This window comes from Taurulus bubalis, assembly GCF_910589615.1.
Source record: "Taurulus bubalis genome assembly, chromosome: 3".
Taxonomy (NCBI): domain Eukaryota; kingdom Metazoa; phylum Chordata; class Actinopteri; order Perciformes; family Cottidae; genus Taurulus; species Taurulus bubalis.
Window position 1 is genome coordinate 659,521 of NC_136591.1, and position 144,179 is coordinate 803,699.

The 144,179-nt window shown below is 44.3% G+C and overlaps 1 protein-coding gene across 1 annotated transcript; it reads right to left on the bottom strand.

The window, feature by feature from the left end:
• Positions 1–34,356: 34,356 nt before the first annotated feature.
• Positions 34,357–108,166, bottom strand: cnih3 (cornichon family AMPA receptor auxiliary protein 3; the record flags this gene model as incomplete). Its single annotated transcript, XM_079215585.1, has 6 exons — positions 34,357–34,384; positions 43,115–43,258; positions 49,044–49,156; positions 82,469–82,516; positions 93,436–93,504; positions 108,089–108,166. The coding sequence occupies 6 exons, from the start codon at positions 108,164–108,166 to the stop codon at positions 34,357–34,359; spliced, it is 480 nt and encodes a 159-aa protein (XP_079071711.1).
• Positions 108,167–144,179: the final 36,013 nt, after the last annotated feature.

The following is a 144,179-nucleotide window of genomic DNA, read 5'->3' on the forward strand; positions in this document are numbered from 1 at the left end:
TAGTTAAACATGCAAATAGTTAAACATGCAAATAGTTAAACATACAAATAGTTAAACACGCAAATAGTTAAACATGCAAATAGTTAAACATGCAAATAGTTAAACATACAAATAGTTAAACATACAAATAGTTAAAGAAGCAAATAGTTAAAGATACAAATAGTTAAACATACAAATAGTTAGAGAAGCAGCAAACAACTAATTGCTATAATGTATAGATTTAGAGGAGTAATGTCTCCTTGAGCAGACAATGGGACAGAGGAGCCACCGATACACACACACACACACACACACACACACACACACACACACACACACACACACACACACAGGCCCAAAGGGTACCAAGCCTCAGAGAGAGTCTGTAACGAGGGGACCGTTTTGCATTATAAAGTTTCATTTTATCCCTTTATAAGTGCAGAGCAGAAGTTATCCCACCGTCTGCACCAGAATTGGACTTAACTCAACCGAGGCCGTGAGACATTCAAAACGTTGCATAATGCTTATTTTCAGAATATTCTAAATATCCATGAAAGGAAAATAAATGAGTAAGGTTATGTTTCTGTCTTTATTCATCTGTCCCACCTATCCACTGTCTCGCCCCCTCAATCTCTCCATGTGTTCCAGTCGTCTCTGGAATGAGGACAGAGACTGTGGAGTGGGGTGTGTGTGTGTGTGTGTGTGTGTGTGTGTGTGTGTGTGTGTGTGTGTGTGTGTGGGCGCGGCAGTGAGCTCCATAGAAAATGTATCAGCAGCTCTGATGCCGGCCAGCCAAACACTGTGATTGCTTAAGCACTTTTTTCATGGTGAGATGTCAAATGGATGTGTCACGCTTGATGAAAATAATTTGCACTCAGTTTCCTGTCCCTCTGTGTTCCTGTTATCAGCTGTGTGTGTGTGTGTGTGTGTGTGTGTGTGTGTGTGTGTGTGTGTGTGTGTGTGTGTGTGTGTGTGTGTGTGTGTGTTGAGTTCACAAGCCATCTGCATCAGTATTATTATGCATTGAAGCAAAAACATTCTCATATATTCATTCACATCTGTGCATGTGTGTTAGTGTGTGGACGTGGCTGTGTGCCTTTACATTAATGCAAATGCACACATACATATGTGTGTCACTGTGTGTGTGTGTGTGTGTGTGTGTGTGTGTATTCAGCATCACTTTCATGGTTGAAATGTCAACCAATTTGTCAGAACCCATTTCCAATTCTGCAAAGGACAACTCTCTCCACAACAACTCTTTTTCTCTCTCTTGACCAGTGAACACTCAACAAATCATTATATGATCGCTAACACACACACACACACACACACACACACACACACACACACACACACACACACACACACACACACACACACACACACACACACACACACACATGCAAATAGCTGTAAAAAGAGGCAGACCAGTGCAGTATAGCCAGTACAAGAGTTCCATGAACTCTCATCAGCTCCTGCAGAGTCTGACTTAAGTGGCATTACTATGGATTGCCTCCTATATTTGAGGTGTTTTTAAGAAGTGTTTACATTAAAACTAGGGTTGGTAATCCTACATTGTTATATAGAGGCTGGCTTTGGGTTTGCGGTTGCTAATTTGTCGGAGAAAGAAATGTTCTAATTTGCTTAAAGCTGCTGTTGAAGCATCTCAGAGCATCAAGTAGCTCCTCTCCTGCACTTCAACGCTCTGAATCGACCCCGGTCTCCTTTTCCACCCTAAGCGGTCTACGCCAGTTGGGCTTTAGTTCTTCTTAGTTTATGCTGTAAAGTGGTCAAGGGAAGTGAAAGTCCAGAATGCAATGAGTTGTAATTAAAAATGATTTAATAAAAAGTTGATCCCTCTCATTCCCCACAGATTCCCAGACTGTCCCCCAGTTACCTGCTGCCTCCGTGCTCCAAGAGAAGCCCCTTCCAGCCTCGCCCGTGTTACTTCATACCGGACGTTCACGGAGCTTAAGGCCCTTCCATTGGTTCAGTTCTACCTGCCCCTAAACACCTCTCCGTAGTTCCTCTGTGTCCATTGGCTAAACTGTTTTCAGGAGCGCGCTATTCTTGTTCTTCTCCTCAGAAAAAGGTTGATTCCGCGCAACTTCCGGTGTGTCAATGTCCAGCTGCCTCGCCGAATAGGGGAACTACACTTCCTTCTAATCAAACAGTCCACTGGCTCCACATGCATTATGCAAACGTTGTTTTAAAATACATTCTCATGTTAATCATTATACAGTACTAAAAACAGTGACCTTCATATGCATACAATTACATGTCCTTTATAATAATATCCCTGATTAATTATCATATCTCTTGCACATTGTAATGTACACATTAACAATTTCTTTCTTACATGTGCAAGTTTAAATTTGACCAACTACATGACAACATGGCAGATGTCTATCTGGGGTTTGAATTGAACAAAGTAATATAAATGTAATGGAAATAAGTACAAGTTATTTGTGAATGTGGCTCTACATTTCTGCTGCTTCATTGCCTCAGCAGTCAGCTATCAGAGCAATGAGTCACCGGCTGAAGACACACACACACAAACACACACACACACACACACACACACACACACACACACACACACACACACACACACACACACACACACACTACAATCATTTTTGATAATACGAGAAAATAGCATCTTTTGTCATTTTTTGCTATGCCACCTTATGCTTTCTTTGACAGATGAGTGCAGAGAAGCAAAAGCAACGCGGACAGACAGGAGACAGAAGATGGATCTTGGGACAGATGGCAGGATGGCGTCTTAGACAACATGCTAGCTTCCCCATCGCGATGACCCCGTTCCCTGAATGAATGAGGTTGCAGTCTATGAAATGCTGAGGTTTTTACCCTTTACTGGAATGATATGCTGAGCGTTATCAAACATTTTAATTATTGTAGTTCTTTTTTGTCTACTTTGAAACACTTGGCCTAACCTCATGTAAAATACTGTTTCAGTATTATGTTGTGCACGTAATGGTTAGCTTTACAGAACTGAAACAAACTGCATATGAAGTCTTGTGACTTGACTTGTCCTCTAGAACTCGAGACTGCGATGACCTGTACCTGCATATCACTTGACTTGGGACTTGATCATTCCTGGAGAGCTTGTGACTAGATATGACTTGTTTTTAGGGGCTTCAGATTTTCTGCAAGGACATGTGACAAGACTTGATTTGTCCTCAAGGACTTGTTGTTAAGGAATAGGAAACACAGACAAAAACTACACAAAAGGTCTGCACGTTACTTCTGACTTGTCTTGTACTCAAGGAAAGGTGACTGGACTTTTCTTCATCTCAATGTCTTGTAACATGGCTCAATTTATCTCTCAGGACTCGTGACGTAACTGAGCCTCAACACATGTGACTTAACTAAGCCTCAACACATGTGACTTAACTAAGCCTCAACACATGTGACTTAACTAAGCCTCAACACATGTGACTTAACTAAGCCTCAAGCACATGACTTAACTAAGCCTCAACACATGTGACTTAACTAAGCCTCAACACATGTGACTTAACTAAGCCTCAACACATGTGACTTAACTAAGCCTCAACACATGTGACTTAACTAAGCCTCAACACATGTGACTTAACTAAGCCTCAACACATGTGACTTAACTAAGCCTCAACACATGTGACTTAACTAAGCCTCAACACATGTGACTTAACTAAGCCTCAACACATGTGACTTAACTAAGCCTCAACACATGTGACTTAACTAAGCCTCAACACATGTGACTTAACTAAGCCTCAACACATGTGACTTAACTAAACCTCAACACATGTGACTTAACTAAGCCTCAACACATGTGACTTAACTAAGCCTCAACACATGTGACTTAACTAAGCCTCAAGCACATGACTTAACTAAGCCTCAACACATGTGACTTAACTAAACCTCAACACATGTGACTTAACTAAACCTCAACACATGTGACTTAACTAAGCCTCAACACATGTGACTTAACTAAGCCTCAACACATGTGACTTAACTAAGCCTCAACACATGTGACTTAACTAAGCCTCAACACATGTGACTTAACTAAGCCTCAACACATGTGACTTAACTAAACCTCAACACATGTGACTTAACTAAGCCTCAACACATGTGACTTAACTAAGCCTCAACACATGTGACTTAACTAAGCCTCTAGCACAGGGGTCTCAAACTCGCGGCCCGCGGGCCAATTGCGGCCCGCTAGCCGATATTTTGTGGCCCCCTACTTGACATCAAAGTTTAGTGTTAGTGCGGCCGACGCGTTTTTCTGAGGTCCGCGCGCGCGGCCCGTAAGATAACGTTTACTGGACGTTTCTATTAATAGCTCCGTGAAAAAACGGAGTAGAAAAAAGATTCAGATGCTGCTAGATGCGCCAAAGTCCGGAGGTTCCGCCCAACTTCTCTGTGTGATCATACGTGTCTCTCATAGGAGCTCACAGCCTGAGGCGTCTGTGTCGAGCTCCACCTTTCACCTGATTTGTTGATTCAGGTGTCAGTCGACATTTTGTGTGAAACTACCCAATGAACACTCAGGAAATCCCTAAGGACCCACCCACATAAGCTGCAAAGATACACTGTTTTTTATTCAGACAGACAACACACTACCACCTGAGAAAAAAAGACCTTTTGGTGTTCTAAAAAATCAACACTGTCCAGAGAGAGACGGCAGCTCTGCTCCGCTCAGCTGTTCAGTTTTACTCTGCGCTAGACACACGACCATGCGCTGGTTAAGAGTACACAGTACACACATACACACACATACATAGTACATATGTTGTTCTGAAAACTGTTCTTGAAAAAACGAAACTGAAACATGCACATTGTGTAAACATTGTAAATAGTTTGTTTTTTTATAGAACATATTTTGACTCAAATATATAGTAAATATTTTTGTTTGAAAACAAAAACTGTTGTAATATTAATGTTTCATGTGCACACACCCCATGAAGCTTGATCTGTAGTATGAAGTCATTTCTCAGTCCCGAGTCTGTTGCAAATGGATCTTATTGACTTGCAGTGCAACAGAGATCTAAAAGCTAAATTCACAGGCACAAGGAAAACCAGACATGACTGGACCATTTCTGAGAGAATTGCCTCCATCCTTCCCTGAGCTGACAAAAGTGATCAGTCGGGTCATGTACCTTTTTGGAAGCACACATCTGTGAGAAACCTTTCTTGACTATGAACTTTAATAAATGCAAGTACAGGTCCAGGCTTAGTGATGCCCATCGTGAAGCTGTACTCAGGGTTTCACTGTGACCTGGATCAGGGTTTCTACTGTGACCTGGATTAGGGTCAATGTGGCTCAGCTGTGTGAGCAGAAGCGCTGCCAGGTGTCTGGCAAGAAATAGAATAAAGTACAAATGTATTCAGGTTTTGCATTTGTTGGTTCGATGCAGTTTCAATAAGTTATTTTAAAAAATAAAATATATTTGCACTGTTAAATATTATTATAAAAATGTATAGAAACTGCTGGACGAAAATATGTTATGAATGTAAAAAAAAATGTTGCGCTTTCTGTGTGGCCCTCCGGTGAGATCACAATACCAGTGGTGGCCCCAAGACAAATTGAGTTTGAGACCCCTGCTCTAGCACATGACTTAACTAAGCCTCAACACATGTGACTTAACTAAGCCTCTAGCACATGACTTAACTAAGCCTCTAGCACATGTGACTTAACTAAGCCTCAACACATGTGACTTAACTAAGCCTCAACACATGTGACTTAACTAAACCTCAACACATGTGACTTAACTAAGCCTCAACACATGTGACTTAACTAAGCCTCAACACATGTGACTTAACTAAGCCTCAACACATGTGACTTAACTAAACCTCAACACATGTGACTTAACTAAGCCTCAACACATGTGACTTAACTAAACCTCAACACATGTGACTTAACTAAGCCTCAACACATGCGACTTAACTAAGCCTCAACACATGTGACTTAACTAAGCCTCAACACATGTGACTTTACTAAGCCTCAACACATGTGACTTAACTAAGCCTCAACACATGTGACTTAACTAAGCCTCAACACATGTGACTTAACTAAACCTCAACACATGTGACTTAACTAAGCCTCAACACATGTGACTTAACTAAGCCTCAACACATGTGACTTAACTAAGCCTCAAGCACATGACTTAACTAAGCCTCAACACATGTGACTTAACTAAACCTCAACACATGTGACTTAACTAAACCTCAACACATGTGACTTAACTAAGCCTCAACACATGTGACTTAACTAAGCCTCAACACATGTGACTTAACTAAGCCTCAACACATGTGACTTAACTAAGCCTCAACACATGTGACTTAACTAAGCCTCAACACATGTGACTTAACTAAGCCTCAACACATGTGACTTAACTAAGCCTCAACACATGTGACTTAACTAAGCCTCAACACATGTGACTTAACTAAGCCTCAACACATGTGACTTAACTAAGCCTCAACACATGTGACTTAACTAAACCTCAACACATGTGACTTAACTAAGCCTCAACACATGTGACTTAACTAAGCCTCAACACATGTGACTTAACTAAGCCTCAAGCACATGACTTAACTAAGCCTCAACACATGTGACTTAACTAAACCTCAACACATGTGACTTAACTAAACCTCAACACATGTGACTTAACTAAGCCTCAACACATGTGACTTAACTAAGCCTCAACACATGTGACTTAACTAAGCCTCAACACATGTGACTTAACTAAGCCTCAACACATGTGACTTAACTAAACCTCAACACATGTGACTTAACTAAGCCTCAACACATGTGACTTAACTAAGCCTCAACACATGTGACTTAACTAAGCCTCAACACATGTGACTTAACTAAGCCTCTAGCACAGGGGTCTCAAACTCGCGGCCCGCGGGCCAATTGCGGCCCGCTAGCCGATATTTTGTGGCCCCCTACTTGACATCAAAGTTTAGTGTTAGTGCGGCCGACGCGTTTTTCTGAGGTCCGCGCGCGCGGCCCGTAAGATAACGTTTACTGGACGTTTCTATTAATAGCTCCGTGAAAAAACGGAGTAGAAAAAAGATTCAGATGCTGCTAGATGCGCCAAAGTCCGGAGGTTCCGCCCAACTTCTCTGTGTGATCATACGTGTCTCTCATAGGAGCTCACAGCCTGAGGCGTCTGTGTCGAGCTCCACCTTTCACCTGATTTGTTGATTCAGGTGTCAGTCGACATTTTGTGTGAAACTACCCAATGAACACTCAGGAAATCCCTAAGGACCCACCCACATAAGCTGCAAAGATACACTGTTTTTTATTCAGACAGACAACACACTACCACCTGAGAAAAAAAGACCTTTTGGTGTTCTAAAAAATCAACACTGTCCAGAGAGAGACGGCAGCTCTGCTCCGCTCAGCTGTTCAGTTTTACTCTGCGCTAGACACACGACCATGCGCTGGTTAAGAGTACACAGTACACACATACACACACATACATAGTACATATGTTGTTCTGAAAACTGTTCTTGAAAAAACGAAACTGAAACATGCACATTGTGTAAACATTGTAAATAGTTTGTTTTTTTATAGAACATATTTTGACTCAAATATATAGTAAATATTTTTGTTTGAAAACAAAAACTGTTGTAATATTAATGTTTCATGTGCACACACCCCATGAAGCTTGATCTGTAGTATGAAGTCATTTCTCAGTCCCGAGTCTGTTGCAAATGGATCTTATTGACTTGCAGTGCAACAGAGATCTAAAAGCTAAATTCACAGGCACAAGGAAAACCAGACATGACTGGACCATTTCTGAGAGAATTGCCTCCATCCTTCCCTGAGCTGACAAAAGTGATCAGTCGGGTCATGTACCTTTTTGGAAGCACACATCTGTGAGAAACCTTTCTTGACTATGAACTTTAATAAATGCAAGTACAGGTCCAGGCTTAGTGATGCCCATCGTGAAGCTGTACTCAGGGTTTCACTGTGACCTGGATCAGGGTTTCTACTGTGACCTGGATTAGGGTCAATGTGGCTCAGCTGTGTGAGCAGAAGCGCTGCCAGGTGTCTGGCAAGAAATAGAATAAAGTACAAATGTATTCAGGTTTTGCATTTGTTGGTTCGATGCAGTTTCAATAAGTTATTTTAAAAAATAAAATATATTTGCACTGTTAAATATTATTATAAAAATGTATAGAAACTGCTGGACGAAAATATGTTATGAATGTAAAAAAAAATGTTGCGCTTTCTGTGTGGCCCTCCGGTGAGATCACAATACCAGTGGTGGCCCCAAGCCAAATTGAGTTTGAGACCCCTGCTCTAGCACATGACTTAACTAAGCCTCAACACATGTGACTTAACTAAGCCTCTAGCACATGACTTAACTAAGCCTCTAGCACATGTGACTTAACTAAGCCTCAACACATGTGACTTAACTAAGCCTCAACACATGTGACTTAACTAAACCTCAACACATGTGACTTAACTAAGCCTCAACACATGTGACTTAACTAAGCCTCAACACATGTGACTTAACTAAGCCTCAACACATGTGACTTAACTAAACCTCAACACATGTGACTTAACTAAGCCTCAACACATGTGACTTAACTAAACCTCAACACATGTGACTTAACTAAGCCTCAACACATGTGACTTAACTAAGCCTCAACACATGTGACTTAACTAAGCCTCAACACATGTGACTTAACTAAGCCTCAACACATGTGACTTAACTAAGCCTCAACACATGTGACTTAACTAAGCCTCAACACATGTGACTTAACTAAGCCTCAACACATGTGACTTAACTAAACCTCAACACATGTGACTTAACTAAGCCTCAACACATGTGACTTAACTAAGCCTCAACACATGTGACTTAACTAAGCCTCAACACATGTGACTTTACTAAGCCTCAACACATGTGACTTAACTAAGCCTCAACACATGTGACTTAACTAAGCCTCAACACATGTGACTTAACTAAGCCTCAACACATGTGACTTAACTAAACCTCAAGCACATGACTTAACTAAGCCTCAACACATGTGACTTAACTAAACCTCAAGCACATGACTTAACTAAGCCTCAACACATGTGACTTAACTAAACCTCAAGCACATGACTTAACTAAGCCTCAACACATGTGACTTAACTAAACCTCAAGCACATGACTTAACTAAGCCTCAACACATGTGACTTAACTAAACCTCAAGCACATGACTTAACTAAGCCTCAACACATGTGACTTAACTAAGCCTCAACACATGACTTAACTAAACCTCAACACATGTGACTTAACTAAGCCTCAACACATGTGACTTAACTAAACCTCAACACATGTGACTTAACTAAGCCTCAAGCACATGACTTAACTAAGCCTCAACACATGTGACTTAACTAAGCCTCAACACATGTGACTTAACTAAGCCTCAAGCACATGACTTAACTAAACCTCAACACATGACTTAACTAAGCCTCAACACATGTGACTTAACTAAGGCTCAACCACATGACTTAACTAAACCTCAACACATGTGACTTAACTAAGCCTCAAGGACATGACTTAACTAAGCCTCAACACATGTGACTTAACTAAACCTCAACACATGTGACTTAACTAAGCCTCAAGCACATGACTTAACTAAGCCTCAACACATGTGACTTAACTAAGCCTCAACACATGTGACTTAACTAAACCTCAAGCACATGACTTAACTGAGCCTCAACACATGTGACTTAACTAAACCTCAAGCACATGACTTAACTAAACCTCAACACATGTGACTTAACTAAGCCTCAAGCACATGACTTAACTAAGCCTCAACACATGTGACTTAACTAAGCCTCAACACATGTGACTTAACTAAGCCTCAACACATGTGACTTAACTAAACCTCAAGCACATGACTTAACTAAGCCTCAACACATGTGACTTAACTAAACCTCAAGCACATGACTTAACTAAGCCTCAACACATGTGACTTAACTAAACCTCAAGCACATGACTTAACTAAGCCTCAACACATGTGACTTAACTAAACCTCAAGCACATGACTTAACTAAGCCTCAACACATGTGACTTAACTAAACCTCAAGCACATGTGACTTAACTAAGCCTCAACACATGTGACTTAACTAAGCCTCAACACATGACTTAACTAAACCTCAACACATGTGACTTAACTAAGCCTCAACACATGTGACTTAACTAAACCTCAACACATGTGACTTAACTAAGCCTCAAGCACATGACTTAACTAAGCCTCAACACATGTGACTTAACTAAGCCTCAACACATGTGACTTAACTAAGCCTCAAGGACATGACTTAACTAAGCCTCAACACATGTGACTTAACTAAACCTCAACACATGTGACTTAACTAAGCCTCAAGCACATGACTTAACTAAGCCTCAACACATGTGACTTAACTAAGCCTCAACACATGACTTAACTAAACCTCAACACATGACTTAACTAAGCCTCAACACATGTGACTTAACTAAGCCTCAACCACATGACTTAACTAAACCTCAACACATGTGACTTAACTAAGCCTCAAGGACATGACTTAACTAAGCCTCAACACATGTGACTTAACTAAACCTCAACACATGTGACTTAACTAAGCCTCAAGCACATGACTTAACTAAGCCTCAACACATGTGACTTAACTAAGCCTCAACACATGTGACTTAACTAAACCTCAAGCACATGACTTAACTGAGCCTCAACACATGTGACTTAACTAAACCTCAAGCACATGACTTAACTAAACCTCAACACATGTGACTTAACTAAGCCTCAAGCACATGACTTAACTAAGCCTCTAGCACATGTGACTTAACTAAGCCTCAACACATGTGACTTAACTAAGCCTCAACACATGTGACTTAACTAAGCCTCAAGCACATGACTTAACTAAGCCTCAACACATGTGACTTAACTAAGCCTCAACACATGTGACTTAACTAAGCCTCAACACATGTGACTTAACTAAGCCTCAACACATGTGACTTAACTAAACCTCAAGCACATGACTTAACTAAGCCTCAACACATGTGACTTAACTAAACCTCAAGCACATGACTTAACTAAGCCTCAACACATGTGACTTAACTAAACCTCAAGCACATGACTTAACTAAGCCTCAACACATGTGACTTAACTAAACCTCAAGCACATGACTTAACTAAGCCTCAACACATGTGACTTAACTAAGCCTCAACACATGACTTAACTAAACCTCAACACATGTGACTTAACTAAGCCTCAACACATGTGACTTAACTAAACCTCAACACATGTGACTTAACTAAGCCTCAAGCACATGACTTAACTAAGCCTCAACACATGTGACTTAACTAAGCCTCAACACATGTGACTTAACTAAGCCTCAAGCACATGACTTAACTAAACCTCAACACATGACTTAACTAAGCCTCAACACATGTGACTTAACTAAGCCTCAACACATGTGACTTAACTAAACCTCAACACATGTGACTTAACTAAGCCTCAACACATGTGACTTAACTAAACCTCAAGCACATGACTTAACTAAACCTCAACACATGTGACTTAACTAAGCCTCAAGCACATGACTTAACTAAGCCTCAACACATGTGACTTAACTAAGCCTCAACACATGTGACTTAACTAAACCTCAACACATGTGACTTAACTAAGCCTCAAGCACATGACTTAACTAAGCCTCAACACATGTGACTTAACTAAACCTCAACACATGTGACTTAACTAAGCCTCAACACATGTGACTTAACTAAGCCTCAACACATGACGTGACTTGAGAGGTTCCTTGATCTGACCTCAAGGATGTAAGACTTTATGATGCTCAAACACTTAGTTTTGACTTAACGGCCTTGTCCTCAATTAAAACAGCTCTTGGAAAAAGTACAAAGTCATTATTAATTCTAGTTATGGTCTCCATAGTTCATTGTCCTGTAATGCCTTCTAGTTTTAACATTATAATTGATGGTTTACTTGACAGGTGTTTTAGTTGTTTCACATTAATCTATCGCGGTTTCAGTTTTCATATTTTCCAAATGAAGGCTTAGAGCAGTGAGTCATCGGTTGAAGACAATAATAATAATCCTTATTTTAATAATAATGTCTGGTCCTTATCTTACCCAACCCTCATCAGAAAAGTGAGACTGTTACCATGAGTCTCAGAGACGTTGAACATTGTGCTGATCAGACGAGCAGCTCCTGCTACCAGAGATCATGACATCAATGCACGGCGTGATCAACATTAATGTCTCTGCAGGCTGTGCAGGATAAAGAGGTGAAATGAATGTAAGACGTAGAATACAGAGTGGGCTCAAAGCAAGGCGCCAAATCCTTGAACAGAGGAAGACGAGAGAGGAGGAAGAAATGCTTTGATGTCCGTAAACGCATTAACGTTCTCCCATTTCTACCAGGAGCTAATTGCAGTGTTGGTTTGCTGAGGTTTAACTTTCAGCTGAGGGTTTTATGGTAATTGATTTTTTTTGTATTAGTAAAATGGGTTAGTGCCTCCCACCGATAAAAAGGCTTATTCCCTAATCCCAATGTCAACAAAACACATTTATCTTCAAAATGTGCGTAAATAAAGGAGGGAAATGTATTTTAAGAAACGTTGGTTTGAAGAAGATATTTCAGTGTCTGAAGAGATGAGAGGGAGGGGGTGCTCTCCAAAAGAAGTTTAATTACATTTTGTGGGATTGACTAATCTTCTTTCCATATTTCTCTCTCTGAAGCAGAATCTCTCATGCAGTGGTTGTCCTGGTTACCGTAAACTCTTTGCTCCTTTCCAACTCCTTCCCAGCGGTCAAAGGAATACTTTCATTAATTGCGCTATAAAAGACTAAGTTGAACCAAATATTTCCATCCAGCAAAAAACATGAAGTGCGCCCAGAGCCATCAGTTTATTTAAACGTTTTACACATCTGGCCTGAATCAAATTGTAGTGTATTGTAGATTTTGTACTGTTTTCTACCGTTTATTATTTATATTACTTGTTTAGATGTTTCACTATGTCTCTTGTGTTTACTGAACATATCCTCACTGTTGGACAAATAAAGGAATATCTAATCTAAATTGAACCTCTTTTCATAAAGTGTGTTTTGTTTATTTTGAATTGAACCCCATGTGATAAGGGTATATTGAGCATGAAGGGAACGTGGAGCTCCATAGTTTGAACGGTGCAGCCACTGACCAATCATTGCCAGTATTTGATGCATTGGGTGAGAATGTTCTTTAAGGCAAACAAACCCTCAGCAGACTTTTTCTCATAACATACGTTTATGTTTCATACGGAGGACCCTGTGTGTGTGTTTGACCCACCCGACCTTAGTAGAGGGCATGACCTTTATCATAGCATTATATTGTGATAGCATTATTATACCGTGTAACTGTCAACAACAGCTGCTCATTCTACTACGCCTTCTATGAATGTTCTACGTCAACATTCATATCCATGGTTTGCAGAAACTCACCATGACAATTATTATAATTACTTTAATTTCATTTTTTTACTTGGAGGTATAATAACTTTTTAAGCGGACAAATATCTCCTCAATCAATACTTTTGATCCTGGAATAGTAATTTACAGCATCACTCAAAGAAAATTCAACACTCATTACTCCATTTAGGGACAGAAGCATATTTGCTTATTTTGAGCTTTTGATTTCCTCTGAAAGACAGAAGCAGAAGCAGGAAGAAGTGAACAGCTCATCACAACACACACACACACACACACACACACACACACACACACACACACACACACACACACACACACACACACACATTGAAATATATAACCTGGTGCTCATCTTGCTCACGAGCAGCTCTGATTAGATTCACAGCCTTCTCTCTGCTTGGCCTTATCTTATTTAGCTCAAGGCCATGTGACACACACACACACACACACACACACACACACACACACACACACACACACACACACACACACACACACACAGCAGATGGTGCATAGCGATGAGCAGCTGACTGAAGGTGTGAGGCGGTTCAGCTCAGACGGGAAGTTTCTTCCTCTGTGCTCTGAAGAGTGCAGCGCTGCTTTCTTTCTTTTCACTCTTTACTGAACTTATTTTGATCCTCCTTTTCTGTTGTGAAGAGGCTCACTCTCACTTCCCATAATCACCTGCAACTTCTGCTCATCTCTTTATTTCCAGTGCAAAACTATTCAATACAGAATGTAACTGGTGGAGGAGTCAACGTCTCTTCAAAGTCCAGATGCTTATGGTAATACGGGGTTTCTGGGCTAAAACCACCAGTCTGCCCTTTAGTGAAATGCCTTTGCAAAGCATGATTTTATACGACCCAAAAAAGAATCCCCCTTTTTATTTATTACAAAATATTAATTGGACTTTTATTTGGAACCTTCTGAATAAAGGAACATGTCTTCCGCCTTACATTAGTTTTGCAGGTTACACTGATGACTACAGTTCTTAGCTCTTAGTTGTTGTCTTGCTTATTTCTGCCACATTGACTCAGCAGGGCAAACATAAACCACCGTATCACAGGTCTGAGGTTACACTGTGTGGTTACTAAAAGTGAATCCACAGCTACAAGACAATCAGATCCTGAAATATATAAACGTAATAATACAAAATAAAACAATCCAGTTACCAACTTTAATATGCTGTTTGTAATGATGATTTTATCCACAATCATAAAAGCTATGATGAAGGTGTGTGTGTGTGTGTGTGTGTGTGTGTGTGTGTGTGTGTGTGTGTGTGTGTGTGTGTGTGTGTGTGTGTGTGTGTGTGTGCGCCGTACTGAGGCTGCACCACGCAGAGCGGGTTTAAAGCTAATCTAAAAGGTCTTCCTCCAACAGCGGAGATAGGCACTGTGAGCCAAATGGAGATCCAGCTGAGACGCACACACACAAACACACACACAGGTACACACACAAACACACACACAGGTACACACACAGGTACACACACAGGTACACACACAGGTACACACACTCACACGTCCTGATCCCGGTGGAAGTGAGAGCAGTTAAATGGGTGTCATGTGGAGTTATTGGAGCGGTGACCTTTCCTTCAGTTATTTATCCAGCTCAGAAGCTTTAGCATTATAGACTGTTTTTAAAAGTGAATTCCTTCCATTGAGTTAAGCAGACGGGTCTTTAAGAAGATGCTTTTATTCCTTCTGTCTGCTGTTTTGTTGATGTTTCCCCTAATAAGGAATATGCTGCTGTTTTTTAAATACCATGTAAAGAAAAACTAAGACTTTAGAATAGTAAGTCTCAGTCAGCAGAGCGAGATGTCAGAACTCAAACCTCAAGCAATTTATGTTCTGGTACTGTAATGTGCTGCCGGCCTTTAGCGCCTTAAGCGCCTTAAGCTTAGCACTGGGATGGCTAATGGCTTCTATGGTTTGATTCCATTTTTTGCATATCTTACCTCTTCTTTGTGTCTCAACATTGTCTGTCTCTTTATTCTGAGACCTAGCTATAAACGTGACAACATGGGTAAAACATGATGAAAAGTAAACCTGACATATTCTGTCATTGATTTTACATTCTTAGCAACTTTCCCGGGCCACCATGTCTGATCTGCTCCCACATGGGGTCCCGACCCCAAGGTCAGGAACTCATTCCCATGACGTGACGGTCAAAAGCAAAAAGGCAAACAGTGTGTAATGTTTGTGTTTGGGTCCTGGGGTGCATTCAGTCCTTTTGGCTCTCGTCTCTGTTGTCTCCCATTACTTGCCTTCCGGATTAAATGGCATGAACTTTGAATATGTAATCAGATATTAGGTGCGTGGACACAAACACACAGTCCCAGATCCCAGAGGGAAGGTCGAGAATATAACAGAGAACCCAGGGCCTGAAACAAGATGCGGTATTTTAATCTCTCTCTCTGGGTCGAGGCAGAACTGATTCCACAGATTGGTTCCTGATTGGATAGAAGCCTGTGACCCAGTTGATTCAACAAATCCCAGAGAAGGATTTTGTGTGACGAGTACTTTTTTGGCAAAGCGTCATGTGACACGCCGATGGCCCTAACTCTTGTCTGACGGTGTAAACAAATTGCAAAAAAGTCTCCTCTTTCTGCCAGATGTAAAATTATGTTTCTGCAATGCATTATCGCGACGCTAAGAATATTTTAGAAAGGTGGAGAAACGTAAAGAGTGTGCCACCGCGAAACCGAGGTCCCCGAGGGCATAGGTTTCAAAACCTACCACACTCCCTTGAACTAATAAAGTAGTCCTATGTTTTAATGAATTAAACGATATTGAATCATGTACAAGCTAGCTAAACAACGTTGTCCATCTGCTGCATTATCTCTATTGGCCATGAGGGGGCGACTCCTCCGCTTCCAAAAGGTTTTCTTGTATAAAGGTCTTTGAGCAAATGTTGTTTTCACTTTAAAAGGAGCTAATGTAGCCGTCTGTGCTAAGCTAGGCTCCTCTGTGCTGGAGGAGACGGGGAGTTGTTGCAGCTCTTCTCATCTGACTGTGAGAATATAAACAGTATACACACTTCCCCAAGTGTCAGCCTGATCCTCTCACAGCCTGAGCTTTTAGTACATTGCACTCATCAGATACAGCTGCACCACTGCTCCACAACACTGTGATGCATGTCACGCCCAACAGGGAGCGGACATCAGCCTCAGCCTCACGCTACCGGCTCCCCAGCAGCTCATTACTCATTCCTGCCCAGGTTATCAATAGGGCTCTCGAGATATCTCTCCATCCTTAGAGCTCGGGGAACTATCTCATTATTAAAAAGTAATTCCTCCAAAGCAACAATGCCTCGTTTAAGTGAAGGTGTCAGCGCGGTCGGAGGCTGCAGGAAGAAGTGAGGACGGGTCGGGCAGAGAGGAGCGGTCGCTGACTGCGATGCAATTCCCCAACACAAAGAACACGCTCAATACCAGGGGGCTGGGGAATTGATCGGCGGCGCTCTCCGAGGAGCCATTGCTACTGGCTTCCTTGTTTAAATGATGGAGGAAATAAGAGTTGGTGAGAGGAGGAGAGAGGTTGAGAGGAGGGTGTCTGGGTTATATGGGAGGGGGAGGAGGAACTGAAAGGAGAGGAGAAAAGAGGGCCAACCATCTTTGAGGATGGGGAAAGTCAAGACACTGAGAAGTGAGCAATGCGGTTTCAGAAGATTCCTTGAGCTGTTATTTCCAAGTAGGTAGATAACAAAAACATCTTTGAAATCAAACTGAAATTACAAGGCATTTCTTTGTGACTATTATTGGACAAGGCCAGCTGGCTTCCACCACATGAAGGGATCCAGAACCTGAGGAATGTAGAATGTGATGGAGAGACAGACGAGTCGAACAACGAGACAAACAGAAGAGCTGCTTCTGGTCCACGGAGGAACCCGTGTGACGTCCGGGTTAGGGGTAGGGGTAGGGGTTAGGGTTAGGGGTAGGGGTAGGGGTAGGGGTAGGGTTAGGGGTAGGGGTTAGGGGTAGGGGTAGGGGTAGGAGTAGGGTTAGGGGTAGGGGTAGGGGTAGGAGTAGGGTTAGGGGTAGGGGTTAGGGGTAGGGGTAGGGGTAGGGGTAGGGGTAGGGGTAGGAGTAGGGTTAGGGGTAGGAGTAGGGTTAGGGGTAGGGGTTAGGGGTAGGGGTAGGGTTAGGGGTTAGGGGTAGGGGTAGGGGTAGGGGTAGGGGTAGGGTTAGGGGTAGGGGTAGGGGTTAGGGTTAGGGGTAGGGGTAGGGGTAGGGGTAGGGATAGGGGTTAGGGGTAGGGGTAGGGGTAGGGGTAGGGGTAGGGTTAGGGGTAGGGGTAGGGGTTAGGGTTAGGGGTTAGGGGTAGGGGTAGGGATAGGGGTTAGGGGTAGGGGTAGGGGTAGGGGTAGGGTTAGGGGTAGGGGTAGGGGTTAGGGTTAGGGGTAGGGGTAGGGGTTAGGGCTAGGGGTAGGGTTAGGGGTAGGGGTAGGGGTTAGGGTTAGGGGTAGGGGTAGGGGTAGGGGTAGGAGTAGGGCTAGGGGTAGGGGTAGGAGTAGGGTTAGGGGTAGGGGTAGGGGTTAGGGTTTGGGGTAGGGGTAGGGGTTAGGGTTAGGGGTAGGGGTAGGGGTAGGGGTAGGAGTAGGGTTAGGGGTAGGGGTTAGGGGTAGGGTTAGGGGTAGGGGTCGGAGTAGGGTTCGGGGTAGGGGTAGGGGTTGGGGTAGGGGTAGGGGTAGGGATAGGGGTTAGGGGTAGGGGTAGGGGTAGGGGTAGGGGTAGGGTTAGGGGTAGGGGTAGGGGTTAGGGTTAGGGGTAGGGGTAGGGGTAGGGGTTAGGGTTAGGGGTAGGGGTTAGGGGTAGGGGTTAGGGTTAGGGGTAGGGGTTAGGGGTAGGGGTAGGGATAGGGGTTAGGGGTAGGGGTAGGGGTAGGGGTAGGGTTAGGGGTAGGGGTAGGGGTTAGGGTTAGGGGTAGGGGTAGGGGTTAGGGCTAGGGGTAGGGTTAGGGGTAGGGGTAGGGGTTAGGGTTAGGGGTAGGGGTAGGGGTAGGGGTAGGAGTAGGGCTAGGGGTAGGGGTAGGAGTAGGGTTAGGGGTAGGGGTAGGGGTTAGGGTTTGGGGTAGGGGTAGGGGTTAGGGTTAGGGGTAGGGGTAGGGGTAGGGGTAGGAGTAGGGTTAGGGGTAGGGGTTAGGGGTAGGGTTAGGGGTAGGGGTCGGAGTAGGGTTCGGGGTAGGGGTAGGGGTTGGGGTAGGGGTAGGGGTAGGGGTAGGGTTAGGGGTAGGGGTAGGGGTTAGGGTTAGGGGTAGGGGTAGGGGTAGGGGTAGGGGTAGGAGTAGGGTTAGGGGTAGGGGCTAGGGGTAGGGTTAGGGGTAGGGGTAGGAGTAGGGTTAGGGGTAGGGGTAGGGGTTAGGGTTTGGGGTAGGGGTAGGGGTTAGGGTTAGGGGTAGGGGTAGGGGTAGGGGTAGGAGTAGGGTTAGGGGTAGGGGTTAGGGGTAGGGTTAGGGGTAGGGGTCGGAGTAGGGTTAGGGGTAGGGGTAGGGGTTGGGGTAGGGGTAGGGGTAGGGGTAGGGGTAGGGTTAGGGTTAGGGGTAGGGGTGTGTGTCTGTGTGTTTGTGTCTGTGTGTCTGTGTGTGTGTGTGTGTGTGTGTGTGTGTCTGTGTGTGTGTGTGTGTCTGTGTGTGTGTGTGTGTGTGTGTGTGTGTGTGTATGTGTGTGTGTGTGTGTGTGTGTCAGGTCATAGGACCGTCTGGAGCATCTTGTAGATCTTCATGAGATTAGACACCAATACCCAGAAGACGTATCTCGGTATCGGCCCAGTGGCGACGCTATGGGATGTACTGGTGAGCGAGCATCTGCACCTCTGTGCTGTTGTTGTTGTTGTTGTTGTTGTGGTTGTTGTTGTTGTGGCTGTTGTTGTGGTTGTTGTTGTTGTTGTGGCTGTTGTTGTGGTTTTTGTTGTTGTTGTTGTGGTTGTTGTTGTTGTGGCTGTTGTTGTGGTTGTTGTTGTTGTTGTGGTTGTTGTTGTTACCCGTCTGTAGCATCAGGTCTGCTCTCCTTGGCCCAGGATGCCACAACGCCATCCTGAAGTGAGCCGAGGTTGAGAACTGAAGCTCATCTCCTGTGTCCAGTGTGTGCACCCTGCCGTCAGCATCAGGGCGGCCCGTGTCAGCTGCCACCATCATTCTGCGCTCCTGGGCTCCATGCGTCTCTCGGCGCATTGCCACCTTGTTATAGGGCATTGACTCCTGTCAACTTATATATATATATATATATATATATATATATATATATATATATATATATATACACTTGCCTGCTATGTTAGTGTATCCCTGATGGTACCATTCTCGATGGAAGATGCTGTCTTGGTGTCTCCGGTAAAGGTGGTGTAACGGTGCTGGATTGTAATTGACATTAATCATAAAATATATATATAAAAAATTATTAAAAAATGTCTTCAATTTTCCTGCTTTGGACAATATTAGACGTATGTATCGTGCTCTGAAAGAGACCTTGTTTCCCAGCCTCACCCCCTGTGCTCTGCCTGCAAGGAAGTCCATGCATTAAGTTAACTTAAGAAGACACTGAAAACTTGACTGGGTGACCCCAACCTTTTGAACAGTAGTGTAAAACATCAAGAATATTCATTTAAAGCGTTTCCACCTCTTGACTGTAGCTTTATAAGTAAATATACTGTAGGTATAGTGTGTGTGTGTGTGTGTGTGTGTGTGTGTGTGTGTGTGTGTGTGTGTGTGTGTGAGCATTCACAGCTACTAAACTGAGGTAAACACAATTTGTATACAGACACTTTCTTCTCATTCTCAGCCCTATATCTGTAACACACACATTGGGTGAATGACTATATGGTGTAAGCAGTTTCTTCTCTAACAGTTGTCCAGGCTTTGATTTCACGCAGCTATTTTTGTATGCGTGTGTGTGTGTGTGTGTGTGTGTGTGTGTGTTCAGACAGTGCACGTCTGAATGCTCTTGTTATTTTGGTCTTCCCAGAGGCGGTGCTTCACTTCACACTGACACTGCAGCATGTACACCAGCACGCCTAGAGATGTACACACGTTTTGTGCTGTACATACGAGTCCCGGGATGCACACACACACACACACACACACACACACACACACACACACGCACACGCACACGCACACGCACACACACACACACACACACACACACACGCACACGCACACGCTCGGTGAACGGTGAGTGTCCTTGCCTTCGTTGTAGCCGAAGCCAAGCAGTGGCTCAATCAACACACTCAGTGGATGATAGATGAAGTAATGTTGCAGCTGGCTGGTGAAAACAAACCAAAGAGGAACACACAAAACAAAGCTCATACATACAGAATGTAGCTGCAGAAACCTTGCAACAAACACACAGACAAACACACTGCTAATAATAAATCCACTCATGGTAATTCATAATGGCAGAGAGTGTGTGTGTGGGATGGCGAATGTTTGTATATGTTTGTTTTAGAATGTGTAATTAATGAAATTGTTCTAATTGACAAATTTGATTTAAATAATAGGAAAAGCACAATTTGATTAACTAGATTCAGTATCAACCTTTATTTAATGATTTGTTAATTTACAGTGTACTTATCGGTTATACTAATTACCTTGTAATGATATAATAGAGGAGGAACCTGTTAGTTCAACTTCATGCTGCTGTCCCGTTGACTGGCTTATTTCCTGTAACCATGATAGTATGGCGGAATTAGCAAGCAAGCTAGCAAGCTAACCAGCCCATTAAGAAGTCAAAATAACAACGTACTGCTTCGTCAACCAGCTCGCCACAGCAAAGGAAAGCACATTGCTATCGCCAGATGAGTGGCAACTTTCTTTCAGCCCATTTTCTGCGTGTTAACTAATGTAGCATGAAAACATGCTAGGATTAATAAACTAGCTAGCTAACTAGCCAGCCGCTAAATGAGAGTAACAGGTTTGCTTGATCTACACACTCTTGTCACAGCATAGTAAAGCACATTGGTATCGCCAAGCGTAGCATGAACATATGGTGGAATTCAGCAAGCTAGCTAGCTAGCTCCTTCAATTAATATATCCCTGTAATTCCCAGCGTCAGAGCGCAGTGCCATGACGGCCGGCCGTTCACTGTGTTTGCATCATTTAATGATGTGCAAACGACTAACAGCTACATGATGGCAGTGATGAAGAGTTCAATGAATTCAGAACATTACAATATATGGCACATATTGAGAGAATTTTGTGATTTGTGATATTGGGCTGTATAAATACAAATCTGTGTTTAGCTAACACATTTGGTATTGTGGGGTGTAATGATCATTGCTATGAGCTGCAAACTGATCTTTATATTTTTAGTTTTGCTGAGATCAGATTACTGTTATCCCACATCACACTACATGGAACCCACTGCTTCTCAACCTGCTGCTTCAGTCTGGCTCACACTGTAAGCATTCAATGTAAGACAGTCATTGAGTCATGACACACACACACACACACACACACACACACACACACACACACACACACACACACACACACACACACATCCAAATCCCCATAAAAAATAGGTTACCTAAGAACAGATGCAAAGCTCAAAGGAAATACAATTCTGCCACTGAAGATTTCCGACAGTGTTTGAATGTGACTCTGTATGTACCATGTGCTTTTTTTACTACACATGTATGTGTGTGTGTGTGTGTGTGTGTGTGTGTGTGTGTGTGTGTGTGTGTGTGTGTGTGTGTGTGTGTATTACCGATTTAAATTATTAGTTTCGGTGTACTTATCCTGCATAAACAGATGAAAGGTTGGCATGCTAGACATAAAGCAAGTGGGGGATATGGGTGGCATGTGTTTGTGTGTGTGTAGAGAGAGAGAGAGAGAGAGAGAGAGAGAGAGAGAGACAGAGAGAGAGAGAGAGAGAGAGTAGTAGTGAAATAGACAAAAATAGACAGGAATAATGGCCAAAAAATGGGAGTGCCCCATCTGGTTGTACATTTTGTGTGTGTATGTGTGTGTGTGTGTGTGTGTGTGTGTGTGTGTGTGTGTGTGTGTGTGTGTGTGTGTGTTCATCCTAATGAACTGATTTGAACTTTGCTTAAACACATTCACTGTGATGGTTTTCATGGGGTTGTAAGTGGAATCCAGACTTTCCCCCAGTGTTTGAGTTCAAAAACTCTTTTACTAAAAATTGCAACATTTTAGAAAGACAACTCTATTGTAGTCTTAGATTACACTGTGCAGTGAACCCTTACACCCTATATAATAAAGCGGTTGGTTATCTTCCAGAACATTTGGTTTTATTTGTTGAAATTATCTTTCCAGAAATCAATAACTGCTGAATATCGGAGTCTTCAAGAAGGTGCGAGCTCGACAGCTGTGAGCCGAACGCCAGGTCTGTTGTTTAGTTCATTGTGTCTTCGAAGGCCAGAGAAGTGACTTTCTTACTTGATTTAGCAACTTCTGGAGCCAGTGCAGCGAGCTAAATCCATTGGAGAAGAGTAGGCATTACTGGGCGTGGCTAGTGTACTTTTGCACGTTTTTTTTCCTCAGGATTACAAACCTTACAGCTTTAAAACTGCCTTCTGTTCTTTGGTTGCTTGTTGGGTTTCTGATCTCCTGTACTGGAGGAACCTAATCCCTCCACCAGCTTTGGACCGAGCAGCTCGAACACAAACCAACAATGTTTTTGAATCACATTTTGGACCCCTTGATGAGTAGGACTCTTGGGTACAAACATCATACAGTGGTCTCTGTAGATGTTTATCTTTTCATGAATTAAAATAGTTGCCTCTTGATGGACAATAAAGATCAGCATCGGGTTGCAGCAGATCTGACCTGAAGCGACCTGCACTCTGGGAGGTCCAAGGCCTCCTCAAATTACTGATGGAAACATATGCATTATTGCTTTGCCTCCTATTCAATGGGATGAGGAGGCACTCTGCTGAGGGATCATAAATGTTTGTTTATTATAATTATTAAAATACATGAATCAATGCGACACATTCACAACAACATACTTATGAAACCGTCATATAAATGGACAGAAACATTATACAAATACCATAATATACAGACAATAAATGACGAATAATTCCAGCGGGTTTGTGCGTGAAGAGGGGAGGGCGCTGATTGTAAAGAATGGATTGCACTCGCTGATTGCTCTATGAATTGCGCATCGCTGGCAATCACATATCTGCTCCAGCTGTGTATCATAAAACATCACATTACAGCCAGACGCACCCAGGGAGTTAGAGAGTTAGACAGCCGTTCCCTTCTTGTGTCTGATTGCAATTATCCATTAGGCAAAGTATTAATGCAATCCAGGAACTTGCGTGAGTCGTAGGGGGCGGAGTCAGCCTGAGCCAGGAGTCATTCAGATCGGGCTTGAGTTGGATTTGGGTTTACTGTATGTATGACTTCATAATATTACAGAATATTCATGTTTTTTTCTTGCAAATTATCACTTTAATCTTGGAATTTCAGGGGTTTTTCTCAGAATATTATTCCTTCCTTCACAGGCTCCATATTCAAGATTCAAGATATTTGTATTGTCATATGCACAGATAACAGACAGTTATTCTGTACAGTGAAAAGCTTATTTATCTGGGTCCTCCTAACACAGAATTACAATGAACCTAAGGCAAAGAAATAAATACAATAAGGCACAAAATATAGTGACAGTATTTCACAAAAACATGTATGAAGTGTATAAAGTGCACTATGCATTGCTACGACACACACACACACACACACACACACACACACACACACACACACACACACACACACACCATCAGAAACCCAGTGTTCAATCTATCATGTATTTTATAATGTTATGCATACAAATAAGCGATATCTGATGGTAACCTTGATGCGCCTTTCTGTTTGGAACCAGAGTTACTGACTGAGAGCCCAAAGTGGATTTTCAAAGTCCAAGCCCACCTCTCAGCGATGAATGACTTCATGAACATAATGCTTCATATTATAATGCTTCATATTATTTCCAATGACCCATTTCAGTATTCCATGTAAAGTTTAGCTCCCTTGTGGATAATGGAATGATTGGTTGGTTTTCAACCCCTCAGCTGGAGCTCTATTCGTGCCACCTTTGGAATGTTTGCCATGATCAGCTGAACATGGGCCGACTAACTTTGAAGAAGACAGAGCTTTGTGTTTTCTTTCCATTGTTTGTTAATCTCATATGAAGAGCAAACGGATACGTCTCCCAACCGTCTGCTTTAGCGAACATTCTGAATATTTTTGGCAAAAGCATGACCTGTCCTACCCGGCCTCTGATTGGCTTACTCTAAACCAAACAGATCTCACTCATCATGCCTAAACCGAACCAACCCAACCACCCCGCTCTGAATATAGACATAAACTCATGTTTACTATGTTTACTGAGGGAATACATCAAGAGAAGTAGAGTCATTTATATAGACTTCTATACAACCAGAGGAATTGCCCCCTGGTGGTCAGGAGAGAGGATACAGCTTTAACACATGAAGCTTCTATACAACCAGAGGAGTCACCCCCTGGTGGTCAGGAGAGAGAATGCAGCTTTAACACATGAAGCATAGACTTCTATACAACCAGAGGAGTCGCCCCCTGGTGGTCAGGAGAGAGAATGCAGCTTTAACACATGAAGCATAGACTTCTATACAACCAGAGGAGTCGCCCCCTGGTGGACATTAGAGAGAATGCAAGTTTAAGGTACCTCCGCATTGACTTCACTTTTCAGATTTAGAGGTTGCAGTCTGCTGACTGCTGCATGTTGAAATGAGCTTGATGAAAGTGCAGAGAAAGTACAATAAAACCCAAAACAATGACCTCATTGAGGCCAACAACCCTCCACAGAACCGAAGGGAACAGCAGGGTCGGGTGATCACTCTGTTTGGGTTCCTCACTACTAGTTAACTACACTACTAAGCCTTTTAACATTTTAATTTGGATATATAACATGTTTATTAGTGCACAGCACTAACTGACAGAGTTATTGCTATTCTGAGTGTAGCCTTCACCCACTTTCTTCTCTCCAGCACACCTTCAGAGCTCAGCCTTGATGAGCGAGCAGATGGAGAGGAAGGACTTTTTCTCAATAGCTGTTTCTGAGTTTCAGGCCATGGCCAAACAGCTCCTCCAACAGAACAGGGAAGTGATATTTCTCAGCAGTGCGTGTGTGGGAGCTCGCATGACCTCTGCAAGTGTTGAAGGTCAGCTCAGCGTTTAGGAAAGGAACGCATCTTTGGTCATTAGCACTCCCACAAAGAGCCCAGCATATGTGTCCAACCACGCCTACACACACACACACACACACACACACACACTGGTCATGCTATTCCTGTGAGGTCCTCCATTGACTGTCAATTATAATTAAAACCTTCACACCAAGACCCATTTCTAAATCTGGAAAATACGAAACACTGTTAAATGTCCTCAATTTGGGTCTTCTTCATCTTAGTCAATATATACATATATATATATATATATATATATATATATATATATATATATATATATATATATATATATATATATATATATTCTAGAAAAAACACACACAGTACAAGCTATTCTAAATAAATGCACTATGTAATGTAGTTTATATTTAAATATTTAAAGACATCATCTCAGGAAGGCAGTCTAGCTGACAGGATTTTGCTTATTTGCTATTTTAATTGATAGAGCTGATGGAGTTCACAGATTTACTGTAAGACAGAATTCATCGTGTGCATTTATGGAGGAATTGGTCCACGACTTGTATTGCTAGCGTGTGGCTGGAATAACACGTTACTTGGGTTAGTTTGTGGAAGGTTGATGCAACACAACTTAATGAGGAACATGCATCAAGTGAGCACAATATAAACTACACTTATAATTAATAAATCCAATAATCATGTGGATTTTGTACAGTTATATGACATTAATCTTTAATAAATGATGCTCTAGATGAAACATCTTTCCTTCTACGACAGTGTTTTGATTACAATTGACTTAGTAATGTTGTTGTGTAAGTAGTAGTAGTAGTACTAGTAGTAGTAGTACTATAGTAGTACTAGTAGTAGTATATCTTCTTTGCTTAATCAATACAGAAAAGAGGTGTAGAAACGATACATTGTGGTTTTACAGGGAGGGTATCACTGATTCTTGGCTCGGCACAGTATCTTCCTTCCTGGCTGCATAATTCATTCATAATTACCATATGTATGAGGGTGGTATTGATCTTCCTATCCAACTCTTTGCATAGCAATGCAATATAAAGAAGAATGTGGTATGGTCAACCCTTGCACCTTGTAGAAGGATTCATTCACAGTCAAAGCTCTGCCATGTACCAGAAGCCGAACAGAAGGGTGTTCTTGGCAAAGAAAGGGACGGTCAGTTGTTGGTGTTTGGTAAACAAGGCACCGCCTCCTCTCTGGATATTGGAAGGATCCCCAGTGGCTCTGATGGACAAATTCAGCCAATGGTCCACCCTGGATCCAGACACCTTAACACCTGTGCTGTAGAACAGCGCCCACATCATTCAGTACCCAGAAACTCCTCAGACGTCTCCTCCCTGCTGCCGACATAGAAATGATTCATACAAATGGCAATAAAGGCTGATTCTTCTGTTTCACTGAAGTCATTGCTAGAGGCTGTGAAGGTACAAGTGCTCTTTAGAGAAGGGTTCATTTGCAGTCTTCTCCAACATAACAATGGAGGACGCCATAAACCTCTTTTTTTGGGCCCATATTATAGAGCATTACGCTGTGTATTGCTTTATGGAAAGCATACAAGCATATATCAGAAACCTGGTGTGATAAAGAACATCACCTGGAAAGAACATGGTAAGGAGACCTGCAGTAGTTATACTTCTCTGTGGATTTGACACTGAAAGAAGTGGATGTAGTCATCGTGACACTTCTTTCAGTGTCAAATCCACAGAGAAGTATAACTACTGCAGGTCTCCTCAGGTGTTCGGAGCATCTTAACGTGTAAGCGGACTGTTTTTGCGGACTGTTGTTTTGAAACATTGAGTTCGACGTTTCGGCGTCTTGACTTTTTTTAAACCAGTGAATGGAAGTGACCTTATTTGGACAGTAGAGACGTCATATATGCCTATGATAGAGACCTGTCAATCACCTTGTAGCCCCGCCCTAAAGCGTCTCCTGCTTTATGGTCTGTTTGACTCTAAATGACTCTAAATCAACCAGAGGAGTCACCCCCTGGTGGTCAGGAGAGAGAATGCAGCTTTAACACATGAAGCATAGACTTCTATACAACCAGAGGAGTCGCCCCCTGGTGGTCAGGAGAGAGAATGCAGCTTTAACACATGAAGGATATACTTCTATACAACCAGAGGAGTCGCCCCCTGGTGGTCAGGAGAGAGAATGCAGCTTTAACACATGAAGCATAGACTTCTATACAACCTTCTATACAAGGAGGCAGATGACCAGGCGCTGAGATCCCCCTGCTCTCACCAGTGGCATTGTGGGTAATGCAGTTTGACAGGACGGCCATCTGATGCACACAGGACCGTGACAGACTGCCCGTCCAGCGCAACCACACCTGTCAAGACCCATAATGCTTAGCTGCATCTGCCACCCGCCACGCCTCTCTCTCTCTCTCTCTCTCTCTCTCTCTCTCTCTCTCTCTCTGAGGATGAAAGGGTCCCAGTGGCAGAAGGTGAGCGCCGTGCAGTGAAAGCAAAACAACTATGGAATACAGAAGTTTCCAAGATGAAACATGTGAATCCAGCATCCTGGGAGGTGATCACATGGCATTAGAGTTGAGACAAACTGGGTCAGTGATCAGGACTCAGAGAACAAAACACACTGACTCAGTGGCTCTTAAAGGGACAGTGTGACGGATGTGGTGACATCTAATGGAACTGGATAACCCTCCGCTCAACCCTCCCTTCCAGGACAGCCGTAACGTGGTCACGCTGTTCTCGGCTTAAATGCAAGATAACCTATCAATGTGGCTCTACTGTTGTTGTGTGAGTAACTTCTCTCTTGATGTATTCCCTCAGTAATCATTGTAAACATGAGTTTATGTCTCAATCGTTAGTTTAAAGTCTTCTTCGATACAGCAATCACTGCTTGACAGGTCGCTACCACTAACAGAGACGTGTACGGCTTCTCTACATCACTCCTCCGCCGTTCACTGATTGCAAAAATAAAACCAAGATGGAGACGACTAAAATCCAAGATGGAGACGGGGAAACTGCCAAACTGGAGGCTTCAAAACGGCAGTCCAAAACTAACATGTGTCCACTTCTGCATGTTTATGTGCAGCGTTTGGAACCTCAGGCCTCGGTGGCACATGGTAGGAAACCTCTGCCCGGGAATAACTACGGCCCTCCGGTGTGCCAGGTCAGTCCCGTCCAACGAGAGTTGACTCGCCGTCCTACATTCCCCTTTTTGAAAACCTGTCCCAGTTGGTGCTGGGCCAGTTCGCATGCAGAAAGAAACCAATATGCATCGGTGAGCTCCCGGTCCCACGCAGAGCCAGATGAAGACGGGCTCCCTAGCCGTGAAGAGTGTGGAGAAGCAGAGTTCTTACAGACAAACCTCGGCTTCCAGACGGCTGAGCGCAGCGTGCCGGAGCCGCAGGACGGAGCTCGACGTCACCTCAGCTTTAAGAGGTGAGCTGGATGCTGGCGAGGGAAGAGAACCCAGACAGAGGGGAGAGAAGAAGGTTGACGTACGGGAAGGAGAGGGGGGCTAATCCAAATACATCACCACCAGTCTGCACACACACACACACACACACACACACACACACACACACACACACACACACACATTATGAGGGCCAAAAAGCAAGCAGTGTGCGCCGGGTTTAATTATGATGAAATACATGGCAGTGATGTGGACAGCACCCAGGTGCATGCTGGGAAGACAAGCTGTCACCGATCTGCCACGGCTCGGACGGACGGACACACACTCACCTGCACAATGGTGATACACAACACACACCTCGGTAAAGCCCATCATGGAAGGAGTCCATTGTGGGAGGAGCCCATTGTGGAAGGAGTCCATTGTGGGAGGAGTCCATCATGGGAGGAGTCCATTGTGGGAGGAGCCCATTGTGGAAGGAGTCCATCATGGAAGGAGTCCATTATGGGAGGAGCCCATTGTGGGAGGAGCCCATTGTGGAAGGAGCTCAGCGTGGGAGGAGCCCATTGTGGAAGGAGCTCAGCGTGGGAGGAGCTCAGCGTGGGAGGAGCCCATTGTGGGAGGAGCTCAGCGTGGGAGGAGCCCATTGTGGGAGGAGCTCAGCGTGGGAGGAGCCCATTGTGGAAGGAGCTCAGCGTGGGAGGAGCCCATTGTGGGAGGAGCTCAGCGTGGGAGGAGCCCATTGTGGGAGGAGCTCAGCGTGGGAGGAGCCCATTGTGGAAGGAGCTCAGCGTGGGAGGAGCCCATTGTGGGAGGAGCTCAGCGTGGGAGGAGCCCATCTTTGGACCTCTCCCAATGTGCATTTCCTCTCTGAGCCGCTGTGAGCGCGTTAGGTCAGATTGGAATGAAGCTTCTCTTATAACATCAAACTGCGTCGACACCATGAAACTACAATAAATGACCATGTCTGAAACAAAAATAGACATTTTTAAGGCCTGGAGGAAGAAAGTCCTGCAGGGTGACGTATTTGTGTTGGCCAATACCAGAAGTCACTGTCCCACGCTGGTTCCCTCAACAAAAACACTTTGGTCAGAGTGTACTTCCACGTGTTTGCTCAGGAAGATAATCTAATCTATAATATAATGAACACCACTTTGATGATATTTGAAGCACCAATGCAGTTCTTAAGACACATAAAAGGCTTCATAATTCACTGGAGAGGTGTGTAATGACTTATTCTTATACTTTACTACCTGACTGCAGTTTCCCCTCAGCTGTGAAAGTATTCTTTGTGTCTTTATGATCATTGTTTGTGTTTTCCAGCTCGTCTCACCACCTGCATCAGGGTCACTTTGGCTACAGGAGGCAATTGTTTTCAGTGAATGATCTGATGCACACTTTCTGTCCAGCAGCAAGACAACAGAGACAGAGAAAGCTGGTGAAATGAAGAGAATATATAAGTGAATATAGGACTGAATGATAATGTTGCATTGCGTTTGCTGGATAAATATTTGCTCTGTAAATGTTAAACTTGGTTATGGTTCGTCAGCGTTGTATTTGCAGCTTATGGGATTCCCCCACATGGCTAAAGAATTACTGGTTCAAGGCAAATCATATAATAACAAATATTCACTCCATCATTGTGTCTCCTTGCTCCTTGTTGTGTGTTGTGTGTTCTGAAGCCAGATGACTTCTGTTTGGTCTCATTTAGTGTGCTTACATGTTTACAGAGGGTTCATACTATGTCCCTCATGCATTATAGACATTGTATAATATTTACAACATGTATATCTACAGTCATAAACACTCATGAATAATGCATTGTAACAATAATCATAACACATTACGAAGCATTTTATCATGACTTACATGGGCAAATCTACTTCATAGGTGTAATGCATTATAATCTTTATTGAATTACAATCACTGTTATAATGCATTATGATTGTGTGTGATGCAGTAAGTGCTTCAATAAGCGAAGGTTGATATACTTCTTCTCGTGTTCCCCTTGTAGTTGCAGCATGTTATTACACAATGACAAAGCACGACGACTGGAAGCAAATCTTTGATTTTAAAATACTTTATTTCATAAACAATATCTAAATTCAACTCGGTCGGTCACATACACAGTAAGGATAGAAAATGCTTGAATTAGAACAATGAGAAAACAACAAGAATTGGGCATTCCTATCTGCTATCCTTGAGTGGAAGCTTACAAAGAGAGCTCCCTGTGTGAAGACGATGGTGCAGATCTAAAGAGTGGTTAGAAAACGGTGCTACACGTGGAAGAAGCCGGTTCCAAGCTCCCGCCCTGCTGAAGTCATTTCAGCTGCAGGGATGATGACCTGTATATGCAACGGAGACACTTCCTTCCTAAGAATCGTGACACAGTAGTGTACCTCAATGTAGGCAGACATATCTCATATTTATGCAAATCATTCTCATTTCCAAGGTCGTCAAAAACGGCTGCTTGATCAACGACCCGTCCAGCGTGACCGTCGACTCCGTCGTTGTAGCTTTGGTGGAGGAGCAAGGCGGTGCAGTGGTATCAAGAGATAAAGTCTAGGGAGGTGGTTCATGGCCAAAGTCAACGTTGTCCTTATGTTAAGCTCCGTAACATTTCGTAGGTTCAATTATGTGACATTACGTATATTATGTTTTGTAACGCAACTGGATGGCCGAATCAACAAACACCAAAAGTCAACATTGTTTTTGTTTAAGTTACGCAACGTAACGTAGGTTACATCAAGTCAGGTTAATTACTTAACATGTATGTTGCAACTATGCAACTACCATACCTTTTTTAAAAACTTTTTCCAAGACCGAACCATGTAGTTTTGTCGTCTAACCCTTGTTGCTTCAAGTGAACATGGACGTTTAAACGTAGAGCGTCGGGCCGCTGACCGAGCTGCCGTCTATGAGGAGTGGTGAGGGAGAAGCTGCTGAATGTCCTCCATCTTCTGCTACAGAGAACAACGGATCCATGCTCAAGCTTCTGCTTTCTTCAGCTCGCATCACGGTGCGGTTACATTTTGGAAAAATAATATTTAGTTTGAGATAGAGCCCGGAGGCTGGACATAAATTAATAAAGACAACATTTCGGTCTACGGTGTAAATCGAGCTAGAAAAGATTCCCACTGTCTCCCCGTCCTCAAACGGGCTGCATGGTTCTTTACATGCTGGAAGACCTTCACCTGTGTGGCTAGACTATCGGAAATTACCTCTAATATACAGCCACATATTGCGAATACTGTGCAAGATCAAATACACATATTTGTGCAAAGAATGTGCGCTCCTTCTACTGTAAAAGCTCGGACAGGTGTCAGTTTTTAGTTTGGAGTTTTTAGAAAAGTTTCCCACAATAGAACGACACTAAGGACAACACTGAGAAGGCATATTCTGTATAGAATACCTTTTTGCTGTAGATCATAATTCAGTTGGAAATGCCTTTTTTCTTTTTTAAAGAATACACCAAAATGCACACGTCACAAAAGCCATAATGTTAGAAAGACAAACCCACAGGCCGTGGACTGTGTTCCGACCCGGGGAGAGATATTGAGAACCTGCTGTTCTGGCGTCCCCTCACCCAGAGCCTCCTCTCTTCTGTACAGTGGTGTCCGTCCGTCCACTAGTTCCCATCACCGCTGAAGCTACGGGTCGGTGAGGCGTTGGGGTCGTTGGGTCGGTGAGGCGTTGGGGTCGTTGGGTCGTTGGGTCGTTGGGGTCGTTGGGTTGTTTGGTTGGTGAGGCGTTGGGGTCGTTGGGGTCGTTGGGGTCGTTGGGGTCGTTGGGTTGGTGAGGTGTTGGGATCGTTGGGGTCGTTGGGGTCGTTGGGTTGGTGAGGCGTTGGGGTTGTTGGGTTGTTTGGTTGGTGAGGCGTTGGGGGTCGTTGGCGTCGTTGGGTTGGTGAGGTCATTGGGGTTGTTGGTTTGTGTGGTTGGTGAGGCGTTGGGTTAGTGAGGCATTGGGGTTGTTGGGTTGTTTGGTTGGTGAGGCGTTGGGGGTCGTTGGCGTCATTGGGTCGTTGGGGTCGTTGGGTTAGTGAGGCATTGGGGTCGTTGGGTCGTTGGGTTGGTGAGGTGTTGGGGTCGTTGGGTCGTTGGGTTGGTGAGGCATTGGGGGTCGTTGGGTTGTTGGGTTGTTGAGTCGTTGGGGTTGTTGGGTCGTTGGGTTAGTGAGGCGTTGGGGTCGTTGGGTTGGTGAGGTGTTGGGGTCGTTGGGTTGTTTGGTTGGTGAGGCTTTGGGGGTCGTTGGCATCGTTGGGTCGGTGAGGTGTTGGGGTCGTTGGGTCGTTGGGTTGGTGAGGCATTGGGGGTTGTTGGGTTGTTGGGTTGTTGAGTCGTTGGGGTCGTTGGGTTAGTGAGGCGTTGGGGTCGTTGGGTTGGTGAGGTGTTGGGGTCGTTGGGTTGGTGAGGTGTTGGGGTCGTTGGGTCGTTAGGGTCGTTAGGGTCGTTAGGGTCGTTGGGTCGTTGAGTCGGTGAGGCGTTGGGGGTCGTTGGGTCGTTAGGGTCGTTGGGTTGGTGAGGTGTTGGGGTCGTTGGGGTCGTTGGGGTCGTTGGGTTGGTGAGGCGTGGGGTCGTTAGGGTCGTTGGGGTCGTGGGGTCTTGGGGTCGTTGGGTTGGTGAGGCGTGGGGTCGTTAGGGTCGTTGGGGTCGTGGGGTCTTGGGGTCGTTGGGTTGGTGAGGCGTGGGGTCGTTGGGTCGTTGGGGTCGGTGAGGTGTTGGGGGTCGTTGGGTCGTTGGGTTGGTGAGGTGTTGGGGGTCGTTGGGTCGTTGGGTCGGTGAGGTGTTGGGGGTCGTTGGGTCGTTGGGTCGGTGAGGCGTGGGGTCGTTGGGTTGGTGAGGCGCGGGGTCGTTGGGTCGTTGGGTCGGTGAGCGGTGCCGTGTGGGCTCCACCGCGCTGTGCCTGAGACAAACTGTGCAAACGCTACTGTGCTCTTCTGTCCTCCTGGGCTACCGGCGCTGCTACCATGCAGTAAGTATGCGGTACCACTCCGGAGGAGGCTGTGTGTGTGTGTGTGTGAGTGTGTGTGTGTGTGTGTGTGTGTGGTACAAACGTTGGCCAGGCAGTGATTAACTCGGGTCTTCGCTACGACCAGTTAAACTGTAAACAAGACTTTTAGTCTTCAGTTTTTTTATACAGACGAAGCAGAAAAGAAGCTTCCCCCGTCCGCCACATCCAGTTCATTGTTTGGCTTCACAGCAACAACAAATACAGAAGAATAGAAAAGTGAATCTTCTTTCCTTTTTAAATAACCTGTCTCTCAATTCTAGAGGCGAGACAGTGGCAGTCCGTGTGTCCGAGGCGTCTTTCTCTCTCCAGTTGCTGATAAATCAGTTGTTATGAGGTAACCAAGGAGTAGATCATACTGGAACACAAGAAGAAGAAACAGGAAACGGTCAGCGAGTCGACACTGGCAGGCAGGAAGTGACAGAGTGAGGACCAACAATAATCCCATGGCCTGCTTGGAGCATTCGGATAAAGCTTTATAGCTGTGTGTGTGTGTGTGTGTGTGTGTGTGTGTGTGTATGTGTGTGTGTGTGTGTTCAAATATTTCATTGATCCATAGTTAGTGTTTCTGCTGATTCATCTGCTCTGTTTGTGTCCATGGAAGAGAGGCTCAGAAGTGGATTTATTTATCTTAGTTGCTGACGGCAAACTTTTATGTGTGACGTCCCTTTGAAGCTTTTTCTGTCGTGATCTGCATAACTCAGAGCAACGCATTACAACAACACAAGGGGCTGCTGCATTGCGGGGTTGTGGTAAGGTACGAATAATGAAATACATCCAGGAAGTCCAAGTGGAGTAACACATCCATGAGTTCCAAGGACCATCCAACAGCAAAACGTTGTTCAATGATTTATTATATTTGAACACCGGATTTCTCAACTCTTGGAAGTTTTCACAGCGGCAACTATTTGATGGTAAAGAGTAAACAGCAGAAACGTATTCATTTTATTTGCACAAGGTCTGCGGGTGTACATTAATAAATAACTACAGCCACACCATTATGACAGAAAAGCACCTGCAGCGTTGACCACTGGGGTCTTTCAGACACTTTAATGACAATCTGAGACAATCAGTGGCAGTTTATAAGCTTTCTCCCTCAATACTGGTCCAATTTCAAAAGTTGTTCCCATTAGTCACTTAGACTAGGAGCTCCAGGTCTGTCAATTGAAGACAATGCTGAAGTTCCTTGCTCCTGCATTCTTTTAATAGCCATCACGAAACATTTTTCAGTTCAAGACAATTCATTTTAACATTTTGGTCGCCTACACTCATTCAGTGTTTGCTTACCTCCAAAAAACCCAAGATGAGGATGGACAAAATGCTAGAAATAGAGGCTTCAAAATGTCAGTCCACAAACCCATGGGTTAGGTAACAGTGACTACGTTTATGACTTTAATATTTGCCTTTGACTGAGACACGAAAATATGAGAAAATATTGTCCAGGTGGAAAAATACTGGTGCTACATTGTTTTCCATCTCTAATCCTACCAACATATTTAAACAGTAGGACTATGGACTGCGGTCCCTGTTGACCCCAACAGTCTGTGTCATGCAACAGAAGCCCATCTGCAAAGCCTTTCCTTGTGCCGTTAGCAAACGTGTTCCCTCTATGTTTTACCAATATTCTGTGATTCCACTTTTAACTACAGAGGCAACTTTGACATCCAGTCAGAGAAGCTGCAGCCTCATTCACAGAGCAAACCATGGGAAGTGGCCTCAAAGTGCTCAGACTGCAGCAGCCCTTAAAGCTTCTCTCAGAGTCTCCCAAATGGAGAGGAGAGTTCAGCTTTTCACAAAACACGGGTGGAGTTCTCCTCCAACCGATCCAAAAAAGAGACTATGTGTCTCACAACTGTGTGCAGAAACAAATGTAGAAGCATTTCCCTGTTGTAATAAGTGAGGACTGTTAAACACTGCAGTGTGTTTGCAGTGAGCGACATGGGGATCGGATGTAAATCACAGGAACACAGAAGCTAAAATGAGCAACTCTGCTTCTCACATAAAAGCCTTCCACGGTGATTTGTTGTGCAATTACATGGTGTGAAAACAGCCATAAAGCTGAATGCAAAGTGTAGAGCCACTTTAGAATTTGAGAGGTCCATGCACTTGGTGTGTGTGATGAGAGGCAGTCTCACTGTGATGACATCTAATTCAATCTGAACACGCCTTAACAGACTTCACCATGTACATCATTCATCACTAATAACTGAATGATATATAATGAGTGACAGCAGTATACCTAACATCCTTTTGTATTGCGTTTTATGAATGAAGTGAACGTGGAGGTGCAGTTCCTTGAATGGCCACTGGAGGCCGTCTCCGAAAGTGAGTGCCATCCCACCAGGCCGCCATGTTAAATACAAGTTTACAGAAGAGCTCATATTCCCGTTCATAACAACTGGGGGGTTTGTATATAACTCACCCGTTTAAATCATACTAACACTTAAAGTTATGTCTAATGAGGGAGTGGCCACTTTGAGTGACAGGTGGGTGTCGTCTCCTCCACTGCCTCACCCGGCTCCGCCTCCTCTCCGGCTCCATTTCTTGTGTATGGCAGTGCAGGTGAGTCGGTATGAAGAGCGATAGTCCGTGTAGGGAGGTAAGCCCCGGTGAATAATGTGGCCTATTGTCTCCCATCACACCTGTGATTGCATCTCGAGTAAAAACCAGAAGCCCAATTATATTTGTTAAATAACTTCCGTACTTCTTTAAGGTCACTTTTTAAGTTATTTGAACCCAAACCTTGAGCTTTTCCTAAACCTAACCAAGTGCGTTTGTTTCCTTTTGTTGCTTTGATTCACAACGTACAAATAATATTGTGGATGAACATCTTGTCTTCTTTTTTCACTCTGACAGAAATGTAAAAGCAACAATCCTTCCCGGCATGACTGTCCTCTGAAAGCTGACGTAATGATGAGCGCGCACAGCAAGAAGCTGGAAGCACGCATCGCTGCAGTGACTTCACCATTCTGTTGGCCATGAGGTGAGCTCCGGCCTCAATGTGCTCCACGTACTGCACTTGTTTTGACGAGGAACTCAGTGATCTGGGATGTTCACCTGAAGAAAAGAAGAATTGTGAAAGATTGCATGAAACAACAACCAAACATCCAGAACTCCCAGATTGGGGATTCAACAGATCAGCAGCTCGCTGACAGGAAGCAACCATTCCCAACGCGGCTTCATCCTGAGGCTTCAGTGTCGCTCTTTAAGTTCCAGCTCCTTCGCTTACGCATCCTAATGAGACATCACACGTGATGTATGACAACATATGACTTGTTATGAGATGCTGCACAAACAATACTGACACTTTGGGAAGAAATATAATGCTGTTTATAATTTATAATGTCTTATTACATTACATAATGGGGCTATTGTTTGTTGTAAATAATATAATAATAATTCCCTTTCTCAGCTTTATGTCATTGTTTCATGTTCATTTGTGTTCCAGGGGAAACAAGAACAACGGTAGAATCTCTGTATTTGTTTCATTACGTTGGGTTGAATGTGTGATCTCGTTCATCATCTCTCAGACTCATTAAATACATCATTCTGGTCAGTTATTAGACATTCAGAGCCACTGAGGGATGATGATGATGATGATGAAGAAGAGTGAGAAAGCCTGCTAAGAGGGACGGTCGGGGCAGATGGACTTTCACCCAGGAGACCACTGTTCCGGTCTACTAAAGGCACTGTGAGAAATACTTCAAAATAAAAGCTTTAAAATAACAAAATGGCCAGGGACATTTATTGTGAAGGATTCATTGTACAATAAAGGTGTACAAAAGGTGCGATTCTTCAACACACCATCACTGATACTGCAGGGAGGAAGCAGCAAAAACCAACGTGGGACTTTTATTGTGAAGAATTAATAGGAAATGAAATATGATTATCCACTGTTTGTGTCAGTGGTTTCTTATATCCCATCAGGGAGGTCGCGTTGAAGTGTCAAGTGTGGACACACACAAAGAACGCAGCCGAGTTATGATTTGATTTCATAAACGTCACATTGAGGACGAGTGTAACCACGGAGATTAGACTTGTCTGCTGTTTTGGTATTGATCACAGTTTAATTACAAATACACACAAGCCACTCCCACTCGTACCGTGCTGCTGGACAGCGTCTTTATGCAAGTTAATGCCTCAGTAATGTTCATTATATGATATAATCTGCTGCTGCAGGGGTTATTTTCACCCGTCAGCCAATGCAAAGATTAATAACATGATCATGAAGAGAGGAACTCACGTGTGCAGGCTTATTGTGTTTCTGCAATAACTGTTTTTTTATCAGCCAAAACCCAAAGTGACCCCTCCCAAACTAGCAACGCCGCCGGCGGCGTGCATTTCAGACCCGGTCTGGTCCGCTGCGTGAGCATCAGGATACGAGGAACACAACGCATGAAGGAACGCGTGGCTGAACACAGGCTGTGTTTCCACCGGTCCACACCCAGACAACAGGATTCATGACAAGGAGTTTATCACTTTTAATGAATAGTAATACTATTAGAAACACACTCCTTTTTATGATTACATTATTTTTTTAAATCTTAATGTTGTAAATTAAGATTTATGTCATAATTCCATTACATAAACATTTCATTTAAAGCACTTTCCTTTTAAGTGGCAGATGCTGCTTCTCTCATGTCCCATTAGCATCTGTCCAGCTCATGGACCGAGGTCACCCTCGTGTGTGCACAGGTGTGAGCCAATAGAAAGGCCAGCTTGTCCGTGCACAGGGAGACGGGAAGAACTACAAGTACGATAAAACAGGTTCAACCTGCAGTCGTACAGCGGGGTAGCACACGGCATGCTAAGGACCGCTATTTTAGGACCACAGGGTGGGACAGGAAACCTGCAGGCGTTTTGCCGGAAAAATAAAAATACATGTGACACGACAGGAAGGTAAGACGTCTGAGGGTAAAGGTCTCACTCTGAGGTGTCATGGTACCCAGCATCAGGGCCCTGTTCTTCGTACCTGGATCAACAAAGTGGAGCAAATGTCCTGTTATCCATCTTAAATTAGCGAGATGATTGACGTCAGGCTAACTTGGTTTCTGATCCGCGCTGAAACGTCTCGCTAATTCTAGCCAGACGTCAGTCATCTGAATAAATGCGCCCGCTTCTCTTCAGAAGGACAATAATGGAACACTGACACTACGATGTTCTAACAGTACAATGGCAAATACACTCAGAGGAACCTCTTTTTATTTCTCTGCTGAGAAGCAGGAGATGATCATGAACGCATATGAGGAAGTCATTACCTTAATCATTCACACCAACAACGTTTTTGCAACGTTGTTGCCGTGAACGCAGCTTAACTCTGCCTCCGCTGAGAGACATATATATATCAGACAAGTTCAATGCGTCAGGATACCGTGGCCCCACCCCTCTATCACGACTGCGTAGACTCTCGACTACAAATGACATCACCAGCGAATGATGGCAGCGCCCTTGGCTTGACTTGTGTACACTTTATATGCAGTGTGTGGGTGAATGTGTGAAGACTTAGATTCAACCCAGGTCGGCTGGAGCCCTCTGAGCCCGTGCTTCTGTGCTTGTGTCCTCCTGCCGTGCCCAGATTGACCAAACCAATATTGATAGTTATTCCATCTGCACCAGATAAGCTCCACTGAGCAACAGGGCTCACATCACCCGTCAGCAGGGGTGGAGGCCAGAGCTCAGGTGGAGCGTTCCTCTGTGTGTCTGAGCGCATGCATGCATGGGGGTTTGGCTCCTGTGTGTGTGTGTGTGTGTGTGTGTGTGTGTGTGTGTGTGTGTGTGTGTGTGTGTGTGTGTGTGTTGGTGCGTGCGGTAGGATTTGGACCTTCAGGTCAGAGATGGGGAGCCGTGGAGGAGGGTCAGTGTGACAAAGGCAAGGAAACATGAAGCTTCCCTCCCAGTTCAGTTCTATATATGTAGATATGTATATATCCACCATTTAATATTGGCTCACTGACCATCAACATCTACAAAAAATGAATTGACGCTTTTTGCCAATGCATGACTTTAGTCACGCCTGCTTATGAAACCCATTTCATAACAGCTCCACACGTGTTGCTGCGTATTGTTCATGTTTAAAGATGTTCTACAACCTGAGATGTGATTGTCCACGTCTTCTAGTTATGATAACTTAAATCACCAATGTAAATGCTGAAATCTGATCATGAGGCAACATCTCAAGAAGCCCCTAAAGGAAAATAGAAAAACTAAAAAGAGGATATAGCGAATGCTTTAATCACAACAAGAGGGATATTTATTAAAAAGGCATCAACAGGATGTGTGTTGACCAGCTGATGGCCAGCGAGCCTTTGAGGAAACAAAGCAGCGTTTTAAAGGTCACTTCAAGAAGAAGGCTTTTTTGAACCTGATGGACCTGAGAGTGAATGGACCATACCGAGCTTTACCTCACTGCTGCTGCTGCTGCCAGCGGCCTCTAACAGCAACGCAAGAGATGAATCACCACATGCCAACAAATGACAGATATCACCATGAAACGTGTCCTGTTGGCTAATTACATGAAGATTGTTTGTATTCCAAGTGTTTAAATATACAAATGAAGCATTATCTTCCTAAATAAGTGATGTTTTTTAAAATATATTTACAGAACAGTAATCCGAATGGAAGTAAGTGAGACTGAAGTTCAGATTTCTGTCAGACTATGAGAGAACACTTAAGAAGAAACAGCGTTAACAGATATGTTTTGTAAAATAACAAACGTTTTGAAGACTCTACAGGTGAATAGAGTTAAACAAGTTACCAATAAACTTCCCCAGCTGATCACTTCCATTTAGACAATATATGTATTTTATTGTTTCCCCCTAATATCCACAGCTGAACCATGCCAGGAGGAGCATACTATGACCTCGTTGTCTATAATGTTAGTCTTCGTGATATCTAACAGATATTAAAAATGGAAAATGTGTTGAAAATGGAAAAACATCTTCTTTACCATAATATCAGTATTTTAAAGGCTGTAGGGAAAGTAGTTAAATATTGCCTTTAAAAAAAAACAACATTTTCTTTAAACAATTCACGTAAGCATTGAAAAGAAAACATCCCACTAGATCCCACTAGATCCCACTAGATCCCTGGCACTATATTCATTTTAAGATGTAATGCTGATGCTACTTTGAAAATCAAAGAAATGCTCCAACACATTGTCTCTTGTGTTATACAATAAGTATAAAACTCATCCCATTGCTCATGATTTTGCTTTTCTACTTGCGTGATAAACATATTGACATCACTATTAACAAAGTAGCTACTGGCTAACAAGACATTGCATCAGCACATCCATGTTGTCAACGGTTTACTCTGAGCATTATCACACTTATTCAATGCTAGAGTTGCAAATGCTCATTGGCTCATGGACTATTGTGTGGACTTCTGTGCTGATGCTGTCATGTCCGGCCGCTAATGGCTACAATCTGGAACCCCAGAAATGTCACCATCAGTTTAAAGCTACAATCCATTTGGTCACAACAGTCCTTCATGGCACATTCAGAGCAAACGTGACCTTTCATACAGATCAAGATCAACTGTGGTGGCCATATGGACCTTTACTTAACGTTACGACAAGGAACTTTCATTTTGTGATGAACATGGCGCCCCCTCTGGACACGAGCGGCAGTGTTTCTATGAGCGCAAGCACCCCTTAAATAAATATCAGCAGCGGCCAGACGCCCCTTAGAAACCCTCCGTTCAGTTTACTGCAGTAGGATCCAGCTTTCCCCTGGTTCTGGAGCTACCGGCATGCTAAGGACCGCTATGGTTCTGGAGCTACCGGCATGCTAAGGACCGCTATGGTTCTGGAGCTACCGACAATCGAAGGGCCGCTATGGTTCTGGAGCTACCGGCATGATAAGGACCGGTATGGTTCTGGAGCTACCGGCATGCTAAGCGCCGCTATGGTTCTGGAGCTACCGGCATGATAAGGACCGGTATGGTTCTGGAGCTACCAGCATGCTAAGGACCGCTATGGTTCTGGAGCTACCGCTATGCTAAAGACCACTATGGTTCTGGAGCTACCGGCATGCTAAGGGCCGCTAGGGTTCTGGAGCTACCGCCATGCTAAGGGCCGCTATGGTTCTGGAGCTACCGGCTTGCTAAAGACCGCTATGGTTCTGGAGCTACCGGCTTGCTAAAGACCGCTATGGTTCTGAAGCTACCGGACCGCTATGGTACCGCTGCAGCTCCTCTCCACTCCCCGGGTGAAGTCATTGTTCAGGTCGTTATGGACCACGGAAAGAATTCCGCTGCTTTGAGTGAGCAGAAGGAATTTCTGGTGAACCTGGCAAACTGTTATACCGGATATCGCGGGGAATCAAACCCGATGACAGGCATTAAGAATAACTTAATGGTCACTATGTCGATCATAGAGAGGCATCTTTGTTAATTTAGACTTTTTCATAACCAGTTAAAAGTTCCTTGTAGTAACTTTAAGAATAACACCATTCTGTCTCCATTTACTACCATAGAATACAAAGTGTAGAAAAGAAGGATTGTACCTTTAAGTGTTTCCCTTGATAAGACCTATTAGATGGATATATCCAGGTTCCACACACTGCAGCACCCACATGGCACATGGAACAAGAATCCAGAAGGAATAATAACAGCATTATTAGAGAAGGACAGGAACATTGTGAGCATCATTATCACATAAAAGCAGAACATTTTAGTAAAAACATCAGACATAATAATCAACATGTATCAATGTGTAGCAGCTTCATCCCTCTGATCTCCACTTCAGCAATCCGGTCGTGCTTCAATGAAGTAAAGAATCAAGTTCTCTCAACATCACATGATTAGCAGTAGTTAACCTCGCTAACCTCACAGATCAGGATGTGTGAGGACTTGGACGTGACTGCCAGAGAAATGGTTACTTCATTCAGTGATTTGCTATCATCACACTGTCGGGTTGGGGAACACACCGATGATGTGAGTGGTCATTTTACACGTTCACCATTTCCCTTTGAAGCTTCTTAAAAAGAATAGTATTCTGTTTGTTTTGAACGTGTTTGACTCTGTTGTAATCCGGTAAATGTAATGTCTTCACATGTAATCTAGTTATTGCCCCACAACTCTTGCTCACCAGTAGAGATAGTAGAAGAAGGAGAGGACGAAGAAGGACAGCTTGCACCAGGCCTCCTTCAGGCAGAACTTGAGCGTGTCGCCGTTCATCACCGACGCCGGGTCGTAGAGCAGCTCCTTCGTGTCCGTTGGGGAATGGAAGTACCTACCACAGAGGGCAAAGACCACACCGCGGGTAGTTGACCCGTTCCAGACCCCGGGGGGAGGCGGAGGTATGCGGGGGAGAAGATGGGAGAACATGGGGAAGGAGATAGTATGGAAAAAGATGGCATGATGAGTTAGGGGGACACCATCATGCAGCAGATGTGGGTGGAATTGTTGGATATGTTTGTGGAAATGGATCGTTCGCTACACCCCTGTTCTGAACAGTTGTTACATTCTCTGCTTGGTAAAAGTGTAAGGAATAGATTGAATACTGTTTATTTGCCCTAACGTTGGCGGCAGACGTTACCGTACAACCGTCTTTTAGTAAACTAGCATTACTTTCAATGCCAAGTATTACCTCATCAGCAGTGCTGGGGTAGTTACTCAGAAAAAGTAACTAGTTACACGTTACTAGTTATTTCTGAAAATTGCAACTAGATTACTTTACTAGTTACTTCATTTGAAAAGTAACTTCACTACTAGTTAGTTTACTTTCCATTTTTTTAAGCAAATGTCCAAATTAACTGCAAAGATACATGGACAAACATCATGGCCCTTTCATCACTTTATTTTAAATTTTCAATAATAATTAATTATTAATAATTAATATAATTTCCAATAATAATAATCGCGCGAGTCACATGACACTTCCTGCATGAACAATCTACCGTAAACGTCGGGTTACGAGCCGCTACTATCTTCGGTCAGAGTCCCCGTTAGCTCCCCGCTGTAGCCGGCTGGGGCTCCTGCTAGCGCTCCGTCACTTCCCCGCTAACTTCCGATAGCTCTCCGCTAACTTCCGATAGCTCTCCGTTAACTTCCGCTAGCTCCCCAAAAACCACCGAAGGTAGCGGGACCAGGCTCGACACCCGACTCGGGCAGAGGGGTCGCGGGCAGTAGCAGCAGCAGCGCTAGCTAGCAGCTTGTTGCTATTGTTCATCAGGAAGTGTCGTGTGACTCGCGCGCCACTAAAAGAGAACTTTTCGGACTGGTACACATGTCTTGAGTAACGCAGGAAAGCGCGTTACTGAGGTCTAGTAAAGTAGTGTAGTTACCAATATTTTGAGTGTAATGCGTTACTTTACTTCGTGACCTATAATAGTAATATCGTTACTGTAATCCCTTACTTTGTAACTCGTTACCCCCAACACTGCTCATCAGCTAATTATGTTATTTTGGGTCGCTACAAGTAATGTGAGAAAAAGCTCGGCCGAGTATGCGATCCCAGAGTGAAAGCCAGAATGCCAGTGTATAGGAGTCTAGGCGTAAGGGGGGTCAAACACCAGACTTTCATCCAGAAGACCAATGTTCAGGTCACGTGGTCATCAAAGGTTAACATGGAGTTACGGTTCTACCTGAGAAGCTACAATCATACTTCTCTGAACCCAAACCAAGAGCTTTTCTTTCCTAAACTGAACCAAATAGTTGTGTTGCTTAAACCCCAACGTTAAATAGATTTAGTTGTGGAATGTTATTTGACATGGACTTTCACCCAGGAGACCGGTGTTGGTGTCGCGAATGAACCTAAAAGTCAAAGTTGGGTTATTTTAAATGAGCTATAGGCGACACAAGAAGATACTTTCTTATCTTTCCTAAAAATGGGTAGTTTTATTGCCTAGAACTACGTTTTTATTGTTCCCATGGTGGCATGTCATTTTTTACTTTACGTGACAACGGCATGCACTGCGCTGATCGTAGATCGTATTTCTGTGAGGTCACATGGACCTAACCTGTGCTTTGCTTGTCCAATAATGTCTTAGTAAAGTTAGCATCCAAAAAATGCTTTACTACATCAAAATATGAGATCCAAACTCACATTTGTTTCAATATACAGTAGAATTTAAGCTAACCATCTACGGCTACTCTTCATTTCCCAACCCTATGACCGCCACAGCTTGCTCAGGTACAAACTGACTGAACACAAAATAACGCTAACAAGGAGTGCTGAGGTCAGCGCTGTAATTATGTCCATGTCTTCATGGATCATCCACCGGTGAGGATGCCGAGTTCTCAGTAGCAGAATAATGCAAGCATATTCCGATGTTTTGACTTAGCTCGTCTCTGATTAAGTATCCAAATGCATATTCAAATATATCTTCACCCAGGTCACGTATGTGGTTCTCTTGGTATCGGGGCTGGGTTTGTTCACCTCAATCCAGTCAGCTCAGTGAGTGAATTACACCTCCAGCTGCTCTGCATAGTCAAACTATCATTTTCAATAACTCTTTCTGATGAATTTCCAATGAAACGTTTTCTCCCGTTTCCAATTACAGCCTGCTGACTGATTTGAAACACGGAGAAAATCCACCCTGTAATATAATTAGCATGCATGATTGCTCTGCTCTTAGCATAATCAATATTTGTAAACACAAGCAGCTCCCTCTTAGCGCTGTGTAAAATGAAGACGTGCCCTGTCACCCGAAGAGGAAAACCTGGCGGTAATTAATAGCAGAGTGGGTTTGGGGAATTGTGGGATGTTTCCTGGAGCTCTTACATCCCAGGGAGACTTCTTTCTGTGAGGCTGTTAGAATTTAGAAACGGAAAGTCACCGTGAGAAAACAGGAAGAATTGCAACGGCTGCCTGTTGCTTTGAGGGAGCTGTTATGGACCTCATCACTCTTTATACGGGGAATTGCTCTTTTATGGAGGCAGGGCTGACACAAATGAACATGATGCTGTATTAATGGATGAATGTATATTCATTTAACAGACCAGTTGCATTGATATAGTGGGAGTCTTTAGTCCCAGAAAATGTCAATGCTGTTTTGCAGGGTATGATGGGTAATGCAGTTCAACCAGGAAGCCGCCATCATGATGCATGTGGTCTGTTCGATCATGACACTTGGTGGATGCATGTTCAGACATGTCATACATGAATTACAATGTACATTTACTCATTCAGTTGGTCAAGTAGATGACTCATGCATGTATGAAATCTTTAACAATGCACTTGAAAATGAATCTCCATGTACTCTGAATGACAGAAGGGCTTCGTCATGAGTTGCTGAATATAATTCCCATGTATTTCTACCAAACATGCACATGTGACTGATGATGAGGTCAACAAGGTTAGCTAACAGTTAGCAAACAGCTACATACAATTAGCTAATAACGTGACGTTAACAATAACAAAGCACTAGTGACACTGTTTGCTTCACAATTCCCTTAAGCAAAGGTAACAGACACAAATAAAACATGTTATTATTATTTTATATTTAAAACACGTCTTGCTTTAAGGCAAAGACATCAAGATATTCTCAGTGTGGACACATGTTTCAGACTATGACAATAGTGCAAAATGTCCTCACTGTGGTTGAAAACGTGCTGGTCCTCTCAATGAACAAGAACGAGAACACACACACACACACACACACACACACACACACACACACACACACACACACACACGTGCAAACCTTGAAAATAAATCAGCTGACAACCAGAGCATTTAAATAACACTACAGCACCATACGGCCAGCCACTCTTGGCATTCCCCTCTACCCGCCTACACAAACACACACTGAGAGCTTTTAGTCTGGCATGAACATATTCTTTTAATAAACATGGAAATGTCCTCCATTAATGGACCACTGCGTTGCATCATTGCAGACGACATATCGCCTCACTAAGGTTCCTGTACTGAGGCCTGGCTCAGAGCCTGTCTGCATGTTGCAGGTAGACACTATTCCTCCTCAGGTCTGAGTCAGTGGACATGAGGGTTGGTCTGTCCACAAAGTGACAGCTGATACGGGCTTTGCAAGGCCCAGACTTCATTACTCCAAGGGGGGTAACGTTGGCATTTTTCAACCTGGACCCTGTTTTCCCATGTTTGGTTCAAAGTGACTGACGGGGGCGAACATGTTTAGTGTTGAGAGAGAACACACAGACAGCGATCTCTAAATAGGCTGCAATGTAAAAAGAAAAAGGGCCTTGAGCGGTACTAAAACACAATAACAAACATGTCAATCGAAAGGTAAAGAAAATGGTTTTATATTTCTGTGAGGCAGTTTCAATAATGTTGCCAGACTCTTATAATCACAATGTGATCCTGTCAGAGGCCAAAACAAGCAGCTGTATTGGACATGAGGTCCCGTTGAGCGGCTGCCGTCTGCAGAGTTCTACAACACTAGACCAGTATTCAAAAGGTTGTGTCTCCATTGGTCACTTGGACACAAAAACACGCAAAAATAGGGTCCAGGTTAAACGTTCTCCTTTAATGTCCTCCATGATCTGTACATTACCTGCTGCTCTTCCTGCTGAGCGTGTTGGTGAGCGATCAGGATCAGAGGGCCACACCTCAATAACTAACTTCCTGTTGGTTCTAGAACGCCGACATGATGAGCGATTACCGGCAACTCGTATTTTTAAAAACTTAGTAACCAGGACATTCTTTCTGTAAAGACTCATTTTTTTATGTCATTTTTCTATTGGTCAAGAACCACAAAATAAATATCAGCGTGATTGAATATCTTGGTCACTAAATACCAGAAATATCTGTTTGAGAGGCCAAACAACTCCTGAAGCCGCCATGGCCTGGGACCTGAGTCCTCAAAGTAGTGCTAACAAGCTAACAAGACATCCTTCACAACAAGTTCAGAACGCACATTTCTCAAGCTTTTCTCACATCCAGAACCCTGCAGAGCATCACATGGACACACACACACACACACACACACACACACACACACACACACACACACACACACACACACACACATCCATACATCTCACACTCTCCTCTGAATCACCTTGTCAATATTAGATTTCTCTCCTATCACTCACTCCCGACTCACCGTCCTGCCTCCCGCCATTTCCTCCTTCACTTTCCACCCTCTCTCTCTCTCTCTCTCTCTCTCTCTCTCTCTCTCTCTCTCACCCTCTCTCTCTCTCTCTCTCTCTCTCTCTCTCTCTCTCTCTCTCTCGCTCTCTCTCTCTCTCTCTCTCTCTCGCTCTCTCTCTCTCAGCTGTGCAGGAAGCAGCATCTGTAGCCGCTGGGCATCTGGCACAGTCTCCAATTAACGAGACAGCGAGATGTTTTTTCCCTTGCGCTCTCTTTGGCTCTCCTCTCCTCTCAGCCTGTAACTTCAACCAGCTGAGCTCATGAGCTTAAACCAATCAGGCTGCCAGCAGTCTCCGTCTAACCCCGACCCGGCGGAAAGAGCAGCAACAAAGAGGGAAAGAGACAAAGAAGGAGCGGCAAAGGAAATCTGCAGATCACTGACTGGTGACCCATTTTTCAGACATTGCCTTGAGATGTGTTGGAACACTGATATGCTGGCTTTGAACCATGCCTTTCCTTCAGAACATTGGTCGTGTGCAAGAAGACGCAAGAACAAAAGGTTCAATTAAACATGTGCATGGCACATATCCCAATGCCGATGTATCTTCTCCCTCCATGCCAAAGAGCGCCTCGGTTGACCAAAAGATATTAAAAAGACATCAACGCTGTTGCACCCTTTGGAACACACACTCAAACACATGTAATGCAATGTTTGCTCGAAACTAGAGTGCCCAATTGTTAAGAAATGGCAATCCTTTTTCAAATTAAACTATACAATATATTTCTATTTGTCTTCTTTAGGAAGGAAAAGGTAGAAAATGTAAGTTACTGACCAAAATACCCTCACTTTCCAAAAATGTCCTCACTCTGCCGGTTAACAACTTTTGGTCCTCACTATGTAGTGAGTACAAGAACACACACACACACACACACACACACACACACACACACACACACACACACACACACACACACACGCACACATTGCGGTGAGTTGCATAGTCACCTCCACGTGTTGTAGAAGAGCAGCGGGATGTTGAGGCCCACCGTCAGCCACTGCTGGGCACACAGGAACATGATGCAGAAGAGGCCATGGATGGAGTACTCTGGTAGCACCAACTAGAAAGGGGCGGAGCCAGATAAAGGGGAGGAGACAGAGAAAGGGGAGGAGCAGAGATGAGTCAAAGGGAAGAGGAGCAAAGAGCTACCGCTTATTCTGACTTCAATCACCGACGGAGGCAAACGACTTAACCTTCCTCCTGTGTTAGCATCTCTTGTGTTAGCTTCCTGTTAGCATCTCTTGTGTTAGCTTCCTGTTAGCATCTCTTGTGTTAGCTCTCTGTTAGCATCTCTTGTGTTAGCTTTCTGTTAGCATCTCTTGTGTTAGCTCTCTGTTAGCATCTCTTGTGTTAACGGGTCGGTTTTGACCCATGTCTTAAATCAGCTGTAAAATAAACTAAAAACAATTATCTATCATCCAATGTGTTCCTCATCTCTTGGTGACCTTGTTTTGCTTCCTTATCCATGAACATATTGTTTATGTTTTAATATTTTTGGTGTGGGCCTCTGGGCCTTTTCTTTGTCAGGATGCCTCCATTTCAATTAAAGAAATAATAAAATGAACCTCAAGAGAATCATATAAATAAAAGGTTAAGTAACCTGACTATTACTGAGGGGTATTAGAACACATCTCTTAAATACGTTTTATTTATTTTTAATATTATTAACTATAGTAACATATATGGTGTTACGGGTCAATTTCGACCCATTTATATTTACTTCACTTTCTTTCAGCAATAGAACTTTAATACAAACGAAATGAAAAGCAGAACAAGTCATAACACAAAATATAGATTTGCAAGGTCAAAAAAACAACAACCAATCAAGCAAATTGTATTTTTATAACTGGGTCAAACCGACCCTAACAACACAAAGGTCATCATTTCAACCAGAGCATTTTATAATATTTGTTGTATTTAGTTGAAATAGAGGTTCCTGACAAAGTCAAAAAGCCTTGATGCAATAAACACATTTATGTGGTTCTTGTATGCATTAAAAAACCTAAAACCGACCCGAACACAAGAGGAAGTTAAACCTCTATAAGCGGAGAGTCAGGCACCAACTCTTCTTCTGCTCCTTCATCACATTGGTGGCGACTGGTGTTACTAAATGCTGATGCTGCTTGAATGGCATTTGCACTAATAAAAGAACTGCATGAATGAAGCAGCGCTATTTTAAACTTAACTAAAGGGCATGTTGGTTAGCAGATGCCACATTAACATTTTTAATGCCCACAGGTGTCAGAAAACACCTCAAGTAGCATCATTAGCATTCAAATCCTTAGCCTAGACTATATTTAGCCACTGCAAATCTGTCTATCTGCAAGCATTCCAAATGCCCCCATCTCCATTATGTGGAGCTTAGCTTCACAATGGGCTGCACACACCGATGGCTGGGCTCCACCGGTACCATCACGACTGTGGGGCAAGACAACCTCCTGGCAAACCACTAGGGGGCAACGTGTGTGAGACCGGCGACGCTCAAGCAACAAGGCCCGCTTTGGATCTCCAAAACCAAACGTTGGCAGGAAGTTAAAAGAAGCTTATATTTGTGCAGTTCCATAGCGATAAGAGAAGTTGGACCTTCATACCCTTGCACCCAGTTCAGCGAATACAAAGTCTGGTCCAGTCGGGTTCTGAAGGTCTACCTCACTTGTACAATAGTAAGTACATTCTTGACTTAAGTTCTTGGAAACAATACAACTTGATGTGAAGGGTAAAACACAGACGAGCATGCAGTGGGAGCTCGTCCCTAGCTGACATATTGTTTGTTATATAATGATGCAGAAGGTCAGCGAAGGTCAGTGAAATATGTGCGGTGAACCTCATCAGCGCTAGGGTCCCCTGATCAGGTGACCCTAGCGCTTCTACAGGTGTTCTACAGCTCATATGACCTTGATATGAATACCAGCCCCTATTGTCCTTGTTCTCTAAAGAATCAGCAACTCCTTGCCTTTAAAAACTATATTTTTTTCTGCATAAATATGATCAAAGGTCGAGAGTCTGAACAAAAAATGACTCCTCGATCGCTCCCCGAGTTTTTGGAATTGTATTTTCGGTGCCTTCCCATCATGCTCCAGAGTAATACTCCAAATATGCAATAATAATCTCAATAAACACAAGCAATGGCATTTTTTCGAGCCTTTCCAGTCCAAAAATCATGTTTTTCGGTTCGGAAATAGAACAATTTTGACCTGAATCCTGGTCACACCATGACCGTTGTGTACTTCACATGACGTCTCCGTCAGCGTGTCATCTGACGCGTTCCAGATGAGTCTGAGGGCCAATGAGGTCGCAGGACCTCGAAACACGGAAGCAAAAATGAAAAGGAAAGTCCCGTCACCTTTTCGCAGCTCGCGACGTCAATACTTTACAAACAGTGAAGTCGCCCTACTGGAAGATCCGTACCGTCTCTACGGTTGAGTGACACCGTCGTTGTTAGGGTACTACATTAGTTAAATAGTGAAACGTTATAATCGCTCAGTCATGTTGAGGAGCTTACGGAATTACGTGATTATGAAAATAAAACAATCTTTTTTTTTAAATGTAGTCCATCATCTCTCTTCTCACAAGGGTTTACAGTACTTTAGCCGTTTAAATGTATTAGATCGGACCTGTGGATGATGATCTAGAAGCGTTTGAGCTTTTTAAAACTCACTTCCTCATTTCTGGAAAAAGCAGTAAAAAAGGCTCCACCTGATGGGTAACAAAACTATTGGTGAGGGGGAGAAAAAACAACAAAACATCATGATTTGGGTTAAATTAATACATCATTTACGTGACATGTCATTTGATTTAATATGGACAGCTAAAGGTCGCCTTGCACGCCGTATCAAGACGCCAAGCGTTGGTATTTGGCGTCTTTGGAATGAGACTAAGCGGGCTCATGCACCCAGCCCTCTTTGCTGCTTTCACTTCCTTTCCTTTCTTGAGCATTGTTGAGAAGTTCATGCAAAAGAGAAGCACTGCGAGTCCTTTTCACTATGAAAGGACACGTTTGAAGAACAGCGTGCATTACAGCAGAGAGAGAAAGCGTTTGAAGTGCTGAGCGCCAGAAGATAGGGAGATGCCAGAAACAGAGATAAAAAGGTTTCCTGATGCACACAAAGAAGAAACAGTGAGGAAGCACAGTTAAAACGCCTCGTCATCACTGGAGAGGTCTGCTGCTTATCCACATGCACTCATCACATTCACCCCAATACGAGTGACGTGGATTATTTCCCCTGAATCCTATTAACTGCCTGGGTTAAGGCGTTTTAATAAACAGCCTCCACTGTATTACACACATTGAGATTAAAATCTGTTCACGAGGCTCTTACATTTGCTCCAACACCAAATATATCACATTTCACATTTCTACCAGCAGCAGAAGGGTTTTGGAATAATGAAAGAAGAGATGAGTGAATAGCGATGAGCGTGAAAAGCTGAGTCCATCTGTTTCTATGAATTAAATCTCCAAATGGACACAATCTGCCACTGGTGAAATGTCTTCTCTATGAAAAAAGAAGAAGGAACAAGAAAGTATTTTTGAAGCCGAACTTGGCTCTGTGTCTGAAAGCAATCAGGGAGATAGAGCACTCTTATCTGTTCTACAGAACGCTGTTGCACCAGAAAAGAGAAGCTTTCTCTGCACTTATTCTCCACTTCTCTTTCTTTCAAATTCCACTGTTTGTTCTCAATCTAACAACACAGTTTTTTACGGATCAACCATGTGATATAAAAAGGGACATGTTATGAAAAAGTGCTTCAGAAAACATCCAACGAGCCAATCAGATGTGACTCCTCTTCCCACGTCACACGTGGGCTCATGAGAATAAACCTTTCCTTGAGAACTACCTTTGCAAAGGTGCGCCGTGATTTTAACGTGAATGGGCTCTTAAAGAGACAGGCGCCTAAACGGAGCGTTTAGCCTGAGGGTGAACACAGACGGCACCAGACACATGATGTGGTTTTTCAGCATTAAAGCTTGTAAGCTGAATATGAGCATAATATGTAACCTTTAATGAATCAATGATTAACATGAACCGGGTCACTATAGTGAATAACCAATGCCTCCTCTCAGCTCTGAAGCGTTCCTCTTTAACTAATTGTTCTGGTTTTGCAGACTCGGTGGTTTTGGTTTTAGCTCTCGCCGCTCGCTTCAAGCTCATTTCATTTCCAGCAGCAGCAACTGTTTTATGACAAAGAAACAAACCCAGTGTGCACTACCTGCCCCACAGCACACAGCAGACACACCAGTGTGAGACTCACTGGTGAACATGGCAGGGCTCAGCCTTAGAGGTGGCTTAAGGAGACGAGTTTCCTCTGTAGGACTCTTAGAGATAGAGTAAGGAGACGAGTTTCCTCTGTAGGACTCTTAGAGATAGAGTAAGGAGATGAGTTTCCTCTGTAGGGCTCAGCCTTAGAGATAGAGTAAGGAGACGAGTTTCCTCTGTAGGGCTCAGCCTTAGAGAGTAAGGAGCTTGGACATCAGGAGGAGCTTGGAGTTGAGGTGCTACTGCTTTGTGTCGAAAGGAGTCAGCTGCGGTGGTTCAGGCATTAATTACTTAGTCAGGATGCCTCCTGGACGCTCCATCAGAGGTTTTCCAGGCACGTCCAACTGGTAGCAGGCCATGGGGAAGACCCAGGACCCGCTGGAGGGATTACATCTCCCGGCTGGCCTTGGAACGCCTCGGGTCCCAGAATGAGCTGGAAAGTGTTGCGGCGAGAGAGAAGCCTGGGTCGGCCTGCTGATCCCACAGGATCCAAAGTGAATGTGTTCTCCATGTCTGCTGATCCCACAGGATCCAAAGTGAATGTGTTCTCCATGTCTGCTGCATGTGTTTGCTGCGTTATAAAGAGTTGAACATTTGTCAAGAAGTCAAAATAATTATTGAATGAAAATGCAAAGATAGCCAATGGTTTTTACAATTCACCCCATATAATTTGACTTTAATAAACAATAGAAATGTAGTTTAAAAGGACCATTTAAATGGCAATACATAGTATTTTGTGTTTAGTACAAAAAAGGGGGGGAAAAGCTTTTCATTGGAAGTGTCCTGCTCCTGGGCACCAGAGGACACATCTATATGATGTGTGTTCACAGAAACACACAAGCTTGTATCCATAAAGGAGCAATGTGCTGTGAGGATGTGTCACCTCACGCATACTTCAGACCAGGCGCAGATCAAACAGACGTTAATGTTGTATTTATGCCGTTTGACTTTCGCTGATGTGGTTTTAGCAGGATGCACAGCGTTCTATAAAAAGCTCATTCATGAACTCAATCTTAAATCTTTTGAGAGCATCGTCCCCGTTCCCGCATCCTGAATTGTGAAGCACTTTGTAAAGTCACTTTCAATACGACCGCCAGGAACGAGTCCTTTAAGAACACTGACGATTGAGACGCAGACCGAGAGGAATGAAGCGGTGCGGACACTTCAAACAGCATCGGCCGCCAGAATCCTCTTCGCTGCATCGACGCGTCCAACGAGTGGAGCGGCACAAGAATCGACGTCACTGCTTTAATGCGTTCCTACATCTACGTCCAGTCTAGCCTGCGGGAGTGGAAAAACACATGTGTGCCCAGTTCCACATTGATTGACATTCATAAACACAATCAGCTGCACGGGAATGCGTTTTTACACACACACACACACACACACACACACACACACACACACACACACACACACTCACACTCATCTAACCCCAGATGAGGCTAAGAGACTGTTACTTCACATTAAAAACACAGACAATCTTTGGCAACCAGAAGAGCTGGCACTCCATTATGGAGTCTGGCTCGCTGTTACTCAAGGTCTTCGGCCAATCGGACGCCGCGGTCAGAAAATTGCCTGCCGTGCAAATCCCCGCGACACCTGCACGGCCCGCTGAAGCCCCCAGTAGTTCCTCACCGCTGTAGCTAATGCCATTCATGAAGAAAGCCACTTCAGTGCTCATGTATGTTTAACGACGCACTACGGCGGCCTTCTGGACCGCCGGCCCTGGAACATTACTGCACCCGCTGCCATAACAAGGCGGTGTGCGGGATGCATTATTCAGACGGCCACATGCCTCCTAATAACAGAAAAAACACATTTTCACCGAATAGCTCTTCAGCAGCGGGAGACGAGGAAACTGCTGCTAAGACGGAACCTAAATATATCCATTTGCTTTCACACATACAGCAGGGAAGCTGCACACACACACATACACACACACACACACACACACACACACACACACACACACACACACGCTAAGGCAACATGCATGCAGTTCATGGGCGCAAATTTACACACGCACTCCCCTCCCCACATGGACAAAAAGCTCATTAAAAAACAAACAGTCACACTGAGTTTACATTCTCTGTTTTCCCGTCTTGTTCAGATCCTTAATGCATGTTGGTCCTCAGCACTCGGGTGAAGGGACAAGCGTGACGCGTTACTCCGGCAGCCGAGCGGCACGAAGAAGTACATACAACTTTACCGACAACATGCGTGACAAAGAGGTGAAAAGCGGAATGTAAGATAACTGCAACAATGTCACAGACATTCAGCATGGAAGCGTAGACCGTATGGATGCTAGTCATCTGTAATGTGTAGACCGTATGGATGCTAGTCATCTGTAATGCGTAGACCATATGGATGCTAGTCGTCTGTAATGCGTAGACCATATGGATGCTAGTCGTCTGTAATGTGTAGACCATATGGATGCTAGTCGTCTGTAATGTGTAGACCATGTGGATGCTAGTCATCTGTAATGTGTAGACCATATGGATGCTAGTCGTCTGTAATGTGTAGACCATATGGATGCTAGTCGTCTGTAATGTGTAGACCATATGGATGCTAGTCGTCTGTAATGTGTAGACCATATGGATGCTAGTCGTCTGTAATGCGTAGACCGTATGGATGCTAGTCGTCTGCAATGCGTAGACCATATGGATGCTAGTCGTCTGTAATGTGTAGACCATATGGATGCTAGTCGTCTGTAATGTGTAGACCATATGGATGCTAGTCGTCTGTAATGTGTAGACCATATGGATGCTAGTCGTCTGTAATGTGTAGACCATATGGATGCTAGTCGTCTGTAATGCGTAGACCGTATGGATGCTAGTCGTCTGTAATGCGTAGACCATATGGATGCTAGTCGTCTGTAATGCGTAGACCATATGGATGCTAGTCGTCTGTAATGTGTAGACCGTATGGATGCTAGTCGTCTGTAATGCGTAGACCGTATGGATGCTAGTCGTCTGTAATGCTAGTCGTCTGTAATGTGTAGACCGTATGGATGCTAGTCGTCTGTAATGTGTAGACCGTATGGATGCTAGTCGTCTGTAATGTGTAGACCGTATGGATGCTAGTCGTCTGTAATGCGTAGACCGTATGGATGCTAGTCGTCTGTAATGTGTAGACCGTATGGATGCTAGTCGTCTGTAATGCGTAGACCTTATGGATGCTAGTCGTCTGTAATGTGTAGACCATGTGGATGCTAGTCGTCTGTAATGTGTAGACCGTATGGATGCTAGTCGTCTGTAATGCGTAGACCATATGGATGCTAGTCGTCTGTAATGTGTAGACCATATGGATGCTAGTCGTCTGTAATGCGTAGACCATATGGATGCTAGTCGTCTGTAATGCGTAGACCATATGGATGCTAGTCATCTGTAATGTGTAGACCATATGGATGCTAGTCATCTGTAATGCGTAGACCATGTGGATGCTAGTCGTCTGTAATGTGTAGACCATATGGATGCTAGTCATCTGTAATGTGTAGACCATATGGATGCTAGTCATCTGTAATGCGTAGACCATGTGGATGCTAGTCGTCTGTAATGTGTAGACCATATGGATGCTAGTCGTCTGTAATGTGTAGACCATATGGATGCTTGTCGTCTGTAATGTGTAGACCATATGGATGCTAGTCGTCTGTAATGTGTAGACCGTATGGATGCTAGTCATCTGTAATGCGTAGACCATGTGGATGCTAGTCGTCTGTAATGTGTAGACCATATGGATGCTAGTCATCTGTAATGCGTAGACCATATGGATGCTAGTCATCTGTAATGCGTAGACCATGTGGATGCTAGTCATCTGTAATGCGTAGACCATATGGATGCTAGTCATCTGTAATGCGTAGACCATGTGGATGCTAGTCATCTGTAATGCGTAGACCATGTGGATGCTAGTCGTCTGTAATGCGTAGACCATGTGGATGCTAGTCATCTGTAATGCGTAGACCATGTGGATGCTAGTCGTCTGTAATGCGTAGACCATGTGGATGCTAGTCATCTGTAATGCGTAGACCATATGGATGCTAGTCGTCTGTAATGCATAGACCATATGGATGCTAGTCGTCTGTAATGTGCACGGTTTTGAACAATTATCTATTCATAGTTGACTCAAACAAATTAAACCAATGGAACTTTTAAAATTCATATTCCCATATTAGTTTACTTTTGGGAAATCCCACAACAGAACATTATGGGAAACTTTGGGGATCAGCCGATGCAGAGTACTGATCTGATGCCAGTCCAGTCAACATTTATTTGTTAAATTCACACTTGAAATGAAGATGGCAAAACCAAACTTTAAGGTTTAACGTTTACCTCTTTACTGCAGATTTCATTAAACTCAAAGTTCTGAGACTTGACTTGGAGTCTACAGCTCAAAGGTTTGAGTCTGGACTTGGACTCTACAGCTCAAAGGCTTGAGTCTGGACTTGGACTCTACAGCTCAAAGGCTTGAGTCTGGACTTGGACTCTACAGCTCAAAGGCTTGAGTCTGGACTTGGACTCGTGACCAACAACTTGTGACTCGGATGTGTGACCAAAGACTCGAGACTTGACTTGAACTTGCAAAAACAGGACCTGTGAGCATCTCTGGCTACAGCAAGTGGACGTGTGGACGTAGAGGACCGTCCTGTACCCAGCCGCTCATCACACATGCAGGTCCCGCAGACCAGAGGACAACAAACAAGTGTCGACTGCAATAATTGAACAAATGTAAAGGCGTGTGCTGGGTCCACGGGCAAGCACCGGAATTTGAAGTTCCAAAGGTACAAACCCCAAGAAGTGGACTTCACAGGAAGGCTGACACCCTTCAGTCAGCCGTAGAGTCTGATGTCTACCCTCTGAGCAGGAAGTCCTGTTTGCAGTTTCATTCCAACGGTCTGGCCACAAACCACACAGGTCAAGGTGCGGTGAGCAGTCGGGTCAATGTGTGTGAACAGCTGTGTTGTAGTCTGTTCCAGTTCATCACTTTCTAATTACATTCAACTAGACCGAGTGTGTCTGTGTTTATTATTGTTTACCGCCATGGACAACCTGTATTTTGTTCCCCAGCATCTCAGAAACCTCAGCCAGGTCCAGACCTAGCCTCTCGAGCATTCTGGGGGTTTTATTGTTTCACGTCTCAGGTAGTGTGGCACGATTGAAGCTGGGACAGAATGCCAGCGCAGATATGCATAATGCAAATGACATACATTGTGGACTGCTGGCGACCCTGCTGACTGAACAGTAAGTGTGTGTGTGTGTGTGTGTGTGTGTGTGTGTGTGTGTGTTGGAGCACATGTATTCATGCTAATTAGAACAAACTATTCCGCCAATCACAGACAGTATATGTTGTGTGTTTGCAGAGGGACCATCTGGGACTGGAGGTCTGTTTCTCTGCGTTGCCCGGAGGCCGCCCCCCTCACCCATCTGATCCGACCCAGCAGCACCGCTGGCGACGATGCATTCACGTGTTGGGTAATCTATATTTCCACCACTGCGAGGATTCACAGCATCACAGCACTTTGGAAACATTTGAACAGCTGCGACCGCGCTGTCCGGCGCACCGACAGAAGCCTCACTGCTGCACGTGGACATTGACGGACACATAACACATCATGTGGATGCTGCTGCGGCTAACCCTACATAACCCAACATTACAAACTAGAGCGGCTGAGATTACCGTAAAGAGGAATCAACCCCTCTGTGACCGAGTCTGAGCAAGAAGAAATGACATTTTAAGCCTCACAAACATCTGGATGCTGAAGTAAACTAGTTTTCCAACACGTTCGTCAAGTACCAACCCTTGGTAAGTTGCCCCTTGCCGTCTGATACAAAGGCACCCTTCAGCATCGGAATGACCTCAGTATTATCAATATTTATGAATACAAATGACACAAACAAGCTGCACTTATTATCTGAACCAACTTTACATTTAAAAAGGCAACCAGACACAAATAAAGTTAGAAGCGATCATTTAGCCTGCTGGCAACGCTGGGGAACTATTCTCATTGTCAAGATAAGCAACATTTCAAAACACTTCTGTACTACACTATTACACACAACACACTTCTGTACTACACTATTACACACAACACACTTCTGTATTACACTATTACACACAACACACTTCTGTATTACACAATTACACACAACACACTTCTGTATTACACACAACACACTTCTGTATTACACTATTACACACAACACACTTCTGTATTACACACAACACACTTCTGTATTACACGATTACACACAACACACTTCTGTATTACACTATTACACACAACACACTTCTGTATTACACTATTACACACAACACACTTCTGTATTACACACACCACACTTCTGTATTACACTATTACACACAACACACTTCTGTATTACACACAACACACTTCTGTACTACACTATTACACACAACACACTTCTGTATTACACACAACACACTTCTGTATTACACTATTACACACAACACACTTCTGTATTACACTATTACACACAACACACTTCTGTATTACACACACCACACTTCTGTATTACACTATTACACACAACACACTTCTGTATTACACACAACACACTTCTGTACTACACACAACACACTTCTGTATTACACTATTACACACAACACACTTCTGTATTACACACAACACACTTCTGTATTACACACAACACACTTCTGTATCACACACAACACACGTCTGTATTACACTATTACACACAACACACTTCTGTATTACACACAACACACTTCTGTATTACACTATTACACACAACACACTTCTGTATTACACTATTACACACTTCTGTATTACACACAACACACTTCTGTATTACACACAACACACTTCTGTATTACACTATTACACACAACACACTTCTGTATTACACAATTACACACAACACACTTCTGTATTACACACAACACACTTCTGTATTACACTATTACACACAACACACTTCTGTATTACACACAACACACTTCTGTATTACACGATTACACACAACACACTTCTGTATTACACTATTACACACAACACACTTCTGTATTACACACACCACACTTCTGTATTACACTATTACACACAACACACTTCTGTATTACACACAACACACTTCTGTATTACACACAACACACTTCTGTATTACACTATTACACACAACACACTTCTGTATTACACTATTACACACAACACACTTCTGTATTACACACACCACACTTCTGTATTACACTATTACACACAACACACTTCTGTATTACACACAACACACTTCTGTACTACACACAACACACTTCTGTATTACACTATTACACACAACACACTTCTGTATTACACACAACACACTTCTGTATTACACACAACACACTTCTGTATCACACACAACACACGTCTGTATTACACTATTACACACAACACACTTCTGTATTACACACAACACACTTCTGTATTACACACAACACACTTCTGTATTACACTATTACACACAACACACTTCTGTATTACACTATTACACACTTCTGTATTACACACAACACACTTCTGTATTACACACAACACACTTCTGTATTACACTATTACACACAACACACTTCTGTATTACACTATTACACACAACACACTTCTGTATTACACACAACACACTTCTGTATTACACTATTACACACAACACACTTCTGTATTACACCATTACACACAACACACTTCTGTATTACACTATTACACACAACACACTTCTGTATTACACACAACACACTTCTGTAATACACACAACACACTTCTGTATTACACACAACACACTTCTGTATTACACACAACACACTTCTGTATTACACACACCACACTTCTGTATTACACCATTACACACAACACACTGAATACCTAAATAGAAGGCGTGCAATAGGAGAGATTCAATTAGTTCCAGCTTGGCTGAGCAAATAATGACTTAACAAATAATTCACTTTTGAGGGCGGAGCCTCGTCTGATAGCTGTGATGCAGCATTGCGAGACGCGAGCTATTACGGCGAGGAGGAGCGGTGACACCTATGAGCCAGATCCAAATCCACAAAAATGAGAATTTTGGCTCTTGGTCTGATGAGCCACCAGTGCTCCATGCGAGATTCAATATTTCTGCATGAATGATATATGAATTGCATGAGACCTACACTGTGAGAAAGGAGTGGACGAGAAAGGACGGTTTTGAATGTGGAAACGAAAGAAACAAAGATAGCATTCATAGTGAGTCGTTTATTGTGATTCATATGGACCGAACTATGGCTCTTCTATCAAAATAAGACCTAAGGACAGTATCAAAAATAATTAGTGTAATAATGGCCCGCTCTGCCTGGGGGGTTGAAGGTTTTTCCCCACTCTTGGACAACACCATCCAAAACGTATTATTTTCATTCAACGAGTCGGCAGAAAGTGAGCCTTCCTCTCCAGACAATACAAACAGCAGCATGCACTAATGATGCAGGAGCAGCTCATTACAGGAGGTACATTCTGCATAGTACAGTAGACTATGTCAATATAAAGTCATAGAATGTGGAACAAGAAAAAAAAGGTCATAGGTTTTTACACATGTAAAAAAAGAAAAAGGGCTTAGTATAGTATCTGGAAAAGGAATTGTTTAATATATGACAAAAACAAGTCATAGTATAGTCTGTGGAAAACAAGTCATAGTTTAATATGTAAACCCATGCAAATCAAAGTATTGCCTGTGGCAAGAAAGTCATAGTAGAGGAGGTGAGGAAGCACAGAAACAAGACGTTATGATGTATTATTTTACAAATACTTTACTTGGATTTAACTCATGTTGGATGGCACGATTGATAGCCGCTCATGTCGGTGCGTTAAAGTCAGGACTTGATCAGCTTAAAGCGAGCCGTGCTGTCTTACGGCGAGCTGCCTGCAGCTTGTCCGTGTGCCTTTTCTTGGTGATAAACAATTCATGAACACAATTGTTTCAGCACTGAAACAGCAGGGACATTTGTTACCATGAAGGCACACACATATGCCGGGCTTGCTTTCAGCTCAGCCAAAACCCAGGAGTCCTCCAAATGAACGGATCAATAAGCAGATCCATTACTGACGGCTCGTGACGGCGCGCTGCCGCTCCGCTCATCGCAGAGCCGCCGCTTCGGATGCAAAGCACATTTAGACGTTTTCCGTTGACGAGGTAGCGTCCCCATCGCCCCCTCCTCCTCCTTTAGATTTACTCAGTTAACGATGCCTGGAGACACATCCATCATCTCTGAACCCCTCTGAAGTCCTCTGAATCGCTGCTCATGACGCCGCATCATGTTTCCATCTTCTGGAAAAATGTAGAAAAACGTGCTGGTAGCAGTAAAGGTAAAAGGCATATTTACACAGATGGTTAGCTGTAATACTTTGTATTCGTATCACATCGTTTTCTTCAGAAGACTGTGCAGTCTTCATGAATTTGCCATGCCTGTGATATAGTTGTTTTATATTTAGGGGAATATGCTTATGCATAGAAGTGGACGTGGTTGTCGTGACGTCACCCATTGGTTCAATGTTTTGAAGCCTTGAGTTCTGAACTTTGGTCATCGCCATTTTGTTTTTTTCAGCGGTAGCGACCTGTAAATCACAACGTAGCCCCGCCCTAAAGAATCCCCCGCTTTGTGGTCTACGTGACACGAAAATAGCCAGAATGTACTAAATGAACATCATGAACTAGAAACTAGAGACTGAGACACAAACTCATGTTTACAATGTTTACTGAGGGAATAAGTAGAGTCACTTCTATAGACTTCTATACAACCAGAGGAGTATTAACCTTTTGAAAACCCACCTATTTTTATGTCATCCCCAAACTAAAAAAGGTGTATCTCTGCAACCACTAGGGCTATTTTAATAATGTTTGTGTTATAGTAAAAGAGTATAATGTGAGTTGCGTGTTCAGATGTGTAAATATCAGTCTATATGTTACTGGAGTGAATTATACCGTTTTTATAGCATTATCTGCCATAGTTCAGAGCTCCACAGTTTTCAAGGTTAGTATCAGCCGGCAAAATGTTCTAATCAGAACCCGTACCAGAAATGTACCAAGTCAAAACTACAAAGAAGTACAGTTACTTAGTTTATTACCAATGACAGCAATGCTTTTGTACACATTAGAGCCATTCATATCAGTTGTGTCTTATTTCCCGTCCATCCGCGATCACTCTCTTCAGAAGAAGAGTCTCTGCTCATATACTTTCATGTGCTCTTCTTTCCCCCATTACGCCCGCGCCGAGGCTCCCAGACTACTTTAAGCACCGCGGTGAAGGAGGAGCTGCCGCCCACGCTCCAGGTCCACCTCTCCAGGCCCAATCAGCGAGGCCACCCGCCACGCAGCGGCTCACTCACAGCTGCAACGAGGCTGGAGAGCTTCTCCAAATGTGACTTTCCATGCGGACCCGGCTCTGTACGACACCCCGCTGGGCCACGGAGCGAACCTCGCGACTAATGAGCGAAATGAGCAAATGGAGAATGAAAGAGGCGGGAACGGGACAAAGAGAAGATGGGCACACTAAATTCCCAGCCTTCGTTTCTCCCCTCCTCATCCTCGCTCCGGTCACGCTGACTCCTGTCACCCACCTGCTTGTGCAGAGCAGCAGCAGCTATGAAAGCACAGACTCCCGCAGTGAAGGGCGGCTTCATGAGACATACAGTCACACCCTTACTGAGCCCTTTGATTAGCCTAACTCAAACCTCTCAGATGGGTGGGTAGAAAAGAGATCCTCTGATATTCCTATCCAGAGCTGACTTTAATGCAGAGCATTCACACAATCTCTCAATGTCTTCTGGTTTATTACAACATACAGGATTTGCATGTGAAAGCACACCAGACAGAAGCCCAGAACCGTAACCACCCCAATGACCACCAACGTGGAATATCATTCGACGGAGGAGTAGCAGTGACCGGCCCACTCAGAGGATCGGCACCATGTCCCGCAGCATCGATGGCGTCCATGGTCAACGCATCAGTGGCCCTCAACTTCAAACTCTGACCACTATGGAACTGGATATGTTAAGTTTACGCTCGTAGGACTCTAGAAAATAAACTTCCAACAAAGGTTTACTTTGTTGTCAGGGTTACTAACGTTAAAAAACAACTTGTCAAATTCCGACGCTTGGTCAGTGGCTTTAAGCTTCAAACAATGTCGCTTTCTGCTCACTTAATGCATACAGTGTCTTTTCAAAATAAACTTCAAACGTAGGTTGACTAACTTACCCAACAAAAATACAAAGAAGAACAGAAGATTAAGGTTTGGGTCAATAATGTTACGTAACACAGGCGGCGACTGTGGCTAAGTGGTTAGCATGCCTGTCTTTCAATCAGCGGGTTGGTGGTTCGGGCCCCGGCTCCACCAGTCCCCACTGCTGGGCCTCTGAGCACGACACCCAACCCGTTGCTGTGTCTGCGGTGTATAGAGCAAACATGTAAGTTGTTTTGGATAAAAGCGTCAGCTAAATGTAATATCAAATAGCTATGTCATATTTACGTGTGTGTACTGACATTTAATTGTCTAAGTAAAACACTCGGTACTCGTGTGACCATATACGGCGCGGTCTGCGTCCATCTTTATTATTCTAATCTGAACTGTGACCTGGATGACATCATCCACAAGCGACACTTCCTTGAACCGGAAGTCAAGATACTACAAGCTACGCTAAAGTACCGGATTTACGTAATAAAAAAAAGGCAAAATCTGTCTGACTTGGTTTCCCACGGGACACGAACAGTGGGATCCTGGGTGAATGTCCTGTGTTGGTTTTGACTGAATCCAACCTTGACTTCCACCCAAACCACATGGACTTTCTCAGTCTTAGACAGTCGGAGCCAGTAGCTCCGACTGTCTAAGACTGACTCGGATGTGTTTACGTTGGAGTTATTTGAAAGACCTTGGTCACATACAGACGCTTCCTGAACCACATGATTAACTAATGGAGCAAAAGAACCTCAAGGACCCATACATTACAGGCAAATCTAGTTGTTGCTGACCTCCACTGGTTTTATTACTCATCTTCCTGTAGTGATGTACAGTGCATGTCAACTATAGGACTCTTAAAACAAAATAAATCAAATTCAGTCATGTGGTGCCACGCCTACGGCGTACATGACGCACCACCGCGATGCGATCGTGGGCTTTAAAGGGCCTTCAAACAGCATTCAGTGCATCAGCATGCAAATTATTTCTCATGGGGAAAAAAAATCTGGTCTGCAGGAACAACATACGAACCTGAACCCAACACACAGCATGTCGAGCTGCCAGCTTCAAACGTTGGCAAACACACAAATATATTTCGCGCAGATGTACATGAGCTGCCTCGCCAACCACATTCAACCTCGTCAAGTACACCACACGCTTCTCCACCTGCAGCATTGTGGGTCCACTCCTTCTCTGGATGGAGCTTGGTTCATCTTTTTAACTGCAGCAGCTTTTCCAGTTGCCAATTACCATCTCAAATCCTTTCAGAACAGGCAACTGTAATTACGCTTGGCAAAAAGTAATTGTAAATATTTTACGATCTTTTAATGATTCATGTTCCTCTGATCCGCGTGCAGCAGGGGCCCGCATGGTTCATTTAGTTCTTCAAACACAGTTCAGATGAAACAAGGGCCCAATAAGAGGGCATCTGTAAGGTGGGAAACATTCTACTCATCACCTTGATAGTTAAAGTTAAACTGCATTTTTAATTGTTACAAGCGAATTTGACACACTACAAGACCGGTCGGCCACAAACACCAACTTCTCTAATGCAGAGCCCCAATGCGTAAGATTTATAATTTATTTATTTGGCAATTCTTAGTGGTGGTTGGGACGATGCAGAGATCTGACCTGGGGACACTGGGACGACTGGGCTGAGAGCATCAGACACACTACTCATTTTCACTCGTGTTTTTCCAGCATTTTTCATCAGAATTCTTACAAAAATTCAATAAACACATACACATTATACAAAGCAACATTTTAAAGAGAGCCTATATCCTATGGGATCATCATAAAACATGTAGCGCAAATAGCTACCCATTAGCTACTGACCGACTGAACAATGACACTAAAACTAACTAAACTAAATAAACCCATGATGTTGCATTCATTACTAAAATATGAATGTCTTATATCTTAAATCTATCAATATTTTCTGACACCACTGACACATTGCAGACTCCAGTTCTTCTTTCATTGATTGCCAGGCTGCTGAAAGACCACTTTCCCTTGAGCTGGAACATCAAAGGCTGCTCTTATTCGTCTCAGTCTTCAGCGGCGCTCTCTGCTGCTGCCCTTTCACCCCCGGGGCAGGAACGATAAGCATGAAATTGGAAATTTTCGCAATTGAGTTGATGAAATTCTCTTTCCGCATGAGTCGACGAGGACAGCTGCCCCGGGCCACTGTATATTCCAAAAGCCCTCGTGCATTCCAGTTTTGAGACTGGCTTCAGCCGGGATGAAACGATGGTCACCGGGACGCGCTGCATATGGAGGAATAAATGTATTCAAGTCATTTAATATCATTTTGTCATTTCACCTGGAAAACTAAATGGGTTTATTGAGAATGAATGCCGATTAAAATAATCCCCAGTCACTGTTTTATATTTTAGTTGTCAGCAGACATTCGGTCGTTTCGGTCCTGGAATGAAAGGCTGTCAAAGTGAGAATTCTCAAGTCGTGGAATATCTTTTCGACTTTACCACAAATAAGCTACACAGATACAGCAGCATGACAGGGTCCAGGCAAACACAGGATGGGACTCCAACCAAAGAGGGTACAGCGACAGGGTGAGCTAGAATTACTGCCTCACAGTGGTATGCCTCAGCCAACACTCATGTTTCAGTTTCCATCCATGTCTGTCCAATATGAGACAAGTAACTCCATACATACAATCTGGAGTGAGTATTTCAACCCAAATTGCCAAGATTTTCAGCTTTTGTCAAATATTTCTACATAAAATACACACTATTTCCTATCATGGCACTGATTGTTGTATTGGACGTTTGGTGCAGCTTTGTGCATATGAAGTACTTTTCCTACACTAGGTTCAGTATTTTGTACCCACTGAGGTCTCCATGAGGAAACAGTGCCTCAGCGTATCTTTGCATCATGGTTTTTATCATATCTTGCGAGAAGTTATTTTTCATGCATTTTCCTACCAATATGCAGCAACACATACTAATCAGTGTTTTTGCAAAAAAACTAGAGAGGTGGGTTTAGGACAATATTGTGGTTAGTTTTACGGAAGTTACGTGACAAATATGTAAACGTGGGTTCCACACAGGACACGAACAGAGGCCTCCTGGGTGAAGGTCTGGTGGTGTTAGACCCTCCCTTCCACACAGGACACGAACAGAGGCCTCCTGGGTGAGGGTCTGGTGGTGTTAGACCCTCCCTTCCACACAGGACACGAACAGAGGCCTCCTGGGTGAAGGTCTGGTGGTGTTAGACCCTCCCTTCCACACAGGACACGAACAGAGGCCTCCTGGGTGAGGGTCTGGTGGTGTTAGACCCTCCCTTCCACACCAACCGTGACTGAACACTCTTTATACCTGGTCACCCTTCTTTGTCTACAAGTATGTGGATGACTTACACATTGATTATGTGGCTTGTACACACATTATAGTGCGTTGCTTCTTGGAGTGCACAGAGTCTGAGAACAGCCTGCTCTCAGTGTGTTTCTCCTGGGTAGCACTCTGGCCTCTTCACCTGTGAGTCCTTTCCTCCACCCTTTCCTCAGCAGCCCTCATCTTTGAGAGGCCTTGCCGGTCAGTTTGATTATACCCTGTCCACACTTGGGAAGAACAGGTACACTGGTGGCCGTTGGGGTTGCTCTGGCACTTCAAAGGATACGCTTGTTTTTTTATTGGCTCTCTCATTGAATCGTCACTACATCAAACCCCTTTCATTCTGATGTTATGAGGACATTATTCACAATCTTTTCATATTAATGGCCTATGCATCCTGGTAATTACTTCTCTGCTAGCGCCATCCACAGGACACACTTGATATTTGTAGGGATGCAGCGCTGAAAACCGTATAGAGATATGCTAATTACAGCAATTAAGTGGGGCATCGAACCAACATTGTTTCAGACGGATATCTTAACCCTTTGACTGTGGCCATGCTCCTGTCTTTGGACGACCAAGAAGAGAATGCTGTTTGCATGTTCCATGCAATTGCTTTTTGTATTGGTGCAGCAGTAACACACACTGAACGTCTTTGACCTCCGCTCAAACATTATGTTTGTCACGACCACTACAATTAGGCTTCTAATAAATATCTACAGCTAGGAGATTATGTATTTGTCCGTCTGTCCCCGGCTAATCTCTCGTACTACCGAACCCGTCGGCCAGAGATTTCTTTAACCTCACTCATGACTGCGTGCTCCAGGATCCATTGTGGTTGCAGCAATTCATACGTTTGTAAAACTAAATAGCATCAACTGTTTTATAGTGATTACTCGCTTCTCTTCACCGGCCAGTAGGGGCCGCAAGTGATCAACAACCGCTTCACTTTGGACTGTCCTTCCCGCCACGGATCATGAATTGTTCCTTATTTACAAACCAAGGTAAACGTAGCTGCTGGGCAACAGCAATGGGATAAACTGTGGGGTTTCCAACTGGTCTCTGTAATTAGCTGCAGAGCAGGACACTTTTGTATTTTCAAAATAAATGTACTTGACGCGCCACATGCTTCAGGACGCGGCAGCCAGGAGAGCTTTCTGATGCACTCGCCGTCTAGACAGTCGTGTATTCGTTCAATCAAACATGACAGCAGTGGTCACTGCACACACACTTGGCAGAGCTCTGAGTGCAGTTTCCTGTTTTTACTTGTGTGCATCTTGGTAATTCATAATACAGAAAACATTATACACACACAGTGTTGTGACACTCTTGGATCCCCAGCTGGAAAGAATGCAGGATCTCAAAGCACAAACCAGCAAGCTGACATTTGCAAATACAAGATATATACAAACATTACAATGAGATGTCTCCATCCACAGTACCTAGGTCCCCATATAGCAGGTGTCAGCTCTGAATATGAATAACTCGGGCTATGACTCCACTACTGTACAATACACTGTTTATAGACACAGATCAGCTTCTGGCTGAAGATGCTTTCAGAGAGCGAAGCTGAGTTTCCAAAGTCACCGTGATGGCAGCTCGGCCCTGAGCGCAGTGGCAAAGGGGCGGATGCCAGTTTTCAGCTCATCATGATCATGTGCCGCTCGAGGATGTCGCATTACTGGTAGTGATTCCACATAAATGAGGGATTTCAGTATGTTAGTGAGTAAAAACAAAGAAGGACAAAAGGATGTTGAATAGAGGATTGGCTCAGGATGCAAGACGAGGTGTTTGTTGTAATAACTTAATATCACAATGGAGCAGAGCAGAAGAGGAAAAGACCCAGAGAAAATACAAAAGAGCAAGCAGCAACAACTCAATGCAGTCAATGCCTGAGTGGCTTTATATACACTGCTGCTCCACCCTGATGGGACGAAACCAACACATCGGGGTTACCAAGCTGTACAGAGAGAAAGGACAGGATGGAGACATTTGATGTGTGTGTGTGTGTGGGGGGGGGAGACATAATTAAATATAATATGTATTAGAAGCATCGCCTTTTCCCGAATGTTTTTTCTCCTAGAGTAATGTATTCCCAGGTCGGCAGGCTGGCTGAGGGGAGCAGCCTCTGAAGCCGACCAGGTAATCTGAATTGAACAATGATAACTCCTGTCTGCCCACGCAGACACAACCTCTGTGTGACCACCCAACAGCAGAGCTCGTGGACTCTCTCCCATGAGCATCGTCACCTCGTCAGCATGGGACTCCTCACATGTGTACAGGACCACACATGATCCAGGAGGGATCCAGCAAAGGCTCCAGAGACTTATCCGGTATTTTACTGTCCAGCTGACAGAGGACTGCCACAAGTAATACTACAACCTATAATGGACATACAGCTCTTCTTCATGTTGTTTTGCAACAACTGGGAACACGTCTAGTATATTCAGTTACTGTGAAATCAAATCCCTCATCGAGGGGATCCCTAAAACCCTCCAGGACCCCAGAACCCACTGAGCGTGGTTCACTTCACCGAGTCTCTACTGAGATGAACTTTTATATTTAACATTCCTAGAATCTGCTGATGTCATGAACCAAAGGAAAGAGGTGCCTCTCATTCACTCACACTTTTAATATAATATTTCCCCCATGCACATGAACAGCTTAGCATGGAGCTGCTGACTGCAGGCCGGCCAGCAGAGCGCTGAGAGGAGCTTCTTCCACTTCATGTGGACATGGTCTGCTTGTGCAACCTGCAGCTGGACTCTACTCTCTGTGGTGCAGACGCTGTGGAGGTCCATGGGCGGGTCGGTAACACCTGTTCTGCACTTCATTTCATTTCATTGTTTATGCTGCAGCACAATGCACACTAATCAACAGTAACACTGGAAGTGAGCCAGAGAGGCTCGTTTTCATCTGCTGTCCCTGGACACACTTCTTTTTTATGGCAGCCTGAAATAAGAAGAATTCCATATAATAATGCAACTAAGATTCATGGATAGACAGACAGTAACGTAGAGAGGAAGCTAGTTCACATCCAAGCTGAATAAACGTGTACCTACAGTGTGAGCACCTATACAACACTGGAGGCTCACACAATACATCCAACCTGAGCAAGACCATGTTCACCAACAGGTTCACTAACGCTTCACCTCATGGCAGCACGCCGACCCTTAAGGCGGTTTGAGTGTGTTGTGCGTTTCTTTTGTGCGTCTGTGTGATGAAGAGCATTCCACCAGTTTCCTGAATTCACAGAAAATTCTGATTTGCTAGAAAAAGCAGAGCTGCACGTTTATGTGCCACAGCTGTCAGGTGGATGGATTATCTTAAAAAGTGCTCCTTAATTTGGATTTTTACACATTTGTGACCTACATGTAACAGTGTATGTGCGTAGGAAAGGTAGCAGATCGTTTATTTATTACTTTCATACGTGCACACTGAATAGAAGAAGAAAATGAAGGCATCCACCTTTTGCAAAAAAATAAAAGTATCCACCAACACAAGGCCTTCTCTGTCTGTCACACACACACACACACACACACACACACACACACACACACACACACACACACACACACACACACACACACTTCACAGCGTTGCATCAGAGCAGGACCGGCCCTCAGTGGCCCCACATCAGACAGAACCCTTCACACACACTGCATCACCTGCATGCCCGGCTGCTGGCGGTGTGTGTAGAGAAAGCACGCGTGTGCGGTCGTGCGTGTGCGGTCGTGCGTGTGCGGTCGTGCGTGTGCGCGCACAAGAGGGGAGATAAAAGGCAAAGAGCACGGAGAGATGGATGTGACCCGCGTGACGGACACGGGGAACGAGGAGGAGGGGAGAGAACCTTTGTACTGAAACTTCAAAAGCAACATGGAGCCTCAGGGGACCCTCGTCTCCATCACTCCTCTGCATCCTCAAATCTGATTGGCTGTGGCTGGAATGTGGAGCAAGCTTCACCTTGACATTCACAAGGTGTAGGAGGGATGGAAGGGAGGGGGACGAACCACTCTAATGTACATTATGATTGATAATTGATGCAATTTCAGGATATTTTCTTGTGTTACATTCGGACCAGTCTCCAAGGTGTGTGTGTGTGTGTGTGTGTGTGTGTGGACTGTTAGACAAGTGAAAGTTCCTGCAATGCCAGCAGCAGAGACACCCGACCCGGGAAGAGTGATGAGAGGAAGAGAGAAGCAGTGAGTCAACTCCTCAAATATATATTCCATGTCCACAGCTCCCTGGCCGTATTTTAACGGTGTGGAAAAAAAAATGAAGAATTCTGTGAAATGTTCAACTTTGGTGACCTTTGACACGCTGATCCGGCGACGCACATGGAAAGACTTGAGGCTGAATTCAACCCCTGATTGTAACCATTAGCATGTGGCTACGTGTGTTAGCAGTTAGCTTCACCGTCACACTTCTAGAACTGAGTGACCTCTCCAGACCACTACAGTGCTTTGTTCATTGGGTTTGCAGGGGAAGAGGCTTCCTCCTGGATTCCGTTTGTTTTAGACGTGTCACAAAGACCTCATCGTATTCAGCTGAAGTCAAGGATGGATGCCGTGGAGGAGTGTTTGCTCCAGGGAAAGAAGACAGTCGCCGGTAGGAGGAACGATTCAAGTCCCAAAGAGAAGCGATTCACAGCGAATAGCTCCAGTTGGTATGTTCCAGATTCAGATTCAAGGTCGTCACTCTTCAGTTCCACAGACGGCCAACGGCCTCCAGATCCAGACCCATGTTGATGTGATGAGAGCAGCTAGAAGCATGCACAGTAATCACATGTACACATGTGTGTCAGCAGCATGCACAGTAATCATGCTACCTGCCATTAACCCCTTCAACACTGAGGAGCAGCCTGTGTGTGAGCTGGCAGAGCGACAACACGTCAACACATGTTGTCAGAGTTGGGATCACATCCGTCCTCCGGGCTGCAGGATGTCTGACATCCAAACGGAGTTCCTGACTGTCCATGGCATGGTGGATGTGAGCTGTCACAGTTGTCCCACCACACGTCCACCGAGCGGTCCTCGTTATTATTTATGAAGTGTGCACAACGCGTTGGTGCTGTTTTGCACACATCACCTGCTGCAGCTGGAAACCTGCATTCTGCACCGCTAGTGGACCACGTGTTCTGAAAGGCTGCACGTTAAGAGAAGTGCCTTATAGTGTGAATATGTAGAGGGGTATGAAAACACGCTTATGAAATCACGCTCTTATGAAAACACGCTTATGAAATCACGTGTATGGAATCACGCTCTTATGAAATCACGTGTATGGAAACACGCTCTTATGAAAACACGCGCTTATGGAAACACGCTCTTATGAAATCACGCTCTTATGAAATCACATTTATGAAATCACGCTCTTATGAAATCACGCTCTAATAAAATCACGCTTTTGGAATCACGCTTATGGAAACACGCTTTTATGAAAACATGCTTATGGAATCACGGTCTAATGAAATCATGCTTATGAAATCACGCTTATGAAATTACACTCTTATGAAATCACGCTTATGAAATCACGCTTATGAAATCATACCTATGGAAACACGCTCTTATGAAATCACGCTCTTATGAAATCACACTCTTATGAAATCACGGTTATGAAATCACATTTATGAAATCACACTCTTATGAAAACACGCTTATGAAATCACACCTATGGAAACACGCTCTTATGAAATCACACTCTTTTGAAATCACACTCTTTTGAAATCACACTCTTATGAAATCACGGTTATGAAATCACATTTATGAAATCACATTTATGAAATCACGCTCTTATGAAAACACGCTTATGGAATCACGCTCTAATGAAATCACGCTAATGGAATCACGCTCTTATAAAATCACGCTCTTTTGAAATCACGCTCTTATGAAATCACGCTTATGGAAACACGCTCTTATGAAATCACGCTCTTATGAAACCACGCTTATGGAATCACGCTCTTATGAAATGACATTTATGAAATCACGCTTATGGAATCACGCTCTAATGAAATCACGCTCTTATGAAATCACATTTATGAAATCATGCTCTTATGAAACCACGCTTATGAAATCACATTTATGAAATCACGCTCTTATGAAATCACGCTCTTATGAAAACATGCTAATGGAATCACGCTCTAATAAAATCACGCTCTAATAAAATCACACTTATGAAATCACGCTTATGGAAACACGCTCTTATAAAATCACGCGTATGGAAACATGCTCTTATGAAATCACGCTCTTATGAAAACATGGTTATGGAAACACGCTCTTATGAAAACACGCTCTTCTGAAAACACGCTCTTATGAAATCACGCTCATGAAATCACGCTCTTATGAAATCACACGTATGGAAACACGCTCTTATGAAATCACGCTCTTATGAAAACACGGTTATGAAAACACGCTCTTATGAAATCACGCTTATGGAATCACGCTCTTATGGAATCACGCTTATGAAATCACGCTCTTATGAAAACACGCTTATGGAATCACGCTCTTATGAAATCACGCTAATGGAATCACGCTTTTATGAAATCATGCTCTTTTGAAATCACGCTCTTATGAAATCACGCTTATGGAAACACGCTCTTATGAAATCACGCTCTTATGAAATCACGCTCTTATGAAATGACATTTATGAAATCACGCTTATGGAATCACGCTCTAATGAAATCACGCTCTTATGAAATCACATTTATGAAATCATGCTCTTATGAAACCACGCTTATGAAATCACATTTATGAAATCACATTTATGAAATCACGCTCTTATGAAATCACGCTCTTATGAAAACACGCTAATGGAATCACGCTCTAATAAAATCACACTTATGAAATCACGCTTATGGAAACACGCTCTTATGAAATCACGCGTATGGAAACATGCTCTTATGAAATCACGCTTTTATGAAAACACGGTTATGGAAACACGCTCTTATGAAAACACGCTCTTATGAAAACACGCTCTTATGAAAACACGCTCTTATGAAATCACGCTTATGAAATCACGCTCTTATGAAATCACACGTATGGAAACACGCTTATGAAATCACGCTCTTATGAAATCACACGTATGGAAACACGCTCTTATGAAATCACGCTCTTATGGAAACACGCTTATGAAATCACGCTCTTATGAAATCACACGTATGGAAACACGCTCTTATGAAAACACGCTCTCATGAAATCACGCTCTCATGAAATCACGTGTATGGAAACACGCTCTTATGAAATCATGCTCTTATGAAAACACGCTTATGAAATCACGCTCTTATGAAATCACACGTATGGAAACACGCTTATGAAATCACGCTCTTATGAAATCACACGCATGGAAACACGCTCTTATGAAATCACGCTCTTATGGAAACACGCTTATGAAATCACGCTCTTATGAAATCACACGTATGGAAACACGCTCTTATGAAAACACGCTCTCATGAAATCACGCTCTCATGAAATCACGTGTATGGAAACACGCTCTTATGAAATCATGCTCTTATGAAAACACGCTTATGAAATCACGCTCTTATGAAATCACGTGTATGGAAACACGCTCTTATGATATCACGCTCTTATGAAATCATGCTCTTATGAAATCACGCGTATGGAAACACGCTCTTATGATATCACACTCTCATGAAATCACGCGTATGGAAACACGCTCTTATGAAATCACGCGTATGGAAACACGCTCTTATGAAATCACACTCTTATGAAATCACACTTATGGAACCACGATCATTTCTAAGTTCATGAAGTTCCATTTCTTCTCCTTGTTTCTCCCTAACTTCCACCAGGGGGCAGCATATGAGTCCACCAACGCCAGCAGTAGCATGACGTGTTGCTGCAGCACGCCTTCAGTAGATGAGGGTTTACTTTCATACAGTTTACACCTAAACGAGTCATTTCTACCCAGCAGCCCCAGAGCTCCGCCCCCTGAGGAGGGACCTCTCAGACGGTACAGTACGCGCTTGATCACCGTGGAAATCTAGGTTGCTTCCATGTCAGCCGTGCAGCATAATTAATATTCATTTCCTGCTGAGCCTAACAGCGGTTGTTATTTTCTTGTCAAAGAGGAGTTCCCCTCCTCCTCCATCGCTCTTCTTCCTGTCTTTCCTGATTCCCCCTCTTCATTCTCTCTCCTTCACATCCCACCTTCCCGGTCTCCACCTCTCAGCGGCGTGGATCATTATTCTGACTGACAGGACTCACCGTCACAGCGATCCACACATGCGGTCCTTTCTCTCAGGAACGTTGTCGTCCTCTTCCTTTCAGAGTCTGATGCACACCTGTGTCTGTGTTGTGCTTTCGGCCCGTTAAGAGATAAACTCCACTAACTCTGGCTCTGTGTGTGATTATGTACGCTCAGTGTGTGTGTGTGTGTGTGTGTGTGTGTGTGTGTCCACAGATAATGTTGCATACTACTGGACCCATCAGCATTCATGACCGTATGCTCAAGTGATCCACCATTTTTATTTCCTTCACCTTCTTCCTCCTCACCTGCTGGTCGGGGGAGGGGCGTCATCAATAACCTCTTCACCAGCAGAAAGGCTTCCCTGAGGAAACAACCCGGTCTGTCAGCACCTGTGTGTGTTTGTTGTCAACGTAGAACAAGTCACTGCTCATATTTTGTAAATGTTCCTATGAAAGCCTGCAACACCTGTCCATGTCCTGTTCAGGCAACACAAGTGGAGAGTTAGTTTAGGAACAGGTGGTTGTTTGGGTTGAGATAACGACGTCATTACAGAAGGTCAGCGTCGGGTTTCTCCGTCTCCTGAGAGACCAGCGGTGTGTTCAGGGTCCGCCCGCCTGGGTGGGCTTTTGTGCCTCTTGCTTTTGCTCTTTTTATTGAGAGCTAATGTCATTTGTGTGAGGGAATCTGACATCATGACTTATGAAGTTGAGTCACAGTAGTTTGACCTGGAACACGCAGACTGAGCGCCCTCCTTCTGTCCTCCATCAGCAGCTGATAGTCACACACATCTATAACTCATATTCACGTTCATCCTCGTAGTTCATTCTTCGTCTCCTTCATTTGTGAAGATTATCTTGCTGAACTAAACGTGTCAGAACCATAAACGTGTGTTTGCCACACAGCTTATTTCCAGCACTAATAAATAACGAGAGAGAGACGATCCCCTTGGCTCTATAGGCTGGACATCGTACCTCTGACCTCCGCCTGCGTCCCGGGGAGGAAGAGAATGTGCTCGATGCAGGAATACGATAGAAGTCAGCAATGGATGCTCTCGCTCTAATGCAGTTTACTGCTTACTTCCAACTTACGTTCACAAATAATTCACACCGGAGCTGCACCTGAGCCCATTCTGCTTTATTTACTTTTATATATTTTCATAAAATGAATGCACAGCTGGGTTTCCATGCTGATCATGATTCCAACACCTGGTGATGTTCTGCTCTTCGGCTCAGTGGAGATCACGTATGACAGGAAGCCTGAGTGAGAGGCGGGATTGTTAAAATAATGGTTTTATTGGTTTATTTCTTTCTTACGAATACTTAATGCTGTTCTCCGTATTTCGTGAAATCTTTGAACCACAAAAAGTATATAAATAAATCACACCAGTGCCTCTGAGGGGAAAAGCAGCCCGAGTCCAACGGACATCCCGGATGTTTATCAAATAAAAGCTTCTTTCATCACTCTTTAATCAAATCAAGCGTTTTTTAATCAAAGCCTTCACGCCGTTCGTCAAAACCAGTTCCCACTTGAGCTCAGCCAATCTCCATCGCACGTCGCTCGGCACAGCGCTCTTAATTAGTTTCCTTGATGAGTCCGGTCCCTCAGGGTCGGCTCTGCTCCGGCGGACCGGGTCCCACGGGGGTTTCAACCTTCCAGCTCGGCTTCCCCGCTGCTCTCTCTGGCTGATTGTGATAGCCGGTCGCCTCCGGCGGTACATCCAGGAGATGCTAATGAGTAGCTTTGGGATCTTGAAACAGGAACTCTGAGGCCGGTCCACCGATCCATGAATAAACCAAGCGGTGCGTGCGGACCGTGCAGTTGCTGAATGACTGCACGTCTCAGTGAGAGGCGTCAGGAAGGCGTCTGTGTTGCTTTGATGTGCTTTTCATGCACGCGCTGCGAGCACTGGAGGTGTTGGCATCGGCGGTGTGCGTGTGATGTCACGCTGTGTGGAAACCGCCTTTGTCACTCCTCCATGAGCGGTTCATCTCAGTGAAACCCTCACCCGCTGTGAGCCACCAGCCGCTTGGAGTGGGCGTCGTCATCGGATCGGATCCCGATGTGAGCGGGACCCGACCTCGGACCGGACAGACTTGATCAGAGTGGGAACGGGAGGGTGATGTAAGTGAACCCGTCCACGTCCTCAGGCGGTCAGAGCATCTGATGAGCCGGGACAGATGGTTCAAACACACCCAGGACTTTCACACAGGAGGCCGCTGTTCATGTTAACATTGACTTACGTAACTTACGTACATCGGACCGAGTGCTTTCCTTGCCTCGGCCTAGCCATGCTGTTTGTTGTGTGATAAACCTACAGTGGAGGTTTATTTCAACGGACACGGAGCATGTAACACCGTCCAGCATGAACACCAGAGGAGCACTGAGCGCTTCACAGGTTCAAAGGTCGACCACCGACCCATCGCAACATTTGGGACTCAGACTGGTCGCCATCCTAAGGAGCTAGTCTCCTGTTCATGAGCGACGTTTGACTGCAGTCAATGGTTACCATGGGAGTACACACACACACACACACACACACACACACCCCAATATAAGCTCACTTTATTTGTATGTATGTTACATGAAGTACACACTCAACTAGAATGAGAAGAGTACTTATTTGAACCCAAACTACAATATTTGAAACAAGTAACAACTTTTACAAAGAAATACAGATAAATAATTGAATCTATCTTGAATGTTTATTTTGAAGAGTCGGTGAGTAACAAACACAACATTTTAGTTTCCTGTGAACACGAGACGTTTATTCAGAAAAGACGTGACGATGCAAAACTGACACGCCGACATCAGAGCTCTGACCGAGCGTTGCCATTAGTCGATGAGTTGTTGAAAGCAGCATCTAAGCCGTGCTATCTTTCCCTATGGTGCAAGAAAACCATCCCGAGCTGTTTGCTTCATCTCACTCCTCTGATCGGACCGTCTCCTGGTGAGTGACCTCGTGGCTCTGGGCCTCTTCCCACCAGTCAAGTGGCAGTTCACATCCAGATGCAACCAACATGTCATCCCTTCATCCTTTATCCTATTGGACATCTGTGTGAAATTGGCGTAATTGGCACGTCAGTTCTAAAATGATGCCACTGTGAGGTCACAGTGACCTTGGACCGTCAGTTGATCCTTGAGTCCAGCTGGACGTTTGTGCCAAATTTGAAGAAATCCCCTTCAAATGTTCCTGAGACATCACGTTCACGACAATGATCCGGTCGCGGCTGTTGGCCGGCGTCGAGGCAGAAACCAATGAAACACTAGAACCAGAAACACTAAGGAAGGTGTAGAGAGAGGGATGGATGCAGAGAAAGAGAACGAGGGAGGGGGAGAGGTGGTGGAACCGAGGAGGAGAGGGAGGAAAAGGGGCAAGACAGGTCCAAAAATAAAGGCAGGAAGAGCGCTAATGAGTATACTCAGGTTTGCTTAGTTGCTGTGACAACGCGCCGCCTCATTGCTTCAAGCCGACTGCATATCTAATGAACAACACACACACTCACACACACACACACTCACACACACACACTCACACACACTCACGCAGTTGAGAGTAAAGAACACAGTATTTCCCCTCGAGCTATTTTCATCTGCGCTGGTTTTTCAGGCATCCCAAACCCATCGGAACACAGCGCTCAGCGTGGATTGAGAGCACATGAAAATGGCACGTGTCCATACGCCTGCATGTGTGTCTGCGGCGAAAACTACCAAGTAGGTGTGCCAACAAAAAGAAAACGCGGCCAAAGCTTTTAACCAAATCAATCAGGACCACCGAGCCAGCTGGACGCAGCTGAATGGTTTTAGCAGAGGGAAGCAGAGCTCTGGGAAAGAAATACATTTAAAAAAAGAACTTCACAATGCAGCAGATCCTCCTGCATCGGGACCTCTGACGCTCACACTGACAGGCACAGTGTGCAGCAGTCGAAATATAGCCGGTAAACTGTGAGGAGATGTATGAATCTGACTGGACGTATGGGGAAGGGAAATTGTCGCTTGAGGCACTTGGCAGGGATGTCCTCCCTTTCCACTTGTTTGAGTCACTAGATGAAGCTCTTTGCCAATCTCCAGATACAACTTCAAATACAGTAAAGGAAGGTAGGACACTATGATGATATATATATACAATATGTATATATATATACTTTGAGCTGATGGACTTTTGTTTAGCACTGAACAGGGTTTATAAGATTGTTTGCATCTATTTGAGTAAGTACCTTGATTTCTCAGTTATCTATTTGACTGGATTAGCCAAAAAACAATCACATCGGGTCATTTCTTGCATTGCAATGTAAAAGAATGCTGAATAATTTGCGTAGACCGATGTCCAGTTCTAGGAATGAAGCAGTTCAGTTCCATGTCGAACCAAGACGACCGTTTGAGGGTCGAACACGGCAGTCTGTTTGGGTCGGAACCAAGAGGAACACAATGGTTCACTGTTGCATTTTAGTTCTGGTTCCTCTTCACACTGACTTTTCAAATGAGCCAATAGGAGAGACAATAAAGCCAAACAGACCGACAGTAACTGACAGTTGATTGGACAGTTTTGGTGACTGTCATTCTGCATCTTCATGGACCAATGAGGAAGACGTTCTAGAAGTTTATGCAGGACTTCAATGCTTCTGATGTGTATATTCATGTCCGTCGGTGTCACAAAGAGCTCACAAAGAAAGGACTGATTTGGAGCATTACTTCAATAAATAGACTGCAAAGACTGCTTTAATGATGACCAACAGGCATCTTGTACAGTAATGATCCAGGGCTTATTACTGTGGGATCGCCTTTCATGGATCCAATGAAGTGACAAAGAATACGTAACAGATGTTTTACAGCCTTTGACCCGTTAATCAGGTTAATAATTGACATGCTCATATAAATGACCATAAAGATCAATAGATGGCTTCCTGAATGGATTTCATGACCAGCAGATGGATTCATTCATAGTTTACTTTTTGAAATCATGCTGAAATCACACATTTGCTATCAGAACATCCTATAGTATGTTCGTTTGATTTCACACCACAAACGGCACCAGAGTCTGCTTTCAAGAGACCCCCCTTTGCAAGCGGTCTCGGCTTGGTTAAGTCCACACTGGGGATTCCACCTGACAGCTTTCACACCAACACACCAACAGAACTAACGGGCCAAGGGACCGGACTCTGCTTTAACCCAACCAAAAGGGTTAGAACTCTTTTACTACCATCCGGTAAAACACTACTCCAGTAATATTAGAAGTTCACTACAGGATTCATTGACATGAACCACGAAATAAATTAGACTGTGGAACTGCTAAAACATCAAGAACCCAAATGTTGCGACCTGCCAGAGATCCATCCTTTTGATCGCCCAGAGCCAGATCATCGATCCCAGCTCTAACGGATCATCTACACGATAACTGTTCTGATCCAATAATGTCACAGGTTGGGTACGTCTTTGTTCTCTGCTTTGTTAAGCAATGTTTTATTATGGAAACACTGGGATGCCATGTACTCAACATCCATTGGGTGGTATTGGACTTCGTCGCACATCAGCAGCTACTACCCCCAGTGATCACATGTAGGTCACAGCAAGGACGCTGCATCTGGATGTGTGCACGTACTGTAGGTTGCCTCGCCCGCGTTTACGTGTGAATGCATGTGTGTGTTTGTTTTCCTGCAAAAGCACTGCGGGGAGAACGTTTTCAACAGAACCCCGGGGGCCCTCCACTCGGCCCCCCGGGGTTTTGTTGAAAACAACACTGATGACCAAGATCAGCTGTTCAACCGATGAACCTCCAGCATGAAACAGACTCACACTCGCACAGCGCTCTGAGAGGTGGAGGGAGAAGCAGATGTCACACTGGAGCTGGGAGGAGGCCTCTTCTAATCCTCACACTGACTCCTCGAGGCACACACACACACACACACACACACACACACACACACACACACACACACACAGACAGCATGCTCTGCAGAGCGCAGCACTGAACCTCTCCATCTCCGTCTCCCCTTTGATGTCAGTGCAACACGAGGCAAGAAGACAAAGGAAGCATCACTGTGCAAATCAAAAATTCATTAAAACCGCACTAGCCAGACCTGTGGAATACTGATAAGCAGCTCGAAATACTTACATAACTCGAGAAATTGTCAAGCAGAGGCCTTGCATTTGCTGAGGAATTTGTGAAACGCTCCATTTGGAAGTATCAGATATCAGCAGAAAGCACGGTGTCATCTGCAACTTCTTCCACTTCGTTTGATGTACTTTCTCATTGAAGCACGCGTTCTTCAAGCATTCATAATTATAAGCCAGCTACCCATCATATTTAGCGTCTGAACGTCACTAAGGAGATGGGATTGGACCCTCTGCGCTCACCTTTCTCAGCAGGTTGCAGATCCTCTCGATGTTCCGCAGTCTCTCCCTCTGTGAGGAGACAAACAGGGAAAAGGTTACTTCATAGCTTCTGAAGATTTACAGAAGATTTTAGTGTTGACGTCTGACATCTGGTGAAAGATGAAACAGAATAGAAACAAAACAAGTTTGTCCTTGTGCTGAAAGTAGGTGAAATACATTTCCAAAAAGCAAATTATAAACTGGAACAGAAACTACAGAGACAAATACAGCCAACAGGAAACATCTGGGTGTGGACTCCAGGCCACAAAGAGGGCAGGGCAACGTTCACGGTAACTGGAAGCGTCAGGAAGAGCATTGCCGGTTGGAATAATAGCAGCATCCATGGTTCTAAATGCTAAATCGGGGAGGCAGTTCACCCTCGCTCCTTTAACTATGTCCTGTATTGAACCAGGTGTTTTTTAGCATCTCATATGAGACAGGAAGTTTGTCACGTCTACATTTCCGTCCGGCCTGGGCGGATAGTGTCATCAAGCCAGGGCTGGGGTTTACATGTAGCTCCAGTACGGAGCACCTTAGTGGAGGTACAGTCAAATCATGAGAGTGCATGAGCGCTAGAGAATCATATGATGGGGCAGTGGTCAGATATAGAGAGCTGACGTTCAGTAAAGACTAAAGCCCACGTTTATGAATTCACTGCACAGACGCTGAGCAGCTTAGAAAGATTCAGTATTCTTTAAGAACTCAATGGCAAGTCTGTTTGTCGTCAACGTGGATGTTAAAATGTTAAAATCAGCTGAGATGATGAGGGACACGCTCAGGTGGGATTTCAGCGGTTGAGGAAAGGATTGGCTCTCAGGTGAGGGTCTAGGACTAGGACTAAGACTAGGACTAAGACTAAGACTAGGACTAGGACTAGGACTAGGACTAAGACTAAGACTAGGACTAAGACTAGGACTAGGACTAGGACTAAGACTAGGACTAGGACTAGGACTAAGACTAAGACTAGGACTAGGACTAGGACTAGGACTAAGACTAAGACTAAGACTAGGACTAGGACTAAGACCTCTCTGGACTATTGAAGACAGCAGTCTTTGGGATCGGCTCCACATTACCGGTGTAGTTTCTCAGCAAGAAATTCACTCATCGAATTTCAGAGGAGAGATTAATAAGGGAGCTTTTGGTCTTGCAGCAGTCACAGTGGTTATCATTGTGTTTATATAAGGGGCCATTCTTCAATATTTGAGTGTTCTCAGCTTGTGTAATGAACTGTAAAAGGCTTAAATCAGCAGTCGCCACAATGCTGACTCTCACACACCATTTCACCAGAGCTTTTAACACCATCATTAAATATTAACGGATTCCTATAGAGACGCAGTCCGGACTTGACTGGGCTCCGCGGGAGGCGTCGCACAACCCGGCTGCTTATGAATCATATATTGATCTGAGCGTCACGCTGTTGGTGCTTTTGGACAGTCAGTTTGACTTCATCTCTCGCTTCTTACGAGCAAACGTCATCAGTCAGGCTCCGAGGGAACTATGAGGTCTATAAAAAAGCATTTGCACTTATACGGAACATCAAAGCCCGCCTGTCTTGAGCTCAACAGATATTTAGTCACCGCATAAGAAAAACAGGATTAAAATGTGGGGGAATGCGCTGGAATAATTGGAGTTAAAACACTATCAACACTGTGTTTATGAGTGTTTAGTCTGCTTTTTGGAATTTCATATACTGAAAACCAGAGGCACTAACTGCATCTACAGTACACACTAACTTACCTGTGCATTATTTATATAATATGTTTAATGTGGCGCGCTGGCAAGTGTGAGAAAGAGAAATCATTCAATACAGAAGCAGACACTCACATCTGCCCATCCATATATTTCCCATGAAATATGATTTTTATTTACCAAAGGGCTGGCTTAACTTTGACTCAATGCAATTTGTTTGAAGTATTGGATTTCTTTTATTTAACAGTGATCCTTTCAGGGGCGGTTCCAGAGCTACCTCTCGTGTTATGTTTCAATCTTTTAATCTTCTAGATTGTTTTGATGCACGTTGCCTATTTTTTGGAGATATGGACCATGGAGACGTCTGTCAAGTATAATTGAACTAGATGTCACGAGACTAATAACAAAATACATTTGAAAAACCCAACAGCAAGGTTTCTTTCCCGAAATCATGATCAGGTTCTTCAGGATAATCCACAGAGCTCGTTGTTGAGTTTCACCCCCAACCGCATCCTCTCTCCCTATAAAACCAATTAACTAACATCGCTCCTTCATCAATGAGGAAGAAGCTGCCTTTTTAGTCCGGTGGGAGTGGCCAGCTTATCCAGTGAAGTTCAGTTAGCCTACTCTGGAGCAGGTTAAGGGATTTGGATGTGTTGCTATGGTGATTTTTCCAAACTTGCTTCGTGGAACCGAAAAGCCTGACCTACGTCATCTTGTCCTGAGAATGATCCAGCTGACTCAGTAGGCCAGGTATGAGGAACAGGGCCCCGGCTGCAGGCACAAATAGATGAGCCTATTCTCAAAGATGCTACACTGCTCCTTTAAGGCAACGGTAGTGGTTGCGTTCTAAAATGATCCGCTTGATGAAGCGGAGGTTGGGCGCCGATACGTTCTTCAAACGCAGCTTTCCTAAAATATGCATTGATGAGGATGTAAACATGCATATTTGATTGCTATTTTTAATAAGTGTGGACTGCGAAAGAGGTTTCAAAGTTTAATTTATGCCTGTGCTCTAAATAATGGAACCAGAGGTTCCTGGGTAGGAGGCTGAGGGATCACCACGGTAACAATGGAGAGAGACAGAGAAAGCATGTGAAAGGTAGCAAAGTGTGAGGGAGTCCACTGTGTCCCTTTGAAGCATTGACTCATTCCTTATGTGTGTGTGTGTGTGTGTGTGTGTGTGTGTGTGTGTGTGTGTGTGTGTGTGTGTGTGTGTGTGTGTGTGTGTGTAGACTTGCACAGTATTACAAGTTCCACTCTCATCTCCCCAAAACGCCTCACGGGACTTTACCTTTAACGAGAGCAAGCGTGGGAAAAAGAAGAAAACTTGTGGGACATATATTGCACAGCCTTTTAACTTTTCATTATTTCAAATGTTTCAAAGCACAAGGAGAAGCCATTTCAGCAGTGCAATGTACGGGCAGCAGCATGACGGGAGAAAAGGGGAATCCGTGATCAGGAGGAGGAACGGCAGGAAAAGAGCACATTGATATTCATAGTGGTGGATTACAGATCGCTGCATTCTGTACTGAGACTTTCATGTTCTTCAGAAAACGCAGAATTTGCACCGTCCCTCTGTCCTTGATATGACCGCATCGGTTGCTCACATGAATACACCCATATCACTATACAGTACACACACACACACACACACACACACACACACACACACACACACACACACACACACACACACACACACACGTGAACGGCCCAGTGTTTGTGGGTGAGACACCTTACAGGGCGGCGCCCAGATCGCTTCCTCACGACACCGTCTCCCCGCCTCGGGAAAGAGCACCCGCACATACATTCCACTCAAACAGCAGTGTGTGTGTGTGTGTGTGTGTGTGTGTGTGTGTGTGTGTGTGTGTCTGTTGGTGTACTGGTGCGCACACGCCTGCAACTGCCTGCTCATTAGCAAGCAATTAGACTGATGTCTCTTTCAAATGTTACTCAGCGAGAACTTGCTTGACAAGCGAGATCGGCGCGGAAGTATAAACAAGAGGAGGATGAGCAGTGGGGAGGCGGCGGGTGGGCGGGGCTTAGATTGACCTTTATTTACTCTCGCCGGCAGGAAGTGCACCGTGTCAGCGCCCGTCGGACGATGAAGCTCCCCGAAGATGAAGCGGCGGGGTTTTGTCCGTGGCGCTAATGTCCCGCGGGCGCTAAGTGTGTTTAAACGCTGTGAGAGGGAGATGCAGCGATACGGAGGGTGTGAAGGGGCTACGCTGTCCTCGGTGGGATGAACATTAATCACTTGCACTAATGAAAACTACAATTAACATTCATAAAACGTTTCTATGAAGAAGAAAAAAAACCTACTGTCTTTAAAAAATGTCATCTCCATCCTCACTCTGATTTTAGACTCAGATAAGATGATCATTGCTACCGGCTACAGCTTTATCCCATAGTAACAGAGCAAGCGTGTGCACGTGTGTGTGTGTGTGTGTGTGTGTGTGTGTGTGCGCGCAACAGTCACACGGGCAACAGGCGCCCTGAGCACCGTGGGCAGCGAGCACACTGCCATGCATGCTTCTCCGGGTTTACTGCGTCTGCATGTGAGGGAGTGATGTGTGTGACCTCATGACAGACGGCTACGGCTAATTGTCGATAGCGTATGAAAATAGAAGCGTGCAAACGCTTGACCGCGTGTGTGCGTGTGGACATGTCCACCGTGAATGTGAGTTTGGTGGATTTTACAGATACGCATCTTGTTACACCAGCAACTGGCACGGCGGAGTTAATTCACGCGTCCTCATGGAACAGGTCGTGTGAGCAGCCTGCTGGTGTGGTGCTGCTGCAGCTGGCCAGCTAATGGCTAACCTGTTAGCATGCCAGGAACATGCTAGTGCTGGTTAGTCACAGTGACACTCTTCGCTGTTTGGGGGGATTCTCTGTACTGTTTACTCCTCCTTTGCATTTTGTCCTCGGGATTGACACGTAATATTATTCATGATTGAGATATTGAAGGGAGGAAATATGTTCCGTCAGCTTGATCAAGCTAGAAATATTAAAAAGGGAGGGAATAATTCAGTTGAATTTAGTTCACCAGGGTGTGTACCGGCGGCTACGGGTGACAGACCTCACGGTTAGTGGTAGCGGGAGTCACAGCGGGCTGGTGGAGCACTGGGTGCAGCACTGAGCACTGGGTGGAGCACTGGGTGCAGCACTGGGTGCAGCACTGAGCACTGGGTGGAGCACTGGGTGCAGCACTGAGCACTGGGTGCAGCACTGGGTGCAGCACTGGGTGCAGCACTGAGCACTGGGTGGAGCACTGGGTGCAGCACTGAGCACTGGGTGGAGCACTGGGTGCAGCACTGGGTGCAGCACTGAGCACTGGGTGCAGCACTGGGTGCAGCACTGGGTGCAGCACTGGGTGCAGCACTGGGTGCAGCACTGAGCACTGGGTGGAGCACAGACTCGAACCTGTGTAACAGCTGCTCGCCCGCCCTCTTCCCTGCAAATGATGTGCCGGTTTTCCATGTAGTTGCTCTCATGCTGGTAGTTGGTTATAGTTTATATAAGGAAGTCTATGAATTTAGATTACATGGACTCAGTCATCGAGCTGCCTCCTGTGCGTCTGGAGCATGTGGCGGATCTTACTGTTTAAACTGGTAACGGAATTCCACGTTAGGAAATAATCCCACACAGGGATATAATAAATGCACACATGCTGAAATATATCCCCCAAAAATATGAATGAGCGTGCAAACTATCAAAAAGCTTCCGAAAACATCCACAGCCAGATCCTCAGCTCCTCCAGCAACAGGCCCTCCTTCTCTTGGAATCGACTACGCTTTGGAAGGCAAAAACATCTCCTCTCCAGTGACAGTTTTCACTATAATGTATTATTTCCTTGACACTGTCTGACATATAATGGAATGTGTGTGTGTGTGTGTGTGTGTGTGTGTGTGTGTGTGTGTGTGTGTGTGTGTGTGTTTTCTTGTACTTGATACATAGTAAGGACCGAAATAAGAGTGGGGACATCCTTGGAAAGTGAAGAAATTTGGCCAGGCCACTTCTTTAAAGACCTGTTTGAGGGTTAAGACTTTGTTTCATGGTTCAGTTTTGGATTACGTCTCAGAGTTGGGGGGGTTAGGCATTTAGCGGTGATGGTTTATTCTAGGGTAATTGACTAGGGAATTCATGAAGTCAATAAGGGTCCTCACAAAGAAGGAAGTACAGTCGTGTGTGTGTCTGTGAAGGGTCCGCACAATGCGGGGTTCCTCCCTGAGGGGTTCGCTGACACAAACTGCTAATTAGACCGCCTGCTTTCAAGAAGGAGAGACAGCGGCAGGAAGAGACGAGGGAGGGAAGGCCGGGTGGGAGGCAATATGGGAGAGCAAGTGGGAGACGGATCACATGGATCATTACAAGTGTGTGAGAGGAAGGAGGATAATGACTGGTTACTGTGTTGTAGGAAGAAGCCATCAGCTTGCTGGATTAAAAAGACAGGGAGGAGATGGAAAATGGATTTGAGATTTTAAAAGTCTGTTCCAAAACCAAATGCAACTTGCATGAAAGAAACAATGACAAGACAGATGTCAAACGTAACGGAGGCCCACGTGACGCATTACCCTGCGGTTTGCTGCTTCTGTGATGTCGTTCAAAACTCACTAGACATACCTATTGACTCCGGTGTTTGGGGGAAATACATGCTCTATGGCCTGCTTTTTGTGTTTCTTTATTTATTTTCTTTATTATTTTTATTGTGTATTTTACTGCGCCTTCTTTTATTGTGTACTTTATTATGCCTTCTTAACTATGTGTCTTGTGTTAAAAATCTCTTGTAATGTATTGGCCCTTTGTATGGTCACTTTGTGTTCATTTTAGTTGTTCTACTCCTGTCAAGCACTTTGTGACCTCTGTCTGTGAAAAGTGCAATATAAATAAACTTTACTTACTTACTTACATCGGTCTTTATATTATACAATTAACTACACAAAGACTAGCCTAACGTTGCCTCTTGAATAATTGGATGCTGCATTGGACACGGTTGATCATGACATACTACTAGACAGACTGAAAGTCTGGGTAGGACTCTCTGGAGCAGCACTTAACTGGTTTGAATCCTACTTGAAGGACCGACAATACTTTGTGTCGGTAGCTAATTACACATCAGAGCTGACTAGGATGACATGTGGTGTTCCCCAAGGTTCAATACTGGGGCCTCTTCTGTTCAACATCTACATGCTTCCACTGGCTCAGATTATGAAAAACAACAAAGTGTGTTATCATAAATATGCAGATGACACACAACTCTACATAACTATATCACCAGGGGACTATAGTCCCATACAAGGGCTGGCTAAATGCATTGAAGAAATCAATAACTGGATGTGCCAGAATTTTCTTCAATTAAATCAAGATAAAACAGAAGTAATTGTTTTTGGTCCCAAGGACGAACGATTGAAAGTCAGCGCTCAGCTTCAATCACTGATGTTAAAAACCTCAAACCAAGCTAGAAATCTAGGTGTAGTTATGGATTCAGACCTCAACCTGAACAGCCATATCAAGACAATTACAAAATCAGCCTACTATCACCTGAAGAATATATCAAGGGTTAGAGGACTTTTGTCTCAACCGGATTTGGAGAAACTTGTCCATGCATTTATCTTCAGTAGACTAGACTACTGTAACGGTGTGTTCACAGGTCATTTATCTTCAGTAGACTTGACTACTGTAACGGTGTGTTCACAGGTCATTTATCTTCAGTAGACTTGACTACTGTAACGGTGTGTTCACAGGTCATTTATCTTCAGTAGACTTGACTACTGTAACGGTGTGTTCACAGGTCATTTATCTTCAGTAGACTTGACTACTGTAACGGTGTGTTCACAGGTCATTTATTTTCAGTAGACTTGACTACTGTAACGGTGTGTTCACAGGTCATTTATCTTCAGTAGACTTGACTACTGTAACGGTGTGTTCACAGGCCTCTGTAAAAAGTCAATCAGAAAGCTGCAGCTGATTCAGAACGCTGCAGCCCGAGTCCTCACTAAGACCAGGAAAGTGGATCACATCAGTCCAGTTCTGAGGTCTTTGCACTGGTTTCCTGTCAAACAAAGAATTTACTTTAGAATCCTGCTGCTGGTTTATAAAGCACTGAATGGTTTAGGGCCTAAGTATGTTTGTGATCTGCTGCTACCTTATGAACCATCCTGACCCCTCAGGTGGTCTGGGACTGGTCTACCTTATGAACCATCCTGACCTTTCAGGTGGTCTGGGACTGGTCTACCTTATGAACCATCCTGACCCTCAAGTGGTCTGGGACTGGTCTACCTTATGAACCATCAGACCCCTCAGGAGGTCTGGGACTGGTCTACCTTATGAACCATCAGACCCCTCAGGTGGTCTGGGACTGGTCTACCTTATGAACCATCAGACCCCTCAGGTGGTCTGGGACTGGTCTACCTTATGAACCATCAGACCCCTCAGGAGGTCTGGGACTGGTCTACCTTATGAACCATCAGACCCCTCAGGTGGTCTGGGACTGGTCTACCTTATGAACCATCCTGACCCCTCAGGTGGTCTGGGACTGGTCTACCTTATGAACCGTCCTGACCCCTCAGGAGGTCTGGGACTGGTCTACCTTATGAACCATCCTGACCCTCAGGTCGTCTGGGACTGGTCTACCTTATGAACCATCAGACCCCTCAGGTGGTCTGGGACTGGTCTACCTTATGAACCATCCTGACCCCTCAGGTGGTCTGGGACTGGTCTACCTTATGAACCGTCCTGACCCCTCAGGAGGTCTGGGACTGGTCTACCTTATGAACCATCCTGACCCTCAGGTCGTCTGGGACTGGTCTACTTTCTGTTCCAAGAGTCAGAACTAAACATGTAGAAGCAGCGTTCATCTTTTCTGCTCCACACATCTGGAACAAGGTCCTGAGAGCTGCAGGTCTGCTGAGACCCTCAGCTCCTTTAAGTCCAGACTGACGACTTTTCTGTTTGCTGCTGCCTTTAATTGAACCAGATTCAATTACTGCATCTCACTACTGCATTTTATTTCTTAAACTGCACTGCAACTTATATTCTATTTTTTGCCTTGTGACAGTTTTTTTTAATGTTTTAATGAATCTTCTTAATTGTGTTTGAATCTTGTTCATGTGAAGCACTTTGAATCACCTTGTTGTTGAAACGTGCTACACAAATAAACTTGCCTTGCCTTACTCTCCTTTGTGCTAAGCTAGGCTAATCATCATGCACAGACATGACATTATCAAAACATAATTCTTTTTTTCACATCAATGTTTTTCATTGGAAGGAAAGTGGGTAAACTTCGTCAGGTTTAAACTATCCCTGTAACATTGTGGATGCTTTATACATGACTCAGGTAACTTTAATGTATCAAAGTACATTTTCAAAAGAAAATCCTATCCATCAATCTTCAAAAATCCACACACTTGCAAGAACCAAGCCATGAAAACTTTCAACAACAGCTTTGAAAATATATTTCATTCATGTCTTTGGAAGATAAAATGTGCATTTCAGGGCCACGTTTTCATCTGGAATTGGGCAGCGGTGAGAAGCAGGGAGTCAAAAGAGGAAAGAATGGGTTCAGGAAACATGGGAGGCTGAGAGATGAACGGGAAATAAAGAGAACATTAGATGGAACCTTTTGCACCCGCTGGATTCTTTGATAGGTTCTGCATTGCATAGCGATATGCAAATATCACAAAAATATGAAAGAGGCACTGAGTGGGGAATCTGGTCCAATGCACTGTTCATTGTCTTAAAAAGGCCTTTCAAGCTCAAGAATTATGTTCTCTCCTCTCAAGAAATCCTCACTCGCCCATCTGTCCGTTTCCATCTCCAACGCTCCTCCTTCACCCACTTTGCAATGTTTTCATCAATCCGTCTGCTTCTCCAACTTCTGCTCATGTATGGAAGTCAATACTCAGGAGAAGCCCCGCAGTCCAGAGCTCTTAAGTCAAAGTCACCTCCAAACTGAATGCTGTGCCGTACCGCCATGCATTATTAAGAGCCGACTGCGTTAGTAAAAGCCCAAAAGACTCCAGGGAAAGGGATTTAGAGGGCTGGAGCAAATCCTAAAACAACTTCTCCGGGGGCGTCCTCCCCGTGCTAATGTACGTTTTCCTTTCTCCACAACTTCTCCTGATTGCTGCCGTGGCAATTTTGAGGAGTGATGAAGCAGAACGTATTTGCCTGTTTCTTCACTGTGATCATTTTTGAGAGGAACAAAGTCGTGAAAGGAAGGAAAAAAGAAACTGGCCACGGCTAAAAGAGACTCACAGTTTGTCAATACGAGCACAAAGTGATGTAATCCATGAATTAATGCAGCTCCTCACAGTTTAAAGCACAGCATCCTATCATCTATTCATTTATTAATATTCACCGCACGTCCAATGTGTTTACCAGACGGCCTAGGAGAGCAGAGGAGGTATGTATAATCCAGTGTATTAACCTGTGATTTGACTATTGTTAAGAATGAATATTCAGTAAGCCAACATAAATAAACGTTCCCATTTAAATAGCACCCTGGATACACACAACCACCAAAAGCCTAAATCCCTGCATTAACCTGAAAGAGCCTTTAAATGGGGATAAACCGAAGTGAACACTATGAGCTGCTGGCTCCCTTCAAGGCAGCCGGTCTCCTGGCGATGACGATGCAATCTAACCAAGCCGTGTTGCGTTTGCTGGGAAACGTATTTCCTCCCAATGGCCGTTTGTTTTGGACGGAGCCGTCGTGTTGATAAAGTTAAACTGACATAACGTCACCAACCAATGTCGTTTAATCTAATATTTGTTGATTATATATTTAATTAAAAGTCTGTTCAAAGACCTGCACACATAAAATCCCCCATATATGGTAATACGTTTTAGAAGGTTAGGGATATTTAGTTAGTAACTGAACCTATGAGCAGAGTCGTGATGCTTTAGATGCTTCCAGGAGATCGTTGGTCATGTCTGCTATGGGACCGCTAACCATTTGTACATTCCATGTTTATCTTCAGTTGGGGCTTGTCGCTTTCATTTTATTCATATTTGGATTCAAGAATGTGTTTGTTTGAAGAGATGATCATTCACACTTGATGGTTTGGCCCGAGTCCTAAACAGGAGTCTGCTTTGAGCCAGGAAGTGAGGAGCGGCGGTTCAGGACTAGTGCCGCCAACCGCTTGGTTAACAATGAAAGGAGCGGAGAGGAAAGTACAGGAATACAGACGGAGAGATCATGAACAGTGATGATGAACAATAACATAGAGAACATGTTTACAGAGCAAACCTACCGCATGAAGAGGATTCCCCTGATCGATCGGCACCTTGAAGTCAGTCTGCAGCTCATCGAAAGCTGTGATCTGAGGGGAGAGAGGAAGACGTGAGCACGGCGGAAACACGACAGGGATCCAGAAAGCACATCATCATCATCACCATCACCATCACCATCATCATCATCATCATCATCACCATCATCATCAATGCCTCTGGCAATGCAGCATCCCAAGTGAGTGCATTAGTAGTTTGCTAAAACTACAGTGCCCATCAGTTTTTGGGGGAAATGACTTATTTTTTAGAGTGTAAAGAAATAATAAAAGTCAGCAGACATGCCAGCAGCTCTGTGAAGCTGCACTCATCGTGGTGACATCTTTACCACGTTCACCATGAACACGTGTGATAGTTAACCGTAATGAACAGATTGTACGGTGACTAAACAATCGTTTTAGATTGTATTTGAAGTCATTCTATGTATTTGTGACCCGTGGCTGAGTCTTTTGTTTGGAGAAGAGAAGCCAGGAAGCGCTGAGAGAGAGCGACTGTCTGGTCTCTTCATGGGATGTGTTGACGATGCGTGATCTACGGTCCATGGTCCATGCTGCATGTGGATCGTGACGCGTGTTTCCAGAGATGCAGCGGCTTGGAGCCAGAGACAAATTTCCCTGCAGGGCGATAAAATATATCTTATCTTATCTTAAGACCGCAGCCTTATCCTTCAATGTTATGCGGACTGATTTATTGAACATTCCAGTCCCTTGTTATTTAACGCTTTCCTCCAGTCTGTTATAACCTCGTTAAACCTTATGAAGACCGACGGGTTTCATCTCTACAAATATTCATTCTTTAGCCTTTCAAAGCAATTCGGTCTCTGTCAACAATTTTCCGAAAGGAATGCACATAATAAAGAATATTTTGAGACATTTTGCTGCACCGTCAGGCGGGGAATCAGATCCCCACATGGACCAGCCGGAGCTTCCTCTGCTCTGAAGCCACGCCCTCCATTTCAGAATCAGCTCTTCGCCTCGTCATCATGAGCGGAATCGGCTCCAATTAAAATGTTGGACGGAATCTGCCCAGAGGCCCAGCGAGAGACTTGGAGAATCAGAACCTCTTGAATTGGCTGTCATTTGATCCTGCCGCCCGCCCACTGGTGCATTGTGGGACGGCTCTAAGCAACAACAACGCCGAAGTAATGATGAGCAGCGCACGGAACACGCAACACGGAACACGCAACACGCAACAGTTCCAATGGCGTTGCAATGGAGCCAACTGCACTACAAAGACAGCTGTCATTGCTTGACTAGTTAGGCCTCAAGAGGGGTGTATGTGTGTGTGTGTGTGTGTGTGAGAGATTGCAGGAGGAGATACAAGTGTGTCAGTCAGTGCAGTCGCATATGAGCTACACTGTGTGTCTCTAGTGTGTGTGCACCATCGGGGAACTGTGTGTGTATGTGTGTGTGTGTGTGTGTGTGTGTGTGTGTGTGTGTGTGTGTGTGTGTGTGTGTGTGTGTGCACAGTAAGAAAAAATGTATTATTGTTTGAGTGGTACAGAAATGTGATCCATGCATGAGGTAGAGAAAGGGGAGGATAGGCGTTGGTACATGATGGTATGATGAAAGCAGATTAGTGTGTGTATGTGTGTGTGTGTGTGTGTGTGTGTGTGTGTGTGTGTGTGTGTGTGTGTGTGTGTGTGGGGAATTAACATCAGAGACGGAGGTTCACACCAACCCTGGGTTATTTCCCCACACTGACAGGCAGCTCTTTACATGTTATTTCCCAATGGATCCTAACAGTGATCCTGGATCATTGCCTCGCTCTGTTACAGAATGTTAGCTTCCTTCAGGCTGCTCCTCATGGGGTGCACACACACACACACACACACACACGCACACACACACACACGCACACACACACACACTCTAATAATCTTCATGGGCGCATCAATCCTAGCAGACAGTGAAGTGCTGTATACGTTCTCCTGCACAGCGACACCCCGTAGAATCCTCCATCTTTGCATCCTTACTGCGTGTGCATCAGAGGAGCATTAGAGACGGGATGTCAAGGATCAACGGGTCATTCCATTGAGTACGACTCGAAGGACTCGAAGGTCACCACGATCAACCTATTGTGCGTGTTTTCAAACAATATCCTTGGTAATATCCTATAATGTCTTACTGACTAAAATAAAGTGTTATGACACCATTAACAATGAGTGTAAGGACGGTAAGACAAGCTGTGACAGTCTGAATCACCTCTTCCGGCCAGCTGAAGACACAGTGATGTCGTTCTTTCATTCCCAGCCCAAAGCCAATGGCCAGAGATGAGCTTTGGGATGTTGATCGTTCATTGGGAGCTTTACCAAGAGGCCACCTCGGAGATGCTCAACCTTCAGAGGGATGGGTCAGAACAGGAGTGTTCAAGGACCCCGTAAGGAGTGGGAACTTCTGAAGCTGTGGTTATAACTGGGTTCTTCTCCTGAAACCAGGGCAGAGAAAGAACTGGGAAATATCTTTATGACCAATTGATGGCTAAAATCCATGTTGTAATGAGCAGTTTGTTTTTCTTCCTGAAAGAGAAACTCTGTCCTCAAACAGAAATTCATCCGTTTATCGTTGGCAGCCTATCAGTCATGATCAGCAGCAACATCTGACACATGTGCCATGCGGAGGGCGATTCCTGCTGCAGAGCTGCTGGCAACGACCTCGGCTTCTGCTTCTGCAAATCCATTTCCATGTTGATGTGGCAGCGTGTCTCAACAGAGCGCTTTGAAACCAAGGTTGGCCGGAAGCAACGCAAACCGACTGGCACCCTCTGCTCCTCGCCTGGCACGCCGCCGCCAGCATGGACGGAGTTTCCGTGTGTGTGTGTGTGTGTGTCTGTAAGGGAGGTAGAGACGGGTGTATCCTAATTGGTTGATGTGAATGTGTGCTCACTGTCTTTCAGTTGAAGCTATGACCAAAAACATGCTTTTCCCTGCAAGACATTCACATGGAAATAACAAGATTAAAAACCACGGCAACAATCAAGAGGAACCTACACCCTGTGTGAAAGACTACAAGGGCCACTTTAATTATCTCTATTAATTAATCCTGTTTCAATTATTCATTGGTATTTTAAACCCACTCACCATGGGTTAATTTTCGTAAAGATTATATATATATATATATATATATATATATATATATATATATATATATATATATATATAATATTATGAACCCAGACACCATGGAGTTTGATGTTCCCACGTATGTGGAGTTTACACAACAAGTATAAAGCAGAACTAGTGGTTAACAATGTTTGTAGGAACCAATATTTAACCGTTGTCACGTCGTATTCTCGTCATGACACTTGTCTTTCCACATTTAAAAATCTTTTGGATAAATATGTCTTGTGTTGAATTTAAATGATTCTTTGACTTGCATAACCTTTCAGCTTAGTTTAAGGCTACATATTTGAGGGATATGAAGCATTTCAATAAATGACATAACAATAAGCAAAAATACACCTTTTTAAGCGTTAATAACCATAAGTTAGGGACACCCACAACATCTCAATGGCTTTAGTTTGGATCCCGTACTGACAAATACAAGACTTCTCACTCAGGTAAGGATGCTAAAGAGAAACCTCAGTTCATAGGAATAGTTCCCTTGTTGCTCCATTGTTTCTTTTAAACCTATGTCCTCGGGGACCTCGGTTTCCGGTGGGACACTCTTTACGTTTCTTCACGTTTCTAAAATATTCTTAGCGTCGCGATAATACATCGCAGAAACATAATTTTACGTCTGGCGGAAAGAGGAGACTTCCTTCTTCCGCTGCCTTGCACCCTGCAATTTTTTAGTACTATCAGACAAAAGTTAGGGCCATCGGCGTGTCATATGATGCTTTGCCAAAAAAGTACTCGTCACACGAAATCCTTCTCTGTGATTTGTTGAATCATATGTCCGTCAACATTTGGTTAAATCAACGAATCAATGAACACTCAAGAAACGCCCAAACAACAAGCATGTACCTACACACCTGAGCTCTGAAAACACGCTGGCGTTTTCACTCATAAACAGATATAAATATATAAACAGATATTATGGCAAAGGTTGACTTTACTACGCAGGATGCTGTGGCGCCGATTTTGGCGACGAGGACGACAGGAGTGTCAGACCCTGAAGGCTTTGACTCCTGCGACCAAGAGCAGGGCTCTCAAGTGTCACGCATTGAGCGTGACTGTCACGCATTTCGGTCTTAAGTCACGCCCTCCCGCCACACATCGTATTTCTCACGCTGAAAAAAAACTCTAGGCTATTTAATGTGCTGCAGCGCGCAAACATGACCTGGTCGCGCTGCCCTCACCATGGAGGAATCAAGCACGTCTCCCCGAATCCCCTGGAGCTCTGCCGTGAGGTGCCACTCATCAGCCAATCAAAAAAAAGAAATGGGCTACACGAATAGCCAATCAGAAAAACGTATCTGTTGTATCTGGGTGAAATGTAATCCAGCAACCAATGAAAATAAAGCTAAACAAGGAGGAGGAGGATATGTCACTCTTACCTGTCTTAAAAACTTGAGAGCCCTGCAAGAGGAAGATGCAGACGGAAGGGGTCCATTTGAAGATGGTAAGTGTATTTAGATACTACATTTTGTGTTGCAATAGCATATTTACGCTAGCAGAGTGAGCACATTTAGCTGGTCCCTTTCTGCTCCAGTCTGGTGTAACGCAGGTACGCACATAGTCTGTGTACGTTAGTCGTTAGCACAGTTAGCTCAGGCTCTGATCATAGTCCCTGCTGGAGCTCTGTTACGGGTTTTGGTGTGCAATCGTAACTTTCTTTCAGTGAACTTAGTAGTGACCAGTAGTCATTTATTTTACAGAGAGGATTCACATCTGCAGCAGTGGACAACATGCAGCTTCACTCCAGCCACCAGCACTACGCTGTCGTGGAAGACTGACGACGACCCGGACACTGTTTACCAGGTAACGTAGGTACACAGCTCACTGTTTACCAGGTAACGTAGGTACACAGCTCACTGTTTACCAGGTAACGTAGGTACACAGCTCACTGTTTACCAGGTAACGTAGGTACACAGCTCACTGTTTACCAGCTAATGTAGGTACACAGCTCACTGTTTACCAGGTAACGTAGGTACACAGCTCACTGTTTACCAGGTAACGTAGGTACACAGCTCACTGTTTACCAGCTAACGTAGGTACACAGCTCACTGTTTACCAGGTAATGTAGGTACACAGCTCACTGTTTACCAGGTAACGTAGGTACACAGCTCACTGTTTACCAGGTAACGTAGGTACACAGCTCACTGTTTACCAGGTAACGTAGGTACACAGCTCACTGTTTACCAGATAACGTAGGTACACAGCCTCTAGCACAGCCATCCCCACCAGCCCGGCTCTGTTTTCTATTTCTGAACATTGCAACATTACATATATTGTGTAAATATATTTTTAATTCATAATACATATTTTTATTTAAAAAGAAAAATGTTGTGATGGTCATTTTTCATTTGCACACACCCCATGAAGCTTTATCTGCAGTATGAAGGTGTGAAATACCATATTTCTACTAAAAAAACGATAATATATTATTTATTTACATGCATCTACCATTATATTCATATATTTTACTGCTGTTGTGAACCTAAAACCTTTGGTAAACCAATTTTCATCACCAAAACTGAGTTACCACCTATATACCACCATATGAAGAATTTTAAATAATCGAGATTCCATTTTTCAGTCATATTTTCTCTTTACACTTGTGCCTTATGACAATGGTGCCTCATTATATAGATAGCTGAGATTGTTCTGCAATTCATGATGTAGCACATGGGTATGTATCTTGTATGAAAGTGCCTTCAAAGGTGAATTTAAGAAATTGTGTCAAATCGAGAAAATCGACTGAAAAAGACCTCGGTGTTCCAAGAGTTAAGCATGTAAAACAACACTGTGCATGCTGAACGTCTCCTTCTCTGCATTCTAGTATCCGTGGACTTCACCAGGAGCATCTCCCCCGTCTCCTGCTCACCAGCCAGAGGTCACCGGCTGCCACGCGGCGCCCACTGGCTGCTGCTTTAATCGCTGCCACGCTCCAGTCAGCCGGCCGGTATCTGAGCCCAGCACCTTGGCAGGGAGAGACGGCTGGAGGGCGAACTTTCTGATGCTAATAACACAGCCGGCTCAGTTAACCCCTTCCTCCCCTGCGCCCACATCAAATGAAACACATCTCTCCCTTCCAGAGAATCCTGTACGCACGATTCCGCTGTCGGGACTCTGGAGGCCACCGATGTGCCGCCGCAGTGACGGAAACATGTTGGGTAGAATATCAGCTGAGATCATAACCATTAACCACGCTGCACTGGCATTACAGGACAGAATAAGCTTTGGTCCTAAAATCAACCGTTACGTCTACATAGGGAGAGGGTCCTCTTTATGAAGTCCATGGGCACAATTAGTCATTCATTAATATAACATTATGCAACTATAATTAATCACTCAAAATCATAAATCCATGAACTTGTGTGAAAGGTGACATCAAAACTTGATATTAACAGATAAACTCGGAGTTCTTGACAGTGACCGATGATGTCATTTTAATTTTGTTTTTATGAATGTAATATATATTGATCTATTAACTCACACTAAACAATTACAGACAAATAACTGGATACTGGATACTGGAGGAATGAATGAAGGAAATAAGGATGAATAAAGATGACGTGAGCAGGTTCAATCAGGGACTCGTTGATTCATGTTTGACAATTAAAAGACATTCAGTTTGTTTTAAAGATGAATGTTTAAAGGTAAGCAGATGAGAGTTAACGAAGCACCAGGGAAGATTGTGTAAACAATTTCATATTAGTTCAAATTAAAGGAGATTTACTCCCTCAGACTACTTCTGTCAAAAGGGTATTGATCTGTTTATTCATCTCTGGATTAATCTAGCACCTAGTATCTGAAGTTAATTTATTAACTGACATAACGTATTAGCTCCGATCACATGTATTTAGCTTTAGTAACATCAATGTCTCTTCGGGCACCTCGTCATGTGTTATCTGGTTGGATGACAGCAGATTGTTACAGAATGAATAGTTTAGTACTGATCACATCCACCACAGAGAGGTGAAGGCCTTGGCACAGGCAGGATGGTGGACGTGAGCTTCCATTGGATATGGATATTCTATCTGGAAGAGAACTGCTCGGTGCCATCAAATGCTACACACTGTCCCTTTAACTAAACATCCAATGAGCTGTGAAAGCAATGCAAGCGTTACGTGCTGTTCCTCCCTTGGTGTCATGACTGGAGTAGGAACATACAAGGTAGTTGTGTTTACGCGCATCGATCGGAAGAATGAATGCGTTTGCTAATGGGATCTATGTATTCCTGTTTATTTATGGTCAGCGCTGCTGCTCTGGCCCGACTGTCAGTGAGACAGTTATCCACAATACAGATGAAGGGAGACGCTGGATTTATCTGGCAGTCTTGACATGGAAGAAAAATCAATGCAAATCCAGTTGATTCTAAACCCATGAATCCTCAAAGACTTTACCTTGTCTATTGCGATCTCTTGGCCCAGAAGCCAAACATACTCACACAAAAAAGCTGGAATAGTGATTTGTCTGATGCTGCAAGGAACGTGCAGAGCTAGTGAGGGAAAGCAGGGATGACGAGGATCCATCGCACAACCCTACATGTAGGCACCGTGCAGCAGAACCATCGAGTCAGAGTGATGGATGAGGACCAGCGAGGTTAATGAACATGTGGATCAATGCAGACCCAACCCTGCTATATACACTGCACACCACCTCCATTACTGCCGCCGGTGCCAGAAAGCCATGTTGACTGTTTGCCTCGTTGAGATTACGATCCATTTGTATCACCTCTGCATTTCTTCCCCCTGATGTCTTACTAGGGCACCTTGAGCCAGAGATACTTCCTCGTCTGCACAGTTCAGGGCAGCCGGGGTGGAACATCACTGTGGCTCTGCATGCTAAATAATCGGTTTCACTTATATTCTCTTGGGTTTTTCTTTCATGCCGTCACTGTGCGTTAAGGTACTCAGAATCAAGCTTCTGGGCTTTTATTGAACGTCTTACCCCTTTACCTCAAACCCTTCCTGTCCTCTTTTATAGTAATGCATTTACTGGACATTATGGCATTTTTCAAGGCCACAGAGGGGCTTTGTCCAAAGCAATGGCAAGGCAAGATGGAAGAAGTATACTTTCACCTTAATGCTGTGTTCAATTTGGGCCGCGAAGCTTTAAGTTTAATCAGAAATAAGGAGGGGTTAAAGTTGTAAGACGAAAACAAGAGCAACTCCGAAAACCAGACAATGCTGCGTAGCGACCTGTCAATCACTGTGTAGCCCCGCCCTAAAGCGTCCCCTGCTTTATGGTCTGTTTGACTCTAAATGACCATAATTTACTAAATGAACATCATGCTGTATTGAAGAAGACTTGAAACTAGAGATTGAGACATAAACTCATGTTTACAATGTTTACTGAGGGAATACATCAAGAGAAGTAGAGTCATTTATATAGACTTCTATACAACCAGAGGAGTCACCCCCTGGTGGTCAGGAGAGAGAATGCAGCTTTAACACATGAAGCATAGACTTCTATACAACCAGAGGAGTCACCCCCTGGTGGTCAGGAGAGAGAATGCAGCTTTAACACATGAAGCATAGACTTCTATACAACCAGAGGAGTCGCCCCCTGGTGGTCAGGAGAGAGAATGCAGCTTTGACACATGAAGCATAGACTTCTATACAACCAGAGGAGTCGCCCCCTGGTGGTCAGGAGAGAATGCAGCTTTGACACATGAAGCATAGACTTCTATACAACCAGAGGAGTCGCCCCCTGGTGGTCAGGAGAGAGAATGCAGCTTTCAGGCACTTCTCCATCAGCTTCACTTTTCAGACCCGGAGGTCGCCGTCTGTCTGTCACACGTGAGCCTCTCCATTGAATTCCCTCTTCCGTGTTCAGTAAATACTGAATGAGTGAATTATTTTGGAGACAGCCCGAAACAGTTGTAACAGGAACAGTAAGTGAAAAGCTCAATGTACTTCATCTTTATTTCATTGCTGTTATTAAGACATGAATTATCCAGATGAAGATAGTACACACTCCTCACATGAAAAGCATTACTCGCTGTGACTGAAGTGGTCTGTTCTTCTGTCTCCAGTTAATTATTTCACTCCTGATCTTTTTTTATCTATTTTTGCGTTCGCATCCCATGCTGTCAACCTTGTCTCCTGGAAAAGCTTGATCCACCTCAGGTTGTTTCTCTCACCCTAGCAGGAAACTTCAGCCTCTCCACACACAACTCTAATTTTCCTTTTTATCACGCCTGTCGTCCTTTGATCTCGCCTCCATCTGAATTGCTGCCCAGCTTTGCATCTGCCTTTTCCTTCCTTTTCATGTCTGATCATCATTTTGTATTCTACTGCAGTCATCTATCCAGCAGTCCAATCTGCCGTGGTCTGAACTCCCAATAAGCAAAATGCATAGTCTCTGGTCCATTCCGCCTTTTTCTCTCCATCATACCATCACTCCCACCATCACGTGTCATCTCTCTTCTCAATCCATTGCTTCAAAGTCTTTCTCCACTGTCCCTCATGCACATAGCAACCCATGCTCCATCACCAGAACACCATGGCGACAGCAGCAGACGAGGGAGTGACGGCTGTTTAGTGTGAATGAGTATTGTCCCGACGCCTCTGTTGAACCCGGGAATGCCATGTACTTGCAAAGTCGCGATCGGCGACAAAAGTGACGCTAGCTGATCCGCTCCCCTTCTGAATCCACCCTGAAATCCTCATGTGTGATGTCACAGAGCCAGCACTTAATAAAGGAAGACGGGTAGAAGGGAGAGGTTGAAGAGAAAAGAAGAATACACTCATTCCTCCCTCACTGCCAGAGCCATACAGACGGTCCACTTGGCCTCCACAATTGTTGGATCTATCCTGTAGCACACGTAGCTCATCCCGTGCTGGATGTCCTCTGACGTGTCTGTAAGACTGAACATTGCGTAATCAAATTATTGTCACTATCACTTTATTTCAGTGAACTCAGTACGACTGTTGGATCTCCGTTACGTTTTTGTAAGACTGTAACTACCGATAGCTTGTTGGCGTTAGCTTAGCAACGTTAGCACATGTAGCTCATGTCTTGAGCATAGTCCGTGTTGGATCTCCATTACGTGTCGGTGTGTAATCGTAACTTTCTTTCAGTGAACTCATTCTAACTAGTATTAATGTATTTTACAGAGAGGATTCACAGCTGTGAGGGTCCAGAGGACAACCTGCAACCTTGTTCTGCAATTGTAGATGCTAAACACATGGGTATCCATCATATGCAAGTGCAAAACAAATCAGGTACCTCTGACTGTCAGAGGACTGTAATAAGCTGAAATACTTAATTCAGCCCAAATGTAATGATTGGATGGGCTGCCTGTCAATCAGGTTGCTCTCTGCCCGTCTGCTCATTGCTCGCCATCGGTTCTTCTGGCGTGATGTAGTGACTTTTGGAGCTCGTGCTGCCGGCTACTTTCACTGCTAAATTGTTGGCCACGCTGGCTTGTTTTTTTTCTTTTTAATCTAGTGTAGTCTTGCTAGTTTCTCCAGATAAACAACCCTAGCTTGAAGTAAAAGTAGTGATACAACACTTTAGAAACAATCAATAAATATTTCAGTGAAGAAGTTTATAATAAAAATTGTACCATCGAAATGAATGAAATGACTAGCAACCAGAGCCCTCTGTGGTCCAGGTGGTTGGGAATACTGGGGACATTCAGCCGTACTTGTTGCTTCATCCGTGTGGAATCACTTTCATACCTCACCGCACCTTACATGCACTAAATACCACGGACACGTTACAATGGAAACCCCAACCGGGAGTGTAAATGATACTCTGACATCCTGCCCTCTGTCACGCTGCCAGGACAGACCTCTGCATCAGATCTGCACCGCGGGGCTTTCCCATCTGTCAGAGGAGGAGAAGGAGTGTGTGGCTGGCTCCCAGCTTTAATGACACTTAGAGCACATTAGGGCTGTTGTTACACGGGAGGAGAGGCGCTGAGCCGTACCGCTCAGGGGGGTCACAGTTCACCATGTATGTTCATTAAAATGTCACGGGAGCTGAACAGAAAGATTCTGCCAATCGCTGCATCTTGTTTGAACCGTCACCCATCGTTGTGCTTATCATCAATATTACATTTACTGATTGGAATGGACAAATACGTTTTGCACTGAAGGAATTACAGTCTGCCAGACGGCTAGATGGATGGATGTAGGAAAAGAAAAATAGCATAACACATTAATGCACACCTTTAAATTCATACACTCAGATGCTTTTCTCCTACAGGCTTACTTGGTCTAGTATGACCATCAGCGTATGTAATGTTAGAAAGCGTTACATACCGATGTTTAATAGATCATTATTTGGCTCAGCTGACTGACATTGTGAATCATTTAGAACTATAGCTAAGGTGTGCTCAGACAGCCCTCCGTGATATGTTCACTTTAAACACAATTAGTCTGCGATAGCAAAGTAAGATTATCACAGTGCTGCGGTGTTGAGGAAACACACGCTCACATGTTTGCATCTAAAAACGCATCGTCACGTTACCTTGTCACGTTACCTTGTCACGTTACCTTGTCACGTTACCTTGTCACGTTACCTTGTCACGTTACCTTGTGACGCTACCTTGTCACGTTACCTTGTGACGCTACCTTGTGACGCTACCTTGTGACGCTACCTTGTGACGCTACCTTGTGACGCTACCTTGTGACGCTACCTTGTGACGCTACCTTGTGACGCTACCTTGTGACGCTACCTTGTCACGTTACCTTGTGACGCTACCTTGTGACGCTACCTTGTGACGCTACCTTGTGACGCTACCTTGTTACGCTACCTTGTTACGCTACCTTGTTACGCTATCTTACTGTTATCCATCGGTTACGTTACTTTTTTACGTTACGTGTTACGTTACCTCGTACCATTACCTCGTTAAGTTCCTTGCTATGCAGAAATGTATGGTAACATTCTCATGGCTAAAGGGTTGCATGTAGGCATGATGAACTCTTGCTCTGTGGTTCAACCTTTTCACCTCAGTGAATATATACAACACCTGAATTAATTAGTAAACATATGGACTTAAATTTGTGTTTCAGCAAGATCCCTGCTCTTGTTCAAAACCTTCTGCACAATTGAAATACAACCCAATCTGTATTCTTTGAGAAGTCATAATATTTTGAGAAATCTGGAATATATCTGGAATATTATGACAATAATGTCATAACAACAGCTTAAGAAAAAGATCCAGGGGGATCTTGGAGACGGAGCCTCTGCACGTGCACGTCAGAATGATCTAACCAACGGCTTCACTGCAAAGATAATGGAACCGAGTTTGCTCAAATATTAATTCTCTGTCCTGAAATACGCATACGCAAACATTCCCTTGGTTCCTTCCTCACTACCCGAGCTGTTCTTACTTCACACCTTAGCCCGCCTCGAGTCCAGGGATAGTCAGAGGGAACGATAATAAATATTCCAAAGAAAGCCAACACGTCCTCCCCTGTTTCCTCACAAGGGTCTGAACTGAATGGCCTCACAAACAAGTGCACCGGAGGACGCATCAGTTATGTCTTAAAAATGTATCAGCTCTTTAAAAGCGGTGGAGTAGTAGATAAGAGCTACTTAACTTGGCAGTATATGGTTTGATGTATTATGTCCAATTAGTGACAGGAGCCCATCTCTGTGCAGTCGTTTCTCATCCCTGACTGTGATGACTCGGGCGCTGGCGGTACCTGCTGACAGGTCCGGTAATATGTTCAGTCAGAGCGCTCCATCACTCATTGTCCTTTCCCCTGTGGCGAGGCTGCTCCACAGCCTCATTCGTTTCATGTTCATTTACACTTAGTCACTTTATTCATAGCTTGTTTTGTTCCACCCTGGGTAGTTTGGCTGAGCTCGCTCGTGCTCCCTAGCAGCAATGTAAGCTGTCTGTCCGAGTGGCTGCAGGGTCCAGTGCTGGAGGAAACTAAATGTACCGCTTGAGTTGTTTGCCAGTGGAGTTTTAGTTTACGTCCATTATCGGTCCAAAATATCTTCACTTTAATTCTGAGGATATTTGTGTGAAATTGTAGCGAATTAATAATTGAGTTATGTCCCAAACTGAGTTGCGTGAGTTCACAATGACTGTCATCTGATCAAATTCATCACGCACAGAAACCTCACACGCGTGTTATTTCAAACCAAACAGCTACCACGACATGGGAGCAACCGCTAGTCCCAAACTGGGCTAATCAAAGGAACAACATGAGCAAGGAGCTACCGCTTAGCTAACGCAGGGCAGTCACAGCTGTCTGATCTTTGCTACGTCCTTTGTCTTGTGACCGTCTCTGATTCCCAGCTCTTCTTAAATCACCGGCCACGCTCGACCTTCCAGGTCCACATTTCTGTATTCTTCATACTTTGTTTATTGTAAAGCGTTGTGCTGGGAGACCAAGGGAAGCATCTCATCAGACGTCATTATGCATGAGGACGGTGGCTCTGAGTGGTCAAACATCGAAGACATTGAACCTGTTGCCAAATCTTTAATGAGCGACGAAAGTTTCAAAGTCGTTGTGGAACGGAAGATTGAGATTGAGACTGATGTGCAGAGATCTGTTCCAGCCAGCCGGCCCCTCGCTGGCAGGCGGCTGTGAGCAGCTTCCACCTCGGCCGCCGGCATCCTTTAGTTTAGCCGCCCGCTTGTTGCTGCGCGTCGCCCCGGAGCGGGAACCAGAATGCACCAGTGAAGTGTGGATTATTGCTGAAGCGACAGAACTACGTGTTTCCTTCCATCCAGCTGAACATCCCAGACTGAAGCCGTCCTGCTTTCTGTCCACAGTCTTTGGCGCCAGCAGCAGCTAGCGCCATGAAGTTGCTTTCATTTGCCATTTTTTTGCTCTTTTTTTTTTCATTTTTCCGCACGCCACTCCAGTTAACTGTACCGTCACGGGTGTCTGCACTCTCACTGCCGGGGTCTCTTTATTTCCGCTCTGTGAGCAGACACATGGGTCCCCTCTGTGGCGGACGGGTACACCCGACTATTGGTCTAATTGCCGGAGGATCAGTCATCCCAAGTGCATCAGGTCCGTCGTGTTTCCACGCAGAGAGGCAGACTGGGGACAATAGGCTGTGAAGAACTGACCCAAATCTGTCTTTACATAAGGGATGCATGATGGAGATGTGGCTCAGGGAGCAAACCGTGAGATTATTCAAATATAATAATGCAATTGGTCACATTGAGTGTGTATCTGAGCTGTGGGTTGATTAAAGGCAGAGAGAGGAAGAGAGGGAGCTTCCACTACCATGTGTTCCCTAATTGATGTGGAAGGAAGGCCGTTTCATTCATCCAGTCTGTGAGGAGCCAAATGGGTCAGCAACTAAACCAGAGGAGAGGAACGTGGAGACGGGACCTCAAAGGAGCAGGAGTACAGGTGTGCACCTGTCGGGCCATCGAGGGAAACACACACACACACACACACACACACACACACACACACACACACACACACCGGTCGGAGGGTCTTTCCTGGCGCCGTTACGCACCCCTGGGCAGCCTGACCCGCCAGCAGGTAATTAAACACACACCCAGTGATGGAGGTACTCACGTGCCAGATAGCGAAGAAGATCAGCGACACGCAGAGGACCAGAGACAGCATGTAGCAGAAGGCAGCGAAAGTGAACATAATTGAAAAGGGAGACGGCGGATAATTTCCCAAAGAAGCGCGATCCCGCTGACAAACATCTAAAGCAGCGGCCGCCGGAAGAGAGGAGGAGAAAACAGGAGGAGGAAGGAGGGAGAGAAAGTTCTCACGGTGCCACGAGACGCCGACGCGTTGCCGGCAACATGACTGCGCCCGCTTTTGCAACGTTGGCAACAAATTGTTGCAGGAAGAAGAAGAAAGAAAGAAGAAGCCTCTCCAGACGGATCGTGGCCGCGCGTCCGGAGGCAGAGCTGCTCTCAGATCAGTGCGCTGGAGCTGTCGTCAACAACAACAACGACAACCAGGAGGAGGAGGCGCGCGCTCCGAGCTGCAGGTGATGTGTGAGGAGGGCGCGCGCCGCGCAGGTAATCCATTCAGCTGCGGGAGGAAGAGGAGGAGGAAGAGCAGGAGAGCTGCATGTGTGTCTGAGCTGTGGTGATGGTGATGAAGGTGATGATGAGGATGATATGGTATCACGGAGGAGAGCTCCCCCCGCCACCCCGTGGGAGAGAGAGAGGGAGAGAGAGAGAGAGAGAGAGAGAGTCAGAGGGAGAGAGTAGAGAGAGGGAGAGAGAGAGAGAGAGAGAGAGAGAAGAGAGAGGGAGAGAGAGAGAGGGAAGAGAGAGGGAGAGAGAGAGAGAGTCAGAGGGAGAGAGAGAGAGAAGAGAGAGGGAGAGAGAGAGAGGGAAGAGAGAGGGAGAGAGAGAGAGAGGGAAGAGAGAGGGAGAGAGAGAGAGGTTTCCCTCCTATCAGCAGCAGCGCGCAGCGTGAGCGCGCGAACAGGTGGATTTAAAAGAGCAGCAGCAGCCCGGTGCGCGTGCGCGTGGAGCTGATGCTGCGTGGCTCAGTCAGCTGTGACTCTCTGACTCTCAGCTCGACGCCAAATCATTTGTTCCTTTGGAACCGGATTGCGCATGTGTCATAGACAAGCCTCTCTCTTCATGTATGTGACTGTAACCCGATCAGCACCACGTGGTCTGCATTGTTCCCGTCATGCATTGTGCTTCACAGGAAAGCACGCAGTCCAACATGACCGCACAGGGGAACTCTCATGTACAGAACATGGTCACGAGGGACGTTACAGTAACACACCGTTTCATTGATGAAGTCAGAGAAACCTGCAGCACGTTTACACTGTGGGGGTGGCGCCACCGTCTGGACATCCTGTGCATTGCACCTGCCGGAGAAGACACCCAGTGGGAGCAGGAGAAGACACCCGGTGGGAGCAGGAGAAGACACCCGGTGGGTGCAGGAGAAGACACCCAGTGGGAGCAGGAGAAGACACCCAGTGGGTGCAGGAGAAGACACCCGGTGGGAGCAGGAGAAGACACCCAGTGGGAGCAGGAGAAGACACCCGGTGGGAGCAGGAGAAGACACCCGGTGGGTGCAGGAGAAGACACCCAGTGGGAGCAGGAGAAGACACCCAGTGGGTGCAGGAGAAGACACCCGGTGGGTGCAGGAGAAGACACTCAGAATTGGACACAAAGCAGTGTTTGGGTGGAATGAACCTTTAACACTGTAAGTCATTAGAAAGAAACCAACTGTAAATTGTTAGACAGAAAGTTTAGTATTTGGGTGGAATGAACCTTTAAAACTATACGTTATGAGTCAGAAAGTATTGTAGCTGGGTGGAAAACAAGCTTCACTGAGCTTCCTGTTCACATAGTTTACACTATAGGCTTTTATTTTGAAATATATATATATATATGTATTTTGAACCGGCAGTTACCCCAATTGTGTTTGTATTTTTCTTCTTCATAAGAAGAGGATGTGATCGTAAAAGGGCCTTTGAAAGGGTAGAGCAAAGCGTCCTGATTGGACGACAGAGTGAGCAGGTGGAAGGGGGCGTGTCCATTTAGGATGTAATTAAAGTGAAAGTTGAAAAGCTGCTCCTGTAAAGTAGCTGCACATGAACAGAGGAGGAGCCATGAGAGGAGCACTGCAGGGGAGTGAACTCATGAGAATAATTTAATAAAGTATACTGGAAAAACAGTTGAAGTCATATAACATATTTGGCACTGTCTAATCCATCCATCATTGGGCGAGGTATATAGGCTGTTATAATAATACACAATGATCACAATTCACTTATAGATGTACATTTCTAGAAGCAGGAAAGTAAAGGTCAACAGCTGGTGCAGAGCACGGCCTCCAGGAAACACTTCAGGTCTGTTGGCAACGCCGTAACCATGGCTACCTCCTCTGAGATGCATTGTGGGTCGTTATGCTGGGTATTTACTTTGTAATGGGAGGAGAGGCTTAAACGGTGGTGGTGTTGCGTAATCAGGTGGGCTTTGGTGCCTCGGCGAGACTTTTATTTTGAAAAGACGTGTTTCAAATAGGCTGTAATCGATCTTGCCTAAACAGTACATTTGCATATATACATACATATATATATATATATATATATATATATATATATATATATATATATATATATATATATATATATATGTATATGTGTATATACTTTTAAAAAAAAAGATTCCAACCTGTAAAAAGGCCATTTTCCAGGTGTTGCATCCTTGATGATCCTGTTTGCTCCACAGGTGACGAGCGCTCAATAAAACATAACAAGAAAGAAGGCGGGACTCTAAGTTGCCTTTTTATTCCTTTGTAGTCTGACACCTGTCACTCAGACCTCCTGTGATGCAACAGGAAATGGCTTCATTCTCAAGCAGCTCAGAGCCACACACACACACACACACACCCACACACACACACACACACACACACACACACACACACACACACACACACACACACACACACACACACACACACAGAGCTGAAGTGGAGGACAGTTGAAGTGGAGAAGAGTTGAAGTGGAGGAGAGCTGAAGTGGAGGAGAGCTGAAGTGGAGAAGAGCTGAAGTGGAGAAGAGTTGAAGTGGAGGAGAGCTGAAGTGGAGGAGAGCTGAAGTGGAGAAGAGTTGAAGTGGAGGAGAGCTGAAGTGGAGGAGAGCTGAAATGGAGAAGAGTTGAAGTGGAGGAGAGTTGAAGTGGAGGAGAGTTGAAGTGGAGGAGAGCTGAAGTGGAGAAGAGTTGAAGTGGAGGAGAGCTGAAGTGGAGGAGAGTTGAAGTGGAGGGAGCTGAAGTGGAGGAGAGCTGAAATGGAGAAGAGTTGAAGTGGAGGAGAGCTGAAGTGGAGGAGAGCTGAAGTGGAGAAGAGTTGAAGTGGAGGAGAGCTGAAGTGGAGAAGAGTTGAAGTGGAGGAGAGTTGAAGTGGAGGAGAGCTGAAGTGGAGAAGAGTTGAAGTGGAGGAGAGCTGAAGTGGAGGAGAGCTGAAGTGGAGAAGAGTTGAAGTGGAGGAGAGCTGAAGTGGAGGAGAGCTGAAATGGAGAAGAGTTGAAGTGGAGGAGAGTTGAAGTGGAGGAGAGTTGAAGTGGAGGAGAGTTGAAGTGGAGAAGAGTTGAAGTGGAGGAGAGCTGAAGTGGAGAAGAGTTCAAGTGGAGGAGAGCTGAAGTGGAGGAGAGCTGAAGTGGAGAAGAGCTGAAGTGGAGAAGAGTTGAAGTGGAGGAGAGCTGAAGTGGAGGAGAGCTGAAGTGGAGAAGAGTTGAAGTGGAGGAGAGCTGAAGTGGAGGAGAGCTGAAATGGAGAAGAGTTGAAGTGGAGGAGAGTTGAAGTGGAGGAGAGTTGAAGTGGAGGAGAGCTGAAGTGGAGAAGAGTTGAAGTGGAGGAGAGCTGAAGTGGAGGAGAGTTGAAGTGGAGGGAGCTGAAGTGGAGGAGAGCTGAAATGGAGAAGAGTTGAAGTGGAGGAGAGCTGAAGTGGAGGAGAGCTGAAGTGGAGAAGAGTTGAAGTGGAGGAGAGCTGAAGTGGAGAAGAGTTGAAGTGGAGGAGAGTTGAAGTGGAGGAGAGCTGAAGTGGAGAAGAGTTGAAGTGGAGGAGAGCTGAAGTGGAGGAGAGCTGAAGTGGAGAAGAGTTGAAGTGGAGGAGAGCTGAAGTGGAGGAGAGCTGAAATGGAGAAGAGTTGAAGTGGAGGAGAGTTGAAGTGGAGGAGAGTTGAAGTGGAGGAGAGCTGAAGTGGAGAAGAGTTGAAGTGGAGGGAGCTGAAGTGGAGGAGAGCTGAAATGGAGAAGAGTTTAAGTGGAGGAGAGTTGAAGTGGAGGAGAGCTGAAGTGGAGAAGAGTTGAAGTGGAGGAGAGCTGAAGTGGAGGAGAGTTGAAGTGGAGGAGAGCTGAAGTGGAGGAGAGCTGAAATGGAGAAGAGTTGAAGTGGAGGAGAGCTGAAGTGGAGAAGAGTTGAAGTGGAAGAGAGCTGAAGTGGAGGAGAGTTGAAGTGGAGGAGAGCTGAAGTGGAGGAAAGCTGAAGTGGAGAAGGGCTGAAGTGGAGGAGAGCTGAAGTGGAGGAGAGCTGAAGTGGAGAAGAGTGGAAGTGGAGGAGAGCTGAAGTGGAGGAGAGCTGAAGTGGAGGAGAGCTGAAGTGGAGGAGAGTTGAAGTGGAGGAGAGCTGAAGTGGAGAAGAGTTGAAGTGGAGGAGAGCTGAAGTGGAGGAGAGCTGAAATGGAGAAGAGTTGAAGTGGAGGAGAGTTGAAGTGGAGGAGAGCTGAAGTGGAGGAGAGCTGAAGTGGAGAAGGGCTGAAGTGGAGGAGAGCTGAAATGGAGAAGAGTTGAAGTGGAGGAGAGTTGAAGTGGAGGAGAGTTGAAGTGGAGAAGAGTTGAAGTGGAGGAGAGCTGAAATGGAGGAGAGCTGAAATGGAGAAGAGTTGAAGTGGAGGAGAGTTGAAGTGGGGGAGAGCTGAAGTGGAGAAGGGCTGAAGTGGAGGAGAGCTGAAATGGAGAAGAGTTGAAGTGGAGGAGAGCTGAAGTGGAGAAGAGTTGAAGTGGAGGAGAGCTGAAGTGGAGGAGAGCTGAAGTGGAGGAGAGTTGAAGTGGAGAAGAGTTGAAGTGGAGGAGAGCTGAAGTGGAGGAGAGCTGAAATGGAGAAGAGTTGAAGTGGAGGAGAGTTGAAGTGGAGGAGAGTTGAAGTGGAGAAGAGTTGAAGTGGAGGAGAGCTGAAGTGGAGGAGAGCTGAAATGGAGAAGAGTTGAAGTGGAGGAGAGTTGAAGTGGAGGAGAGCTGAAGTGGAGAAGAGTTGAAGTGGAGGAGAGCTGAAGTGGAGGAGAGCTGAAGTGGAGAAGAGCTGAAGTGGAGAAGAGTTGAAGTGGAGGAGAGCTGAAGTGGAGGAGAGCTGAGGTGGAGAAGAGTTGAAGTGGAGGAGAGCTGAAATGGAGAAGAGTTGAAGTGGAGGAGAGTTGAAGTGGAAGAGAGTTGAAGTGGAGGAGAGCTGAAGTGGAGAAGAGTTGAAGTGGAGGAGAGCTGAAGTGGAGGAGAGTTGAAGTGGAGGGAGCTGAAGTGGAGGAGAGCTGAAATGGAGAAGAGTTGAAGTGGAGGAGAGCTGAAGTGGAGGAGAGCTGAAGTGGAGAAGAGTTGAAGTGGAGGAGAGCTGAAGTGGAGAAGAGTTGAAGTGGAGGAGAGTTGAAGTGGAGGAGAGCTGAAGTGGAGAAGAGTTGAAGTGGAGGAGAGCTGAAGTGGAGGAGAGCTGAAGTGGAGAAGAGTTGAAGTGGAGGAGAGCTGAAGTGGAGGAGAGCTGAAATGGAGAAGAGTTGAAGTGGAGGAGAGTTGAAGTGGAGGAGAGTTGAAGTGGAGGAGAGCTGAAGTGGAGAAGAGTTGAAGTGGAGGGAGCTGAAGTGGAGGAGAGCTGAAATGGAGAAGAGTTTAAGTGGAGGAGAGTTGAAGTGGAGGAGAGCTGAAGTGGAGAAGAGTTGAAGTGGAGGAGAGCTGAAGTGGAGGAGAGTTGAAGTGGAGGAGAGCTGAAGTGGAGGAGAGCTGAAATGGAGAAGAGTTGAAGTGGAGGAGAGCTGAAGTGGAGAAGAGTTGAAGTGGAAGAGAGCTGAAGTGGAGGAGAGTTGAAGTGGAGGAGAGCTGAAGTGGAGGAAAGCTGAAGTGGAGAAGGGCTGAAGTGGAGGAGAGCTGAAGTGGAGGAGAGCTGAAGTGGAGAAGAGTGGAAGTGGAGGAGAGCTGAAGTGGAGGAGAGCTGAAGTGGAGGAGAGCTGAAGTGGAGGGTGTGATTTACATAATGACATGATGAGTGTTCAGTAAACGTTTCACAGTTTTACTTTGATTGAAGTGATTTTTCAGCACAATGTCGCACATCAGATTCACAAATACAAAAACACATCTTCAGATAACAATTCAACATTTTTGGGAGACACGTATTCGCTTCATCTCCAAGGTCCACCAGGACATTTAATTTCCTGCTTCCTGCTGAATGTTTATGTCACAATGTAGGGTGGAAATGTTTTATTTACATGGAGAAAACTAACTATTTGGGAGGCAGGTGAAATTGACTGAATTGCAAGTCATATTGTTTGAAGTTCCGTGTCGTCACACGTGAGCTTTTCTCCTCATCGTCTTGACGTGTTTAACCTCGCTCAACGTTAACATGTTCAGCTCCATGATGCGTTCGCTCATTTGAATTCATTTCACAGCTCGTGTGTTTCAGTAAGGTCTCGGCTCACGTTCAACACTTTCTGCACATTCAAAACATTTCACACTTTTCTGTGTTCTGAGAAGTCGAGAATAAAGCCCTGAAACATCTTCATTTAGTAAGAATACAGTGGCAATATTTACCAGAATAAAGTTGTAGTTTAATGATAATAAAGTTTCAATATGAACAATAGCAAAGTAATAATTAAATTAGAATACAATTTTAATATGTAAAAGAACAAAGACTTTATTCTCAATAAATTACAACTTTATTCTTTAATAGATTCATAATATAACAAATAAATAAATCTCCACCTGCTCTATAGACTCTTCATCAGAGGTGGAAACCCAAAACTAACTAACTAAACTCTGCAGCCATAAATCTCACCAGTGTGTGTTAACTTCACCACGAGGTGAAACAAGTTCACCCACAAGTTCACTCACCAGTTCACTCACCAGTTCACCCACCAGTTCACTCACAAGTGCATCCACCAGTTCACTCACCAGTTCACCCACAAGTTCACTCACCAGTTCACTCACCAGTTCACCCACCAGTTCATCCACCAGTTCACTCACCAGTTCACTCACCAGTTCACTCACAAGTTCATCCACCAGTTCACTCACCAGTTCACTCACCAGTTCACTCACCAGTTCATCCACCAGTTCACTCACCAGTTCACCCACAAGTTCACTCACCAGTTCACTCACCAGTTCACCCACCAGTTCATCCACCAGTTCACTCACCAGTTCACTCACAAGTTCATCCACCAGTTCACCCACCAGTTCACTCACCAGTTCACCCACCAGTACATCCACCAGTTCACTCACAAGTTCATCCACCAGTACACCCACCAGTACACCCACCAGTTCACTCACCAGTGCACCCACCAGTTCACTCACCAGTTCACTCACCAGTACACCCACCAGTTCACTCACCAGTACACCCACCAGTTCACTCACCAGTACACCCACCAGTTCACTCACCAGTACACTCACAAGTTCATCCACCAGTACATCCACCAATACACCCACCAGTACACCCACAAGTACACCCACCAGTACACTCACCAGTTCACTCACCAGTTCACTCACCAGTACACCCACCAGTACACCCACCAGTACACTCACCAGTTCACTCACCAGTTCACTCACCAGTACACTCACCAGTACACCCACCAGTACACTCACCAGTACACTCACAAGTTCATCCACCAGTACACTCACCAGTACACTCACAAGTTCACCCACCAGTACACTCACCAGTTCACTCACCAGTTCACTCACCAGTACACCCACCAGTACACTCACCAGTACACCCACCAGTACACCCACCAGTTCACTCACCAGTTCACTCACCAGTTAAGAGTCCCAAGAACCACGAAGACGTTCAACTATTTATTGAGAGAAACATACAGATAAAAAATCCATATAAAATTAAAGCCAATTCATTAATGTTTAATTTTAAGAGAGAGAGCGAGAGAGAGAGAGAGAGAGAGAGAGAGAGAGAGAGAGAGAGAGAGAGATCATAATTATTCAGAGTCTTTTATGAACCGATGAGCTCGTCCTTTACTAATGCGAGCTCACATGGCTCCAGCAGAGAGCTGCTGCTTTGTTGATCCGGATCAATGTTGTGATAACGACTTCCATCAAAAAGCCCGAAGCTCTCAACCAACCAGATGGATCCTAATTACCACTTGTGCCTTGGACCCCATGCTGCTGCTCCCAGCAGTCAGAGGGTTGTGTTGCTGCTTGTGGGCGCCGCTGATGGTTTGGTTAAATATCCCGCGTCTGAATTAAAAGTGCTTCCAGATAAAAGGTCTCCGCCTCTTCAACCCGTTAAAGTGGACTAGAACATGTGAAGTAAATAGAACATGTAAAGTGGACTAGAACATGTGAAGTAAATAGAACATGTAAAGTGGACTAGAACATGTAAAGCATGTAAAGTAAATAGAACATGTAAAGTGGACTAGAACATGTAAAGTAAATAGGACATGGAAAGTGGACTAGGACATGTAAAGTGGACTAGAACATGTAAAGTGAACTAGGACATGTAAAGTGGACTAGGACATGTAAAGTGGACTAGGACATGTAAAGTGGACTAGGACATGTAAAGTGGACCAGGACATGTAAAGTGGACTAGAACATGTAAAGTGAACTAGGACATGTACAGTGGACTAGGACATGTAAAGTGGACTAGGACATGTAAAGTGGACTAGGACATGTACAGTGGACTAGGACATGTAAAGTGGACTAGGACATGTAAAGTGAACTAGGACATGTACAGTGGACTAGGACATGTAAAGTGGACTAGGACATGTAAAGTGGACCAGGACATGGAAAGTGGACTAGGACATGTAAAGTGGACTAGGACATGTAAAGTGGACTAGAACATGTAAAGTGAACTAGGACATGTAAAGTGGACTACACTGAAACAAATGTGGAGTGCCATTTACTTAAAAAAAAGCTTGGTAACAATTTCCACACAGAAATTCTAAGTAATTTTTAAGTTTACTTACTAATAACAATGTTTTTTCATCCAAAATGGCCAAGTACATTTTACTTGAAAATTACGTCCTGAGACATAACATTTACTCAGCCTTTGATAGTAGTCTTTACTCAGTCTTTGATAGTAGTCTTTATTTAGCCTTTGATAGTAATCATTACTCAGCCTTTGATAGTAGTCTTTATTTAGCCTTTGATAGTAGTCTTTACTCAGCCTTTGATAATAGTTTTTATTTAGCCTTTGATAGTAATCATTACTCAGCCTTTGATAGTAGTCTTTACTCAGCCTTTGATAGTAATCTTTACTCAGTCTTTGATAGTAGTCTTTACTCAGCCTTTGATAGTAATCATTACTCAGCCTTTGATAGTAGTCATTACTCAGCATTTGATAGTAGTCTTTACTCAGCCTTTGATAGTAGTCTTGACTCAGCCTTTGATAGTAATCTTTACTCAGCCTTTGAGAGTAACATTTTCTCAGCCTTTGATAGTAGTCTTTACTCAGCCTTTGATAGTAGTCTTTACTCAGCCTTTGATAGTAACATTTACTCAGCCTTTGATAGTAATCTTTACTCAGCCTTTGATAGTAATCTTTACTCAGCCTTTGATAGTAACATTTACTCAGCCTTTGATAGTAGTCTTTACTCAGCCTTTGATAGTAACATTTACTCAGCCTTTGATAGTAGTCTTGACTCAGCCTTTGATAGTAGTCTTTACTCAGCCTTTGATAGTAGTCTTGACTCAGCCTTTGATAGTAACATTTACTCAGCCTTTGATAGTAGTCTTTACTCAGCCTTTGATAGTAACATTTACTCAGCCTTTGATAGTAGTCTTGACTCAGCCTTTGATAGTAGTCTTTACTCAGCCTTTGATAGTAGTCTTTACTCAGCCTTTGATAGTTGTCTTGACTCAGCCTTTGATAGTAGTCTTTACTCAGCCTTTGATAGTAACATTTACTCAGCCTTTGATAGTAATCTTTACTCAGCCTTTGATAGTAATCTTTACTCAGCCTTTGATAGTAACATTTACTCAGCCTTTGATAGTAGTCTTTACTCAGCCTTTGATAGTAACATTTACTCAGCCTTTGATAGTAGTCTTGACTCAGCCTTTGATAGTAGTCTTTACTCAGCCTTTGATAGTAGTCTTGACTCAGCCTTTGATAGTAACATTTACTCAGCCTTTGATAGTAGTCTTTACTCAGCCTTTGATAGTAACATTTACTCAGCCTTTGATAGTAGTCTTGACTCAGCCTTTGATAGTAGTCTTTACTCAGCCTTTGATAGTAGTCTTTACTCAGCCTTTGATAGTTGTCTTGACTCAGCCTTTGATAGTAGTCTTTACTCAGCCTTTGATAGTAGTCTTTACTCAGCCTTTGATAGTAGTCTTTACTCAGCCTTTGATAGTAGTCTTTACTCAGCCTTTGATAGTAGTCTTTACTCAGTTTTTGATAGTAGTCTTTATTTAGCTTTTGATAGTAGTCTTTACTCAGTCTTTGATAGTAGTCTTTATTTAGCTTTTGATAGTAATCATTACTGAGCCTTTGATAGTAATCTTTACTCAGCCTTTGATAGTAATCATTACTGAGCCTTTGATAGTAATCTTTACTCAGCCTTTGATAGTAATCATTACTGAGCCTTTGATAGTAATCTTTACTCAGCCTTTGATAGTAATCATTACTGAGCCTTTGATAGTAATCATTACTCAGCCTTTGATAGTAGTCTTTATTTAGCCTTTGATAGTAGTCATTACTCAGTCTTTGATAGTAGTCTTTACTCAGCCTTTGATAGTAATCATTACTCAGCCTTTGATAGTAATCTTTACTCAGCCTTTGATAGTAACATTTACTCAGCCTTTGATAGTAGTCTTTACTCAGCCTTTGATAGTAACATTTACTCAGCCTTTGATAGTAGTCTTTATTTAGCCTTTGATAGTAGTCTTTACTCAGTCTTTGATAGTAGTCTTTACTCAGCCTTTGATAGTAGTCTTGACTCAGCCTTTGATAGTAGTCTTTATTTAGCCTTTGATAGTAGTCTTTACTCAGCCTTTGATAGTAGTCTTTACTCAGCCTTTGATAGTAACATTTACTCAGCCTTTGATAGTAGTCTTGACTCAGCCTTTGATAGTAGTCTTGACTCAGCCTTTGATAGTAGTCTTTACTCAGCCTTTGATAGTAGTCTTTACTCAGCCTTTGATAGTAGTCTTTATTTAGCTTTTGATAGTAGTCTTTACTCAGCCTTTGATAGTAGTCTTTACTCAGCCTTTGATAGTAGTCTTTATTTAGCTTTTGATAGTAGTCTTTACTCAGCCTTTGATAGTAGTCTTTACTCAGTCTTTGATAGTAGTCTTTATTTAGCTTTTGATAGTAATCATTACTCAGCCTTTGATAGTAATCATTACTCAGTCTTTGATAGTAGTCTTTACTCAGTCTTTGATAGTAATCTTTATTTATCTTTTGATAGTAGTCTTGACTCAGCCTTTGATAATAATCATTACTCAGCCTTTGATAGTAGTCTTTATTTATCTTTTGATAGTAGTCTTGACTCAGCCTTTGATAATAATCATTACTCAGCCTTTGATAGTAGTCTTTATTTATCTTTTGATAGTAGTCTTTACTCAGCCTTTGATAGTAGTCTTTACTCAGTCTTTGATAGTAGTCTTTACTCAGCCTTTGATAGTAGTCTTCACTCAGTCTTTGATAGTAGTCTTTACTCAGCCTTTGATAGTAATCATTACTCAGCCTTTGATAGTAGTCTTTACTCAGCCTTTGATAGTAGTCTTCACTCAGTCTTTGATAGTAGTCTTTACTCAGCCTTTGATAGTAATCATTACTCAGCCTTTGATAGTAGTCTTTACTCAGCCTTTGATAGTAATCATTACTCAGCCTTTGATAGTAGTCTTTATTTAGCTTTTGATAGTAGTCTTTACTCAGCCTTTGATAGTAGTCTTTATTTAGCTTTTGATAGTAGTCTTTACTCAGTCTTGGCAGGTTCTATGGTGCGAGAAAATATTTAAAAAAGTCAAGTTAGTTACTGCTCTATAAAGCCATATGATATGATTTGCTTTGCTTTATAACATACTATTTGCATATATATGTATGTGCGCAGTGTTCTATGTCATTGTGTGTGTATGCTTTTCATTTTTAAAAGCAATTACACACTTTAGCTGGTGTCTGTCTGAGTCAACTAGCAGCATCCTCTGAGGGAAGCACTGCATCAGAGAAGCAGGTGAGTCACAATCCAAAAGGTGTTTGCACACAGAGAGAACAAGCAGCTCTAGCAGGAGGTGCACTCAAGCACTTAGCACTTTATGTGGAAACAATTTCCCCCAACCTGCCCATAGCTGTTGTTCCAGAGCAGGAACTATTACCACAACATAACGGCTCTCCTGCCTCCACATAGCATGGCTTCTCCGTGTGGGAAGAGATACGCAGATGACAGTGTGCTGTAACGCCACCGCAGCATACCTTGAATAATCATTCCACAGCGGTCCAATAACAATGAAATTGCAAGTGCAGTCTTTAAAAATTGCTTGGCACATTAAGACGCTGATGGTGCTGAGTTTATCAGAGCATTGCTCGCAGTGTAGACTGAAACATGAGAGCAAGATCAGTTCATTGTATTTCATTGAAGCTTCCATGAGTCTGTCATCCCTGCACCACCCTCTACTGACTGAGCTTACATTGAGAAAACATGACATGAAGAACATGTGTTGCTCTGCTTGTCCAGGCTAATAGAGCGGTGTGATGTATGATGACTTTACAAATTATACAATGAAACTCGGATACAACACTTCAAATGTAGTTGTTGCAATATGAAATGAAGATTAATAGCAAGTCAAGAGGATCGCTCATTGTCATGCATGTGTTAAATGTATTAGATTCCATCATTATGACTGCAACGATGCTGGAAATATAGAATGATTAATAAACTAAAAGGCCCTTTCTAGAGCCAGTGTTTAGTTTGTCCTTTCCGGGCTCCTGTAGAAACATGGAGGCCGGCTCTGTGAAATATAGATATAGATATAAACGGTTCATTCTAACGTAGTGAAAACACTCCTATTCTCATATTTAGGTGATTATACACTAAATAAAACATACTTATTAACTTTATGTCCCATTTCTGCCAAATAATCCCACTAAACGCTGGATGGGGCATTCGCTTTCAGCGGATTTCTGAATTATACATACACAAATAAATCTATGAGAGTCCCATTTGTCGGGAATTATTCCAAAAACATTTTGGATATCTAATTCAGAAAACCAGACTAAAACTTTAAAAAAGTCCCTCACTAACCTGGTTTCCAGCCAAAGAAAAAGCTAAAAACTAAGTTAGCAACTAGCCACAGACACGACGAAGAGAGGGCATTCAAGCTAAGCTTGTGTCAAACATTTGTATGAAAATGAATCCAACAAAAATATTCCCTAATTGTAGTATTTTAAGGCGAAGAGCGACCCCAGGTGACCCCGTGCTGATTGACGTGCACGGCTGCTGGATGTCCCAGGAACGCTGCATCTTGTCGGGCTTCAAGTGAGGCGCTTGCGTCCGGCGAGCCAGAGTACGGTGTCCTGTGAGGGGCAATTGGTGGCTATGGGCGTGGCTTAGTTGTGAAGAGGAGGCGGCTCCATCCAGACCACAACGGCGGCTCCTGAAGTGGAGCAATGGCTTTCTGGCAGAACCGGAGAGCATTCCTTCCCTAAACAGAAGAGCAAAGACTTTTCTCCAATACAGATAATTGTTGTCGCTCTTCTCCCAACTCTGCAAGAGTTTGATTGACAGATGGTTCATCCAATCACCTGCCAAGTCTTTTCCAAACTGTTTCCATTGCATCAAAGAGGAAAAGTTTGACTCTACCCTACAAGTGTGGAATAAGAAGGAGGCTAAACGTTAGCGCTGTGGCTGTTATGTTGATCCGTTTGTTGTCAGGTCAAAAGGAGCGAGGCTGGATCTGGACCTTGATGCGGAAAGAACGTCACAACTTGACGAAATGAGGATGGAACACAGGACCGCTCATGCTGACCATATCCGCTATGCCTCCTCACAAGGACTTGGCTCAATTACATTCAGCATCCATCCCAGGTACGTCAATACATACCAGGATACATGAGCTTCATAGTATTCTGTTCTACTAGAATATACTCTAACATGTTTGAGTATATTTGTGATGGAGGATTGATCTTTGAGTTTTTTTTGCGTTTCCATTGCATTGCTGCACACGTTATAAACAAATGATACAAAGTTGTATGTGGAAGTGTTGCTTCATCACTAAACATGACTGCTGGTCCGTAAGCGTTCCCAGACTTTGAATGGAGCGTCGATATCAATTTCTTCTTCGTGGTTTTCTTGGTGATCTCAGGTGACTTTTAAGGAATTCCGGCATTTCAGGTCCAGTGTTTTAATTAATGCACGGATGGAAAACTAAAATACGTTGAAAAAAAAGTGAAAACAGTTCTGGCCTCCTCTCAGCACCACACATGCACCACATGGTAAAGGACAGGCCACCTCAAGCTCATGCATCTGAGTGTGATCAGCCAGCTGTTTCATTTCATTGATTATAAACTTAGAAGTTTGAAAATGTGCCAAAAAAAAGTGTTTTTCTGCTTTATTGAGAATTATTCTGTGTCTCACTTGCATATTTCTGTATCTTTCTCTGCCCCCTAAATGCAGCGTTTAACCCTGAGGAAGCTCGAGGAGAGTTTGACCATACACTGTTTTATTTAACATGTTGCGCTCCATCCTGTTGGTGTGTCCCATCGCGCCCAGAGGTAATGTCCCAGCATCACCACTAGGTGGGAGTCTTTCCTTTCCTTTCCCTCGCTCCGTGGACTCGTCACAACGCTTTGTCCTCCTGCACCAGGATGCTCAGCTGCCCGGCGAAGAGGCTGCAACCGACGCGTCACTAAGGACGCGCATGCAGAGCACGCGTGTGCGTGTGCGTGTGCGTGTGCGTGTGCACTGCACGGCGTCACAACAAAGCAGTCCCACTACTGTATGTTACGTGTTGCCTGTGTAAACATGATGGTTCCCCACACTGCTGTAGAGCAGTGACCTTTGACCCCAAAGCAGCGTTTCCTGTGTTTCCCTTTCAGTTCATGTTGGACTCTTTCTGTGTGGAACCAAACCCCCCAGCTAATTCCACCCATAGCACCTGGCGATGAAGGCCGCCAGACCTGGTTGAAAGCTCGGGAAGAAATTGAGAAGAGCGCTTCCTTCTGTCAAGCTTTCCTGTGTAATCGCATTCAACAGAGGGAAGAGCTCCTGCGTTCCACCGCTCCACGTAAATAATGGTAATTCATGTTGAGGGGTAATTACACAATGTGTGTCGAAGCAACAACAGTAGAAGACTGGCGAGCATGTAAATGACTCATGCAGGAAAATAATACAGGAACATGCAGATGTACGTGTTTCTGTATCGTTTCTGTGTCTGACCATCTGTGCTCCAGTGCATCCTGCGTCTCAGAGTGTCTCCCTGCAGCATGGCTTGTACACAAGAGAGAACTGGGTCCCGGCAGAGCGTCGCCCGGCAGAGCGTCTCCCGGCAGAGCGTCTCCCGGCAGAGCGTCGCCCGGCAGAGCGTCGCCCAGCAGGGCGTCTCCCGGCAGAGCGTCGCCCAGCAGAGCGTCTGCCGGCAGAGCGTCTCCCGGCAGAGCGTCTTCCGGCAGAGCGTCTACCGGCAGAGCGTCTACCGGCAGAGCGTCTACCGGCAGAGCGTCGCCTGGGCCAGCGAGCTTTGCTGCAAAGTCACAGCCCCCCCATCTCTCTCCAGCAGAGCCAATCAGAGAGAGGCACAGAGACAACGCGGCACACTTTGTTGCATCCATCCGAATATATCTGTGGGTTTAGCCGTTCAGAGCTCGGCCGTATTTCTCATCAAGCGCCGCTTACAGTTCTCTGTCCTTGTTTTGGGGGAGTGGTCTGCGAGCCCCGGGGTCTCAGCGTGACGAAGACGAGGCAGAGCACACGGCGCCTCTCTGCGGAGGGAGGGCTCATCCTGCTGGATCAGCACTTTGCTCAAAGAGACGGAGAGGGGGAACTCTACTCTGGGGCTCGTGGGGCCAACGGGAGCAGCAGGCGATGTGCTACAGCGTGCTACAGCGTGCTACAGCGTGCTACAGCATGCTACAGCGTGCTACAGCGTGCTACAGCGTGCTACAGCATGTTACAGCGTGCTACAGCATGTTACAGCGTGCTACAGCGTGCTACAGCCTGCTGCAGCATGTTACAGCATGCTACAGCGTACTACAGCATGTTACAGCGTGCTACAGCATGTTACAGCGTGCTACAGCGTGCTACAGCATGCTACAGCGTGCTACAGCATGTTACAGCGTGCTACAGCGTGCTACAGCATGTTACAGCTTGTTACAGCATGCTACAGCGTGCTACAGCGTGCTACAGCATGTTACAGCGTGCTACAGCCTGCTACAGCGTGCTAGAGCGTGCTACAGCATGTTACAGCGTGCTACAGCATGTTACAGCGTGCTACAGCATGTTACAGCGTGCTACAGCGCTTCATTTAGTTATTCTTTTCTACTCCTATCTCCTGCCATGAAGTCTAACATCACGTCTTTTTTATAATGTTTTTACTGAAAGGGCCCATTTGCCTATTTCTTTCTCCCTTTCTAGTCTTCCGACCACTCAGAGCGCTCGTTGGTATTCACCCATTCACAGTCCTGACGGGCGGGTGACACCATTTTTTTCACAAGCCGCATATGTTCTGAACACATGGCGTTTTTCAGACAGAAAACAGGTAAAATCGTAACTTTGTTCGAGACGTCGTGAATGCAGTAGCATACACATTGTTAGCTGTGTAGATATCTAATGTTAGCAAAAGAAAATATAAAGACATTACACAAACATTAACCAACCTGAACCAATCAGAGCAGATGGGGGTGGGGCTTAAAGAGACAGTCGCTGAAACTGAGCGTTTCCAACAGAATGAATTCTGGTGAATTCAGTCGGGATGAGAAAAACAATGTTTTTTGTTTTTTATAAACCCCAAAACTCACGCGTGACCCTGAAAACGAGGGCGGCATGGCTCCTTTAAGATGGCGGCAAAGTCAGCGCCTTCCATGAGCGGATAGAGCCCCGTGGGCAGAGAGACCCTCTGGAACACGGCCTCAAAGCCCTCAGGACTTCACCTTCGTTTAAATGTGCAGCTGATCAATACGCAGCATTAAAGCAGCAATAATAGCTTTGGCAAATTGCCCGTTTAAAAGGCACGCCGGGGAATTGGGTTCATTTATCTAAGAGCTCCCTCGGCGCCTGCTGTGCGTCTTCAGTCTTGTCACAGAAAAAAAGATAGTTTATATTTTCTTTCCCGTGTCTCTCTCTCTCTCGCCCTCGTCCTCCTGGCTCAGCGTCTTCCTGGATTCATTTGTTGCGGCCGGTATCTTCTTCCCCGCAGGCGAGCGACGCCTCGGCTCCTTAGTGAAGTCATGGAGCTGTTTCTTCATCTTCTGAGACGGCAAACACCGGACAGGGCAGGAGGACAGCGTCCTGCTGATGGAGGCAGATGAGTGCAGCCGCGGCGTCCACCAGCACACGCGTGTGCACATCGCTGCTGGGAGCACATGTGTGTGATTACAGTCAGAGGCTGGATCACAAAGTTCACCCTCCATGCCAAAGACTTCAAGGAGACTTTTATAGACTCATTACTCACATCCACCAGTGAGTCCAATTTCATTTTGTTTTCCCTCTTGCTGGGTTCATCTTGGGTGGGAGAAGACACAAGCCAACTTCTCCTACTATATATATATATATATCTGTAGTTGTGTTCACTGGCTCTCGCTTCCCTTTCTCTCTCATCCATCTGACCTCATTATCAAGCGTTTCAGTCTTAAGGGAAGATTGCCTCCAGCTAAATTACATTAAAACAAAAAGGTTCCTCGCAACTGTGCTCATCCAAAAAGAATCAGCGCTTTTCTAACCAGGGAAGGAATCATTTCCATGAAAAGATGTGACCGCAACAACACAGAACAAGGAAATCTTAATTAGGACAGACATAAAGACGATGACACTTAGATACCTGCTCAATTCCCTCTGGTCTCTTCTTCATAGCTGCTGTTGTATATTCTTAGAATTGGATCAAAAGAGAATTATCATCCAACTGTGGAGCTTTTTTAGCCTCTTTCAGCTCATTGTTTTGGTTTTACAGTCAATCTCTGCCCATAGCAATCTCGTTTGTAGCTGCTTTAGCTCAACAAAGCTATATATATATATATATATATATATATATATATATATATATATATATATTATATATATATATATATATATATATATATATATATATATATATATATATATATATATATATATATATATATATATATATATATATATATATATATATATATATATATATATATATATATATATATATATATATATATATATATATATATATATATATATATAATCCCTCAGGAGTTGGAGACCAAAACAGAGCAAATAGGAGACAGGACATTGGACTTGCATTCATCAGGTGACGAGAAATACATTGGTGGAGCCTTAAAGAAGATAAAAGGTCTACTGTGAGTTGCAGTTTGCAATCCATTAATTTATCTCACAAGTGTTGAGACGTTGTGTATTAACCCCACCAACCTGGCATCACAACAGATCATAACTCTGCCTTTTCATTTCAGGCCATCTTTAGTCTTTTACAGCTGCTTTACTTCAAATAATGAGAAAATGCATCACTTCAAATGCGGTCAGTACGATCTGAAGACCTCTGCAATCAAAAGGTGTCAAACTTTCTCAAATTCATGCAACATTGTTGCCGTGGCGGTGAAAATGTACAGGAAGTTGTTGTAACTTCAGTTTACAATTCTAATCCGTCCAAAATTGTATTTTAACGTTGGTTTACAGGTCACTTATATGTCATGTACTCATCTACAACAACAATGTTCTCACTACCAACCCCACCACAAAACTCTCCCCAAAACTAATCGAGTCAGCTAAATAAATGGTTCAACCCAAACTCCATCTGAACCGTACAGCCGACAGTGATGGAGCCGCTCCACCAATCCGCCCGGTTACTGAACATGTTGTGTTCTGCCATCACTACACTGAACACATGGCAGTAGCTCAGTACCCTGACCGGTACTGTTACTGTCAACCTCAGTTTAACAGTTTCTGTCCTATTTTACTTTTAATTCTGGGAATTGCTCGTCTGCTGTTGAGCCCTGCCCCTAGAGCTTAGGAAACAGAGGGCTAAGGAAACATAGAGCTTAGGAAACAGAGGGCTAAGGAAACATAGAGCTTAGGAAACAGAGGGCTAAGGAAACATAGAGCTTATGAAACAGAGGGCTAAGGAAACATAGAGCTTAGGAAACAGAGGGCTAAGGAAACATAGAGCTTAGGAAACAGAGGGCTAAGGAAACATAGAGCTTAGGAAACAGAGGGCTAAGGAAACATAGAGCTTAGGAAACAGAGGGCTAAGGAAACATAGAGCTTAGGAAACAGAGAGCTTAGGAAACAGAGAGCTTAGGAAACATAGGGCTTAGGAAACATAGAGCTTAGGAAACATAGAGCTTAGGAAACAGAGAGCTTAGGAAACATAGAGCTTAGGAAACAGAGAGCTTAGGAAACATAGGGCTCAGGAAACATAGGGCTTAGGAGACATAGAGCTTAGGAAACATAGAGCTTAGGAAACAGAGAGCTTAGGAAACAGAGAGCTTAGGAAACATAGAGCTCAGGAAACAGAGGGCTCAGGAAACAGAGAGCTTAGGAAACATAGGGCTCAGGAAACAGAGAGCTTAGGAAACATAGGGCTCAGGAAACAGAGAGCTTAGGAAACATAGGGCTCAGGAAACAGAGAGCTTAGGAAACAGAGGGCTAAGGAAACATAGAGCTTAGGAAACAGAGAGCTTAGGAAACAGAGAGCTTAGGAAACAGAGGGCTCAGGAAACAGCTGTTCTCATCACTACATGCTAACTAATAAGCTCAGCCTCTGTCCTCCTGACTGCAGGATCCCTGTAATTATGATGAGTCATATCAGTGATCACAGACCTGCTCTCCCTGCTCTTCACGTTTGCGTCTCACTTTACTAAACTGGCATACAGTGGGAACAACTCAACAACAAGAGAGATGCCATTCTTTTATTTCTGTCTTTTGAAAAGGTGTAGAGACTTTTCCACAGAACATGCAACGTAGTTTAGGTTTATTTGTGGAGCGCATTTCAACAACAAGGTGATTCAAAGTGCTTCACAGAAAAGCATTAAAACAAAATGCAGAAGAAAACAAGATTTAAAAACGATTAAGAACATTCATTAAAACATTAAAAACAGTCCAGAAGCAAAACATAGAATACAAGTTACAGTGCAGTTTAAGAAAGAACATGCAGTAGTGAGGTGCAGAAATGTATTAATATCCTTGTAGTTACTAATCAATGTGTTCATATAAACAGTGGATCAAGTCATCATTTGTGAAAAGTGACTAACAATAGTCTAATAGTTAGCATCCTATGTAGCCTCTGAGTCCGTTAGCCGGTCACTTCCTGGCCAACAGCATCAACTTTGCTTTTCCCGCCCAAGGATGGTGATGCTTTTTAAAAACAACCTTGAAACCAGAACCCCATGTTTATTTACTGAGGTAATATATCAAGAGACATTTATTTTTTGAACCAATATGACAACAAACATGTTCATTTCTCAGTATCTCAAGGTATTCAGCAACATGACAGTTCCCCCCACCCTCCCCTCTGCTCCATTATTAAGATCTGCTGACATGTATGCAAAATAAATCTTCGCTCAATCTTTCTCGGACAGATATGGCGCTGTTACGGCGTGTTATGTCTGGCTGAAGCGATGACTCGGGGCGAACGCCACCCCTCTTGTCACATCACGCCTCGGCGGCGCTCGCTCACAGAGGAGCTTCCCGTCGACGGCGTTCATAAAACGTGTCAACGGAACAATGAATACAATATTAACCGAGCTCTTTGGCAATAGTTCTTCTTTTGCCGGCAGCGAGCGCTACGCCGCTGACTCGGAGGAAATGGCGGTGCAGTGCGAGCCATCTCTGCTCCTGCATGGGCTCATGGGGTTGGATGGAAATCCCCTGTGTGGTCACTTTGATTCATTCACCTGAGATCAGCTGTTTCTGTCTGCCGAACATGCAAAGTTCACCTTCCCTACCAAGAGTTCATTTTTTCACCATGTTTGACTTGATGCTCACACATGCATGTTTTGATGGTTATAATGTTGTGCTTTTGCTCTCTTAAGTATAATGTCAGAGTTCTGCTTCTATATTTACCTCACAAGCCAATCAGAGCAGACTGGGCTTTTTTGGAAGGCGGGCTTAAAAAGACGAAACTGTCCGACTGAAGGTGAATAAAGGAATATTCAGACACTGTGAGAAAATGTGTTAAAGCATGTAAACATGTTCTAGTAGAAAGCCCAAATACAACCCTGAACATGAGCATGATCAAGGATATCCATAACAAGTCGATATAGAAAGGATGTAACACACTCTAGGTAACAACACAAGATGCACAGTTGCATCATTGGTGCAAATAAAGCAAAATGACAATTTGCTTTATGTTCCGTGTGCTCACCTTTAGTCAGTGTGGCTTTACAATGACAGCATATTAATACATTGTCTCTGGTGACGGGAAGTAACCAATCAGCGTATCCTCATGTCACAGTTTGACATCTTACAAAAGACTTACTCCTTGATTATTTATTGTTTACGTGCGTTATCCTACAGTGTCAAGCAACATGTCAATATCTGCTTGATCCATGCATACAGGCTTTTCAAAATGAACTTCCGTCTTCACAGACAACTTGGTTAGGTTCAGGCGACACAACTACTGGGTACGGTTTGGGAAACCAACGTGGTTTCGGATAAAATAACCCTGACAAAAAGCAGTGGATTCCAGGGTTAAAGACTCCTGTTGGTTTGAGCCATCTTTTCAACCAATTTTTAAGTATTTTTTATACTTCCTGGTTTGTCATTACGTTAAGTACATGTACATAGATTCCGTGAGACATCTACAATGTTGGTATGCCTACGAACGCTGGATGAGAAGCGCCTGAACAAATCCAGAGTCTCAGGGATCTGCCTGTGAGAAAAGCCAGTAAGGCCTTCCACACACGCTAACGCTTCTTCATTATGGATGACGGACTCGGAGGACAGTGAGCCTTTGTTGTTGTCACCGTGTCATCTCCTTGTAAAACATTAAGCTCCACACCGTACAGTCAGCTGTACCCCAGAGACCATCAGCACAGTAGGGGAGCCGCGACTATAGGAGAGACAGAGGCAGTGATGAAATGAGTCAAGAGTTGGAAAAACAATGTCTTTAAGGGAAGCATCCATCTTGTCTTTGCTTTGCTTGATCAAACAATGGACACATCTGAGTCCTACTTACATTTTCCCTTTACAAATATTCATTTAGCTTGGGTTTGCTCAGAAATATTAACTAGAAGGCGACTGGGATAGCAATATAGTAATACACACATCTATTGGCTATTTACTCAAACTACATTTCTTTGTTGAAATTCGTCGATTACATGAATGAGTGTCTACAGAGAGTCTACGGCCGTACAACCAGCTCCAAGGCGTGATCGACTCTTGAGGGAACGCTACAACCTTCCAGACAAGGGCACACTTTGCAACCCTTTCCGATTTCCCCGGAAGGCTCCTGGTTTGTATTGCCCAGTCCCGGTGTCCAGACCTTTTCCTGGCACAGTACCTTTTTCTGACCGTTGCACCAAACGGTGTTTGCATGAACTTGATGCGGATGAGAGCCATTGGGAGTAATCGTGTTTTAGAGCGCAGAGGTGCAGAATTGGAAAGAAATACTCAAGCAGAACCGGATGTTGCTGAGTTAACACAAGTTTAAGAGATTCAAACTTTTTTTTTCGACGACATGAAACATCTCTGTAAATAAATGAATGCATTTGATGCTTTTACGTGTCCTAAGAAAAGGCATTTGCTAGATTAGACTTAACGATAACTTTTTGCGTATTTCAAATGCATTCATCTTTCAAAAATCATGAAGTGGTGTTCAAGGGCCCTTTACCCTGGATCAAAATATTCTTATTTGTCGTCCCTCAACCCACATGAGGTGCACACATATATAAAGACGGCCAAACTGTCTCTCAGGTCAGTGTACTTCACCAGGATGCCCTGAGCAGGGCCGCACATTGTGATGTAGTTTTGATGAAATGTCTATCTCATCTCTGCAGCCCTGTTAAATTAGAACATCTCTCCTTCCACGGCTCTTTTTTTATACCTCGTATCCACAAAGGGAATCTCAGCCCTCCCCGCTTCTCTTTCATCTCTGGATAACAGTGTGGGTGGAAGCTTGGCGATACCGCATATTCCTCTACAGCCGTTGGTGGAGTTAATATATTCTCTAAATCCCCCCTCCCTAAATTCACCTAAATCGGCTCTCATTTTTAATGAACCTCGCCATCTGTGAAGCGGTGCTGCGTGGGAGCCTCGGGGGAAGCCGTTTGTTGCCACAGGAAACCTCAGGTTGACCCCCAACGTAGGAGAGGTCACAGACAATATGGTGGCCGAGGCCAGGATCGATAACCATAAAATTGCCTTGCTTACTCCGAGCGACGATCATTTAACGCTTGTGTCTTGCATCTATCAACTCGTCCACGTGGAAAACTGAACCAACAACAAGCCAGGGAGTGGCAAAACCACAGGCTCACGTTACTGTGAGCTGGAGTTTAACTCACCAGACAAAAGTGCTGCAAAATGATATCACGATCAGCCGTTAATTCGTCTCTGGGGCCATTCATAATTGATGTATTTTTCTATAAATAGGTTTTAGCCTCACAGCTCAGAACTACTTTCCGTCCCCAATCACCTTGATTGACACCATTTATTCATGTTCTGTTACAAAGCGAATTTCCCTCAAAGCAGGTTTCCATTACCTTTGTAGTAGGTCTGAATCACAGCAGACTATTCAACGTCTTATAGTAAGAGTACAGGTGGTACTAATACCATTGATGCGGGCTCTGTTGCATTCAAGTCCCAGGAAGCCGTGACACTGTGGTGTTCTGAGCAGCAATACCAGTAGCTTGGCAGCCATCATTCATTTTATTATATTTTACAACGAACACCTCTGCCTTTCCTACTTTGGCGTGTCAAACTATCCTATGTGCGCCTGTCTGGCCACCAGACTCACTGTCCTTTTAGTTCTCTGCAGTACGATGGGGTATTAGGACCGTTGTAGGTTCAACAAATTATAATTCTGGAACCAAGGGTGAGGGTTAAAACGCCAAGATTATAGTTGTATATGTACCAGCAACAACTCGTGAATTCACGACAAGGTAAATATTGGAGTGCTAAATCATGGTAACGCCAGCAGCAGTCCAAAATTGAGTGGTTCCTAAAGTACGGTTCCTATGGACCAGCGCGAAGCGACAACATCTGGCTCTGAAAATTGAGGCCAATGCAGAACTGCATTCTCTCTCCTGACCACCAGGGGGCGACTCCTCTGGTTGTATAGAAGTATATGCTTCATGTGTTAAAGCTGCATTCTCTCTCCTGACCACCAGGGGGTGACTCCTCTGGTTGTATAGAAGTCTATATAAATGACTCTACTTCTCTTGATGTATTCCCTCAGTAAACATTGTAAACATGAGTTTATGTCTCAATCTCTAGTTTCAAGTCTTCTTCAATACAGCATGATGTTCATTTCGTACATTATGGTCATTTAGAGTCAAACACACTCAGCCCTTCACAGCACACATATGGTCACATCCACTCACTGGTTGCCTAAAAACAAGATGGCAACGTTCAAAATCCAAGATGGCGACGGCCAAACTGCAGAACACAAGGCTTTACTTTTTTCTTTTACTCCCAATGACCCTAATACTCCATCATACTTTAAGGAACTGCCTGCAGTTTTCAAATAATTGATTGATTAAATCTCCAATAACAGTTTGATTAGAATAACATAGAGCTGAATTTTCCCCTTTTATTTGAAGCATCTTGCATTTGTTGTTGTTGTTGTTGTTGTTGTTGTTGTTGTTGTTGTTGTTGTCAGCTCTGACTGCACATCACCTCGTGGCTGTAATTCCAGCTGAAGTAATCAACTTAACTTGGACGGTTATTTACACAAAACCAGCAACAAGCCATAAAGGGACCAACCCAGATATAATGTATGTTTCCACCTTAGTCAGATACATTACACTGGACCCCGGGGAAATATTCAAGAGGAAATGCTGTAGTTACACTCTTAGTGTGTGTGTGTGTGTGTGTGTGTGTGTGTGTGTGTGTATACATTTGCATGTGTGTGTTTGTGCTGTGGGGGTGGTTCCTCTGGTGGATGACTAATGACTTTGTGTGTGTGTGTGTGTGTGTGTGTGTGTGTGTGTGTGTGTGTGTGTGTGTGTGTGTGTGTGTGTGTGTGTGTGTGTGTGTGTGAGGGCGGGTGGATTGCCGGTATGCGTGCATGTGTGTGCCTTTAGAGACAGAGAGAGATTTCCCTTATTTGCTCAGACTTATTTGCCAGGAGACGGACGTGCTCGTGTGTGTTAACGCACACTTGAACGAGCTCAAATCACCGGTTAAAGCTCCACTTCATCTGCACAGGCAGGTTGAGGAGGACCGCCGGTGGCATGGCTCGTCTGAGTCTGTCAACCTGTAACCTTGGATCCTCCACCCAAACCCCTTTAGCTGGACTGCAATGGTGCGACCCCCCACCTTACCCCCCGTCACCCCTCCAAGTGGGGCACCGCGCATTAACATCTGTCAACGTCAAATATGTAATTCCCGCAGCAGTCAAAGTAAATTGCCCGGCCTCCCGAGAGCACTTTTTTAATAATTTACAAATCACGATGCGGTGGGAAAATAAATAAATCGGTACACGCATGCCCCGCCCAGCCGCTTGTTATTTCTCAGCACGGCTCCCTCACAAAGATCAATTCCTGTGACAAATGTTGTCACGTCAATGGTGTAATAGTGTTTATACAGCAGGTTGGAAAATGTAGCTGGGAGTCAATATGTGTTAATAAACGCATGCAGGCTTTTTGTTTTTTCATGTGGCACAGTACGTGAGTGGGGTTTACATTTCCCTGTGTGTGTGAGTAATGTAAAACTCACAGTGTCACAACGTGTATCCGTTCATTCTCAGGCCTCAGAGCCAACGGACCACACACACAGGTTAAGAATGGGTGTTCATTTGAGCGCCTTCTGTTCTTTTGCCCGTGGTAACGACCTGTCCTCGTCTAGTACAGACCTTCCCTGAACGCCCCGTGGGAGGAGGCGCCTTTTGGGAATTGCAAGGGTAGGCAATGAGTTGGACAGAACCAGAGGCCGTATGTAGGAAGTGAACGCAGTTGTTGTGACGTCAACCATTGGCTTGTGGACAACGTAGATTGTTGCCATTTTGGAAATTGGCCGATATTGTTTTTTTGCAACCAGTGAGCGTAAGTGACCGCATGTGGAATGTGGAGGCTAGAGACCACATGTCAATCACAAAGTAGCCCATGCTGAAGCCTACTCTGCTTCAAGGTATTTAACTCTAAATGGGACCATCAAGAAGAAGACTTGTTTCCTGTACGGAACATGATACACAACTACGTAAGCACTGGAAACAAGTATGGTGTCATTACCTAAGCAATGTTAGCAATAAGCTAGCATGTTGACTGTTGGAGCAGCTGAGTCAGGTTCAACCCGAACCCCTGCACATCGTTGTCAAAAGTAAGATTACATAAAAAGGTCAAAGTAGAATATTCTACACTTCTTGCACATGTCTGAGCCAGCTGTGTTCCACCAGCTCCTGGGACTCAATGTCTCCATTAGCATTGTTTTAATCATTCAATGTACCTTCAACTCTCTGTGTATGCAACTCTACACACGTACAAAGCAGAGAGATCTACTTCTTCTTGGGATACTCAAGGTTGTCCTTCAAACTCTCCCCGGCTCCGTTCTGAGTTGTACACACAGGGCCAGCTGTCTTGGCTACGTTTCTAAGCTGTTGGTTCAGATATTTGGCAGCAGGTTGGTCACGAACACAAACATGCTGCTTGAGGATTACAGATTGAAAACACTACTTGGAGAAGTGTAGTCTCGACCGTCGTATCTTTAACACCTTTCACACGTGCTTAAAATTATCCTTTTAGGAGTGTAACATGATCATTTATAAGTCTTTCAAGTATGTCATGAGTTTTCAGCAAATGGTTTCCTCGTCTAGTTATTTAAAAACCACGTCACTAGGTATGTTGCCGTCCGATTCGGTCAAGTCCATAGTTTCTATGGAACTGAACAACCTTCCGTTTGCTTGTTTATGATCACAGTAATCTGATGACGTTTTCTTCCTCAGCCACTAAATCCCCCGCACCTCCAAGTACCCCACTATTCATTCATATGAATATGGATATGGTTAATGAGGAGATGGGTAATGAGCCAAAATACTGAATGGCTGATGATTTACTCAGTTTGTTTACTTACGGAACAGTAAGAGCTGGATTTATTTGGCCTTTACTCAATCTCCCTCCTCCACCCATCCACGAATCCAGCCCTTTGCCAGATTGTCCATTTTTGCCAACCTGCTACACAGTTACTGTAGGACCTCTCGAGTCAAATCCTCGTGCTCGACCGAACTCTGCTTAATTCTGTGTTTACCTGTGCTTCAGGTCCAATCTCCGCCTTGTCTCACCCAGAAAATCGTCCATCCGTTTCCAGCCTACAGCTCAGCGGAGGACTTTTTCAAACCTCTGTCCAAGTCCTGCTCTTGGGTCCAGAATCTACTTGCTGCAGTTAGCACATGTGTACTTAACATGGCACGTGTTTCACCTGTATACTCATGCATGTACAAGTACTTCAATGGATGTGTCATTTTCTTAAAGCTGCATGAACGTCTTCTACCCCTTGAGGACGCCTTAGTCAGCTTTACTGTCTTGCAGATGCTGCAGCAGTGGAGGTACTGGGATCTGGAGTTAGGCTACATTTTGGGGAAGGGAACATCTGCCATTGCCAGTCTAAATGAAAATGGATTCTATGGGTACCCACAAATCTCCCCCTTACAGATATGCCCACTTTACGATAACCCCATGCAGTTTTTTGCAAGCAGTATCGTAAAATGTTTTCCCTATTCTATTCTCGTCTCTGCATAATCAGGAGAGCTGAGACTCTAGTGGATCCAATGAGCCCACAGGTATTCATGTGTGAGGATGTTGAGCCTCATTGTAGCCATTTGTATTGTATTGAGGCACACTTTCGATGTCACTGTATTAAAATTACCTGTTGTGACCTCTAGGGTGATCACAGATAACCACCAATAAGAGACATTGTGCATTCAGTGTGTATGGCTCGCTGAGGTATTTTAACAATACAGATAGTTTATTGGTGTCTTAAGATCTTTAGCTTTAACTTTAGTACAAGTACTTATGCCCGGAACCCGATAGCCATTAGTGTACAGTAGATTCTGAGCTTTTTCTTTTTTTTGCTGAACTCAGCTGCTTGAGACTGCAAATGAGGTGAAATGGAAAAACAGTGAGCTGCGGGAACTGCGGTCAGGCAATAATTCTCCAGGAGTTATGCCACTATGATCGATCCCTTTGACATAACACATTGTCATTTGATCTATTGCTAATATTAAAAACATCAATAGTGCAGCTTTAAAAAGGAAAATACAATTGGGAAAAAACATTTCCCCTTCTGTTTCCCTACTGGAGAGTGTCTGAAATAAGAAAGGAATGCCAATGTTTATATTTATTTCATCAGGTATCAGTTTAAGACAATCCACAGTCATCATGTTAAGTGACTCATCCCATTAATGTACCGTATTGTTCAGTGATACGGGGCCTTTTACTTTGAATTCCCAGGCCGGTGCTCGGTGAGTAATGACGACTGTTGTCTGCTGTCTCCCTCCCGGGAGAAGCATCTCAGATAAACCTCTCACCCGACTCCATTAGTTGAAGAAGCTCTCTGCTTAGTGTCGGCTCAGTTATATACGGCTCGGATGTGTTTTATGTTTATACTTAATCGATGAGTGTAGTTTTATTTGACGTCTCCGTTTTTTATCAAACGCTAGCCCGGCCTCTCAGGGAGATTACACTTTGTGATTGTTTGTTGGTTTCTTGTCAGCAGGAACACAACGTTGGACCGGAGAGGACAGAACCCTCGACTGTTTGACAGACGGCCAAAGTATCCAGATTCATTCACTAGACAATGTTTTCAACATCTGCACCTGAGGCCATCTGCTTGTAAGAGCATGAAGGGCTGACGCGACAGCTGAATAGATACCATCATAAAACGTCTGGAGCCGTAGAAAGAAGCATTGGTAACGGCCATCCAATGGACTGCTAACGTTCAAAAAGGTGCCATTTATGCGTCTTTATGGTCTGCATATTGTTCTTCATTTTAAAATGAGAATCCTGTTAATAATCACCATTTTTACTAAATGTATGGGTATTCTGATTACTTATTTAACTTTTTCTGAGACTTTATATTTTTGGGGATTCTTATTTCGTAACGCTGTTTCCATGTTGTCCGTTATTTCCCAAGCCTGCACATGTGTGTGTGTGTGTGTTCGGTCATGTGTGGTCTTACTTTAATGCTGAAATGTCATCCAAAACGAACATTCATACAAAATACATCACAAAGGTCTCTCATTGGGGCCGCTAAAATATTGATCAGCACAAATGTGCTCAGATGTCGCATGTTGAGCCACGGAAACTCCTCCGGCTGCAGCACTACCAGCGTCACACTCAAATCCACCTCCATTTCCGTGCGTCCAGGACCCAATTTCAGGGGACATCTTTCATAATTTACAGTCGCCCACGGCTCCTCTGCAAACTGTGTCGCATCCTCACATGTCCCTGATGGATTCTGCAATGTGACACCAAGCTTTATAAACGGACCCAAAACATGTCCACTGCCCTTGTTTAAAAAAATAAACAATCCGATCGGGAAAGTAATTCTGCGAGTGAGTGGGTTGGGAGAGGAAGCGTCAGAGGACAAGTAGAGGGAAAGTGATGGTTAGGCTTCACTGTAATGCGTGGATTTATTTATCGTTCCTGTGGGCTGCTTCCTTCCCTCCCTCCCTTCCTCCTCCACCTTTTCTTCCACATCCATGCTTTATGTACCCAATCAATTATTCAACATGCAGTTTTCACAAGCTGTGCCTCCCACTCTGCCAACTGCACGCCTTGTTGTGGCCTCAGAGAAACACAGGACTGTGGGCTGCAGACAGCAGCAGAGCTATGGCCGCTCCTCCTTCTGAGGACCCTAAGGCCTTTGCCAGGTAGTATCCCGTCTGCGAGGCGGATTTATCGATTGGAACTACTCTTGTCCACTGATGCTTTAAGGAAACAATGCTGAGAGATTGCCCGTATAAATCAGGGAAATTCCTCTTATTGCAGGAATGAGTTTGAATGAAAAAAATCATAGACTTACTGCGATTTTAAGGGGAATTCTTTTGTATATTTTGTGTATGTCACAGTCATACTTTATCTAATACGTAAATGGTAAATGGACCTGTACTTGTACAGCACTTTCTAGTCTTCTGACCACTCAAAGCGCTTAAACACTTCATGACATCATTCTCACCCTGATGGGACGAGCCTCCTGCCCGTCAGGACTAGCTAACTTTCACACACATTCATACACCGTAGGCACAGCTAAGGGAGACATTTTGGGGTTAAGTGTCTGCCCAAGGACACATCAACATGGGAACTAGCAGAGCCGGGTATCGAACCGCCGATCCTCTCATGGACAACCCTGCTCGCCACTGAGCCACGAACATTTCTACATATTTAGAACATTTGTAGTAGCAAAAATGGAATAAGTATTCAGCACTATGTTTTCATCAGTGTGAGCCCTTCGAATCAACACAGGGAGTCGGTCCTCTATCTGGAGTCCGCCATGTTCCTATGTCATGTTCCTATGCCATGTTCCTATGTCATGTTCCTATGCCATGTTCCTATGTCATGTTCCTATGCCATGTTCCTATGTCATGTTCCTACGTCATGTTCCTATGCCATGTTCCTATGTCATGTTCCTATGTCATGTTCCTACGTCATGTTCCTATGCCATGTTCCTATGTCATGTTCCTATGCCATGTTCCTATGCCATGTTCCTATGTCATGTTCCTATGCCATGTTCCTATGTCATGTTCCTACGTCATGTTCCTATGTCATGTTCCTATGTCATGTTCCTATGTCATGTTCCTACGCCATGTTCCTATGCCATGTTCCTATGTCATGTTCCTATGTCATGTTCCTATGTCATGTTCCTACGTCATGTTCCTATGCCATGTTCCTATGTCATGTTCCTATGCCATGTTCCTATGTCATGTTCCTATGTCATGTTCCTATGCCATGTTCCTATGTCATGTTCCTACGTCATGTTCCTATGTCATGTTCCTATGTCATGTTCCTATGTCATGTTCCTACGCCATGTTCCTATGCCATGTTCCTATGTCATGTTCCTATGTCATGTTCCTATGTCATGTTCCTATGCCATGTTCCTATGCCATGTTCCTATGTCATGTTCCTATGCCATGTTCCTACGCCATGTTCCTATGCCATGTTCCTATGTCATGTTCCTATGTCATGTTCCTATGCCATGTTCCTATGCCATGTTCCTATGTCATGTTCCTACGTCATGTTCCTATGTCATGTTCCTATGTCATGTTCCTATGCCATGTTCCTATGCCATGTTCCTATGTCATGTTCCTACGTCATGTTCCTATGTCATGTTCCTATGTCATGTTCCTATGCCACGTTCCTATGCCATGTTCCTATGTCATGTTCCTATGTCATGTTCCTATGCCATGTTCCTATGCCATGTTCCTACGCCATGTTCCTATGTCATGTTCCTATGCCATGTTCCTATGTCATGTTCCTATGTCATGTTCCTATGTCATGTTCCTATGTCATGTTCCTACGCCATGTTCCTATGCCATGTTCCTATGTCATGTTCCTATGTCATGTTCCTATGCCATGTTCCTATGTCATGTTCCTATGTCATGTTCCTATGCCATGTTCCTATGTCATGTTCCTATGCCATGTTCCTATGTCATGTTCCTATGCCATGTTCCTATGCCATGTTCCTATGTCATGTTCCTATGTCATGTTCCTATGCCATGTTCCTATGTCATGTTCCTACGTCATGTTCCTATGCCATGTTCCTATGTCATGTTCCTATGTCATGTTCCTACGTCATGTTCCTATGCCATGTTCCTATGTCATGTTCCTATGCCATGTTCCTATGCCATGTTCCTATGTCATGTTCCTATGCCATGTTCCTATGTCATGTTCCTACGTCATGTTCCTATGTCATGTTCCTATGTCATGTTCCTATGTCATGTTCCTACGCCATGTTCCTATGCCATGTTCCTATGTCATGTTCCTATGTCATGTTCCTATGTCATGTTCCTACGTCATGTTCCTATGCCATGTTCCTATGTCATGTTCCTATGCCATGTTCCTATGTCATGTTCCTATGTCATGTTCCTATGCCATGTTCCTATGTCATGTTCCTACGTCATGTTCCTATGTCATGTTCCTATGTCATGTTCCTATGTCATGTTCCTACGCCATGTTCCTATGCCATGTTCCTATGTCATGTTCCTATGTCATGTTCCTATGTCATGTTCCTATGCCATGTTCCTATGCCATGTTCCTATGTCATGTTCCTATGCCATGTTCCTACGCCATGTTCCTATGCCATGTTCCTATGTCATGTTCCTATGTCATGTTCCTATGCCATGTTCCTATGCCATGTTCCTATGTCATGTTCCTACGTCATGTTCCTATGTCATGTTCCTATGTCATGTTCCTATGCCATGTTCCTATGCCATGTTCCTACGCCATGTTCCTATGCCATGTTCCTATGTCATGTTCCTATGTCATGTTCCTATGCCATGTTCCTATGCCATGTTCCTATGTCATGTTCCTATGTCATGTTCCTATGCCATGTTCCTATGCCATGTTCCTACGCCATGTTCCTATGTCATGTTCCTATGCCATGTTCCTATGTCATGTTCCTATGTCATGTTCCTATGTCATGTTCCTATGTCATGTTCCTACGCCATGTTCCTATGCCATGTTCCTATGTCATGTTCCTATGTCATGTTCCTATGCCATGTTCCTATGTCATGTTCCTATGTCATGTTCCTATGCCATGTTCCTATGTCATGTTCCTACGTCATGTTCCTATGTCATGTTCCTATGCCATGTTCCTACGTCATGTTCCTATGTCATGTTCCTATGCCATGTTCCTATGTCATGTTCCTACGTCATGTTCCTATGTCATGTTCCTATGCCATGTTCCTACGCCATGTTCCTATGTCATGTTCCTACGTCATGTTCCTATGCCATGTTCCTATGTCATGTTCCTATGCCATGTTCCTACGCCATGTTCCTATGTCATGTTCCTATGTCATGTTCCTATGCCATGTTCCTATGTCATGTTCCTATGCCATGTTCCTATGTCATGTTCCTATGCCATGTTCCTATGTCATGTTCCTATGCCATGTTCCTATGTCATGTTCCTATGCCACGTATGCCCCAGAACGGACCCAAAAGTGGTTTAACTCCCAACTCGACAACTCGAAAATACCAGCGGTGGGTCACCTCCTCTTACCCGTCGCCTTCGTTGGTTGAGCTAGTTATGTTGAGGCACGGAGAGAGTAAGATTAGTTCGGGGTCAGAATATCAGGGTAAGCCCAAACGAGGCAGAGAAAGGCGGGTTCTGCTTTTGCCATGGTGGGATAAACAATACCATGACTGGGAATGTAGGACATCCTTTTGGATAATATTCAGCCATGTGCTTCATCTCCTCCACAAAACCTTTGTATTTACGGAGCAATGGGCCCTCGGAACAATGGCAGTTGTTTCCGCTATAACCTGTCGACAGACAAATGGGCTCTTGGTCCATTGGGACATCATTTGGACTATTGGTGTTTCAGTCATAGCACCGTTTAATTCAGCAGCGGTACGGCAGGGGACACAAGTTCTGCAGAAACCTTTTCTGTGGCCGTATGTGAGGAGAGCAAAAGACGGGTACATTTAACAGAGTGCTTGGCTGGAGCTCTCAGTTGTACAAAAGGCTAATTTCAAACGGCAGAGGTTAACAGCACTAATACAGACGATCCAGACCGGTGTAAGAAAACAATGCCAAACATCATTATCTCATCTCACTCTCCTGTTTTGCATCAGTCTGCAACTCTGCACTCTGCACTGTTCAAACGAGAGGAAGTAAAAATAGCTGCAGGAAGATGACAAAGGGAACGATGCCGGTGAAAATGAGTACAAGAGACGTGCCTCAAATCCCTGAAATAGAATAGAGAGGACATAATTATGATCAGAGGCTCCGGCTGCCTTGACGCACAACTCCCTGTGGTGACGGCTGTACTTATTGAGAGCAACTAGAAAGGTGTGTTCAGTAGAGTTCAGATCCCTGTCAGGTGTGTCTGCAACAACCACTGCTGTGTTGTGTGATGAACGATGTATGCAAGCAATGGGCTAAATGTGGCCATCGCTAAATGTGCTAAATGTGCTAAATGTGCTAAATTTGCTAAATGGCTGCCGCAAATTTTATGCAGATTGCTGCAGCAGAATGCAAGGTTAGCTGTGGACAGACGGACGAACGCACACACATGACGGATTGCATCATCCTCCAGGTGGAGATAACAATGGCACTAACTTCAACTCACTTCAACCAGTTGTGCCTCTTGTCTGTGTATAAGACATATTACTGCACTGTGGGACTTGATGATTTCCCTCCTTGCACACCAGGTTCTCTCCCGTCTAGTGAGACCGCTTTACGATGTAATGAACACTAAGGATAGACAGAAGGAAACGGCAGGCCAGACCATGCATCCGAAGTGAGATCCACAAAGGTTACGGTGCGTAAAGTGTCGCGTCGACAATAAAACGTTCCTCCCCGGCAAAGATGCTGCAGATTAAACAGCAAACTAATTAGCCATTCCACGCACGCCGGCCATAGGCCGTTATCTCCGTGAACCTCCCACTACCAGCATCGTTTCCACAGACGTCAGGGTAAACCTTGCTCTCTCTCTCTGTTGCCGATTAGCCAGGGCAGGCAGCTCTCGACCCAATACAGCCTTATCCGTATGGTTAGGGTTAGGGATGGTGGTTTTGAGTTAAGAACATTCTTCATCCTATGATCACTGTCGCAGAAAGAAAATTAATGTAGGAAGGCGTGCTATACTCACCGTGTAGTAGAAGTTGAGAGGTTTTCAAAACAATTGACTTAATAGTATCCTTTTTGTTGTTTTGTTCTGAAATAAAGCGCTGCTCCGGACTCGATTTATTCCTTTACGGGGAGGTGGGTTGATCTAAAAAGATGCATCGTAACCCGACGGTAACCTCCGGCTCTGAGGAGTGAAGTGTCCTCAAACTTGCATTCTCTCTACTGGCCAACAGGGGGCGACTCCTCTGGTTGTATAGAAGTCTATGCTTCATGTGTTAAAGCTGCATTCTCTCTCCTGACCACCAGGGGGCGACTCCTCTGGTTGTATAGAAGTCTATATAAATGACTCTACTTCTCTTGATGTATTCCCTCAGTAAACATTGTAAACATGAGTTTATGTCTCAATCTCTAGTTTCAAGTCTTCTTCAATACAGCATGATGTTCATTTAGTACATTATGGTCATTTAGAGTCAAACAGACCATAAAGCAGAGTATAAATTAAATTAGGGCGGGCTTACTGTGATTGACAGGTCACTGCCACTCTCAGAGTATGTGTATACGGCCGCACACCAAATATGTTAACTTTTGTTTATCGGTTACAAAAATACCAAAAGGCCGTAATCCAAGATGGCAAAACTGCTGAACTCAAGACTTCATACACAAACCAATGGGTGATGTCAAGATGACAACGTACATTTCTTATAAACAGTCTATAATCATATCCTATAAACCTTTCATGTATTGTATTTGAAAAATCTGTTTCCACAGAGTGTCCACAGACCTGGCATTAGCATGCGTCTCGGGGGGTCGAGGATCCCTGGTGCAGAGCCTCACCTGTCCACATGAAAGGTTAAAAACATGATCAAAAGAAAATATAAATTGTTCTACTGATCTGTGCTATAAATG